Genomic DNA, 144,179 nt, shown 5'->3' with positions numbered 1-144,179 from the left:
GCAAGACTCGACAACATCTGTTAGAAGTTAAAAATAGGGACGAAACTGTCTTGCCCCCCAGTATTAAGATGCAATATAGCCACCAGGCAAAAGATGTTCGGAAAATTGTTGAAAAGTACTGGGAGATTTTACAGAGAGATAAAACTTTGAATGGCATATTGCCAGAAAAACCGAAATTTATTTTCAGTAAGGCCAATAATTTGAAAAACATGATTGCACCAACTGTGAATGGACAAATAGGATCAAAAATCAAAAAGAAGAAAGGTTCCTTTAAAAGATGCGGTTTCTGTGTTCCCTGCAGGAGCACTAAATATTGTTCACCAATAACTTGTTTCAAATCTATGGTGACTAAGGAACAATTTGATATATATGGAGAGTTGAATTGTAATAGTACAGGAGTTATTTATGTAATTGAATGCGGATGCAACAAACAATATGTTGGAAGGACCAAAAGAAAACTGCTATCCCGAATAGGGGAACATATAAACAACATAAAAAATGGGAACGAAAAAATGCCATTAAGTAAACACTTTGTGGAGTATCACAACAAAAGTTTACAGACTTTTAAATTTTATGCTATCCAGAACGTAGAAAAGGATTGGAGAGGAGGTGATTTTATTGGAAAAATGTCACGCAAGGAGACGGAGTGGATCTATACACTTGACAGTTTTATCCCGCAGGGTTTAAACTCCGATGTAGAGATCTTTGCCTTTTAAAATGGGGCCGCTTTGAGTTACTATAGTAACCACAATAACAGGCTCACGGAGATTGGAGGGCGGAGTGATAGAATATAAACAAGGACTTTAGCCAATGAGGATACGCCCTGATGAAGGTAGGCGGTACCTACCGAAACGCGTAGGCGATTGGCTGATGTGTGGTGACGTCACCTCTGGACTTCCTCCCGTTTCAACTAGGAAGTGCCGGACACGCTATTAACCTACTCTGCGGAGGCAAGCGGCAACTTTCATCTAGGAGTCACCGGCCGGGACTCGAGCTGCCTGTGGACCATTGGAGTTTTGAAGGCTCCAATAGTAGGACTATTTATATCGCTCTTCAGGATATGTGAGTCTGTTAATGTTGCGATTTAAATGTGCTGCCAATCAGCGATGAACTGTATATTGCTACCCAGCCACGGAGCAATGCATTTTTAATTTGGTAATGACGGGATGCTTTGTATCCAACATCTGAACTGTTGATCAATATATGGACTTTACTGGCCAGTAAGTTTTTAAAGATTATAAGGAACGTGTTCAAGTGACATTTCTGACACTGGATGTCAAGGAATTTTTCTTTACTGGAAGAAATTCTCTGAGAACTGTGAGAGAGGAACAATACTGTAGCTACGAAGAGGACCTTACAAAATTACAAAATATAATTGATCTTGCACACTAGATGTTAGGCGTTTTAAGTGCGATTAGGTAGCATTTTCTTGCAGCAGTAGGTTGGATCTATTGCAGGTGGGGTTAATTAACCCTTTCTGTGATGGTGTGAAATGACGCTTCTGTGAAGGGGAATTGCCTGATTGAACGCCAATCATTGTTTGTTTTTATTTTGTGAGATATATATTTTAACAGGTATATTTTATTAAAGTATTTGCAATAATTTATTTGCATTGGCGCATGAGTTATATATTTTTAGTATTTTAGAGTGTAAGGTGGTGGTTTTCCTTGCTAACTCTGTGCTGCCAACCGATACTGCACAAATAAGCGCTACAACATAAATCTTGGTTATATCATCAAGATAAACCAGAACAAATTTCCCCAACACCTCCCGGAATACCTCGTTAATGAGTTCCTGAAAAACGGCCGGAGCATTACATAGCCCGAAGGGCATCACCAGGTACTCATAATGCCCGTCTGGTGTATTAAAGGCCGTTTTCCACTCATCGCCCCTTCTTATGCGCACCAGATTGTACGCGCCCCGCAAGTCTAGCTTAGAAAAAAATTTAGCATCCGTAATCTGAGTGAACAAATCATCTATCAGTGGCAACGGATAGCGATTTTTTACAGTAATCTTGTTGAGACCGCGATAATCGATGCAGGGTCGCAGGCCTCCATCTTTCTTTTTGACAAAAAAGAACCCTGCTCCAGCAGGGGACCGGGACGGGCGAATGAAACCCTTGGCCAAATTTTCACGGATGTACTCCTGCATGGCCAATTTTTCGGGCCCTGACAGATTGTACAAATGACCCCGGGGAGGTACACAACCGGAACGGAGATCAATGGGACAGTCGAAAGGGCGATGTGGGGGTAACTTATCCGCTGCCTTGGGACAAAATACGTCAGCATATTCTATGTACTGTTCAGGAACCCCCTCCACCTGAACCCTGGTTTGGCCCAAAGTCACCCTCCCTAAACAGTGCTGGTGACAATGATCGGACCATCTGGTTATCTGACCCGTAGCCCAGTCTATTTGTGGAGAATGGACTTGTAACCACGGCATGCCTAGGATGATAGTGGAGGTTGACATATGCAATACAAAAAACTGTAGATGTTCCCCATGCAGTACCCCTAAGGTGACCTTCACCTGCGGTGTCTGTGACAGGGAACGATTCCGTTGCAGAGGGGAATCGTCTACTGCCGTGACCTGAATGGGGGGACTCACTGGAGTGAGAGGAATACCCAACTCCTGAGCAAATTCAGTGTTCATAAAATTAGCCGCTGAGCCCGAATCAATAAAAGCCTCAGTGGCTACCGACTTATTATCCCATGTAATCGTACAGGGGAGAAGCAATCTTTTCTCTTTTTGGGGTGAGAATGGCGTGCCTAGGGTGTCACCCCCCACTACTCCTAGGCAGACTCGTTTCCCGGCTTGTTCGGGCAGTTTCGCTCGACCAATCTGCATTGGTTCGGGCGGAGGCAAGGCCGGAGAGGTTGAGACAGGCGGATAAGGTGTTACTAGGGGAGTAGCGGATGGTGCCGCGTACGAAGTCACCCTGACACGGTGACTGCCCCTAGCCTGCCTCTGATGACGTAGCCTGCGATCAACTCGAATGGCCGATGATATGGCCTGATCAACTGTCTTGGGCTCAGGTACAGTTAACATTAGGTCGGAGACCTCCTCCGATAACCCAGACAGGAAGTAATCTATCAGGGCAAAGTTGTCAAATCTAGCGGTGACGGACCACCTACGGAATTCTGCCGCGTAATCCTCGACCGACCCTCTGCCTTGGCGCAAAAGTTTGAGCTTCCGCTCAGAGGTTGCCGCAAGGTCAGGGTCGTCGTATATCACGGCCATAGCCTTAAAAAATTCCTCAACTGAGGTCAGAGCTGTATCTGTGGGAGGCAGATTGTATGCCCAGGTCTGGGAGTCACCGGTTAACAATGTTTTAATAAAAATGACCCGTTGGGTCTCAGTCCCCGATGATCGGGGTCTCAATTCGAAATATGACAACACTCTACTCCTAAAATTCCGGAAGTCAGACTTGTGGCCGGAAAACTTATCAGGTACGGGCATACGTATGTCATCACTAGGAGGGGATCGCACCGAATCAACTGACGTCTGAAGGGTTTGCACAGAGCCTTTAAGAGCATCAATGAAGGCTTTGTGCTGGCCCAGTGCTTGATGGATGTTATCCACCGAAGTGGCAAGCTCAGACAGAGGGTCAGCTCGTGCGTCCATCAGTATTTTTGGTCTGGCGTTCTGTAACGATCGGTGAAGCACAGAGAGGACCTGATTACCAGTGATCTGCAGAATCACTGGGAATACAGATGTATACCAGATTATACGTGATCTGCAGTATCACTGATAATCCGATATACTAGCTAACTCTGTTCACCTGAGTAGAGTGTAGTGTTTGGTGTAACAGTAACACTTTGAGGACTAGGCCTCAGTGCAGCAAGGAGTACTGCACAGATTCCTTCCGCAGACCTGAGCTCTCCAAGACGGGAGGAGTCAGACTGACAGTAGGAAGGACAGACTGAAAGTAACCTTCAGGAGGAAGGATCACTAACAGAGCGAGGAACCGCCTCTAACAGTAAGGTCGGTTCTCGAGGTCAGACAAGCCAGGTCGTACACACACGGACAGATAAAGTACAAGATCAGAAGGCAAAGGCGGAGTCAAAGTACAGGCAGGGTTCAGCAACGGGGTATCAGAAATATCGGGGTACAAAATAAGCAGAGTCAAGGAATGAGTCGGGGTTCGGCAACAGAGTATCAGAAATATCGAGGCGCAAGATCAGAGTTCAGGAGGATAGTCAGGCAGGCAAAAGTCATAACAAATAATCACAATCAAACTAGTACTTTAGCTATCAACAGAATCTAGCTAAGTGTAGGATTACAGCTCCAGCTGGTCCCGGCACACTTGCGGATCTGACTACGGATCTGGGTGCTCCCACATATGTGATCGCACGCCAGACAAAGAGCAAGTGAACAACCAGCAGTATATATACTCTAGGACCTTTCCAGGACCTCCCTAATTGCCGGTCCAATGGGAGCAGTGGAATTTGTCAGCTGACCCAGCTGGTCAGCCGACACCCTTCTAACTGCTATTTAAACTCTGCCTCTGTGCTCGCGCGCGTGTAAGTCTGAATCTTGGTGGACTATCAGTCCCAGCCACACCAGTACTGTTTTGCAATGTATCCAGTGAACTGAGTGCGGGAGCCGCCTCCAATGCGGATTCCGCCGTTCCCAATGCGGACTCCGCCGCTCTGCCTAAGAGGCATGCGGCGTTTTTTCCGCGTTGTGACGCCATGCTGGACGCGGAAACAGCCGCCTCGCCTTGAGAGACAGCGGCTTTTCCGCGTTTCATCACAATAATCTAGTGTGTTTTTCAAGGCACAGCCTGGAAAGTGGTCAGGTGGTGCAGGCAGGCGTGGCTCTAGTCAGTGTAGCTGGATTTCCATATCAGGGAGTGACAAAGCTTCATGCAGTCTCACTGCAGACAAGGTGGCAATGCTGCATTATTATGCAGTCCTTAGTTGCCTTTTGAAAATATATGACATAAGGGCCCTTTTTCAATTCACTTTTTGTCATAGGTTCTCCTATGAAATCATTTTTCATCCTCTGTTTAAAATAACTTTTCAACACATTTAGCATTTGAAAATGTATTAAAAACCAGGTGAAAAAGAATTTTTCAGCACTTATTAACCGACAAAGTACTAAAATAAAAGTAAACAAAAACAATACAAATCTTATTTTGAATATTTTCTTGCATACTGGGAGCTTTATATGTATTTTATTAGTAAGGTTTGAAAACATCTCAGAGAAAACTCAGAAGATAAGTTAATAGGATGTGGGCCAAGGGCTACTATGCAATCAACTTTTCTCCTGCCCCTCAAAATGAATTTTCTCCTGCTCCTTAATTTGCCCATTAGCCCCTATTCTAGGCAGATCATTTTTCATCTTACCTACAAAATAACTTTTCAGCACCTAGCAGTTGAAAAAGTACTAAAAACTAGGTAGAAAAGTCATACCAAACTTATTTTGAGTATTTCCTTGCTTGTTGGAGACATAAGGTATGAAAACATCTTCTGTGAGAGAAGTTAAAGCAAACGTGAGATCCTATGCTCAAAAATGTAGATACTCACCTTGGTAGAGGGTCCTCCAGAGACTTCCCACATCTTCCTCCCGACCATTGATCCAGTGCTGGGACCCTCAGAAGTTTACAGCTGAACTCCCATACGGGTGTGGTCGCACTGTGCAGGAAATCTCTTGCCCCTACACAGTAGCACAAAGCCGCCAGGCTTGACTTTTTCAGCAGTAAATTCTGAGCCAGTTTGGCTCCATTCTACTGCAGTGCGGCTGATTTCCCTTGACAAGACTTTGTCGACGGGCCTTGGGTGGTTCTAGCCTGGAATAGCGAGGAGGAGGAGGACAAGGCAAGCCTCTAGATCAGGGCTGCCCAATAGGTCGATCGCGATCTACCGGTAGATCGCGACCGCCTGCTGAGTAGATCGCGGCCGCTCGGCCGCGTCCTGTCATAATCTGCAGCCGCGGCTGTCAGATTTTGCTGCCTTAGCTGATTCACGGAGAAGAGGGGAGAGGCGCAGCTAAAGGGGGGGCGTGACTGAAGGGGAGAGGAGCGAATAAGGAGACAGGTCTCCTCCCCTCCATGCTGTGTGACTCACACAGCGTCTCTTCCACTTCAGGCTGCAAATACTGAGGAGGTATGCAAAGATACGGACATGGACATTATAAGATAATTTATATGACACAGTTCAGCCACGTGCACCGAGCTGTCGCTGCTTCATCTCCCCTGCTACCTATAATGTGAAACAAAGACGTAGTAGGCAGTTCTCTGGGCACACAGCACTATCCAGATCTGTGTATTCTGTGCACAGTATGTTCTTTTTCCCAGCCGAATCTGATCCGTACAGATGTCAGTGACACATTGCTTGAAAAGTGTTTTGTTGACATTTTATCTTCTTGAGTGGAGACAGCAGAAGCTTTTGGCATACAGGAGAGCAGCTGATGGCACTGCTGAGAGGAGAAAATGAAGAGATAGGTCTCCTCCCCTCCAGACTGCCAAGCAAGTGAGAACACTGGACAAATAGCTTCAGGAGGATTCAGAAGCTATTTGCTACATTTGAAGGGGGAGGATTGAACTGCTGGGATAAGCAGGGGAGTTCAGGACATGTATTGGAGAAGGCTCCTGCTGCTACTATTCGCTAGGCTTTGGGAGTGACAAGAATCCTTATGAATGCTGGGGAGGGGGGGGGGGAGGGCGCGGGGGGCAGGTACATCTCGTGGACTCTGCAGGTTAAAAAGTAGCTCGCGAGCCGAAAAAGTGTGGGCACCCCTGCTCTAGATTATTCAGAAGCTTCCCTCAACTTAGGTCAATAACCACATGGGGCATTTTTTTTCTCTACAGGTACACTTTATAAACATAGGGGTAGATTTATAAAAGCAAGGATAATGGAAGCAAATAAGTTCCAAAACAGGAACTTGCATAGCTCCAGGGGGAGAGAGCCAACTGTAATTTTAATGAAAAAAAGAATATCCAAGCTTTCATTCTAAATTCCTTGTTAAAGTTGACAGGAAAGAGGCTCCCAATAGAGTATTAAAAAAATCTTAAAATCCAGTAAAAAAGGGCAAGTGTAGGTAGTATCTTAACCACTTAAGCCAATCTGGACGGATATATTTGTCCAAAAATCGCCACTCAAATGCAATCTGGACGAATATATCCATCCAGCAAAGTTGCTGCCTTTGTGCACGCATATCTGGGTGCAGGCGGCTCATACCCCACTGCTATTACAGGGGATTAATTGCTGAAGAGGAACCAGTGATCACCCGAGGCAAACTATTCCCTGCAAATGAATCAAATGCCTCCAATGAGGAGGTATTTGTTTCATGAACAGAAATGTGTAAAAAAAAAAGAGCTCGCACTCCCTGGTATCTTCCAGGAGAGTGCTTAGAGCCACCTAGTGGCCATAAAGTAATATTAAAGTAGAAATGGAAAACAAAAACAAAAAACAATACACACTAAATAAAGACTGATTGACTCCCCATCCTGCCCATTAACTTAAAAAAATAAAAACACGTTTAAAAAAAAAAATACAGTTTAAGAAAAAAACATAAATTGTTACCTTAGGGACTAAACTTTTTAATATGCACCGTATTTTTCGGACTATAAGATGCTCGGACTATAAGACGCACCTAGGTTTAGAGGGCAAAAATCTGGGAAAAAAACTAAAAACTAAACCTGGTGCATCTATAGTGCAGGAGCATCTTATGGACCTTTTCTGCCAGACTATCTAATCTACACTGCCCAGCTACACTAACCCCTGCTGCCCTACCAATCACATCACAGCTACACTACACTGGATAGACTGGATCCCCTCTCACCAATCCAGTTGCATGCTCTATCCATCCAGCGCTTCAATGCAGAGAGGGATAAGGCGGCTATCATGGCTCCAGCGCTGGTCACGTTACCTGCTTACCGGTACTTGAAGAGCTGGGGAGTCGGACATCGCTGGCAGCGTCACGTGAACCCCGAACACTCGGCACAGCATCTAAGCAAGCCCTCGGATCTTCTACCTGCAGGATGGAGGAAGAGCTGTGGCAGCTGAATGACAGCCGGTCATTCAAAATCTGCGGATCCCGCACATGCAACCAGTGGAAAGTCTTCAGATAGCGGCGGAGAGCTACACATGTAGCCAGAGGGAACCCGCGCTTGCCGCCGGAGGGGACCCACACTTGCCACTGGAGGGGACCCACGCTTGCCGCCAGAGGGGACCTGCACATGTCCAGAGGGGACCCAAACATGCCACCAGTGAGGAAAGCTGCAGGGGAGCTGCACATGCAGCCGAAGGGGAGAGTTGGATATGTAAGCTATGTGTGTTGGGGGGGGGGGGGATACCATATATTCGGACTATAAGACACAGTCACTTTTTCCCCCCATTTTGAAGGGAGAAAAAGTGTGTCTTATAGTCCGAAAAATACAGTATTTTGTGAAGGTATATTACTATATACCGTATTACCTTTAGCCTATATGGGCTTGTAATTAGTGATAGACGCAAAACTGAAAAAATGCACCTTTATTTATAAATAAAATATTTGCACCATACATTGTACTAGGGAAATATTTTGAACGTTGCAATAACCAGGACAAATAGGCAAATAAAATGTGTGGATTTTATCCACAGCAGAATGTTTTATTTTAAAACTATAATGGCTGAAAACTGAGAAATAATGTTTTTCTTCCTTTTTTTTGTATTATTCCTGTTAAAATGCATTTGGAATAAAATAATTCTTAGCAAAATGTACCACCCAAAGAAAGCCTAATTGGTGGCAAAAAAAACAAGATATAGATCATATAGGTGTGATAAGTAGTGATAAAATTATTGGCGAATGAATGGAAGGAGCACTGACAGGGAAAAATTGCCTTCGTCCTGAAGGTGAAAACACCTACGGGCTGAAGTGGTTAAAAATAACACTCATGCGGTAGTTCAAATTTTTATTCATATATAGTACAAACTGGACTTCTCATTATGCATTTCCCAGATCTTCATTCCCATTAGGACAGTCTGACTTTTGATCAATGGCAAATGCACTGCATACTGCAATTAGCACTTCTGTCCCAATTCAGTACGATTGTACAGGAATTTGCAAGCACACCAAAATCTGGACAACAAAAGCAAACCAGTACTTATGTAAGAGTGGAAGCATAACACTGAAATAAATAAGATAATATCTACTAACTATTTTGTGTTTTGTTGTGTCTCACAAGAAATATAAAGTGACCTCAGGTTCATCAGGTTGAGAAGGTAATGCGTTTATGGGTAATGAAAGTGTAATATTGCCTCATATATAAAGATCTTGGTTCATCATTTAACAATTGTAAATTACTAAATTTTATTTTATGACTGATCTGTTCCCTGTGCATTTTAATGCAGTGATATAATGAAAAGTCGTATATTGGAGATGATAAAAATGGTTATGTTAGTTACATTGCTTATAAAAAGACATATGCCCATCAAGTTTAACCTTTCTTAAAGGAAAAAAAGATAACCTTACATCTTTAAAACTGCAGATAATCCAGAGGTAAATAAAAAATGAACTTATAAAATATGACCCAGTCTACTTTAAAGACTACGTTAACATTTTATACATGACATATTTATTGTACACATGTTATTTCTCAGCTATAATTGATTATATATTTATAATATATTTATCTTCCTTTTGTCATGATTCTGCCATTTACTGTTATATAAGGGTCCACCCACTTTTTCAGGCTTCTGGACACATCCGTGATCCAAACACAAAGGATCTTTTCATACATGGCTAATGAAGTTTTAAAATGGAGTTGCAGAGGTTGCAACCACACTAGGGCCCCTGGACCTAAGAGGCCTACCTCCAGTCACTAAAGTAGGCCTTTATTGGTTTAGTGGTAATGATCACCTCTATATGCATTTATTTATATTTGCTTTACTCGAGTATAAGCTGACCTGAGTAAAAGCGCCCCCCCTCCAACTTTTACCTCTCGTGTATAAGCCAAGGGTAGGAAATGAAACATCGCTAGACCTTTATGCTACCATTGGGAACACCTGATTAAATTAGATTCTTAGCTGGCACACTAGATTCCCGTTGGCATATGGAGAGAGGTGCCTGCTTCTGCTCTCCAATCCATGCCTCCAGGAATCCTTGTGAGTCGGAGTCTCTTCTCTATAACTTCTGCAGTGATGCCACTAAAGGGCATCATAGCAAATAAGACTCCGACTGACAAGGATTCCTGGTGGTGTGGATTGTAGAGCAGAAGCAGGCACCACTCTCCATATGCCAGCGGAGACACTCGCGGGTGGCATGTGGCGGAAAAATTCATCAGGTAAATATGCCATGACATGCCGTTCTGGTGGTGGTGGGGAGGGGACAGCCATCAGTTTGTTTTTTGTGCAAAACCACGGCTGTGGATTGCTAAAGATTCCGCAATGCTCTTGTAAGGCTTGGTGGTGTATTCTCCACAGTCAGCATGCAACGCATGAGCTGGCGTGGAGGAGGTACACACACCAGCACAAGGAAACAGGCTATCCCTAGTATAGTGGAGGGGAGGACTGACTCCAATAGGAGATTGTGGCGCACAGAGCCGGTGCAGATCTGACAGCCACAAACAATGCTTTCGTTATAACGTCTCAGCACAAAGTAGCGCTGAGCGCATAAACCAGAACTGAGGAGATCAGGACAGGTAGACAGAATGAACGCTTGCTAGCTAGCGGCTACTTAGCGACAGCAAGCGTCCAAAACAAGACAGACTGGAATGAGGCAGCCAATGCGATTGCAGCGATGGCGTGCCTCACAAAGACAGGTCAGGATAGTCAGGAAATAGCAGGATCAAGATAGATGAACGTAACACAGACAAATATACAATAAGTATGTATTCCTAGCGTATTACAATTACAGCTATCAATGAAACTATTTGTAACGTCTGACTAACATATGTATATATCGGCAATGAACCGATATATGACATAAGCAGGAACGCTGACTAGGACTGGAGTAATACAGGGAACAGGACTCAGAAGGATTCGCTATCTCTTCGCAGAGATGAACGCAATCCACAAACGGTAACAGAACAGGATTCAGAAGGATTCGTTATCTCTTCGCAGAGATGAACGCAATCCACAAACAGTAACAGAACAGGATTCAGAAGGATTCGTTATCTCTTCGCAGAGATGAACGCAATCCACAAACGGTAACAGGACAGGATTCAGAAGGATTCGTTATCTCCTCGCAGAGATGAATGCAATCCACGAACAGGACCAGGAGCAGGATACTGGCTCAGCACGGGTGCTCACGATACGCGCAAATTACCAAAACGTGCTGGAAAGCTGACTAACTGCACACAGGATATAAACAGTTCGTGTACGTATACATCAGCGACACTGATGTATCAACGTAACACGAATACAAGGAAAATAATAAACGTGCTGGTATGCATATATATGGGCAATGAACCAATATATGATGCAAAACCAGCAAAGTATCTTTTAGAACAAGAAACACGATCGGGGCCTGAAGCGACAGCAAGACAGGCTTAAACTGAAGCTATGAAAACCCGAGGAGTCCTGCAGGAAGCAGATCTTTATACTGAGGTCATCCAATGGGAGCAGACATGCAGATTCCCACACAGGTGAATGATAATCAGTCACAAGCTGACAGCAGGGGAAGGCAGACAAAGCTATGCAGCTTGCATGGAAAGAGATCAGAACTGCCTGAGCTGCAGCACTACTACTTCCAGCAACACCTGCTGCAGCAGCGATCATTACAGCTCTGGTGGGAGTGGGAACACAGCACACATACAGCCATCACTTGCTGTCAAACTGAATGCATGGTTGATGCATGACAAAGGAAAAAAAAATGCATTAAAAAATACACATAAGCGCCACTGTGGTGGACACGGGGGACACAGTAGTGACTCGGGTATAAGCCTAGACCCGCACTTTTGGCACACTTTTTTGGTTTTGTAGCTGTGTTTCACACTGCAACGATCTAGTTGAAGCTTTGCTAAAGATCTTAATCAGTTTTTGTTCTTGTTAATAGGTATGTGCTACAAAGACTATAATTCCACATCAAAATCTTGAATGACTTCTAAAAATGTTAGTAACCAGTAACATGACGAAAGTAGACATTCTGGTAAAACATACTTCAAATAACATAAAGGCTAAGTTCACAGTGGTCACTTATATAATGCATGCTTGATAATGTACTATTGTCACGGACGTTTGCGGGGCCGCAGGCGCGTCCTGTAACCGCCCGTGAAGAAAAAGCGATCGCACTCGATTCTCTGCATCGATTGCGCTACAAATCGATAGAATCTGGATTTATTGTGTAGGAGGTCTGCAGTCCTTTCTCAGCAGAGAAATAGCATCACCTTAACTGCAGGATGGCTCTTTTGATATGCTAACGAGCAGGGGCAAACCCTTGAGTTCAGAAAGCTTGTCCCAGCTGATTTCACATCCAGATGCTAATTAAGGTTCCTTTCATAGAGGGAGATCCCAAGAAGCAGACACAGCTGGACTCCAGTCAGGCTGACTCCAGCCTTAGCAGGAAGAAATGAATGTACTATATAATCTTTTGCCCATGTACAGAATACAATAAATAGGGTGGTTATGAGAGCGGTATTATTGGATCCGTAGGGTCATGCTGGATCTCTTGATACCAGTCGAGAGGGGCCCGGGGCCCCTACAACCCAGGTATGAATCTACCCAGGACCCTGATCTGCTGCACTAGCCATGTCGGATATCATATTAATCTGTATTTTCCTCCAAGTATGAAGCTGTTACCCCCCTAAATGTAACGTGTATGGTTCAGGAGTTACAGCAATTCATAAGTTTAGCTCTAAAATCTCTCAGAGGGAATGAACTGTCATTTGCTAACGTGTATGGTTCAGGAGTTACAGCAATTCATAAGTTTAGCTCTAAAATCTCTCAGAGGGAATGAACTGTCATTTGCTGGTAGCTCAGAGGGGGCCGGCATTGCCACACCCCCAAACCAGCTTCATCAAAAGCACAGAGCCAGCAGGCGGGCTTTAGTCCTCCACCCTGAAAACATCTTGAACTCATCGGTGCCAGCTTGAGGATATGCTGGCATCCACCTGGTCTGAACTCTGAACTTTGATTGAAACCCAGAACTCTAATTTTTCCCACAAAAAGGACATCTTTCCAGGAACTAAGTATTTTTCTCCCTTTTATTTTTTATACTGGCTATTACTGTTTTAATAATTGTTGATTTTAATAATTGTCTGTATATATTAATTATTTATATTGCTGTGAATAAAAGACTTCCTCCAAGTCATTCACTGTTCCGCTACCCTGCTTATCAGCACACACAGAACTGATCCCGGGTCTCTGAAGATACGCTACTGTTTGTTTGTTGTTGGCTAGACAGAATACCGTGTGTTAACCGTTTTATTCGCAGGACTAGTCAGTCAGTAAATCGGGTCCACTGGCCCATACCAGTGGTGGTGGCAGATACCGTGGAATCGTGTGTACGTTGTAATTACCCGTGTCTCACAGGCTCCCTTCTGAGTTGTCTGCGGCTAATTCTTAACGGTTCCTGCGCATTGACTGCGACCAGAGTTCGCACGATCCGTGCGCTGGCACCGTTTAGAAGGCTAAGTGCGGTCAGCCACTAGGGCTCCTGTGACAGTGTTAGGCAGCGGTTGGGACCTGTGTTGTGCTGAAAGTATCTAAGATAGCGCTAGCGCTATCAAGAAACGAACTAATTCATTGGTGTAGCTGGAAGGCAATATATTTTTTATATATACAGAGAGACTGTGTAGCCAGTACCCCTCCCCAAAAGTTTTATTTTATTTGGCGTGGAAATGTCCGGGAACTACAAGAAAATGTGCCTGGCGGACCTGCAAAATCTTTGCCAAGAGAGAGGCATTGATGTCGGCCGCAAGAAACAAGGGGACCTGGTAACGGAATTGTTTCAATGGGATACCCAGCAACTGCGGGAGCCGGGAGTGTCTGCTGAAGTGGATACCAGCCCATCTGACAATCAAGGGGAACCAGAGACTGAGACTCCTGACCGTACAGAGGTTGTGCATCCTGAGGGCCCTGCATCAACAGTTATGCAGGAGAATGTCAGTATGGACCCCAATCCCAGAGTTTCTGACAGTACTCGCCCGGAACTGGCCAGTACTGGACTGTCCATGGGTGCTGACCCGGTAATGCAGCAGGCATTACAAAAGCTGATGGAGACTGACCTGGAAAAGTACATGCAGTACATGGAAGCACGAGAGGAACGGGAGCGCCAAGCTGCTGAACGCCATGCGGAGAGGGATGCCGCAGAGGCGCGGGAGAGACGACAGCATGAGCTCAACATGGCAAAGGTTCAACAGGCCAGCCGGAGTTCACCGCCCAGCCTCCCTGCTGAAGGAGCTGCACCACCCGTAAGTGCAAAATTTAAATTTGCTAATATTGAGAAAGACACAGACATTGACTTGTTTTTGCGGTCTTTTGAAAAAGCGTGCCGTCAGTATCGTCTGTCCCAAGACCAGTGGGCCAGACATCTGACACCTTTGCTGCGCTACAAAGCGCTTGATGCCTTCGCAGAATTGCCTGCGGAGAAGGATAATGATTATGCTGCTATAAAAGACGCTATCATTACTAAGTACCAGCTGACGCCAGAAGCCTATCGGAAAAAGTTCAGGGCCTGGCAGAAAAAGTCTTCTGATTCGTACCGAGATGTGGTCAGCAGCTTGCTCACCACACTCCGCCAGTGGACTCTAGGCCTCACCAAAGGGTCTTATGGCGTCCTGGAGGACTTGATAGTCCTCGAACAATTTCTGAACATTTGCCCTGCTGATGTACGACAGTTTGTGTTAGAACGCAGGCCGGCTTCAGCCACTGTCGCTGCAGACCTTGCTGAGACTTTTGCAACTACCCGGGTGGCTGATACCCGCAGAACTGTCCCATCCAGCTGGAGAGGAGGTCAGCCCAATACCTCGGCAGACTCTCCTGCCCCTGTGAGCCGTCAGCCACAGAGGCCACCCAGCACAGCTTCTGCACCCAGGGCTGCAGCGCCTGGAGAGGTCACCTGTCACTACTGCCGCCAGCCCGGACACATGAAATTCGACTGTCCGGAGCGGAGACAGACACCACCAGCACCTGGATCATCTGCATCACCTGTACCTCACCCACAGCAGAGGCAACCCGCCAGCGAACCACAGCCTGGATCATCAGATTTTGTCCTGTTTGCCCGCGGAAAGGAAATCCGCGACCGAACCGACCAGCAGCAACTTGTTAGAGTGAACGGCAAAGTTGTCACCGGATTTCGAGACACCGGAGCTGACATCACGTTAGTTCACTCACACCTTGTGCCAAAGGAGAGCATCAGCTCCAGCCGATCCCTTGCCCTTACTGGAGTAGAGGGCACCCTTTTTCACATAGCCCACGCGAGAGTGAAGCTGGATTGGGGAGGAGGGGTCCACGAAAGGGTTGTTGGGGTTATGAAGGATCTCCCAGTCCCTGTGTTGCTGGGGACTGATTTGGGCAAGCTTGTGTCCTATTATGAACCTGCCCCGACCGCCTTGTCGCTCACGGAAGGAGACGGACTCTCCACCCACCACCAGGTACTTTATACACTTGGGGGAGCACCAGGGGGAGGTGGGTTGAATGTGCCCAGTTCAAGGGTACCAGGTTCAATAGTGCCTGCTTCAAAGGCACCTGAGTTTGATGTACAGACTGTCTGTTGTGATGATGCTGTAACTGTACCTGAGTTTACTGTACAACCTGTCTGTAATGAAAAAATGTCTATACCTGTCAATGTCATTACTGCATGCAATGATGATTTGAGTAATGTCCGTCTGTGCCATTCTGACAGTGTACCTGTGCTAGCAGTACCGCGCAGCTGCACTGCTCAGAACCCGAGCTCAGAACAGGTGGAGGGGGTTCCGGCCTCCTCCCCCTCCTCTGACCGCAGGGATGAGACCTTTCAGCCGCTGGCCTCGTGTGACATGAGCCAGTTGGCTGAAACTGACAGCGCCGTATTCTCAGCCGCACTACAAAGTGACCCAAGCCTGGAGGTGCTCAGGCAGCAAGCCGCTGAGCCCCTCGCAGACGGGGCCGCTTTCAAGGTGTACTGGGAAGGTGGGAGACTGTACAGTGAGTCTGTACAGCCCCCTACAGGTAGATCCCACGCAAATACCAAATGGCTTGTGGTCCCGAGTGCGTTCAGGGGACGTGCTGAAATCCGCACATGGTAATCCTCTGACAGGGCACTTAGGGGTCCGCAAGACACTTGCCGGTATTCGGAAACAGTTTTATTGGCCCCGGATGAACAGGGATGTAGCAAACTACTGTGAAGCATGTGCCGTCTGTCAGGAGCTGGGAAGGTCCAGGGATTCCCGCGGGGTTCCCTTAGGTCCACAGCCACTTAGCAGGGGAACCCTGCGTGGGCTGGCTGTTGACCTAACCAACCCACTGCCCGTTGTCAGCAGTCCCAGCAGACACCACGTCCGACTGCAGTGGCGCAAACGCCCTGTCCAGAACGGTCCATGTCGGGTCAACCCTGAGGGTAGCAGACCGCGACCGGTCCAGGGGAACCGAGCCACAGGCTCCAATAGGTTTTCCCGCCGCACCGGCAACCCGAGACCCGTCAGCCAGGTTGGCCGACACGCAGCGGACAGCCGACCCCAGAACGCCAACGGGGAACTAGATCAGATCTCGCAGGTTAGCGGCAACGACACACATCTTGCTGATGAATGTCTATCCGCCTTCTCCCCAGGGGGTGCTGTCACGGACGGTTGCGGGGCCGCAGGCGCGTCCTGTAACCGCCCGTGAAGAAAAAGCGATCGCACTCGATTCTCTGCATCGATTGCGCTACAAATCGATAGAATCTGGATTTATTGTGTAGGAGGTCTGCAGTCCTTTCTCAGCAGAGAAATAGCATCACCTTAACTGCAGGATGGCTCTTTTGATATGCTAACGAGCAGGGGCAAACCCTTGAGTTCAGAAAGCTTGTCCCAGCTGATTTCACATCCAGATGCTAATTAAGGTTCCTTTCATAGAGGGAGATCCCAAGAAGCAGACACAGCTGGACTCCAGTCAGGCTGACTCCAGCCTTAGCAGGAAGAAATGAATGTACTATATAATCTTTTGCCCATTTACAGAATACAATAAATAGGGTGGTTATGAGAGCGGTATCATTGGATCCGTAGGGTCATGCTGGATCTCTTGATACCAGTCGAGAGGGGCCCGGGGCCCCTACAACCCAGGTATGAATCTACCCAGGACCCTGATCTGCAGCACTAGCCATGTCGGATATCATATTAATCTGTATTTTCCTCCAAGTATGAAGCTGTTACCCCCCTAAATGTAACGTGTATGGTTCAGGAGTTACAGCAATTCATAAGTTTAGCTCTAAAATCTCTCTAAGGGAATGAACTGTCATTTGCTGGTAGCTCAGAGGGGGCCGGCATTGCCACACCCCCAAACCAGCTTCATCAAAAGCACAGAGCCAGCAGGCGGGCTTTAGTCCTCCACCCTGAAAACATCTTGAACTCATCGGTGCCAGCTTGAGGATATGCTGGCATCCACCTGGTCTGAACTCTGAACTTTGATTGAAACCCAGAACTCTAATTTTTCCCACAAAAAGGACATCTTTCCAGGAACTAAGTATTTTTCTCCCTTCTTTTATTTTTTATACTGGCTATTACTGTTTTAATAATTGTTGATTTTAATAATTGTCTGTATATATTAATTATTTATATTGCTGTGAATAAAAGACTTCCTCCAAGTCATTCACTGTTCCGCTACCCTGCTTATCAGCACACACAGAACTGATCCCGGGTCTCTGAAGATACGCTACTGTTTGTTTGTTGTTGGCTAGAGAGAATACCGTGTGTTTAACCGTTTTATTCGCAGGACTAGTCAGTCAGTAAATCGGGTCCACTGGCCCATACCAGTGGTGGTGGCAGATACTGTGGAATCGTGTGTACGTTGTAATTACCCGTGTCTCACAGGCTCCCTTCTGAGTTGTCTGCGGCTAATTCTTAACGGTTCCTGCGCATTGACTGCGACCAGAGTTCGCACGATCCGTGCGCTGGCACCATTTAGAAGGCTAAGTGCGGTCAGCCACTAGGGCTCCTGTGACAACTATAATAAGTGTGAACTGCAATGGAGACTGGACATAGACTTTAACCTCCTGAGCGGTATGCCCGACACTGTGTCGGGCATACCGCTCGCTAGCCTCAGGCGTCCCCATGATTAATTTATTAGATTAAATGGCTGCAAAAGATTTAGCTAGCACTAGGCTAGCTAATATAGGTGGTCAGCAACCCCCGATCGCCTGCGATCCCCCCATCCAGCCGCTTATACATTACCCAGCCTGGTTCCAGCGATTGTCGCAGCCTCCCCACACAGCTCCGGTCTTCTCTATGGGGAGGATCGTGACTGCACATGACGTCATGACGCCGGAGACGTCATTATGTCATGTACGATCCTCCCCATAGAGAAGACCGGAGCTGTGCGGGTAGGCTGCGGCGATCGCTTGAACCAGGCTGGGTAATGTATAAGCGGCTGGATCGGGGGCGATCGAGGGTGCTGGCCACCTATACTAGCTAGCCTAGTGCTAGCTAAAGCTTTTGCAGCCATTGGATCTAATAAATTAACCATGGGGACTCAGGCTAGCAAAACCTCCTGAGCGGCGTAATGCTCAGGAGGTTAATACAAAACCTGCATTCAGTGTTAGAATAACGTGATCAGTAACAACTCAGTACTGTGAACAGGCCCATAGAGTTGTATGGGCAGTGAGTTGACATGCAGACTTATTCTGCAATGCAACTAAGCACTGTGATCAGGGCCAAATGTTATTTTATTTTATTTTTTTTAACACATTTTTATTGAATTTAAAGCAATAACAGTAACAAACTGTAATGATCGGTGTAACACAGACAGGATCTGATTACCGGTGATCTGCAGTATCACCAAGAATACAGATATATACCCGATTATTGATGATCTGCAGTATCACCGATAATCAGATATATCTCCAACCTCTGGACATCTAAGTAGTATGAGTGTTTGGTGCAACAGTAATACTTTGAGGAGAGCACCCGTATAGAAGGTGCTAGGCAGTACAAGATACTGCTTAGAGATCTGGTTCCTTCCACAGGTCTGATGCTCCCCAAGGGGCGGAGCCAGGCTGAGAGTGGGAAGGACCAGAGAGTGAGTGACACCAAAGGTGAAGTGTCACTGACAGGTCTGTGAACTATCTTCCAACAGGGAAGATAGTTCTCGAGGTCGGGCAAGCCAGGTCGACAACACACAGACAGATAAGGTACATAGACAGGAGACTGATTCGGTAGTCCTAAAATGAGCAGGGTTTGGCAACAGAGTATCAGATATAGCGAAGTACCGCATCAGTGAACAGAATAGTGGTCAGGAAAGCAGAAGGTCATAACAAATAATCGACAATGCCTAGACTTGGGTGTGAGCTCCTAGATCATCAACACCCCGGAACTGGTCTAGAATATAACACAGATGTTGACAAAAGATCTGAGTGCTACCACGTAGTGATCGCAACGGCAGACAAACAGCAAATGCCCAGCCACCAGTATATATAGTTCAGCGCTCTCCAGCGCCTCCCCCAAGTGCTGGACCAATGGCAACCGTTTCTGGCGTCAGCTGACCAGCCTGGTCAGCTGATCCCCCACTGACTGACATAAAGCTCTTCCTCCCAGCGCGCGCGCGTCCACCTAAACCTATGTGGACTACAGCTTCCAGCCATACCAGAACTTTGTTGTGAAATGCCCGCTGCGCTGCACGCGGAATCCGCCGCGGTTCCTCCGCGTTCAGGCAGACACAAAGACGAGTGAGCAGCTGCATCAGCTGCCGCGCTGGACGCGGAACCCGCCGCCCTGCTAGAGGTGCATGCGGCGGTGCTTCCGCGTTTTCTCACATTACAGTGAGGGCATAAGTAACGTTGTTGATCTTCCTGGTGACCGGAAAAGGACCCACATATCTCGGTCCCAACTTGGGCGTGAGTTGCTTCAGGGCCAAGTGACGTGTGGACACCCATACCAAGTCCCCTGGCTGGAATCTCCACTCAATGGAGCGTCTCTTATCAGCTTGCCCCTTCTTGTTATGAAAAGCCTTCTCTAAATTCCTTTTCACCATTCCCCATATGTCCCTAAAGGACTCCTGCCAGGCCTCCAGGGCCGGAAACGGAGTTGAAGCCACTGGCAAAGGAGAGAACTTGGGCAATTTCCCTGTTACCACCTGGAATGGCGAAAACCCAGAGGAAGAGCTTTTCAGGTTATTGTGCGCAAATTCCGCAAAGGGCAAGAACTTGACCCAGTCAGTCTGAGCATCTGCCACATAGCACCTGAGAAACTGCTCCAGGCACTGATTGACTCTCTCAGTTTGCCCATTGGTTTGTGGGTGGTAGCCTGAGGAAAATGACAGCTTCATGCCCAAATGTTGACAAAATGCCCTCCAAAACTTAGAAACGAACTGAACTCCCCGATCAGACACTATATCTTCCGGAATGCCATGCAGCCGAAAGATGTGCCTGATAAAAAGATCGGCCAACTCCTGAGCCGAGGGGAGTCCTTTCAGGGGCACGAAATGGGCCATCTTGCTAAATCTATCGACTACCACCCAAATGACCGACATGCCCTCAGATCTCGGGAGTTCCCCCACAAAATCCATGGACAAATGGGTCCATGGCTCACTCGGGGTGGGCAAAGGCTGCAATGTTCCCACAGGTGCCAGACGGGAGGGCTTACTCCTAGCACACACTGCACACTCTCTCACATACTCCTTACAGTCGGATGCCAAGGAAGGCCACCATGCACATCTAGCGACAAGATCCTGTGTTCTGGTGGCGCCGGGATGACCAGAATTCTTGTGAGAGGGGAACATCTGCAAAATCTGCAGACGATATGGCAGTGGCACAAACATGACCCCCTCAGGCTTTCCCTCAGGAACGTCCTGCTGAAAGGGGCTCAAGGTCTCTGTCCAGTCCCCCCAAGTCTCTGTGGCTGCCAAAACCACTCTTTGTGGGAGGATAGTTTCTGGGTCTGAGGGCTGTGCTGTCTCTGGCTCAAAACATCGTGACAAGGCATCCGCCTTGATCTTTTTACTACCCGGGGTATACGTAATTACAAATCTAAATCTTGAAAAAAAAGTGACCACCGAGCCTGTTGGGGGCTCAATCTCTTAGCTCCCTCGATATACTCCAGGTTTTTGTGATCAGTGTAGACTGTAATAGTATGTTCTGCTCCTTCCAACCAATGACGCCACTCCTCAAAGGCTAACTTGATGGCAAGGATTTCTCTATTGCCTATATAGTAGTTTTTCTCAGCGGGTGAAAACCTACCTGAAAAATAGGCACACGGGTGTAATCTGCCCTGTAACCCCGAGCGTTGAGACAGCACAGCCCCTACCCCAACCTCTGAGACATCTACCTCCACCACAAAGGGTTAGGTGATGTCCACGTGTCTCAAAATGGGTGCGGTACAAAACAACTTTTTCAGAGTGGAGAATGCAGTCTGTGCTTCCAGGGACCAGTGGTTAGTATCTGCCTCCTTCTTAGTGAGAGAGGTGAGGGGCGAGATGACCGTGGAGTACCCCTTTATGAACCTTCTATAGTAGTTCGCAAACCCTAAAAACCTCTGGAGAGCCTTCACCCCCACTGGCTGGGGCCACTCCAGAACAGCCGAGACCTTGGTAGGGTCCATAGAAAGTCCCGATGTAGAAATTATGTACCCCAGAAAAGCGACTGAAGTCACCTCGAAAATGCACTTCTCCAGTTTGGCATATAACATGTTTGTGTCTCAGTTTCTGCAAAACCAGCCGGACGTGAACTCTATGTTCCGAGAGATTGGTCGAGAAAATTAGTATATCGTCAAGATATACTAAGACAAACTTCCCCAAGATTTCTCTAAACACCTCGTTAATAAGCTCCTGAATGACAGCCGGGGCGTTACACAACCCGAAGGGCATCACCAGGTACTCGTAATGCCAGTCAGGTGTGTTGAAGGCCGTCTTCCATTCATCGCCCTCTCTGATCCGTACCAGGTTGTATGCCCCTCGCAAATCCAATTTAGAAAAAATCTTAGCATTAGTGACCTGCGCAAATAAATTGTCAATCAGAGGCAACGGATAACGATTTTTTACCGTAATTTTATTCAGGCCTCTATAATCAAGGCACGGCCTAAGACCTCCATCTTTTTTCTTAACAAAAAAGAACCCTGCTTCAGCAGGTGACCGAGAGGGCCGAATTAACCCCTTGGCTAGGTTCTCACTAATGTACTCCTGCATGGCCAATTTTTCTGGCCCAGACAAGTTATAAAGGTGGCCTCTAGGGGGCATACAACCTGAATGGAGATCAATAGGACAATCAAAAGGGCGATGTGGGGGAAGTTTGTCAGCTGACTTGGCACAAAATACATCTGCAAAATCCACATACTGATCTGGCACACCCTCCACGTGAACTTTAGTCTCTCCCAAAGTTACTTTCACTAGACAGTTTTGAAAACAGTGGGGAGACCAGCTGGTTAGCTGACCGGTGGCCCAATTGATCTGAGGTGAGTGCACCTGTAACCAAGGCATACCGAGAATAATCGTGAAGGTGGCCATACATAACACAAAAAAATGTAATCTTTCAAAATGTAACATCCCAATAGTAATTCCTACTTCTGGTGTCTGAGACAGCGGATTATTTCCCTGCAGAGGGGAGTCATCCACTGCTGTAACCTGAATGCGTGGGTTTATCGGCGTGACCGGAATACCCAATTTTTTTAGCAAACTCAAAATCCATAAAATTAGCTGCTGAGCCTGAGTCAATGAAGGCCTCAGTAGCTTCAAACTTATCTTCCCAAGAAATAGTGCAAGGGAGGAGAAGTCGCTCGTCATTGGGGGGTACAAATTGCGCGCCTAGGGTATGACCCCTGAGTACACCTAGGCAGTAGCGTTTCCCGACCTCTTGGGACAATTTTGCACCCTGTGACCCCCCTCTGCACAGTAAAGACACAGCTGTTCAGTCAACCTGCGCCTCCGCTCCACCTGAGACAAACAAGACCGACCAATCTGCATTGGCTCAGGTGGAGGCGAAGCGGGTGGAGGTGGAATTACTGGAGGTGGAGTTACTGGAGGTGCAGCATGAGACACAATTCTTACACTTCTTCTAGCACGGGTCTGCCTATGATAGCGCAGACGGCGATCTATTCGGATGGCAGATGCCATGGCTTCGTCAATGGACTTAGGTTCAGGTTGTCCCAACATGAGCTCTGAGACCTCATCCGAAAGCCCTGACAGAAAACAATCGAGTAATGCAAATGTATCCCACCTGGCAGAAACTGACCACCTCCTAAATTCGGCTGCATAATCCTCCACCGGACCCTTGCCTTGATGCAATAATTTGAGCTTCCGCTCAGAAGTCGAGGCAATGTCTGGATCGTCGTAAACTATAGCCATAGCCTTAAAAACTCTTCCACAGAGGTCATGGCCTTATGATCATCGGGGAGAGTATATGCCCAGGTCTGGGAATCGCCTGATAACAAGGTTTTAATAAACGTGATTCTTTGAGTAATGGTTCCTGAAGTATTAGGTCTTAACTCAAAGTATGACAACACTCTACTCCTAAAATTTCGGAAATCAGATCTGTGACCCGAAAATCTTTCAGGTACGGGCATGCGTATGTCCGTGCTAAGAGGAGATCGCACATCATTCACAGCCGCCTGTACGGCCTGAACAGACCCAGACAATGCATTAAGTTGCGTCTGGTGACTGCCCAGCACTCGGTTGATATCTTCCACCGCAGTGGTGAGGGTGCCCAGACGGGCCGTGAGTGCGTCCATTTGAGTTTGGTCTGCCGTTCTGTAACGATTGGTGTAACACAGAGAGGATCTGATTACCGGTGATCTGCAGTATCACCGAGAATACAGATATATACCTGATTATTGATAATCTGCAGTATCACCGATAATCAGATATATCTCTAACCTCTGGACATCTAAGTAGTATGAGTGTTTGGTGCAACAGTAATACTTTGAGGAGAGCACCCGTATAGAAGGTGCTAGGCAGTACAAGATACTGCTTAGAGATCTGGTTCCTTCCAAAGGTCTGATGCTCCCCAAGGGGCGGAGCCAGGCTGAGAGTGAGTGACACCAAAGGTGAAGTGTCACTGACAGGTCTGTGAACTATCCTCCAACAGGGAAGATAGTTCTCGAGGTCGGGCAAGCCAGGTCGACAACACACAGACAGATAAGGTACATAGACAGGAGACTGATTCGGTAGTCCTAAAACGAGCAGGGTTTGGCAACAGAGTATCAGATATAGCGAAGTACCGAATCAGTGAACACAAGAGTGGTCAGGAAAGCAGAAGGTCATAACAAATAATCGACAATGCCTAGACTTGGGTGTGAGCTCCTAGATCAGGGGTCGGCAACCTGCGGCTCCAGAGCCGCATGCGGCTCTTTTTCATCTTCGCCGCGGCTCCGGTGTCAGTGGCTGCGGCACGCGTGTCAGCCGGCTCAGCCACGGCTCCGGTGTCAGTGGCTGCGGCGCGCGTGTGCTGTCGCTGGCCGGCAGCCTATCAGAGAGGCTGCCGGACCAGTGCAGTTCAGGGCTTTGGGCGGCCATTTTCCCGTAGCCCTGCAGTGTAATGCAGGCAGGACGTGACGTCGGGAAGGAAGAGGATCGTGGGAGTTGCGCGCCACAAGGAGGTCGGGACAGGAGGAGATCGTGACAGGAGGTCTTCTGACTAGGTGAGTAAATGGGTTTTTCTTTTCAGATCTTGCTGAAGGATTGTGCATATTGGGGTCAGATCTGCTGAAGGATTGTGCATATGGGGGTCAGATCTGCTAACGATTTGTGCATATGGGGGTCATATCTGCTAACGATTTGTGCATATCGGGGTCATATCTGCTAACGATTTGTGCATATGGGGGTCATATCTGCTAACGATTTGTGCATATGGGGGTCATATCTGCTAACGATTTGTGCATATGGGGGTCATATTTCTTCAGATTGACAGCTAACTGCATGATCCTGTATATAGCATTAAGGTAAGAAACAATATATGCAGTGTTAGATTTGTTTTATAATGGTTTTGCGGCTCCCAGTTTTTTTCTCTTTTCGGAAACGGGTCTAAGTGGCTCTTTATGTCTTAAAGGTTGCAGACCCCTGTCCTAGATCATCAACACCCCGGAACTGGTCTAGAATATAACACAGATGTTGACAAAAGGTCTGAGTGCTACCACGTAGTGATCGCAACGGCAGACAACCAGCAAATGCCCAGCCACCAGTATATATAGTTCAGCGCTCTCCAGCGCCTCCCCCAAGTGCTGGACCAATGGCAACCGTTTCTGGCGTCAGCTGACCAGCCTGGTCAGCTGATCCCCCACTGACTGATATAAAGCTCTTCCTTCCAGCGCGCGCGCGTCCACCTAAACCTATGTGGACTACAGCTCCCAGCCATACCAGAACTTTGTTGTGAAATGCCCGCTGCGCTGCACGTGGAATCCGCCGCCATGCCACCAGCGCATGCGGCGGTTCCTCCGCGTTCAGGCAGACACAACGACGAGTGAGCAGCTGCATCAGCTGCCGCGCTGGACGCGGAACCCGCCGCCCTGCTAGAGGTGCATGCGGCGGTGCTTCCGCGTTTTCTCACACAAACATTCAGGTATAAATTGCATCATGGTTCAATGTACATGACATGTATAAACAGAATGTAAAGGTATTTGAGAACACATAAATCAAAGATATAGGTCACGAGATCATAATCTACTCTTTTCTACTTCTATGGACCTATACCATACTATATCTTCGTGGGTATAAATATAACAAAGATTCTGATATAGTAGTAGCAGTAGGGTATTGTACCATGTTAGCTATCAGTAAAAGCAAGAAGTTTTAAATCAGGATGATACCATTTATTGGCTAACTAAAAATGAATAAAAATAAGCAAGCTTTCGGCCTTGCAGCCTTCGTCGGGCTTATATCCTGTTAGTTTGCAAGCTGGTGGTACAGACAGCTTTATACATGCAACATCAAAAGAGAAAACAGATAATTTTTTTCAAGCATAAATACATGTCATTAAGATGCCTTAATTCAAACAGACCATCTGAATGGGGTTAGAGGTTATTAGCTAAGATAAGGATCCTTGTTTACTCCATGCTCACAGACCTGGGATTAGGATTGACCCAGAGGTATCGTAAATTCTTAGTTCACAAGTTCAACTAGAATGGCTAAGAAAGTTTAAATATCATCAGTCTCATACCAATATAAAAAAAATGTTGTCCTTATTCAAACCGTTCTGCACAGCTTTGAACCAGTTTATACATTTTGTTTCTGCTATTAATCGATCATTTGACGTTTTGAAGCCACCCTTCAGGGCAGTGACACAAAGATCATCCATGCTGTGTCCATTGGACCTAAAGTGTGTAGCAACTGGGAGTCCAGATTTGGTATCATTAATAGTGTGCCTGTGTCCATTCATACGTTTGCGCAGAGTTTGTCCAGTTTCTCCCACGTACAGAACATTGGGGCATTTAGCACAAATGATCAGTTATGGCATGCATTAGCACATCAAAGGGACCACCATCCAGAATACTATGGAGGGACCACAAGACAAGAGAGGGGAGGGGGGGACCATGAGACTATAGACCACCACTAGAGAATACTATGCTGTGACCACTAGACCATTGCCAAGGAATACTGTTGGCAATGGGAGATCACTAGACTACTAGGAAAATTTGATGGAAATGGGGAGGGGAGGGATACTTGACCACCAGTAAATATTGTGGAGGGTGGGGGACCACTAAACCACCAGGGAATAAATAAAAAAAAACATCAAATGACACTGAAGCAAAACAACAAAAGGAAAACCTGCCGACAAAAAATATGTGGGACCTGCAGACACATTTACTCCACTGACAGGGTAACGATACCAGGTTCACAACAGGAGTACAGAGTACAAGGTACATTTTCCTGTGGTTCCACCAATCTGGTATATGTGATCATGTGTGCTAAATGCCCCAATGTTCTGTAGGTGGGAGAAACTGGACAAACTCTGCGCAAACGTATGAATGGACAAAGGCACACTATTAATGATACCAAATCTGGACTCCCAGTTGCTACACACTTTCGGTCCAACGGACACAGCATGGATGATCTTCGTGTCACTGCCCTGAAGGGTGGCTTCAAAACGTCAAATGATCGATTAATAGCAGAAACAAAATGTATAAATTGGTTCAAAGCTGTGCAGAACGGTTTGAATAAGGACAACAATTTTTTATATTGGTATGAGACTGATGATATTTAAACTTTCTCAGCCATTCTAGCTGAACTTGTGAACTAAGAATTTACGATACCTCTGGGTCAATCCTAATCCCAGGTCTGTGAGCATGGCGTAAACAAGGATCCTTATCTTAGCTAATAACCTCTAACCCCATTCAGATGGTCTGATTGAATTAAGGCATCTTAATGACATGTATTTATGCTTGAAAAAAATATCTGTTTTCTCTTTTGATGTTGCATGTATAAAGCTGTCTGTACCACCAGCTTGCAAACTAACAGGATATAAGCCCGACGAAGGCTGCAAGGCCGAAAGCTTGCTTATTTTTATTCATTTTTAGTTAGCCAATAAATGGTATCATCCTGATTTAAAACTTCTTGATCAATATAGATGTGAGACATCAATCTATCATTTAGAAAAGTGTCATCATCTTGTTACCACCACACGGTATATAATGTATAAGGTAACATATTTAAGAACCCAATAAACCAAAAACCAATATAGGGTCTAACAATGCAGAGGTGTGAAAATAACAGCAGCTCTTTACCTTACCTGCTATTTTCTTGTGGTAAGGGGAGCTGTTGTGGACAGTTTGTCTCATCAGAGGGATAGGAGAAGGGAAGGAGAGTGTGGGGGAGAGCACCAGTGGGGAGATATTATATCCATTATGTAGAATAGGGAGGTACCACTAACAATCTGTGTTGGTAGGGTATGCTTCATATCTCATTGTACTAAGGGAGAACTAGTATTAGACTAGTGAGATCACTCGACTCTCCACACCGCAAACAGGATATAGACTTTCTGTGACTTGAATAAATAACGTAAACATTGAAGAAGCCTGAGAAAGTCTATATCCTGTTTGCGGTGTGGAGAGTCGAGTGATCTCACAGTCTGTGAGACGATGGTGTCGGAGCAAGGTGATAAGAACAGTTTATAACAATGGTGCCGATTTAAACCCTGATTGAACACTGTCTAGCAGTATAAGCAGACAGGGGCCGGGGGCCGAAGAAGGTGTTTTCAAGAAATTCCACAGCAAAACAAGCGGAATAGATGGACGCGGACTGTAAAGCTTATCAAGCTTATACTGATAAGCTGATGTGAGTGTGTGGGAGCCGAGCACACGGGCTGCAATTCGAGGAAACCAGCGGCGACACTCGTGGATGTTAAACTTTGACTGTAAGTGCACATCAGTCATAGCCTAAACCGGATCGCAGGTGACTGGAACGCTCCGAGGTCGGCTGGCAGCTGCCGCTGGATATCGATCCGCTGAGCCAGTGTGGGTACACAGAGATGACGCTCAGGAGTTCCAGGGATCCACTCAGTGTCGTGGAAAAGTTGTCAAAAGCTGGTCGAATTCGCAGGCTTACAAAGTCCTCTGCTCAGGTGTTTGGCAATATGGAATTGAGACAGCTGCAGTGCTGGCAGCAAAGATGGAGATGTCAGTCGGATAAGCGAAAGGTTCCAGGTGCCAATCTAAGTTTGGAGAAACACGAGATTCCTGAAATCGGAAAGAGACTAAAACACGAGATTCCTGACATTGGAAAGAGACTAAAACACGAGATTTCGGAGATCGGAAAGAGACTAACAAAACTGTCTGAGCAAAGCATAATGCAAAGTGCTAATGTTTTTCTTTCCCAAGGTGGTGCTTTTATAATGAAGAGTACCGTGCTGATGGTGATCCTAGGTTGCCATTTCGTCCTAGGAGAACGAAGAGAGGACATTCTCATGTATAATAAGGGGTTAATGAGAATGCAAGGCCCAAACATGTTGATGTTGGGTGACAAAGGTACTGATCCTTTCACACCTCCCTCTGATTGGCACAGATGGACCAAGCAGGGATGGAGGGAAAGAGCACTTGTGCCAGGAGAAAACAAATTTCATGGCACAATGTGGGTAAAAGGTCTGAAGGGTCAGGTGTGCGGGCAGTGGGAATTGAATGGCAGTATAAATCTGCTATTGAGTACCACACTCCCAGAATCGACGCACCGATCCAAAGGTTTGTTAAAAGGTACATTGCAATACAATGGGTACGTGCAAAAGGTGGAGTGTGTGATTCAGGGGTACCTTGTCTTGGTTATGCAGAGTGAGATGGTTCCAGATTGGAGAGGAACGAGCAGGAGGCGTCAATTCTCTTACCAGAGAGACGCAGGGGACAACATCACACTCTGGAGCTACCAACAGAGAGTGCCTCTGAAACAACTATACACACGTAAAGGCTGGAAAGCCGAGATCAAGCCACATTTCCAGGTGACAAAGAGGGTGGGGAGAGCGGTCCCGGGGGAGGGAAAGCCCACACAGGGAACCCCATTCACACCACACGGGTCACAACAGGGGACGATATTACACAGTCCATATGCAACAGCTTATCCTCATGATAGTTGGGTAAGTGAAGAGGTACTCTTAATCGAACGATTGCAGAGAGTACAGTCTTCCCGACCTCAGGTACATAGTGTGCCTCAGGACATAAGGGGGGAAGAGGTCCAATCAGGACAGCTGGGGACATATTTTGTCAGCGAGAGATTGGACAAGGGGAGGTATATTAATTTTTCTGGAGAAGGATCTTTTGCATGGCAGCTTCGAGATGTTTGGGTGAACAAAGGGAAACGGTGCAAGATTCCTTTAGGCACCGCCACTTCCTTAGTTCCCACCTCAACCCGGGTCTTACACCGGGACCTGAGAGGTCAACCTTTTTTGGTGCTAGACGGGGAGGTGAAGCAAGTAGAGTTGTCCTCATGCGGGCAATTCTTGCAGAAGTACCTGCGTTGGCCGGGGCAAGTCAAATTTAGTAAAGAAGCCTGCAGGCTCAATAACGCAGAATGCGAGACTACCATTCAAAAGATCCACCCGGAAGCCCAACCGATAGTTCTGGTGGCTGAAGGAAAGGTTTGGTTTTTTAACATAAGTTCTAATGATACATTCAAGGTATATTCTCATAATTGTTCCGATAAGGGGGAGTTTCCAAGGGGAACATATTGGGTGAGTGGAGATCCCATATGGATCCTGTCATCCAGGTTGGATGACGTTGTTTTTCAAATTGGTAAGAAAAATCTAAAATTCAAAGTTTCACGGGTAGTTCCCGTCCTGAAAGAGAACACGACATGGGACAAAGGGGAACAGGTTTTGATCCAAGACGACCACATTTTGTTACAAAGGTTAAACAAACAGTACACTAAGTTAGAGGTAAGATTTCACCATGATACAGGTGATCTTCACGAGGTAGAACACAAAAATGAGCAGGTGAGTGCCAGTCTGACCTGGTGGACAAGGGTTCCGGTGATGTTCCAGGGACACTCGGACTGGGCCTCTGCAGTTCCAAAGTTCTTTCTACACCCACTGGTCGTCTGGATGGGGATGACAACTTTAGGCATCATTATCCAGGTGAGGTTGCGTGTTAAAATTACGTAAAACAAATTAACCTGGTCCAGAGATTGGTGCCTCATAAACAATCTCCTGAACCAATAGTTTAAATTAAGGGATATACAGGGTTACGGGTATAGGTTTAGTAGTACCTGTGATGGAGCTGATTGTATAAAGGCGCTCTTTTAGAAGGCACCTGGCACTGCTCCGTTTTGTAACAACCAAACGAGTTTCACTTTTCTGTGGTCATGCAAGTTTGTGAGTGATACGTAAGTGACGCAAATGCTGAGCATGTGGTATAGAGGGACTTAGAAGTAGGGCCTCCCCAGAGAGCCTGGTTACAGGAAGACCAAGAGGTCTTGCTCTCTCTCTTCCAGGGGTAATCGCCTAGAGCAGAGAAGTTGTGTGAGCACGAACATCGAAAAGTGAAACATAAAAGAAAAGAAACCAGGTACTGGGAGGTTCAGACGCTGGGATCTGCGGGTCAAGCCGTTTTAGGGGGGATTGTTATAATTTAAGTAGGCCTCAGTTACTTGGCCTGAGTTTTATGTAAAAGGCTTGTCCGCAGTGTATGCCTTTAAAATAAATAGAGGTTTTGTGATGCAGGCAGAGGCATCTCAGGGTCTGCGTGTAGCAGAGGATACACGCAGATACTGAGAACATGTTCCTAAAAGAAGGCCATCGGACTACTCTGACCTTAACACTACACCACAGGAACAGAAAACATTGGCCATATTTACTAAACATCCACGTTCCTGCATATGGGTCAAATGCCTCATTGATTATTAATCAAGTAGGTGTGTATGATGACACCACGAGTGGGTCCACCAATAATCTGGTTTAGGGGGTGGCGAAGATGATGTCATATTTAACTCTTTCCTAGTCAGTATTAAAGGCTGAGGGAGCTACGAGAGCTCACTTCTGCTTCTTCCTTCCGCACTAGCTAGCAAGGCTGACTGGGACGACTTCTAAGCATGTTCTTCCTTTCTGTAATCTGATATAATGTATGCTGTACATAGGTAGTTTAGTGTAACGTAGTTAGGAAGAAGGTACCTGATAGACTTCAGCAGGGAGTCTCATCACGAGCTTGTAACGCAACATGAAGATTGGCATAGCTAGGATATGTTGACTGTATCTATCTGTCTTTCTGTGACTTGAATAAATAACGTAAACATTGAAGAAGCCTGAGAAAGTCTATATCCTGTTTGCGGTGTGGAGAGTCGAGTGATCTCACAGTCTGTGAGACGATGGTGTCGAAGCAAGGTGATAAGAACAGTTTATAACAAGGTGGAGACTTCAACAAGAGAATGTACTATTTCTTTCTAATTAATAGATTGGACAGGAGGATTTAGTAGGGGGTAGGGATTTAATCGGAGACTGTGTTCCATAATTAGATTACATTGTGTGGTCTGAATTATGGAAGGCAGGGAAGGGATATAGTCAGATGCCGAGTCTCCTGAAATAGCTTGTCTTGTGGAGCATAACAAGTTCGCCACTGGCATTTGGAAATTAATAGGAAATGTTTTAAGGCCTATAAGAAACAGGGCTTTTGGACTTCCTGTTATCGGTGAGCCTTTAATTGTCATAATTATTTGGAAAATAGATTGCCATAAGAATTTGATCTTGGGGCAGTCCCATAATAGGTGAAAAGCTGTACCTATCATATCACACCCTTTCCAGCAATAGGGGGAATGATCAGTATAAAAGCTGGCTAACAAGCGTGGAGATGTATAGAATTTATAGAAGTTCTCTTTGAGGTCTCAGGGTGAGTGGCACATTTAGATACCTTTTTAAGGTTGTTATGGGCCCTGATAAAGATATTATTTGTTATTGGGGTCTGCATTTCCGAGGACCAGTAAATAGCATATTTATCTAATAAACTGACTCGTTTATGCATAATAGTTTGGTACCAGGCAGAGCTGCCTCCTCTAAGCTGGATTTGGCTGTCTAACATTGCAAGTAGTTGTCGAAGTAGAAGGATTTCTGTTAGAGGGTACGATTTAAACCAGTGTGCTACTTGTTGGTATTAGAGAAAGGTGGATTCAAAACCTGGAAATCTCTGGGATAGAGTCAAAAAAGGAAGAAGTTTATTATGGGAAGTAATTTGCGATAGTGTCCCTATACCCAGAGAGTTCCATCCCTGAAATCTAAAGTCTCGAATAACTGCTGAGAGTGCTAAAATCTTGATGGGAACTGACTTATACTTAGTTGGGTAATAAGGTAGTGAGCATGTCAGCCCAGGATTGTATAGTGACTTGCATAATTGGGGAGGTTGAGAAGTGCAGATCTCGTTTGCAGCTACTTAATAGAAGCAGATCTCGGAGAGGGATGTTGTGGTTTAGTTTCTTTTCCCATAAGGCCCATTTTTTGGGGAATATTAGGGTTCCACCAAAGTTTAGTCATGTCGAGGACACATGCTTGATGGTATATTTGGAGGTCTGGGAGACCAAATCCTCCTAGATTTGATGGGACAGTAAGAGTACTATAAGCAATGCGGTGTCTTTTCCTACCCCATAAGAAGGAGATCAGGATTTTTTTAAGCTTTCTTAAAAAACCCTACAGGAAGTGGGATGGGGATTGTGCGAAAAAGGTACAATACTTTAGGTAAAGTTTGCATTTTGCAGGCCGCAATTTTCCCTGAGGGAGAAAGTTCTAGTTTGGAGATTCTATCCAGCTCTATGCGCAACATGTTCAGTAAAGGTGAAAAATTATATGAATACAGATCTTTAAATCTTCTGGGGATCTTTATGCCTAAGTAATCTAAGGAGTGCTTGGCCCAAGGGAAAGGAGAGGACCTTGATATCTTCACTCTCGTTTCAGAAGTTAAATTAAAGTCTAGTAGTAGGGATTTGGTTTCATTAATTTTGTAAAAAGAGATTTCTGAGAACTTTTTAAGTGTTTTCCAAACCTGATCTAATGATGTATAAGGTTCAGAGAGGGTGAGTAAGACATCATCTGCAAACAGATTTATCAGGCTTGTTTGGTCTTGGAACTCTATACCTTTAATTTTTGGATTGTTATGCACAGAGGTGGCTAATGTCTCCATGATCATGACAAAGATCAGGGGCGATAGAGGGCATCCCTGCCTGGTACCATTTGTTATCTTAAAGCTGTGCAAGAGAAACCCTGATACATTAACTTTTGCCATCGGTATTGGAATCCCCTTTTTTAACACGCAGCTGAGGAGTTTTGAGGTAACTTCAAACTCACTGTCTCTGCGCCTGGTATCTATACACTTAGGGTTTTGATATAAAGCCATAATGGCTCTGTGGAAGTCACTCTGTATCCCAAATTTCTTGAGTACTTCATCCAAAAATCCCCAATGAACCCTGTCGAAGGCCTTCTCTGCATCCAAAGCAAGGAACAGAGAAGGCCTTCGACAGATACCAAGATGGTGTGAAATGCTATTTTAGAAGTGAAAATATATTTTTTTAATTGACGTGAACTGGACATGGATTGTTTACAAATTATGGGCAATTCCAGAAATTGGCAAGGATGTTTTTTAAAAAATGCATACTTTCCATCATAAAGGTTTTCATCGGGGTTCCAGTGTTCTCAGCCCACCCTCTCCTCCACACATGACCATGACCCCATCAGCTATATTGCTGCAGAAGGCAGCAGTGCAGAGGGTGTGGGCAGGGCTGGGCTCAAAAGACACCAGCCTTTGAGCGTCTATGCGGACTGCGCAGTCGTGGCCAGCTCTGGTGACCATTTTAGTGGAGGCAGGAGTGCCCGACCCGGGCTGTGGGGTCGGGAGCCAACCCGGGGGGACATTGAGCAGCGGGGACCCGTCAGAATGCCACGCAGGGCGCGGATGGCGTCCTCCGTGCATTCAAATTTCATGCAGGTATTTCACTTTTTTTTGCCTATTTCGCCCCATGAGTACTTTAATCTTAGCTGTTTGTTGTAGCCACAATATTTGAAGGCTATAACCGGTTTGGCGTGATGTGGCGTGGTATGTGGCCGATATGTGTGTGGGAAAATATAGCCCCATAATTGTTTTTGAGAACATATAGACGTAATATTAATAGAAAATACAGACAAGTTGATGGAAAAATATAGCCGAAAATTTTGACTCAAACAATCTCAGTGAGATTACCAGTACGGTGGCGTAGTGGTTAGCGCTTTCGTCTTGCAGTGCTGGGTCCCCGGTTCAAATCCCAGCCAGGTCAACATCTGCAAGGAGTTTGTATGTTCTCCTCGTGCCTGAATGGGTTTTCTCCGGGCACTCTGGTTTCCTCCCATATCCAAAAAAATATGGATAAGTTAATTGGCTTCCCCCTAAAATTGCCCCTAGACTACAATACATACACTACACAATACATACATAGACATAAGACTATGGTCGGGATTAGATTGTGAGCTCCTCCGAGGGACAGTTAGTGACAAGACTATATATACTCTGTACAGCGCTGCGGAAGATGTTGGTGCTATATAAATACTAAATAATAATAATAATATAGCTGAATGAGTATATAACTGAAAAAAATAGCGGGCGCCCAAATATAGTTGATATAAAATAAAGGGTGCAAGTATAAGCAAAGTTTTTGGACCCCAAAAATTGGCCCAAAAGTGGGTGTCTCAGCTTACACTCGAGTTATTACACTCCCCAAAGTGCCCCCACCATATGCCCAGTGCGGCACTAACCCCCAACTTTCCCCTCCGCCATATGCCGGAAAAAGACAAAATTGTGCCTGCAGAATCTCAGTTAGGTGATATGTATGAATTGTCCCTACAGCACCGCCCCGGCAGAGGGGAGTCGTAATGTAATTATCAGCAGCGTCCCCCCCGTGCCCCCCCCCCCCCTCCACAGCACACCTAGGCTACATAAGCAGAGTGTACGGCAGGAGCTTTTACTCAGCGCTTCTCACCCTCAGGATTCCCCTGCTTGCCTGTCGCTGTATTACATCTATGATGCCCTCTGGCAGGCCGCCACCGCATAGCGTCATAGACGTGAGACGGCGACAGCCAAGCAGAGGAATCCTGAGGGCAAGGAGCGCTGAGTAAAAGCTCCCGCTGTACACCCTGCTTATGTAGCCTGTGTGTGCTGGAGGAGGGGGGGAGCATGGGGGAATGCTGCCGATAATTACATTACTGCCTCGCTCTGCCAAGAGGGGGGAGGGGGTTTGGAGACTCGGAGGGGACATCTCACCTCACTGCTCACTGAGGTTCTGCCAGCATGTCTCACAATTCTGCTGCAGCATGTCAGTCACAAAAGTGTTGTCTGAATGGGGTTGCTGACCTCAGGTTCATAAGATGCCATCCACCCCTCTCATCATATCTTGAAATATACAACCGTAATATCAAAGAGATCTAGAATAATATGTCTTCTTTAAAGTTATTACCTTTGCCAGCTAAAACAAAAATTGGACACAGTTCCTATTTAGCATAATTGTTTTATTTATTTATAGTTTTAATTAACAAAACAAAGAAAATATTTTAGGGCTGGTGCACATGGGCTTCTTCCAAGATTTCCCTCGCCAGCATTTAGACACTAGCTTTTGAAGGCTTTTGGGAAGCCTTCAAGGCTAGCATTTCAAGTCTCTGCACTTGTTTCCCGCCGTTTACCACCACTGAAAGCAAGATGTTGCTTTCAAGACGAGACGCAACACCGGGATCTACCACCAGACTTTCATGAAAGCCTGCAAAAGCCAGCTCTAAACACTCCCATTCGCTTGAATGGGACAGCAGTTAAACGGTGCCTCCTGGCTTCACTGGTAAAATATTGGTAGAAGCAGGTGTCTCTTCTACTGTTACTGTCTAACAGTTAAAAAACAAAGTCTCCAGACTTGGTAACTATCACCTGGGCCCTATTGTTTCCTATGGAGCTATATTATCTTTATTTTATGTGACAGGACATGTGCACACACTGTTAGTACCATATCTTGGCTTGACCCACAGATAAATTCTGTAAATATACACCACTGTAAGTCATTAGTGCTCTCCCTTAAAGAGACTCTGTAACAAAATTTTGAGCCTTATTTCTTCTGTCCTAAAAGTTCCTATTACTGTTCTAATGTGGTCTGTCTTACTGCAGCCTTTCCTACATGCACTGTCTCTGTAATAAATCGTATCTCCTTTCCTCTGTCGTGTCTGTCGGGCTGAGGCTGGAATGTGTGGAATGTGCAGCACTGCTTGTCATTGGCAGAAGCTTTACACACCCCCTCCAAGCTCTGCATGAGTCACACAGTAAGCTAGTTCTCAGCCTATGATACTCTGGTTAGAAGCCAGTCTTTTGTTTGTAAACACTGCCTAAAACTGTTAATTACAAACCAGGATTGCAGCAGGGAGTGGCAGAACGGCACAGAGGGGCCCAAGAGAACATAAGGAATAGAATGGTATGCTTTTTATTGTAAGAATTTTAGAGTACAGATTCTCTTTAAGCCTCATACACATCTACCTGGACTGTCACCTGGCAGAGATTGAGACTGGATTAGGGCCGTGACAATTTAGGAACCAGGCTGTACAGATGCATTGCTAGCTAGCCTCCTGTTACTGTAGCAGGAGGAAGAGGGATGATGGGTGCATTACTGGGAGGTAGGGTATGTGTAGTATGGAAAATTAATAGAACATTAGTAGAAAACAAAGAGTCTCCTATTTTTATTTTCAGTTATATTTATTTATTTGCATCATTCTGTCATATTTGCAGTTTGCAACCACACTCTGTATTTTAAGCTGTAAAACACAGCAGAGCTAATGATCATTTGAACTTCCTTGCAGCTACATTATATTGTGCATGTATGTTGACTGTATAATCATGAAATCTATTAGGTCTCAGGCATTAAAGATAATTTATCTCCCGTATGCATAACCTTCAGGGATAACTCATTTCCCAGTATGCAAAATGATTCAAACAAAACCAACAGGTTAGCATAGTGTTGCTGTTTGCAAATCTCCACCTGCTGTTACCTGTGAACAGGATGCGACTGGCATTAATGCACTGGAACTTAGACAGGTCCGTGTTGTCAGCAGGTCTGTGCAGCCTCCACTGGTAGGATAAGAATAAGGAAGTGAGCACTAAGAGCAGAAACAGCTCTACGTTCTCGTAGACTTTCCTCTCTTTTTTCAAGAGGGAAATGTTTCCTAACAAGAATAACCGGATTCCTACAAAGATCTACCAAACAAACCATCAAAACATCAATGCAGAGGGGTTAACAACAAAGCAAAAAAGGTACTTTGCACCATTTTTTATTGTGAAAACTAGTTACCACAGAAAAGCTGCTTTCTTCAGTACACGGCTGACATCTGTACTTCTAGACACGGTTACATTTGAAATACATATTTGAATGATTGCACAGTGAAACTGACATTTATGAGTTATAATATTCTAGTTTTATTGTGTTATAAAGTGTTTTTTATTATTCCCAGGACTTAAGTGAGCTTAGAAATAAGTATAAACAAGATAGGCTATTTAGATTTGTTTTACCGTTGTAATATCAAGAAATAATATTTTTAAATTTTTTCTTATTTTTGGGCATGATGCCCTTTAGACCACTCACCAGTAACATAGGGCCTGCTGCACTAAAAGGCGGTAAAGTTTACTGGTACTAATGCCAGGAGCACACCGTCCATTAGCCCAAAAGCTTCCCACACCTTACCAAGTTAACGTGCGCATTGCTATGGCACCATAACAACACCATAACACATTACAACAACAAAGAGCACGTTGCCCTGGTAACGCATGAGGCATTAATGGGTTAACCAGAGATGCTCCCGTGACTTTAGTACTAGTAAAATTGCCATGTGCTGCCATTAAGTGCATCAGGGGCATAAAGAGGCTTTTAAAAATGTCACAGCTAGCTAGACACAGTGACAGACTATGATATTTTACATGCCAACCACTGGACAATTCAGGTCACATTGCATTTGTTTACATCCCCCAATTTCCAATGACCAATGTTAAGTCTGACAAACAAATACAAATGACCAATTAATATTGTCCTTTACTGTACACTGAAGAATGGATGACAGGTGGAACACAAGCCAGCAGCATCATGTGGTGCAAAAACAAAAGAAAACCACGTGCACGTTGATTATTTGTGGAGCCAGCCGCAATAGCCTTGGATAGCTGTTCATGTTAGATTCTCAGATGGGATCTCACAGGACAATCCTCTCTGCCAAGTTTTCTCTATTGTGTGTACGAGAATTCAGGATGGGAAAATAAGGTTGCATCATTATGAAGAAATCTAGGGTGAAACGTCTCCTTTAAAGTTATTACCTTTACCAGATAAAACAAAAATTGGACACAGTTCCTATTTAGCATATTTGTTTTATTTATTTATATTTTTAAGTACCAAAACTAAGAACATTTTTAATGTTTCAGTTTCACTAAAAATCAAACTATTTTTTAAGCAGTGCCTCCTGGCTTCACTGGTAAAATATTGATAGAGGAGGGTGTCTCTTCGAATGTTATCATCTAACAGTACAAAAACAAAGTCTCCAGACTTGGTAACTATCACCTGGGCCCTATTGTTTCCTATGGAGCTATATTATCTTTATTTTATGTGACAGGGCATGTGCACACACTGTTAGGACCATATCTTGGCTTGACCCACAGATACGTACTGTAAATATACACCGCTGTAAGTCATTAGTGCTCTCCCTTAATACACATGTACAAGGACTGTCGCTTGGCAGGGATTGGGACTAGATTAGGGCTGTGACAATTTAGGATCCAGGCTGTACAGAAGCGTTGCTAGCCTCCTGTTACTGTAGCAGGAGGAAGATGGATGATGGGTGCATTGCCGGGAGGCAGGGTGAGCGGGGAACAAGTTACTTCAAGGTCACTTAGGTGTCGGACATTCCCAAAGATCCCGCATGCAGGATCCTAAGGTCGTTGGACCCCCTGTAAACACGCTACATGAGAAATGAATAAAATATTTGCCCAACAGGGACACAGACCATATTCAGACCCAACACAGTTTCTACATTAATATATTTTCATTTTAATTAAGTAAGAAAAAAACAAAAGTGCAAAACTTTAACAGGTATGTAAAAGCAGCAGGCCAATAGAATTTATTGGCTTTTTTAACTTTTAGTGACTCACATTTAAAAAAAGCATAGGAATAGCAATAAAACACATCTGCTTCAACGGGTGCAAAATAATGCTGCAACTGTAAAGGTGCCCATACATTTATCCATTTCGGCGGACAACTGACCAAGAGACACACACAAGCATGTATTGCACGTGCCAACTTTATGCCGGCAACCATGTGAGGCACGTGTTTGTGTGTGTGAGAGGATGGAGACAGTGGCAGGTAAAGAATTCATGCATGTGCACGAGGGGGGGGGGGGGGGGATTTTACTCTGGGGGGTGGTAACGCCACGCACTACTTCGAACTTGTCAGCCTAACATTTTGCAGCATGTCCGATCGATACATGTAACCAATTTCGGCCCAAAATTGGGCATGCTCTTGGTGGCACTGATTTTCATCCAATTCTAATCATTGAATCGGATGGTCGATCGCCGCCAAGTCACCTGATGCATGCCCACTTTAACAATGCCAACAGATGAAATCTCTGGGTCAGAGAAATACTATCTGAGGAGATAAGAAACATATACAGTATAGGGGATGACTCAGAAAAAAACAGTAGGGAAAGAAAGCCTTGTAAGCACGTATGAGGAATCCCTCAAGCGACACTGCAGGCCCAAGACAATACAGATGCTGTTGGTATGTGGGTGGGGGAAGAGGGCTGACAGAGCAGTGTGGGAATGATGTCACGCAGCGGATAGGGTAAGTTGGGAAAACAAAACTCTTGACCATCGCGCGACTGAATTTATATGCCAGGCTGGGGGCATGCTGGATTCTCATCAGCCAAGTTACATCTAGTGTGTGGCTTAAAGGGGCAGTATGGCGAAAAATTGTAAAATGTAAAGTATGTGCAAACATAAACAAATAAGAAGTATATTTTTCCAGAGTAAAATGAGCCATAAATTACTTTTCTCCTATGTTGCTGTAACTTACAGTAGGTAGTAGAAATCTGATAGAAGCGACAGGTTTTGGACTAGTGCATCTCTTCTTGGGGTGATTCTTAGGGATATATTTATTTTCAAAAGCACTTAGTGAATGGCAGTTGCTCTGTCCAACTGCAAAAAAAACTGTGTAGCGAGCAGGGAAGCTGGCCAACATCATTGTTTAAATCCTTTTTTAGGGAATATCTTTAAAAAGAATAAAAGCCTTGCCGAGAATCCCCTATGAAGAGTCATCTCTTGCCCTGTCCAAAACTTGTCGCTTCTGTCAGGTCTCTACTACCTACTGTAAGTGACAGCAACATAGGAGAAAAGTAATTGATGGCTCATTTTACTATGGAAAAAACGTACTTCTTATTTGTCTATGTTTGCACATATTTTAAATTTTAAAGTTTTTCGCCATAGTGCCCCTTTAAACAGTGAAATCAAAGGTAGAGTGGGATAAAAAGGACCTTCCTGATAACAAAAGTCCTTTTTAGGACTGACAGTGTTATTGACCCTGCTGCACTTATAATTTGTTTTTGCTTTTGTATGGTGTGTTGTAGCAACACAACCCCCCATATACAGTATAATAAAGGACTGACGTCCGAAACATGTCAGCCTTGATGTCTGCTGTGGGTGTTTGTGGATACGTCCATTAAATAAAAAAAAATTTCTGCTGACAAGTGCGGACCATCTTCCTTCCCCCCATATACAGTGTAGTGTGTGGCTGTATTACCTTTATAGCCCCCCATCACTGCGTAAAAGTAATTTAGTGTCTGAAATTTGTGAAGTGCCGTGTGCTTTGTTCCCACACAGTGTCAAAGCTACACCCATGTGACTGATCGTACTGCGTTATCAGTGAAATCAGTGTGTCAAAAGCAAAAAAACAAAAGACAGTGTCACATACATTTTTTGACAATATCCCTTTGCTGGTCATGGCCTGCTGAGTGATCAATGTGAACTGGTACCATTGTCACTTTAACAAAAAAAAAAAGTAAAGAAAAATAAAAATAAAAAAATAAAAAATTATATATATATATATATATATATATATATTAGAGATGGGACGACGAATCCGGCGAATCCACGAATCCCTCGAATATTGGGAAATATTCGAGATTCGTGGATTCGAATCCCGACGCCATTTCCCCCTTAACGAATCCGCCGAATCCCCGCGCGCAACCGCCGATCCCCCGCTCGTCCTCTTCCGACCCCTCCGCGCCTCCTCCGCTTGCCCCTTGCATAGATGTGAGCATTGGCTCACCTAACACCTGGCCGGGATTCCCTACCTGCCGCCAGCGCAGAGCCGCAGACCCGCAGACCTCTTGCTTCCTCCTCTGTTCCCTCTAGTAACCGCCCGGCGCTTCAGTGATGACGCGTATGCAAATGCCGATCACTAGAGGGAACAGAGGAGGAAGCAAGAGGTCTGCGGGTCTGCGGCTCTGCGCTGGCGGCAGGTAGGGAATCCCGGCCAGGTGTTAGGTGAGCCAATGCTCACTTCTATGCAAGGGGGAGGCACGGGGGACGGAGGAGGCCGTGGGGGTGAGCGGAGGAGGCACGGGGGGGAGCGACACCTACCTACCTACCACTATACCTACCTACTTACAGGCCCCTATACCTACCTAAAGGCCCCCTATACGTACCTACCTACCGGCCACTATACCTACCTACCTACAGGCCCCTATACCTACCTAAAGGCCCCCTATACGTACCTACCTACCGGCCACTATACCTACCTACCTACAGGCCCCTATACCTACCTAAAGGCCCCCTATACCTACCTACCGGCCACTATACCTACCTACCTACAGGCCCCTATACCTACCTAAAGGCCCCCTATATGTACCTACCTACCTACCGGCCACTATACCTACCTACCTACAGGCCCCTATACCTACTTAAAGGCCCCCTATACGTACCTACCGGCCACTATACCTACCTACCTACAGGCTCCTATACCTACCTAAAGGCCCCCTATACGTACCTACCTACCGGCCACTATACCTACCTACCTACAGGCCCCTATACCTACCTAAAGGCCCCCTATATGTACCTACCTACCTACCTAAAGGCCCCTATACCTACCTACAGGCATCTATACCTACCTACCTACCTAAAGGCCCCCTATACATGCCTACCTACCTAAAGGCCCCTATACCTACCTACCTACATACCTACCTATACTTAAGGCCCTATACCCTGCTACCTATACTGAAGGTCCCTTTAACTACCTACCTACCTACAGGACACTATACCTACCTACCTACCGGCCACTATACCTACCTACCTACCTTCAGGCCACTATACCTACCTAAAGGCCCCCTATACGTACCTACCTACCTAAAGGCCCCTATACCTACCTACCTAAAGGCCCCTATACCTACCTACCTACATACCTACCTATACTTAAGGCCCTATACCCTGCTACCTATACTGAAGGTCCCTTTACCTACCTACCTAAAGGCCCCTATACCTACCTACATACCTACCTATAATTAAGTCCCTATACCCTGCTACCTATACTGAAGGTCCCTTTACCTACCTACCTACCTAAAGGCCCCTATACCTACCACCTACCTATACTTAAGGCCCTATACTCTGCTACCTATACTGAAGGTCCCTTTACCTACCTACCTATACTGAAGGCACATGTACCTTACTACCTATACTGAAGGCCCCTATACCTAGCTACCTACCTATACTAAAGGCACATATACCCTGCTACCTATACTGAAGGCACATATACCCTACTACCTATACTGAAGGCCCCTATACCTAGTTACCTACCAATACTGAAAGCACATGTACTGTGCTACCTATACTGAAGGCCACTATACCTTGCTACTGATACTGAAGGCACATGTACCTTGCTACCGATACTGAAGGCCTCTATACCTTGCTACCTACCTATACTGAAGGCCCATATACCCTGCTACCTACCTATACTGAAGGCCCATATACCCTGCTACCTATACTGAAGGCCCATATACCCTGCTACCTATACTGAAGGCCCATATACCCTGCTACCTATACTGAAGGCCCATATACCCTGCTACCTATACTGAAGGCCCATATACCCTGCTACCTATACTGAAGGCCCATATACCCTGCTACCTATACTGAAGGCCCATATACCCTGCTACCTATACTGAAGGCCCATATACCCTGCTACCTATACTGAAGGCCCATATACCCTGCTACCTATACTGCAGGCCCCTATACCTTGCCACCTATACTGAAAGCTACCAATATTGAAGGCACCCATACCTAGCTAGCTATACTGAAGGCACCTTTACCTCGCTACCTATGCCTGGGTACCTATACTGCGGGCAACTATACCACGGATCGCACAATTCTTATGTGCAGGATTCGTTAGATTCGGGATTCGAAAGGTTCGAGATATTCGAGAACCTTTTCAGATTCGGATTCGGATTCGGATTCGAAAAAATTGTGGATTCGTCCTATCCCTAATATATATATATATATATATATATATATATATATATATATATATATATATATATATATTATTACTACCTGGCCTGAATGTGTACTGACTGTTACCATGTTACTTTAACACTTGTGTGACCGTACTGTGCGTTCTAGGTGATTTGTGAGACAGGGGCGTTATTAGGTTCCTGGGAGATCAGGGGCACCCGTCCGTGGGCACCAAGAGGCATGCTGTGCCGGCCTGGCTTTGTTGGGTGCTGGGCCTGGGGCTTTGCTGGGTGATTTGCTGGGTAATTTGCTGCGGGCTTCACTGGGGTAAGGGCATTTTTGGGCGTTTTGCTGAGCTGCGGGCTTTACTAGGCTTTGGTGAGCTGGGAGCTTTGCTTGGCTGTACGCTTTGCTAGGCTGGGGCCCAGACGCTTTGCTGGGGGCTTTACTTTGCTGAGCTGGGGCCCGGAGGCTTTGCTGGGGGCTTTACTTTGCTGGGCTGGGGCCCCGGGGCTTTGCTGGTCTGAGGGCTTTACTTTGCTGGGTCCCCGGGGCTTTGCTGGTCTGGGGGCTTTACTTTGCTGGGGCCCAGGGGCTTTGCTGATCTGGGGGCTTTGCTTTTCTGGGCTGGGGGCTTTGCTTTGCTAGACTGAGGTGTTTGCTTTGCTGGGGGCTGTGATTTGCTGCGCTGGGGCCCCGGGGCTTTAATTTGCTGGGCTAGGGCCCTGGGGCATTGCTGGGCTAGGGGCCTTGGGCTTTGCTTTGCTGGGACCGGGGGCTTTGCGTTGCTGGGGCTTTGCTAGGCTGGACTTTGCTTTGCTTGTCTGAGGCCCAGGGGCTTTACCTTTACTGGGAACTTTGCTTTGCTGGGCTCGGGGGCTTTGCTTCAGCATAGGTAGCTAGGTATAGATGCCTTCAGGATAGATAGCTAGGTATAGGGGTCCTCATTATAGGTAGGTAGGTATGGGGCTTTCAGTATAGGTAGGTAGGCAGGGGCGTATCTAGAAATCCCGGGCCCCCCTGCAAAAAAAAAAACCCGGGCCCGCTCAGGGACTTTTGGGGAGCAGGAGGAGTCGCAGCATAAGAGAAGAGTGTGGCAGATCGGTGGGGAGGGGGGACATTCCTCCCTGTCCCTCACCTCAGGCTCTCCTCTCAGCGCTCCCCTCCTACAATCAATCATTGGAGGCAGTCGGCAGCAGCAGCGGCAGGACAACACATTACCTCCTTCTCGCCGGAGGTCTTCCATTCTCTAAGAGCAACTTCCTGTTTACACAGGGAGTTGCATGAAGCTCTTAGAGAACAGAAGACCTCCGGTGAGAAGGCGGTAATGTGCTCAGCCTGCCACCGCTGCTGCTGCCACCAATGATTGCAGGGGGGGGAGCGCTGAGAGGAGAGCCCGAGGTGAGGGGGAATGTCCCCCCTCCCCACCGATCTGCCACACTCTCCTCTTATGCTGCAACCCCTCCTGCCCCCCAAAAGTCCCTGAGCGGGCCCTAGGGGGGCCCCCAGGGCCCCCCGCGACGGCAGGGGTTGCATCTCCTATTGTTACGCCAGTGTAGGTAGGTAAGGGGCTTTCAATATAGGTAGGTAGGTATGGGGTCCTCAGTATAGGTAGGTAGGTAGGTAGGTATGGGGCTTTCAGTATAGGTAGGTAGGTATGGGGCTTTCAGTATAGGTAGGTAGGTATGGGGTCCTCAGTATAGGTAGGTAGGTATGGGGTCCTCAGTATAGGTAGGTAGGTATGGGGTCCTCAGTATAGGTAGGTAGTTAGGTATGGGGCTTTCAGTATAGGTAGGTAGGTATGGGATCCTTAGTATAGGTAGGTATGGGGCTTTCAGTATAGGTAGGTAGGTATGGGGCTTTCAGTATAGGTAGGTAGGTATGGGGCTTTCATTATAGGTGGCTGGACTGGGCTGCGCACCCTCCCCCCTCCTGGTCCCCCCAGCTCATCTACAAACAGTGGCAGCTTACCTCTGCCTAGAATCCAGCATGGAGTGGAGACCACAGTCGCAGACCTCTCTCTTCCTCCAGCTGTTTCCCCTAAAGCTCGGTGATCAGCGTCATAAGCAGAAGCCGGTCACTAGGGGAACACAGGAGGAAGAGAGGTTTGCGGCTTTGGTCTCCACTCCACGCTGGATTCCAGGCAGAGGTAAGCTGCCGCTGTTTGTAGATGAGCGGGCGGGGGGACCAGCGGGGGACGGGGAGCGAGAGGGAGTGAAAGGCGGGCGGAGTCGCCGCAATCTGAGGTCTGTGGAGGAGAGAGTGGCTCGCGGGGCACGGGGGCCATACAAGATCCGGGGCACCATGGCAACAGGTTCCCAGTCGGTGCCCAGGATCAAGGGCCCTAGCGACGCCGCTGCTGTGAGATCCCCCCCAAAAAAATTACATTTGTGACAATACCCCTTGGCTGGTCACTGCCTGACCTGCTGTGTTGAACGTGTACTGACTTTAAAAAACACCTGTGTGACCGAATTTTGCGTTCTAGGTGATCTCTGTGTGTCTAAAAAAAAAATTAGATTGTGCCAATACCCCTTGGCTGGTCATTAACTCTAACAAGCATAACAGGCAGTGGCAGGCCAAAGTGTAGAGGTACTAGAGGTTGTGTTGGTGCGTGGTCGTGGCATATGTGATCTTATGCATAAGAAGAAAACAATTCCCAAATGCAGAAGAGATGGTTGACTGACTCACTCAGCATACTGCCTCTTCTGCTGCCAGTGTTCCAGCACTCTCCTCCTCATCCTCCTCTGTTGTGGTCAACTTGCAACACCACCTCCACCACCACAGCAACCCCTCCAAATAAAATCGAATTGCTCAGAAGAGCCATTTCCTCAGGCATTGATGGACAAAAGTGACGTGTAAGCCTTTGCATCGGATGAAGGAAAGGAGGTAGACAAACACTCACAGGACAGTCCCCAGGTGACCACAAGGTGTGATGTCCCCACTGCTGAAGGCTACTGTGAGACACATGATACAATAAAATGATGGCAATGAGATAAAAACAATCATTTGTACAGAAAAATCAAAAGCTTTCTTTTGGTTTTCAATCAGATTTCCCATTCATTTCAATTGGGAGTAGTGGATTTTTCTAATCAATTTTTTACGAACATTGAATTTTTTCTGAGTTTTCAATCATTTTTTTCATAATTTAGAAAAATTTGATACATTAGTCAGATTTTTCAAATGTTCTAATCAATCAGAAAAATAGATTTTAATTCAAGAATTATGCTGGGCATACACGGCTTGATGCCCCCTTATCAATCGAGCCACTGATGGCTTAAATGATAATATCCGACGTGTCGGATCGCTGCGGGGATCGATTCCGCACTCGAGCGGGAATCGATCCGTGCGCACGCGCGGGGATCGATCAGGCGGCTAATCGGCCACCGGATCGACCCGTGTATGCCCAGCATAACAATCTAAAAAAATTGTATGGTGTATGGCCACCTTAACACCCTGCAAATTTTTCATTTGATCATGCAGTCTATTAGACTTTTATCGAATGAAGTGCAAATAAATTCTTTCAATGTTCTCCCCAGATTTTTTCCAGTCTGGAATAAAAAAGTAGCCGGTGGGGCGCAAGCGGAGCAATGCAGGGCTGGCGCAACTCTGCTTACAGCGTTGGGGGGAGAATGAGAAGAAAGGCCGATAACGGATGCGTGCTCCCCAAATTTAGTAGAGTGGAGCCTAGGGAGAACACCGTCTATTTTTAGATTGAATTGACTAAAAGTGATCTATATTCACTGTACAGCTGAAAGAACCTTGATCTGTCAAATCAGACCATTTCCAAGGATTGTAGACCTATCCGATGGATTTTTGAGACTTTTAAATCAATTGCTGTACAATTCGGTTTAGAAGCATCCTTCAATGTGCTTTTCTTCTGGTGGAACTACCTTCAATACATCATCGACCTTACACTGATAGCCATGTGTGCTACTGTAAATCAATTCACTTTCAACTGGCGACATTTTTATCAAACAAACTGAAAGTCAATTGAACTAACACTGTTTGATTGATGTATGGCTAGCTTTTTTTGTTACCATTAAAAAACCTTGAAAAAAACTGATATGCTGTACATGTACATGCACAGTCTGACAGCACAACACGTATGTTAAAGTGATTAAAAAGACTGCAGATTTAGCAAGGCCTGGTTATATACAAAATCCATCCTACAATAACATGAAAAGAACATAGCATCACTACTCTAAAAAAGCCATGCCTTGTGTTATTCTTATGTTGTGAGAACCTTGATGTGCCTCATTATAACTGCATTAAATTCTAATTTTCAATCAGAAGCAATTTACTTCCATTGGATATAAAATGAGCAAAGCTGATTGTGTGGCTGTATACAGCAGGGTTGCACAGTATATCTTCTTAATAGTACCTTATAACACAGCTAACAAAAAAACAGTATGTTCATGAAAAGGAAATTATACTTAAAGAGACTCTGTAACAAATTGTTTATCTTTATTTCTTCTATGCTATAAGTTCCTATGCCTTTTCTAATGTGGTCTGGCTTACTGCAGCTTTTCCTAATTGCACAGTAGCTGTGTTATCTCTGTTATATGATCTAATCTTCTCTCTATAGTCGGCACAGTCAGGCTGAGGCAGTCAGACTGGAATGTGCAGGGCTGCTTGTGATTAGCTAGAAGCTGTACACACCCCCTGCAGGCTCTGTGTGACTAACACACTCTGCTTAGCTGAGCCTATTAGAAGCTGGTTAGTTTGTTTGTAAACACTGCCTAAAACTGGCAATTACAAGCCAGGTTTGCAGCAGAGAATGGCAGAAACAGCACAGAGGGGACCAGGAGCACATAATGAATAGAATGGTATGCTTTTTATTGTAAGAATTTCAGAGTACAGATTCTCTTTAAAGCAGAACTATAGTCAATTAAGAAAGCAGCCTAACATACAGCAAAGTCAAAGCAATAATAGTGTTTAACCACTTCGGTACCAGCCCTGACATTCATAATGAAAGGTTTTAAACATGTTGGGGGCCTATTTATGAATGGGCTATACAGGTAGTCCCCGACTTCCAAACACCAAACATTGGGAGGTCTGGAGGTCCTGCAGGGAAGGTAAACTGCAGCCAAGGCAATATAATCACCGCAGGCTCTCAATGGAGCTCAAACCCTTTACAGGAGAGCTGTTGCCAGTGCACTCCTCCAGGCAGTTACACCACCTCTGCCCCACACTGTGTATAGACTGTATAACAGAAGGAGGCACACCAATGGCTCAAACTTGCATTCAGTTTAATGCAAATCAGCACACTACAGATCCCTCCACTGCCGCTCTCCATCCTGGGGATCCCTTCGCTGCCCAAACATCATGGGGAGGTACCGCAGGTCATGGTGATCGGCGTTCGCCATGCGCCGGCCAGAAGTGAAGAGAGGAAGATTATATCGAGGTCAAGGGTCAAGCAAGTCGCCGGGACACCGGCATAAATAATGCACGAACGGCGGCAGAAGGAGGGGGCAGGAGGAGGTCATAGTATGTACTTTTAACCCCCCACACACTGGAGCTTTTTGTTTTTTCAGCTGTGGTATCCTTTAAAGCGGACCTAAACCCATGATTTCCTCTCTGCTCTAAAAGATAAGCAACAGCATAATAACCCTTACAGAAAAATATGTCTTTGTTATAGCCCACAGAACTGCTCAGAGATGCTGCAGTGTAGTTACTTCCTGGTTACATGAAAGCACATACAGTTTTAATCTTCTGTGTTTACTTATAGCCTTGGCACAGATCAGACAGAGCTGACAGCTCAAATTACAGTGGCTCATTACTAGGAGATAAGAGAGAACTAGACAGGCTGTTATCTCTACATACAAACAGGGTGGGTTTCTCTGTGTTTTTCCTTCTCTCTTGTGGAAGAGTTTAGGTCCTCTTTAACCTATTTTGGTTCCTGGACGTAGTTTCTACGTCCAGGAACCATGCGCGCTACCGCGTGCGCCCCCGCGGCCGATCGTGCCCGTGCACGCGCACTCCTGGCCGCGGATTCGGTAGCCAAGGAATCAATGTATCGGGCTATGGAGCCCGATCACTGTTTCCTCTCCCCCGCTGAAAAAGCGACAGCTTCTCTTGGAAGCTGAGCTTTTTCTGGCCGTCTCCTTCCCGATGCGTCACTCTAAGCGCGTGCTACGCTTAGAGTGACGGCATGTAAACAAACTCATGGCCGCCATCTTGTGGCCAAAAAGTAATACTACACCTGAAAAAAAAAAAACAAGAATTAACACACATTTACATTATAAATCTATTGTTTACCTCCCACCCTCCCAAAAGTACCCAAATAAAATGTTTAGTATAAAAAAAAAAAACATTACAATAAAAAAAAAACAAACATGTAAATATTTACCTAAGGGTCTAAACTTTTTAAATATCAATGTAAAGATGAAATATTTCTATATTTTTTTTATTTTAAACTTGTAAATAGTGATAGAAGCAAAATGGAAAAAATGCACCTTTATTTCCAAATAAAATATTGTCGCCATACATTGTGATAGGGACATAATTTTAACGGTGTAATAACCGGGACATATGGACAAATACAATACGCGAGTTTTAATTATGGAGGCATGTATTATTTTAAAACTATAATGGCTGAAAACTGAGAAATAATGAATTTTTCCATTTTTTTCTTATTCTTCCTGTTAAAATGCATTTACAGTAAAGTGGCTCTTAGCAAAATGTACCCCCCAAAGAAAGCCTAATTGGTGGCGGAAAAAACAAGATATAGATCAGTGCATTGTGATAAGTAGTGATAAAGTTATAGGCTAATGAATGGGAGGTGAACATTTCTCACGTGAAAACGACGGAACCTGAATGGGTTAAGGTTGATTTTACATTTATTTCCTTATATATAGTATTCATTTGCTGACTGGGTGTTTTGTATGTGGAGAAAAGTTAGAAAATCTGACGAAATGCTTAATGTATCAATTTCATTATATCAATCATTTCTGACTTTCTCCCATTAGACAAAAACAAGTTAGTAGCTATTCTGATTTAAATGGATCCTGCCACAATTCAACATATTAGCACACTTGATTCAAGAACATTGGAAATAGTAGGCACAAACAGCATTTGGCCCACAAAGTGGCCCAACAGGCTGCCTGTCACTTAGGCCTGAACGATTTTAGGAAAAAATTTTATTGATCGATTTCTGTCCGAAATCACAATTTCGATTCACGATTTCCTTCAAATCAAGCTTTGTTCCCCCTCTATGCTTGTTTGTTCCCCTGCCTCTCTTTGTGCACCTTCTGTGTCTCCTTTGTGTCTCTATATTTGCCCCCTTTGTTTGTGTATAATCTGTGTCTCTCTCTGTACCCACTCTGGGTCTCTCTCTGTGCCTCCCCTGTCCCCCAAGCTGTGGCAGCACTGGATATACGATGCCCGTCTATCCACTTCTCCTGCAGGATCTAATGCATGGCACACTTCCTGTATGTCTTGTGACATACAGGAACCAGGAAGTATTCCGTGCACAAGAGCCGGCACATGGCGATAGAGACCGGACAGTGTTGGGTTCGAGCAGAAGGTATGTCCAACACTGCCGATGCTGCAGGCCGCACTCGCCCGGACTTGGGGGAAGTATGAAGCTGCTTCTTCAAACTTCCCCTATGAGGAAATTACGTCATCGCGATACTCATCGCTTTGATGATTCCGAAATCGTGATCTTGGTGATCGCGATTTTGGTTTAAATTCGATTTATCTTTCAGCCCTACTGTCACTTAACAGGAAACTTGACAGGCAGCCTATTGGGCCAATCAAAGTGCGGGGATAATGTCTTTTAAAGTGATTGAACCCACAGGGGCTCAGGGCAGGACGAGTGGAGCTCTCATCATTGCCAATTAGTAGGCATACGTTTGTAGTGCTCACTATGCTACTTTGATACGGCACGCTAACTCTGATAAGGCATGTTAACGCTGATAACTTTAAGGCATGTTGACTCTGATAAGGCACGCTATGTGTTATAATGAAGCAACCCCTATGACTGTATTTTTATGTATACCCATGTCTGTACATTTTTGTCCCTTTTTGTTTTTTACTCTGTTCTGTGCCATGGAGGATGATACAAATCAATTAAAGTAATAAACAACATACTTAGGCCTCCTTTCCACAGACTGTTGATAGGCAGTGAAATGCCTTTCAAACTCTCACAACGGCTCACTGCTGCCTGGTAACTGCTCAATTCAGCCTGACAACTGCTTGCTCAGCACACAGCACAACAGTCCGTGGAAACGAGGCCTTATGGTGAGCTGGTATGTGTCATATACAACCAAGTGCCGATCAAGAGTGAGACACTGTGTGCAGGAAGTAACCTTATGATCCACGTTTTGATTGATTTTATTGTGATAGTTTGTATGATATATGGGATGCATTGTAATATCTCATACGGTAAATAAAGAATTGTTCACTTTTTTTGTACCAATTGTGGCTTGTGCCTACTTAACCTAGTATCGCAGTGTGATTGAAGAACTATCGCATTACAACATCATGTCTAAAGTGTGAAAGGGGCTAAAGAGTTCTTTTACAACGTTGTGTTGCACAAAATCGTTGCATTGCAGCGTAAAAGTAATGATAATCCTATGGGGCTATCATACTGATCGTGGTGTGGAGCGGTGGGCTATGTCGGGATACCCTTGAATAGGCATGAGCTCCGAATGGATTCCGAATTGATTTTGACTTGAAATAATTTGGAATCCAAATGCTAATTACTGCACTTGAGCGGGCGGGTAAGGGAGGGTTAACTTAGCCAAGCTTTCGTCTTCTTTAATCCGCATCTAATTGCGTCCCACGTCTCGTTCCAAGTTGCATCACGTGACTACTATGCTTCCTCCTTCCAGGTTGAATGAGGAAGCGTGGAGGTCACATGACACGACTTGAAACGCAACGTGGGACGCAATTAGACGCGGATTAAAGAAGACGGAAGCCTGGCTAAGTTAACCCTCCCTCACCCGCCTGCTCAGGTGCAGTAATTAGCATTTGGATTCCAAATGATTTTGAGTTGAAATCAATTCGGAATCCATTCGGAGCTCATCACTGCCCTTGAATTATACGCAGTTACACTGCAAAGTGAGACGCAATTTCATTGTACCGTATGTCTCACTGTATGGTCGCACCGCACCATTACGTATGAACTTTTGGGAACAATCGTGCCACAATGTCATGTTTAAAGTGTAAAAGGGGCCTAAAAATTCCTTTCCTCCCTAATAAAGATTCCCATTGGTCAGAAGGACCCCGGTGACAGATTCAAATGCGATTTACGCCAGGGCTCCAATCTCTGTTATAGCAGCTTAGCAAAAGCCCCAGCAAAAACATTTTTTTTCCCCAATTTACTGATTTGTATTCCTATTGGTCTATGCAATGACCAATGGTATGTCTTAGCTAGAAATAATCTCTTCAATCTATAGAGCTGCAATTTTGCTCTTTTAAGCAAATACAACAGTATTTAATTCATAAACTTTGGTAGAGAGAAAGCTCAGCAGGTCAACCAGGCGATCCACATTGCATATTGTGCTTCCACATCCCTCTCACTACTGTGCCACATTAAATGGCATTCGATCTGCAAAACAGCCAGAAAAGGAACATCTAGAAACAAAATCAGAATACTTTCCACATTTCTGTTGGACTTCAGATTAAAATTTCCTTTACAAAAATAAAATCAGCGTCACATGTGTTTGCAAGTCACCCAACTTCCTCCCTCTCTCAACCCCATATCTCTCATTAGTGTTCTCATCACAGAGGTCAGAAACCCTCCCAGTGATGTGTATGTGGAAAGTCAGGTCTCATCTCAATCTCATTTCAGACGCAGCACTTCCACACGACGCTCTCCGTCATACACTCTCCCATCCACTCCACTCCTAGCTGAGGTAACACGTCTCCACGACGTGACGTCACAACCCGGAAGCAGCCGCTGTCACCAACACAAGCAGCTGACGATCGGTTCCCCTGAAGCCTATATGCCTGGCAGCCCTGCGGTGCTGGAGTCCAGCTATGTGCTCTCCGGGCGGCTGCAGCTGAGGCCAGCGGGGATACGTGGCTGCGGGCGGGTGGGGAGAAGGAGGGATGTACCTGAGGAGGATTCAGCCAGCTCATCGCCTCCCCTGATCTGTGTATGTCTCACCTTGCCTGTGTGCTTCTATTGCTTGTTCAGGCAGGGCCTTACAGTATCTGCTAACTGCTTATGTCAATGCGCTGTCACCCTCTGCCTCTGTCATACTAGGCTATTAAAGTCATTTGCAATCCTTTAAACTCAAAAAGTCAGAGTCTAAGCACAGATATTTCTTAGCCCTGTGTAGACAATACCAGTTCAGGGCCCCCTTTGCCAACTACTTCCTGCCTCACTCTCAGGCTCAATTTGCAGTGGGAGCTGCGTTGTGTTCCTTGTTAAAACAGAAGTGCAACAGAGGGGAAAAGTCGCATGAATCGTTTTGTGTCTGTTGAGTCGCATAGTCAATGAAAAGTATACTTGACTATCACTGTTAATGCCTGCGATATGCTGTAACTTTCTGCATGCTCCGTGCTGGAATACTAGAGTCCAACACGCATGTCATTTCGGGGAACGATCATTTCAAACGACTATAGTCGCATGTGTGTACGCACCTTTAGTTGGAGTCATCTAAGGCTGGATTCACAGTGGTGCGTTAAAATGTGTGTGAACTGCAATGGAGACTTGACTTAGATATTAATTCAGTGCTTGCAGGCAGTGAGTTAGAATAGTGCAATCTGTTACATTGCTGTACTGTGAGCAGCCCCATAGAACTTTATTGGCAGTTAGTTGACATGCAGAATTATTCTGCAACGCAGCGGATGCTTTGTGAACTAGCCGTAACTGTTTTGCTGCCAAGGTTTGTACTATATCTTATGCCTGGTAACCAGCTGATCCTTTGCAGTGCATGCCTGTGACTGACTGCTATTTTCTGTGTATGGATGCTGACAGTTGAATTTCTGTGTCTGAGTGGAGGAGGCCATTTTCTGACTGAAACATGGAGTACAAGTTTCATGCTAAGTGTGCTTTGAAGGAGGTGAAGGTGTACTTGCTACACAACCCTCCTATTCAAGTAAAATATAGAATACTGGTAAGGTGCCTGTCAGACTTTATCTCCAGGTTGTAATGGAAATCTCCAGCCACTCCCGTTAAGCAGTGTGGGTGGAAGTGAATGTACTTGAGTATAATGCTGGGAATACATGTTTCGTTTCTGCCGTGCGTTTCTCCTCTCAATCGTTTTTGCCGCTCGATTCTGCAGTCAATTCTCTTATCTTCCGCTCGTTTTTCTTATCTTTTTCCATTCACTTTTATCAGAAATCGAGAGGCGAGAGGATTGAAAGGGAGATTAAACATGTTGGAAATTCATCTATCGAACCATCTAATCACCTCAAAAATGAACCGTGTATTTCCAGCATTACATGCATGCCCGTCAGATGCGAGGCAGCTAATTTCAGCACCAACACTGCGCCCATCATCTCGCTGCGTGACTACTTTTTTTTTCGGCAAGGCGCCACACAAATTAGTCAATCCGCCACCAGCAATAGCCGGTGGCCGATTTCCGTGCCCCCCCCCCCCCAACTTGCTGCAACTCGGAGGGGGAATAGTATTTGACATGGGCCGAGAGTTTCAGCAGGAGCAGGGTGAGCCATCGGTCGGCTTTACTATGCCTTGAAATTACCTCAGGGCACTTCAAATGAACTCCCGTCAGACAGCTGTCACTGAATTCACATGCTTGAAGACAGGATCTCCCAGTGGTTGCATATTACACATCCTTTTTGCATCAACCTTTTGAATCCATTGTGTTCATGATCTACAGATTCCAATAGGAGTCTATTTAGTCTAGTCTATTATTATAGTCTCGAGGCCATTCGGAGGCGGCCTGGTGATGCGCTGATCCACCTTTTGCGCAATTTTAATTTTCGAATTTATTTGATTAGCCGCACCCAGGCTATGTATATACATAGGTTAGGATTTAGTTAGTGTTAGGTCCCCTCCCATGGAGGATTGACTTCTTCGCAGTGGGAGGGACGAGTACTTAATAGGTTGCATGCAAGCTGTTACAGGAAACCAACATCCTCCTCCAGTGGTAGACAGATCATGTGTATGCAAACCAAGAAGAAAAGTAGTTCCCTAAAAACCGCACCACTCAAAAAAATAATGGATAATCAACAACCTTTATTCAGTATACAAAATTAAAAACACACTAAAAACAGTAGATCATGAGGCACATAATGAAAATAATAATAAGCTATATAAGTTATGTAGCCACAATGCCTGCAAAGAAACCCCTAAATGAATACAGGAAAATGAACTAATTCAATGCATATGTCTATATATAACAAGATTACAGGGACCCCCTGACAAGCTGTCAGCAAATAATGTGCAAAATCGTGCAAAGAGTGAATGAATAGATAAAGTGCATAGTGCAAAATGAGGATGAGAACGTTTCACCCATTAACATAAAGTTGAGTAAGACAGTAGTACACGTGAAACATAGTAAATGAAACTAGTAAAGTGCTAGGTAGTGTAAAGGCAAGATAGGGCTAATGGCTTACCAGGAAGGAGGAATGGCAGGCAGGGGAATGAGGTGCCTCACGGACGCCGTCGCGATTCGCTGCCTGAATGCGCAGCTTCGAATAAAGGTTGTTGATTATCCATTATTTATTTGAGTGGTGCGGTTTTTAGGGAACTACTTTTCTTCTTGGTTTGCATAGCTATTTTTGGTTCCTTTCTGCACGCTCTGGCATTTACCCATATTTATGGTGGAGTGGATGGTGCTTGCCCGACTTGTGTGTTTACGTAAGATCATGTGTATGCTCGGTGTGTATTCGACCCCACAAGTGGGGCTTGCACTCTTTTGCAGGTAGGCACTAGTCTGTTTTTAAGTAGCGCTGTTCATTTCCTTGCCATATATTATTATAGTCTATTGTACAAAAGGTCCACCCAGAATCAACAAAGTGCAGTAGGTATATCATTAACATCCAGTGACAGCCGTTTAAGGCATGTACGTTACATATCCTCTGTATAGATGCTACCTAATGCAAGTGGATAGGTTTTTAATTAACCAGTTAAGGACCCTCCATAGTTAAAACTATGCCGCACTTGTGGCTGCCTAAGCCTGATGCTACATTGTTTTAACACTGCCCGATCCTGTGCACCGGTCACAATAGTGCATCCCCGCTGGCACAGATCTCTGCCATCTAAAGACGACTGAGTTCAGTACCTCGGTTAGGAGCCAATCACAGTGATCAGGAAGTGAAAAAAGAAAGAAAAAAAAAAAAGGCTTTGGTCCTTAACCATTTGAGTACCAGCAGTCTCTGACCCCTTAAGGACCAGAGACCACTGTGACGTCGGGGCTAACCGACGTCACGCCGCACACACCCATCACTCTGCTGTTCACACCACTCACCCATTGCTGCAGGCCACTTGCTCTGCCGTGGCTATGACAGCAGAGCTCCATGAGCTGGTCAGAAGCCGATTTCGTTGGCTTCTAACCCTGTGATCACTGTGGGCCAATGTGATTGGCTCGCGCATAGTCCGCAGCAACAGAAGAGCAAGAACTTGACAAATTACAGCGGAATTCAATACTGGTGCATCACCAAGCATATCCCAACGTACAACAAAACTGACCTTGCAAAGGATGGGCTCTAGAAGCAGGAGACCATCAAGAGTGCTTTTGGTATCATAGGAAAACACGCCTGTTGATCGGCCTTTGCCACCATGTTCGATCGTTCTCAAATTGTTTTGAGGATCATCGATCAGAGTTTAGCCTTCTTCCATGGCCAGCTCAGTCCCCTGACCTTAATCTTATTGAGCATTTGTGGTACAAAGTTGAAAGATCACTTCAAAGCTTTGAAACGCCACCATCCAATCTGACCCAACTTAGAGCTGCCATTCTATCAACATGGGCCAACATTTTTCAGCAGGGGATCGGCATCTTGTTGAGTCCATGCCAAGAAGAATATCGTCTGTGATTAGAGCTAAAGGGTAGACAAACTTGTTATTAGATGGTCTATTATTTTTTAGTCACTCAGTGTATTGTTTAAGTCTAATTTCCCTTTCAGCTATCATCACATCATAGTAAGTTCAAACAATTCTTATGATGGCTGTCAAGTTTAGATTAAAATCTGTTTATTAAAGCCCAGTACCAGGATGGAAACTGGTTTTAATTTTAGAGCAGTGTATAAAGGGATGGCAAAGTTTTTTTGGGGGTCATGCCTTATTGTCCCCCATTGGAGGAATGTTGTTGTCATTATGCCCAGTCTCTGGGATCTCCATGGAACTTTATGGCTTTGATATGAAAACTGTTAGTCCTATGGACAGGAAATCTGAGACATCAGTAAGAATTAGAAATCACTTATAACTCTTCCCCTCTGCAAAATAAAAGATGATGATACGAGAGGTTTCCTTATCATGTTAAACCTGGAAAAGGTCTTGAAGTCAAATGGATAGAATTATATTATAATACATATTATTATTATTATTATTATTATTATACTTGTTCCTGTTCAGTGATGCAGAATATGTTAGCAGATGAGGATTAGCACTTCAGCCAGGCAAGAAGCATTTTCAAAAGGAAATGAGCCAGTTGAACTGCAGTTTGATCAGTTGTGTATAGGTTGCGTACAGGATAAAGGTAAATTCCACTTTCAGTCTAAAATTTGCATAAATATAGAATCAGAACTGCACAAGTCTTTGCATTTTATTGAAAATTATTTTTTTATTTTGATCTGCAGTCAGCCAAGAACTTTTAGAAGGATAATATAAAATCCACCAGTCATCTATTGCTTTAGCATATCTGATCAGAATCCTTTTGATTCTAAGTAGTTTATAGATTTAAAGTCTCATGGGGAACGTTGCAAAATCTGTGTGAGTGATGGAAGATCGATGGACCGTGGTGTTGTTCTACATCGAGCAGTAAGGCGCTAACAGTCCAATTCAAGCGTGGAAGATTTCTGCTGTCATCTATTGAGACTAAGCATGCCGTTTAGGGAAGGAATTGATCAATCTACAATTGAATTCCTATTTACTAGGGTAAAGCCTGGTACAACCATCCAATTCTACTTGGCCAGTTGTACCACTTCCATGTAGTATGAGGATTTACCTACACAATCTGTTCATAGTATTCAGTTTGTTGGCCCTCATATTACATGAAGTTGGTAAAATTGGTCAGTGATTGGCCAATCAAACTGGATGGGTGTATGCACCTTTAAATGTGGACCTGAACTCAGAACTTTCTCTCTGCTCTAAAAGATCCGCAGCAGCATAAGAACCCTTTAAAGAAAAACTTTTCTTTGTTACAACTGATACAAATACTGCAATAAATCCGCAGTGTTTCTACTTCCTGCTTTCATGGAAGCAGACATATTGTTAACATCCTGTGCTTTCAAATTACCTTATCTGCCGTGGCAGTCAGCTGACACGGGAGAAATCAGATTAGAACTTGTGATTAGACATAGATGAGGGGGGGATTATACAGGCTAAATTCTCTAAATACGTACAGAGTGCATGTTTCTGTTTTCCTTCTGTCTTAATACAATACAATACAATAATACAATACAATAACATTTGTAAAGCGCTTTTCTCCCATAGGACTCAAAGCGCATAGTTGTGTCTCAGATTAATACAGGGTTGCAGGCTGGGTTGTGTTACAGAGGAGATAGTCAGATGTTCATGAATGCCAGACTAAAGAGGTAGGTTTTCAGTTTAGACTTAAATGCTTCCAGGGATGGAGCTGTCCTGATTGGGTGTGGCAGGGAGTTCCAAAGTGTTGGGGCAGCATGACAAAAGGCTCTGTCTCCAAAGGTTTTGAGGTGGACTCTGGGGGCGACCATGGTGTTGCGTCCTTTTGATCTAAGATTGTGGGGGGTGTGATGCAGTTGCAACAAGTCCTTTAGGTATCCAGGGCCCAGATTGTGCAAGGATTTGAATGTCAGTAAGCCAATCTTAAACAGAATTCTCCATTTTATCGGTAGCCAGTGGAGTGAGCTCAGGGTTGGTGTTCTGTGGCAATGGCGGGGTTGGCTCGTTAACAGCCTTGCGGCGGCATTCTGTAATAATTGCAGGCGGCGTAAGTCTTTCTTATGCAGGCCTGTGTAGAGGGCGTTGCAGTAGTCTAGCCTTGATGTGACGAAGGCATGGACTAGGGTTGGAAGATCCTCTGAAGGAATTAGGTGTTTAATCTTTGCAATATTCCTTAGATGAAAGAAGGAATGTTTCACAACAGCTGAGATTTGATTCCTGAAGCTTAATTTCCTATCAATCAGTACTCCCAGGCTGCGCACACAGTTTTTCAGGTCTGAGCTCCCTATCCTTAGCGGTGTTGGTTGAGACTGGGGCTGCTTTGCTGTTGAGCCCTGGCCCTCGATAACAAGTACCTCAGTTTTGTCAGCATTAAGTTTTAGCCAATTCATATTCATCCACTCCTGAAACTCAGCTAAGCATGAGTTTATTTGTGGAGTAGGGTCTGTGATGCCAGGTTTGAATGACAAATATAGCTGGGTGTCATCAGCATAGCAATGATATGTCAGGCCATGTTTTTGTATGATTTCTCCAAGTGGCAGCATGTATATGGTGAAAAGTAAAGGGGATAATATTGCGCCCTGAGGTACACCGTATTTTAGTGGTACAGGGTTGGAGAGGAAGGGCCCTAAGGCTACCCTTTGTGTTCTGCCAGCCAGGAAGGAGTTGAACCACTGGAGAACAATGCCATCTATGCCACAGTACTCTTGTAGCCTGTTGAGCAAGATTCCATGATCGACTGTGTCAAAAGCCGCTGAGAGGTCGAGCAAAATCGGGATGGAACATTGACCCTTGTCTCTTGCAATGTGCAGATCATTGCAAATCTGGGTGAGGGCTGTTTCACAGCTGTGATATTTCCTGAAGCCAGATTGAAGAGGGTCAAGGATGTTGTTTCTGGAGAGTCTTGTGCAAGAGTTCAGGTTCACTTTAAGATGGAGTATGCTAGACCTTGGTGATCGGTCACTGAGGTTCCTGACTCCTGAAACAGATAAAACAGGAGCGACTATGCCTATATAATGACAAAACCTGTTGATTTGTTTGTGAAAGCCATGCATTCCAAGCATAGCGCATAGGTTTTTGACCATTACCCCAAGTCTGTTGTAATGCATACTTTGTCTGGAGAATCCCTTTAAATCTATGTACAACTGGTCTTTGTGCATATGTGTATCCATTGATTTGCAGATCACAGTGCATATAATGTACTTTAACCTCTGCAGAAACTTTCTTTTTTTTTTTTTTTTTTTCTTGTGTATTTTCATATTCATTTTTTTTTAATCTTTTTATTTCAGTTATGAAGAAGCAGACAAACTGCCGGAAGACCTTGAAGACTTCCAACCGAAGATCATGGATCTGAAATTTAATAATTCAAGGAAATACATCTCCATCAGTGTCCCATCAAAAACAGATACAATGTCACCTCACATCAAGTCTGTTGATGACATCCGGGTGCTTGGCATTAATCTCAGCCAGTACCAGAAACCTGTGCAATTTTTCATTTGCATTACTGGAGTTTTTATTTTTTATTTAATATATGGGTATTTACAGGTAATCTTCATACAACACGCATTTTGTTCCTGTACTGACTTGTCTTTATGCTGTCTCTGAAAACAATCCTATCACTAGAATGAGAATATGCAGATATGGCGTTTTCCTTTCTAACTTTCCTGAGTTTTCTTAATTTCAATATTTTCCAGCTCCTGAAAAAAATTGTCTAGAATGCAGTTATGTACTTATAGTCAGACGTTATAGGAAGACCTCAAGGTACTTTGCGGCTTTGATTTTGAAATATGTGTGTTAAACTGCAGTTTTGGGAGGCATTCAAGCAAAAAGTTGTTGGTAGATTAGGCACCGGACACTGAAGCCAAAATGGATAATGAAAAATAAATATTCGGGATACTCACTGAGATGCAAATAATTCCAAGTTGATGCACAATTATGCTAAGTTTTAAGTAGATTTATGTAGCTTGAAAATGGACCATTTGAAGCCAAGGTGGGATTTGATTGGTCTATTTTCAAACTGCATATATTTGCATAATTCTGCATTACCTTTGAATTCTCTGCATCTAATTGATTATCCCTTGTGAATATCAGGCATAGATATGTAAGGGAGAGAATGGTTTTCTGAGAGGTTACGTTTAGTGGTCAGGAGAACTGTAGGTGACAGGAAAGGTATTGCCAATAAAGTAATCCTGAAGCAACTAAAAATACTAGGGTTAGATACTCGCCTATGTAGAAGGAAGGCTCTGGATTCCATAGAACCTACCAGGTCCTCTCTCCATGTCCTTGGTCTACCGTTGTCCCTAGTTGAAATGACACGCCATCAGGGCTCCCCAGAAGGCTTTGGAAGCACTTGCGTCCCTAAGGGCTTCCTGATGGCTGGCACATCCATACTGCGCATGTGCGAGCACGGACTCTTGCATGTGTACTATACAGATCCTCTCATCTTCAGAAGTACTTGGGGATGTGAGTACTTCCGAGCTTGCACCAGGACTCCTGAAGCTGTATTCTACTTACAGGTGAAATAACTTCAATGGGGAGACAGCTGTGGAACAAGAGCAAGGAGAGTGGACTGGGAAGGCTCTATGGGATCTAGGTGAGTATCTAACTTTTTGTTTGTTTGTTTTTTTGTTTTTTTTAATTCACTTCAGGGTTTGCTTTTAGGCATGAGGTTGAAGTTTGGTGTTAAGAAAGGAATTTACATTAGTATAGTAATTTAGGCATGAGGAGAGGTTAAGATTATTCATTAGGTGGTGGGATCAGCTACTTTTAGCTAAAGTACAAGGGATATATGCCACTCTGAACTTAAACAGCATCATGTAACAGAGATGGGAAACTATCATCATTTGTGTAGCCAAAACCCAGTCCTGTGCTGCATAATTTTGGCCCTAATATCTTGTACTTACAGTGGAGGAAATAATTATTTGACCCCTCACTGATTTTGTAAGTTTGTCCAATGACAAAGAAATGAAGTCTCAGAACAGTATCATTTCAATGGTAGGTTTATTTTAACAGTGGCAGATAGCACATCAAAAGGAAAATCGAAAAAATAACCTTAAATAAAAGATAGCAACTGATTTGCATTTCATTGAGTGAAATAAGTTTTTGAACCCTCTAACAATAAAAGACTTAATACTTAGTGGAAAAACCCTTGTTTGCAAGCACAGAGGTCAAACGTTTCTTGTAATTGATGACCAAGTTTGCACACATTTTAGGAGGAATGTTGGTCCACTCCTCTTTGCAGATCATCTCTAAATCCCTAAGGTTTCGAGGCTGTCTCTGTGCAACTCTGAGCTTGAGCTCCCTCCATAGGTTTTCTATTGGATTAAGGTCCGGAGACTGACTAGGCCACTCCATGACCTTAATGTGCTTCTTCTTGAGCCACTCCTTTGTTGCCTTTGCTTTATGTTTTGGGTCATTGTCGTGCTGGAACACCCATCCACGACCCATTTTCAGTTTCCTGGCAGAGGGAAGGAGGTTGTCGTTCAGGATTTCACGATACATGGCTCCGTCCATTTTCCCGTTAATGCGATTAAGTTGTCCTGTGCCCTTAGCAGGAAAACACCCCCAAAGCAAAATTTTTCCACCCCCATGCTTGACGGTGGGGACGGTGTTTTGGGGGTCATAGGCAGCATTTTTCTTCCTTCAAACACAGCGAGTTGAGTTAATGCCAAAGAGCTCTATTTTGGTCTCATCAGACCACATCACCTTCTCCCAGTCACTCACAGAATCATTCAGGTGTTCATTGGCAAACTTCAGACGGGCCTGCACATGTGCCTTCTTGAGCAGGGGGACCTTGCGAGCCCTGCAGGATTTTAATCCATTGCGGTGTAATGTGTTTCTAATGGTTTTCTTGGTGACTGTGGTCCCTGCTAATTTGAGGTCATTCACTAACTCCTCCCGTGTAGTTCTAGGATGCTTTTTCACCTTTCTCAGAACCATTGACACCCCACGAGGTGAGATCTTGCGTGGAGCCCCAGAGCGAGGTCGATTGATGGTCATTTTGTGCTCCTTCCATTTTCGAACAATCGCACCAACAGTTGTCACCTTCTCTCCCAGCTTCTTGCTAATGGTTTTGTAGCCCATTCCAGCCTTGTGCAGGTCTACAATTTTGTCTCTGACATCCTTGGACAGCTCTTTGGTATTTCCCATGTTGGAGAGTTTGGAGTCTGCTTGATTGATTGATTCTGTGGACAGGTGTCTTTTATACAGGTGACTAGTTAAGACAGGTGTCCTTAATGAGGGTGACTAATTGAGTAGAAATGTCTAACCACTCTGTGGGAGCCAGAACTCTTAATGGTTGGTAGGGGTTCAAAAACTTATTTCACTCAATGAAATGCAAATCAGTTGCTATCTTTTATTTAAAGGGAACCTAAACTGAGAAGGATATGGATTTTTCCTTTTAAAATAATACCAGTTGCCTGAATCGCCTGTTGATCCGGTGTCTCTAATACTTTTAGCCACAGCCCCTGAACAAGCATGCAGATCAGGTGCTCTGACTGAAGTCAGACTTGATTAGCTGCATGCTTGTTTCAGGGTGTGATTCAGCCACTATTGCAGCCACAGAGATCAGCTGGACTGCCAGGCAACTGGTATTGTTTAACAGGAAACATCCATATCACTCTGTTAAGGTTCCCTTTAAGGTTATTTTTTCGATTTTCCTTTTGATGTGCTATCTGCCACTGTTAAAATAAACCTACCATTGAAATAATACTGTTCTGAGACTTTTCATTTCTTTGTCATTGGACAAACTTACAAAATCAGTGAGGGGTCAAATAATTATTTCCTCCACTGTAATTGACCTGTTTACATGATTTAGCTGTGTCTTTTTTCATATGTTTAACTGTAGGTCAGATCATTTTGAAAAGCCCTGTTGTGTGTTGAGTACAGGTCAGATTCTTGTGAGTAGGAAATCCCAGTGAGTCTTTGTATGGCAAATCTAAATGTCAGTGAATGTTCCTGAATAAGGCACTGTCGGTATAAGGAGAAATCGCCTTCATGCATCTCCCACAATTCTCTATTGCATATGGGGTGCTATATCAAACAGCTTGTGTAGTTCATACAAAATGATTGATCTGGTATAGTGTTAGTTGAGATTTGTGTAATTTCAGTATTTTATTTAAAGAGAATCTGTATTGTTAAAATCGCACAAAGGTAAACATACCAGTGCGTTAGGGGACATCTCCTATTACCCTCTGACACAATTTCGCAGCTTCTCGCCGCATTAAAAGTGGTTAAAAACAGTTTTAAAAAGTTTGTTTATAAACAAACAAAATGGCCACCAAAACAGGAAGTAGGTTGATGTACAGTATGTCCACACATAGAAAATACATTCATACACAAGCAGGCTGTATACACCCTTCCTTTTGAATCTCAAGAGATCATTTGTGTGTTTCTTTCCCCCTGCAGCTATCTTCCACTGAAGTGTCAGGCTGTTTCTTCCTGCAGAGTGCAGACAGCTCTGCCTGTATGTAATTCCTCAGTATGTGAAAGCCCAGCCAGCTCAGAGGAGGATTTATCCAGCTTGTAAAAGATAAGAGAGAAGATGCTCTAATCTAAATAACCCACAGGCAGTGTGCAGAGAGGGGCCAGGAGGGGGGAGATGCATCACAGAACCACAACACTGAAGAACTTGGCAGCCTTCCAGACACAGGCTGACAAGTCTGACAAGAGAGAGATAAGTTGATTTATTACAGAGATGGTGATAGTAGAACGTGCTGCAGTAAGCCAGAACACATTAGAATAGCTTTTGGAAGTTGTAGGATGATAAAAAACAGGATGCAATTTTTGTTACGGAGTCTCTTTAATAACATTCTGGATAAACTGGTGAGTTATATTTTGCTGCTTAGTCTGACATATCCAGATTTCTAAGATAAAACCTGGTACTGATATTACATGGTTTAACCCACAATCCAAATACCATCTATTTGATCAGACATGGCTTGTACATCATGTGCTTTCTAATGCAAAGGGGAGGGAGAGGAGCAGGAAACCTGCTGCAGGCAAATACAGTACATTCTCCGGTGGCTGAAAAAGTTCAGTACTGTCAATCATCATTTTTCTTACAAAAGTATAAACAGGTTACCTAATCATGTCCCTAAGTTCCTCCAGCTGAGCACGTTTTGTGGATATTCACATTGCTAAGGCTTTAGTGAAACAACGTGTGAATGTTGAAGGTTGACTGCAAAATAGGCACTGTTGGTAGAATGTGAGGACAGGTTTGGGAAACGGATAACACGTCTGCAGACATAGGACTGGTGTCTGATCAGGCCATAAAATGACTTAATCCTAAAGCAAGTCTGTATTGCTATTTTGACACAGCCATTCTGCCCTGAGCCATATACTGTATATCATAGGTCTACTTTAAAAGAGAGCTTTGCCTAATCAGTCTGAATGAGATTGCATGTGTTAAGAGCCTAGAAATCAAAAGGTAGAAGTAAAACCTTCCCTGTAATTTTTGACATTCCTGCCTCTTAATATTTAGTTGGAGGCTCCAGGAGAGTCATTTGTGGTTTTTTGATTTCTGTTTTTTTATTATTGTTTAGCATTATTTTTTTTTAAATATCCACAGGATACAGGTAAGGCCACTACAGAATATATTGCACTTCAGAGGCTAAGCAGTAAAGAGCAGTGTTTGATGCCAGAATTATGTGACATGCCCACCTAAGGTGGCAGCTACTTTCAATAGGAGCACTGTGAGCAATAATAAGATGGATTTTTAGATGTAACCGTTATTGTCTTGTCTCGCTCAAACTAAAGGATCAAACCCATTGTTTCTTGGGGGAGTGCATCAGCTGGAAAAAGAGGGAGGACGCCCCCCGGTACAATGTTCAATCAAAAAGAGCTGGCATATCAAATGAATCTTTATTGGTTCCATATAAAACATATAGCCAACGTTTCAGAGCCACGTAGGGGCCCTTTGTCAAGGTACAATTTGCTCGAGGGCAAGAATCTGTCTGCCGCTGTAATCAAGCTCCTGTAGGGTTAATGGGAGAAGACGCCTCTAGACACTCGCGCACAGCATTGTGTATTCAGCGGGGGGCAACAGCACTGCCCACTAACCCTACAGGAGCTTGATTACAGCTGCAGGCAGATTTTTGCCCTCGCGCAAATTGTGCCTTGATAAAGGGGCCATATGTGGCTCTGAAACGTTGGCTATATGTTTTATATGAAACTAATAAAGATTCACCTTGGATGTGCCAGCTCTTTGATTGAATGGATCTTTAGATATGTGAATAACGTCATACAAGCCAAAAGCAAAGATGGGCATGCATGGAAAAGAAAGTGGTGTGGGTATGCTGTCCAAACAAGTGGCTGCTCTTGTTGGGAAAATGCTTACAGACTAGGAGATTCTCAGATCTTTTGGAGGGGATGATAATTAATGTATTACGATGATGATAATTGTGGAGCAGTTTGGGGGGGTTGTAGTGCGCATTGTCTAAAATGAACTTCATTGAGTATAAAATATATATTTTTTTTAAAGGACAAATGAAGTGAGAAGAGTATGGAGGCTCCCATAATTATTTCCTTTTAAACAATACCAGTTGCCTGGCAGCTTTGCTGATCTATTTGGCTGTAGTAGTGTCTGAATAATACCCAAAAAACAAGCATGCAGCTAATGTTGTCAGATCTGACAATAATGTCAAACACCTGATCTGATACATGCTTGTTCATGGGCTATGGCTAAAAGTATTAGAGGCAAAGGATCAGCAGGATAGCCAGGCAACTGGTATTGCTTAACCACTTCGCTTCCAGACCTTTTTTCCCACTTATGGACCAGAGCAGTTTTGACAGTTTAGCTATGTCCTTATTTAATCAGAAATAACTTTATCCCTACTTATGATACAGAAATGAAATATGTATTGTTTTTTTCAAGACAAACTAGGCTTTCATTGTATGCCATTTTTTTCCCTCAAACAATTTTGTTTTCTATGAATTTTAATTTGAAAACGAGGAAAAAAATAGAAAAAACACATTTCTCAGTTTTACCAATTCCAGTTTAAAAATAAAAAGTGCTACTGTAGGTAAAAAACTCACATTTTGTTTGGCTATTCTTACTGCTTATCACAAAACTTACCGTATTTTTCAGAATATAAGACGCTCTAGACTATAAGAAACACCTAGATTTAGAGGGCAAAAACCAGGAAAAAAAACGAAACCTGGGTGCGCTCATAGTCCAGGAGCATCTTGTGGAGATTCTTCTCCCACCCAAAGCTGTCTATCTATGCTACATAGCCCAGCTACACAAACGCCTGCTGTCCCAACAGCTAAAATGCACTATACTACCCACCACCAGCTATACTAACCCATTATGCCTCCACTAGCCACACTTAACAACCAGCTACAACACTTTCATGTGCACTTTTCTATGACAAGATCTTGTATGGTATAGCTTGGTTTTTGTTCTTAAATCCACTATATTTATTCTTGGGGTATTCAGTTTGTTGTGGCAGCATTACTCTTATCAAGCTTTCTCACACATTAGTCATCAACTTTCACTCCTCTTATGTGTCCTTTTCCCACACATGTCCTTTCAAACTTCACTACAGAGCAACTGTCATATGGTCATGTGACACAGGGAAACTTTATTATGGTGCTCAAATGTCAGCCCTAACTGCATGTGTAAAGCTGCTGACCGTGACTGAATGCAATTACAATTACAGAGGAAATTACCAATATAAACAAAAACAGTAGATCCCCATAGAAGGATAATTCTCTACCATACAGGGGAGAATGCACTGCTCAGCGTCTCAGCCAGACTGTCACCTCCTCTCCACCTTATTCAGCAGCCGCTGAACCAAGAACACAGCCCGAGTGATTCTTGTCCTGTTGCCGCTGCCTCCTCCTCCTCCTGAAATGCAGCCGGGAGGGGTGTACCAGAAAGTAAAGCTAAAATGTCAGACACAGGGGAGCAGCCTATGGCTTACAGAGGGAGGAGGGGCCTGAAAGCTGTGATCGGGTGAGCCCGTTTCAGGCTTCCAATCGCAGCGGAGGTGCGCTTGCAACTTTGGCTCTGCCGGGATGAAGGAACGAAGAGAGGAGAGGATCTAGCCATGCATTAATGGACCAGCTCTATTTCACCCACCACTGGTCCAAATGCAACTAAGGAACGGCAGGGAAGGCACCTGCCCACATGGAAGGCATCCTCCCTCCCGCCCGATCGTTCATCCATCCATGGGCAAAGTCCAGGGGCAAAGGAGATCCCACCAAACTGATGGCCGGAGCAGGCTGCAGGTATGCGGGGAGAGCCTACCTTCTTCCAGGTGGGTCGGATCGGCAGCAAGTCTTTCTGCCCAAAGTCTTCTCAGATGAATGATCAGGTAGAGCGGGTGGTGTTCGGGACTCCATGTAGCTAAACATAGCCGCAAGAGCTTTTTTTCTGTAACGGCCAAGCTATGCCCCCCGGAGCAGCATAACTTAACTACAGAGAAACCGCACGGCTCTGCAGTTGCTTGTCATGGGAACACCTTGCCTTTCATTCGGACTATAAGACGCACTGACTTCCCCCCCATTTGGGGGAGAAAAAGTGCGTCTTATAGTCCGAAAAATACGGTAGCTTATGTTCCAGTCACAATTTATGGTGAAGATATTTGATTCTGAAATAATGCTACAGAGTGTATTTTTCACTATAATCTGAGAAAATAAAAGTATTTTTAATGGTAAAAATCAATCTCGTTAGCGCAGGAAAAATATATTCCCATTCACCAATTAGTGCTGCATCAGATAGTGCCAGAAAAATGCACAGGAGCAAGCCCAATCCTGCACAGCACTGTTTCTGCTGCAAGACATATATTTACTGACTTGTGGCTTAGATGAAGTCACAGAGGACGTAGATATACTGCAGTGGTGGATAAAGTGGTTAAAAGAAAATAAATATGGCAGCCTCCATATGCCTCTCATTTCAGTTGTCCTTTAAGCTAAAAAAACATGCATTCACTTCCAGGGTTGGGGGTCACATGATTATGCCTGCAGGAAGCTGCTGGTTTACTTGCATGCTGGGAGAGAAATCTAGTAGTAACTGCAGGTCAGGTTCTCTCCCACCATGCATCTGAGTCAGTCACTTCTTGTAGGCATACTCTTATGGTCACAGCTCAAAGAAAATGAAAGGAGGGCTTTTTAATTTAAAAACAAATACTTTTGCAATGCTGCATAATTTCTGTAGCAAGAAGTGCAGGGCGTTCATTTTGGACACTGTATATGTGGAGACTAAGCTTTGCTTAAATTAATATGAAAACATTCAGAGTAGGAGGGAGAATCCGTCTGCTTCAAACGAATCTGTTCATAATAATCTCCTGAATCTTGGTTGCATAGGTGATTTTAATTGCATGCTTTTCTTTTACAGGAACTGATATTTTCAGTTGAAGGTTTTAAGCCATTTGGTTGGTATTTGACATTAGTGCAATTTGGATTTTACTCAATGTTTGGATTAATAGAATTGCAGCTGACTCAAGATAAACGCAGAAGGTATGTGAAACACAAACATTTTATGTATGTACAATTTTCTTCATTGCATCTAAGGAGTGTATATGAATGCTTGAACAGAGTCCATGCACTTTCTTGCTGTTGCTGCCAGGACTGCTGCCAGTGCCAGAAGCAGGTTCCTTGGAGGACTACATTCAGTGCTGCTAGCAGGTGTCCTTGAAAGACTGCCGTCAGTGCTGCAAGCAGGTGTTCTCGGAGGACTGCTGCCAGTGCTGCAAGCAGGTGTCCTCGGAGGACTACAGTCAGTGCTGCAAGCAGGTGTCCTCGGAGGACTGCAGTCAGTGCCGCAAGCAGGTGTCCTCGGAGGAGTGCTGTCAGTGCCGCAAGCAGGTGCCCTCGGAGGACTGCTGTCAGTGCCGCAAGCAGGTGCCCTCGGAGGACTGCTGTCAGTGCCGCAAGCAGGTGCCCTCGGAGGACTGCTGTCAGTGCCGCAAGCAGGTGCCCTCGGAGGACTGCTGTCAGTGCCGCAAGCAGGTGCCCTCGGAGGACTGCTGTCAGTGCCGCAAGCAGGTGCCCTCGGAGGACTGCTGCCAGTGCCGCAAGCAGGTGCCCTCGGAGGACTGCTGCCAGTGCCGCAAGCAGGTGTCCTCGGAGGACTGCTGCCAGTGCCGCAAGCAGGTGTCCTCGGAGGACTGCTGCCAGTGCCGCAAGCAGGTGTCCTCGGAGGACTGCTGCCAGTGCCGCAAGCAGGTGTCCTCGGAGGACTGCTGCCAGTGCCGCAAGCAGGTGTCCTCGGAGGACTGCTGCCAGTGCCGCAAGCAGGTGTCCTCGGAGGACTGCTGCCAGTGCCGCAAGCAGGTGTCCTCGGAGGACTGCTGCCAGTGCCGCAAGCAGGTGTCCTCGGAGGACTGCTGCCAGTGCCGCAAGCAGGTGTCCTCGGAGGACTGCTGCCAGTGCCGCAAGCAGGTGTCCTCGGAGGACTGCTGCCAGTGCCGCAAGCAGGTGTCCTCGAGGACTGCTGCCAGTGCCGCAAGCAGGTGTCCTCGGAGGACTGCTGCCAGTGCCGCAAGCAGGTGTCCTCGGAGGACTGCTGCCAGTGCCGCAAGCAGGTGTCCTCGGAGGACTGCTGCCAGTGCCGCAAGCAGGTGTCCTCGGAGGACTGCTGCCAGTGCCGCAAGCAGGTGTCCTCGGAGGACTGCTGCCAGTGCCGCAAGCAGGTGTCCTCGGAGGACTGCTGCCAGTGCCGCAAGCAGGTGTCCTCGGAGGACTTCTGCCAGTGCCGCAAGCAGGTGTCCTCGGAGGACTGCTGCCAGTGTCGGAAGCAGGTTCCTTGGAGGACTACATTCAGTGCTGCTAGCAGGTGTCCTTGAAAGACTGCCGTCAGTGCTGCAAGCAGGTGTTCTCGGAGGACTGCTGCCAGTTCCGCAAGCAGGTGTCCTCGGAGGACTACAGTCAGTGCCGCAAGCAGGTGTCCTCGGAGGACTGCAGTCAGTGCCGCAAGCAGGTGTCCTTGGAGGAGTGCTGTCAGTGCCGCAAGCAGGTGCCCTCGGAGGACTGCTGTCAGTGCCGCAAGCAGGTGCCCTCGGAGGACTGCTGTCAGTGCCGCAAGCAGGTGCCCTCGGAGGACTGCTGTCAGTGCCGCAAGCAGGTGCCCTCGGAGGACTGCTGTCAGTGCCGCAAGCAGGTGCCCTCGGAGGACTGCTGTCAGTGCCGCAAGCAGGTGCCCTCGGAGGACTGCTGTCAGTGCCGCAAGCAGGTGCCCTCGGAGGACTGCTGTCAGTGCCGCAAGCAGGTGCCCTCGGAGGACTGCTGCCAGTGCCGCAAGCAGGTGTCCTCGGAGGACTGCTGCCAGTGCCGCAAGCAGGTGTCCTCGGAGGACTGCTGCCAGTGCCGCAAGCAGGTGTCCTCGGAGGACTGCTGCCAGTGCCGCAAGCAGGTGTCCTCGGAGGACTGCTGCCAGTGCCGCAAGCAGGTGTCCTCGGAGGACTGCTGCCAGTGCCGCAAGCAGGTGTCCTCGAGGACTGCTGCCAGTGCCGCAAGCAGGTGTCCTCGGAGGACTGCTGCCAGTGCCGCAAGCAGGTGTCCTCGGAGGACTGCTGCCAGTGCCGCAAGCAGGTGTCCTCGGAGGACTGCTGCCAGTGCCGCAAGCAGGTGTCCTCGGAGGACTGCTGCCAGTGCCGCAAGCAGGTGTCCTCGGAGGACTGCTGCCAGTGCCGCAAGCAGGTGTCCTCGGAGGACTGCTGCCAGTGCCGCAAGCAGGTGTCCTCGGAGGACTGCTGCCAGTGCCGCAAGCAGGTGTCCTCGGAGGACTTCTGCCAGTGCCGCAAGCAGGTGTCCTCGGAGGACTGCTGCCAGTGTCGCAAGCAGGTGTCCTCGGAGGACTGCTGTCATTGCAAACCTGTGGAAACTGAAAACCAAAATACTCCTGCTGGAACTCTGAAAACAACACTGCATAGATGTTACCTTTGAAAACAACAATAAAGCACTTCTATGCAGGTTTAAGGCTATAACAGAAGAGCAGTGTGACTGCTGCCAAGGCCTAAACTAGTCCTTAGAAGTAAGAAATGCATACTGTAATATAACAATGATGCAATAAAAACTGCATTAAAATTTGTTTTATTTTTCAGAATACCTGCAAAAACCTATATGATGATAGCATTCCTTACTGTGGCTACAATGGGCCTTTCAAACACTTCTCTGGGGTATCTGAATTATCCTACTCAGGTGATTTTCAAATGCTGCAAACTAATCCCTGTAATGATTGGAGGAATATTTATCCAAGGTATGCTTGTCTTTTAAACCGAACCTGTGTCCAAATCCTGTGCTTTCTTACTTCTTCATGTCTTCAACTTTTTTTTTTTTCTTCTCTGAAATTGTAAAGTTGCTTTTTTATATGTGTATGGAGTGATACTACTTAGAGAATAGTGATAAAATGTAAGCAACACATTCTGTTCTGTGGAGTAGAGAAGAAAGAGAATGAGCAGCTCACAGTTGGAACTATAATAATGGTTGGCCAAGTTAAATCTAAGTTGGCAGATCACTTAAGAGGAGGCCATCTAGGTCAGGAGACACCTGTGCTCAAATCAGATCTGTATGCTACACAAATCACAAGCAATCGTTTTAGTATACAAATACTAGGGATGTAGAAGTACCATAAAACTCTTGTGTGAAGGCCAGTCCAGCCGTTCTATTCCTAGCTTCATTTGCAAAACTAAAATGTAAAAATGGCAGTTGTAAACGACAAATATTTCTGAGGAAGCAACAGCTATTTTCTAACACACCAAGGATTGCAACTACAGTGGATGGATCTCCTACGCCCGCGACAGATTTAAAGGGCAACTGTAACGAAAGGGCTAAGAAGGCTGCTATATTTATTTCTTTTTAAACAATACCAGTTGGCTTTATAGTGATACAGAATGCGCCCACCAGACCAACAATATAACCTCTAAATTGTTATATGCATCAAACCAAAGTCCAGAGTATTCGCTATCATTAGTCCACAGCAATGTCTTAATATCTATATGATGACAGCGCTCCTCTTATAGTACAACCTGCAGGGTTAAAGAGACCTCAACATAGTGCATTATTGCTAAAATTACAAGAATGACTAACACCCCAGTGCAAAATGGTGCTTCACTCGAACTCCACTCTCGGTGCAACTATTCGCACGACCCCTTTAAAATTACAGGCTCACACAGATGTAATCCACCTCAGTTTTCAGGTGGGTGTCTCGCATAAATCAGCCACCGATTTAGCAGCATTGAATTTCCAACGGGTTTAATCCAATTTCCACTCATAGACGACAAATCACTTTAGAAAAAGAATTTTAATAGTAATTAAGCACTGGCAACGCGTTTTGTGGGACCCAGCCCACTTCCTCAGGCCAAGTAAAAAGCCAGTCTGTCTATCAAGCCACGTTTGGGGCGCCTCTGATGGTGTTAGTCATTCTTGTAATTTTAGCAGTAATGCACTATGTTGAGGTCTCTTTAACCCTGCAGGTTGTACTATAAGAAGAGGAGCGCTGTCATCATACAGATATTAATACCAGTTGACTGGCAGTCCTGCTTGTCCTTTGTGCTCTGCCTCTAATACTTTTAGCCCTAGACCCTGAACAAGCATATGCAGATCAGGTGTTTTTGACGTTCTTTTCAGATCTGACAGGATTACCCACATGCTTATTTCTAGTGTTTATTCAAGGACTACTGCAGCCAAATAGATCAGCAGGGCTGCCAGGCAACTGGTATTGTTTAAAAGGAAATAAATATGGCAGCCTCCATATTCTTCTTACTTCAGTTGTCCTTTAAAACATGCACATACAGGCAACGATAAATAAACAGCACTAATGTATCATTTTATTGATATGGACATGTATTAAGGCCATTAGACCGTCTTCAAGCATCATGATGATCTTGTGTCAACAATTGCAAGTATTAAGATGTGTAAGGTTCATGGAACTGAAGCCAACCTCTCAGTGATAGTGAGAATGGTAAACAAAAAGTCAAGTATGACTTTAAAAGATACTACCTTAACATCAAGGCCTGATCACACCATCTGTTGCTTTTTGAGTGACAGCGGGCTCGGTAGAATAATACCCTGGAGGACTTTTAATGCCAGGTTCACACTAGACCCAAAAACTGATTTTTTTTTTTTTCTTTCTCTGGAGCAGAGACTTTATGCTTTCTATAAATTGTTCAGACACGTCCATTTTCCCAGCATATTCACTGTCCATTGTAGTACCGGAATGCAAAGTACCACCTTGCACGACTTTTGCAGACACCACACACTGTATTTATGGCAATGGATTCATTGATGCACTATAGAAACGTATTGGACCCATTCTCACTTCAGCTTTCAACAAAATTGGACATGAAGAATTTCCTGTCTGCTCTCTGCCGCCTGGTATAATAGCAGAGACCTCAACACTAATCAGTAATTATATAGGATTGATGTTGATGGTAAAATATTACAAATATAAATACACCCCAGACGTCTCCCAAAATCAGGTCTCCCTTGCTGTCTGTTGTCAAAAACACACTGTGGGACATCTCTACTCACTGTGGAAATGAAATGATTATTACGGACCCGGATAGCTGCAGATGTGTACTAGCACCTTCGACTGTAGAAGAAGGTATCATTATGGTATATGCTTAGTTATTACCCTGGAATCCAGCATGATTCATAGTGGAGTTGAGAAAGCTGAGTTAGGGCCCAGGCACATTCTCGGGTTGCTGTGCAATGAATGTGGCTGTGTGATTTACAGGTACACATTGCTCAGCGTTGCAATGCTGACATCATTCAAGCATTGCAATTTTCACACAAATGCATGCAGCAGTGCAATGTTGGAACTAGTGTGCCCATCAGACAGTACAGTTTATACATTTTCTGATGTCCCTGCATATCATACATTGACATGAATTGCTGAAATTAGCTCAGCAACCCGTAAGTGTGCTCAGGCCCTTAGGCTTATTCTAAAATGAAAATGCACTTGAGAAAACCAAAAAAAATGTAAAATATGAAAGCTGAGCACAAAGTAACAACTATTTCATAGATTTGAAAGTGTGTATAAAAGTACTGTATTTGGAGCTTTTGTGTATGTGTTGCTTCCTGGTTCTCAGTCATTTCATTATTTCCTCTACACAATTTTATTATGTGAAAAAAAAGCTCTCCTTGTTTTTATATACAGGGAAAAGACACAATGCTGCAGATGTGGCAGCAGCGGTCTGCATGAGTTTTGGTCTCATATGGTTCACATTGGCAGATAGCACAGTTGCACCAAACTTCAATATAACAGGTAAATTATTCTTATTACTAGACTGTCAATTGCAGTTCTTTTAAGTGTATTTTGCTGTAGTTGTGAAGGTGATCCCCTTGCATACATGGGAAAAGAGCGCCAGGAAATTTAGGCACCTGGTGAAGCAAGTAGTAGAATATCCATCTAACTGCCGATATACTACTAACTAACCTACCACTCACACTAACCCTCCCTTTAACTACTCCTAAAGAGGAACTCCAGTGAAAATAATGTAATAAAAATTGCTTAATTTTTACAACAATTATGTATAAATGATTTAGTCAATGTTTGCTCATTGTAAAATCTTTCCTATCCCTGATTTACATTCAGACATTTATCACATGGTGACATTTTTGCTGCTGGCAGGTGATGTAACTGGAAGGAGATGCTGCTTGCTTTTTTGGCAGTTGGAAACAGCTGTTATTTCCCACAATGCAACAAGGCTCCCACAGTGTGATGTCAAGACCTCAGAACTGTGAGGCACTGACATCACACTGTGGGAGGGGTTTCACCACAATATCAGCCATACAGAGCCCCTGATGATCCATTTGAGAAAAGGAATAGATTTCTTGTGGGAAAGGGGGTATCCGCTACCGATTGGGATGAAGTTACATTTTTGGTTACGGTTTCTCTTAAAGAGAACCTAAAGTCACCCAAAAAAAATGAGGTGAACTCACCTGGGGCTTCCCTCAGCCCCCTGCAGATGATCGGTGCCCTCGCAGCCCCGCTCCGATGGCCCAGGACCCGCCGGCGAACACTTCCGGTTTGGCCGTCACCGGCCGACAGGCATGGGAACGCGAGTGATTGTTCGCGTTCCCAGCCTGTATATCACCCCCTATGCTAGGGGGCCGCAATAGCAGCATAGGGGGCGATATACAGGCTGGCAACGCGAACAATCACTCGCGTTCCCATGCCTGTCGGCCGGTGACGGCCAAACCGGAAGTGTTCGCCGGCGGGTCCTGGGCCATCAAAGCGGGGCTGCGAGGGCACCGATCGTCTGCAGGGGGCTGAGGGAAGCCCCAGGTGAGTTCATCTCATTTTTTTTGGGGTGACTTTAGGTTCACTTTAACATTAACTGCTCTTAGCTACTCCTAGAACCAATCCTATTGCTACGCCTAATACTTCCCATCTCATCTTGCACATTATCTGCTACCAACTCTGTCTTGTGCCCAAATTACACACAGCGTGCAGCTATGGTGGCACTCAAATTACTTGCTTCGGAACACGCCCCTAATCGTGTCTTATTCTCTCTCTTCACGTGTGTGTGTGTGTGTGTGTGTGTGTGTGTGTGTGTGTGTGTGTGTGTGTGTGTGTGTGTGTGTGTGTGTGTGTGTGTGTGTGTGTGTGTGTGTGTGTGTGTGTGTGTGTGTGTGTGTGGTGTGCTGTCCTGTGTGGCTGCATTACACCTGTGAGGAATCTAAATCTCAGCAAGCAAGAGAACCATACCCACAACCTGTTATGTGTGAGGCATAAAGACTATACCATTGAGATATGTGTCACTCAAGGTGAGTACCCATGCATTTCTCAATCTGCCACCAGATCGACTACCAGATAGATCCCTCTCTGATCAAATCTCATCAGACAGGGATCTATTGCCTGCCCTCACTGCAGAGAGTCTTCCAATAGATTCCAGCATGAAATCTATTTTAAATCATCCTAACGCCTCCACCTGCCAGGCTGCCATTCCCCCTCCCCCAGACTAGTGATGAGTGTTGCATACTCACCTGTCACATGGCATCTTTTTTTAATTGGCACCGTGAGCGCCTGCACCACTTGACACCACTACACATAGTAACATCGGTACATGCTGCAGTGTCATGTGGTACTGGCGTTCACGGTACCAATTCAAAAGGAACACGAATGCTGGTGGAGGCCCAGGGTTACATTGGTCATGGCAGATGACGCATACACTTGGGGGGAGACCAGCCAGTAGTCCGGCAATCACTGGAAAATCAAATGTCGTCGCCGCCCCGCACCCATTGGAGCCCTTCCAACCGAGATTTTCCAGCATGCCAATCGATCAATTCAGATGAAAATCGATTGAAACGATCAATCAGGTGCCCATGGTGGGGACATCAATTTCTGCCAGATTTGATGATGATGATCAAATTGGCTGAATATCCATGCCTAAAATCAAGTTATGTATAAGCTTCCTCAAAGACAGAATTCACCTTTAGTTTACTACTTGAATTCGTTGCAATTGAAATGCTGGTTCTGACTCTGCCCTCAAGAGATTACCACAGCAGTATTGCCTCTGTCTCATAATCATCAAGTTGTAATTTTGAAAATTGTGCTTGCTGAGTCATTTTAGCTTCTTTATATAGATAGCGCTCCACAGTGATGATTGGTTAGAAGATAGAGAAGTCCCCTTTAGGACCACACTCACCCGCTCAGGTGGACCACTGTCAGACTGGTCATAAACGTTTTGGGCGGTCATCCGAGTTGGAATCGTTGAAGCCCTCTGTCCGTTATCCAGATGATAGCGTCCACAGTGTGATTAGATGACTCCACTGGTAGTTAGACTTCCTCAGCGTTCCTCATAGAGGATATGTGGCTTCAAGGTACCTCACAGAGGAAATAAGTAGACCATTGCGTAATTCCATAAAAAATCTGACAAGTTTATTCCTTAAAACATACTCACAAACATAGGTTTGGTACAGGCGTTTAGAGTGAATAAAGGGCTCTCCCCCGTGCCTCCCGGGTAAGGCCTATAGAGGTTGTCCGTGTTGCTCAGTTTCCGCTGTCCGTTCCCACTCCAAGGTGTTGTTCCTGGTGTTTGAGGTACCTTGAAGCCACATATCCTCTATGAGGAACGCTGAGGAAGTCTAACTACCAGTGGAGTCATCTAATCACACTGTGGACGCTATCATCTGGATAACGGACAGAGGGCTTCAACGATTCCAACTCGGATGACCGCCCAAAACGTTTATGACCAGTCTGACAGTGGTCCACCTGAGCGGGTGAGTGTGGTCCTAAAGGGGACTTCTCTATCTTCTAACCAATCATCACTGTGGAGCGCTATCTATATAAAGAGACTTTACAGAAGGGATTTGCTACACCCCACAGAAAAGCGCATACATAGAGACTATTAAGTTTGAACTTTCCAGCCTATGGCCTAATATTGGTGTAATTTGAATTGCTATAATTTGAATATTGCAGCGCTATTTGATAATTTGAGTCATTTTAGCTGCCTGATTATTTAGATTAGGTTTCTCCCAATAAAATGCAGCTACACAAGATGGTGCAGTCACACAGGACTTTTAAGAAGTGTTTGTGCAGAAATTCAGTCACAAAATGGCTTGTGTGGAGAGAGATGATATCTTGATGAGTCCAAAGTGAAGAGGAGATAATCCATTGGGAAGGGCAGCTGTTATTGACAGAACAGCTCCTAGATACTGTAAAGTGGAATTTTTGAAATACAAACCCTCATGTTCCTATTACATATTTGATACCAGGAATGTTAGGACACCATAGTTCTCCATTAGAAGGGCATAAAACATCACACTTCTTATTTTGTTGGTGTGATATCCAAACGCTGAGCTGACCATAGATATTTTTAATAAGGAAAACTGATAAGGTGCTCCAAAATTGCTGGTCAGGTTTTCTTTACTTTAGCACAATAGAAGCCTGCACTTATGTTTATCGGACCCTGGCATGGCTTTCCTTCTGTGGTTAACTACCTGTGTGCATGTTCACAGGAGGCATTTGCTTGATGAGTTTCACTCTGTAAATTAGATATTGCTCAGCTGCTTCACTGTGAGTGGAAGCAGGAATGGGGCAAAACTGGCACTCACCCCCCTCCAAATCATAACACAGCCACAAAATTTAAAATTTAAAATATGTGCAAACATATAAATACGAAGTACGTTTCTTGCAGAGTAAAATGAGCCATAAATTACTTTTCTCCTATGTTGCTGTCACTTACAGTAGGTAGTAGAAATCTGACAGAAGCGACAGGTTTTGGACTAGTCCATCTCTTCAGGGGGGGATTCTCAGGGATTTATTTATTTTCAAAAGCACTTAAGGAATGGCAGTTGCTCTGTCCAACAGCCAAAAAACTGTGTAGCGAGCAAGGAGGCTGGCCAGCATCATTTGTTTAAATCCTTTTTAGGGAATATCTTTATAAAGAATAAAAGCCTTGCTGAGAATCCCTTATGAAGAGATGGACTAATCCAAAACCTGTCACTTCTGTCAGATTTCTACTATTTACTGCTAGTGACCGCAACATAGGAGAGCGTACATATGAACTGGCCACCGTGAGACTTGGGCGCAGGATACAGATGGTATATGGCTGATCCTGCTGCTGCACAAGTCCTGGCGACATTAATTACTATTCCCCCACTAGGTCCACGTGGATAGTGGGGAATTATATAATTCAGCTTCCAGCTATTGCTGGAGGCCAAATTATAGTGTTTTAAAATGTAACTTCTGCTCCATCTTCTGATGGTGCCAAAGTTACTCAGTGTGCATCCAAATCTCTTGCGCTGTGATTACAGCACTCGATAGGAGTAAAGTAATTTATGGCTCATTTTCCTCTGGAAAAAACATTATTCTTATGTGTCTGTTTGCACATATTTTAACCAGTTCGGCCTATCTGGACGAGCTTTCTTGTCCAGATAGGCACTGCATCTTCCCCTGCGTGGTGCGCGCGATCGGGCGCGCGCCCGCGCGCGTACCCGCCGCCCCCCGCTAGCCCTCCGATCAGTGAATGGGAATATAATTCCCATTCACCGATCTAACCTCCCCGCAGAAATACCGACGCTTTCTCTCCAGAGAGCGCGGTATTTCTGCCCCCAGGAAACAACTCCTCTGATCTTTAGTTCCTGGATGCGAAATCGTTCGCATCTAGGAATTTTTTCACTGTGGCCATCTTGTGGCCAAATAGTAAACTGCACCCACATACATTTTTAATTAAAGAAAACTATTATTTTACATGTAAAACAAACAGTTTCCCTCCCACACCAAAAATTACCCACATTCATTTTTTTATTAAAAAAAAAATAAAAAAAAATACAATTAAAAAATAACAAAAACAACATAAATAGTTACCCAAGGGTCTGAACTTTTTAAATATGCACGTCAAGAGAGTATGTTATTATATTATTTAAAATTATAAGCTTATAAATAGTGATGGACGCAAATTGAAAAAATGCACCTTTATTTCTAAATTAAATATCGGCACCATAAATTGTGATAGGGACATCGTTTAAACGGTGTAATAACCAGGACAGATGGGCATATAAAATACATGAATTTTAATTACGGTAGCGTATATTAATTTCAAACTATAATGGCCTAAAACTGAGAAATAATGAATTTTTTTCATTTCTTTCTTAATCTTCCTGTTAAAATGGATTTAGAAAAAAATAATTCTTAGCAAAATGTAGCACCCAAAGAAAGCCTAATTAGTGGCGGAAAAAACAAGATCTAGATCAATTCATTGTGATAAGTAGCAATAAAGTTATAGGCGAATGAATGGGAGGTGAACGTTGCTCGGATGCATGAAATTTTCGGACTGCGGCGCTGAACCGGTTGAATGAATTTTATGTGTGGTATGGCTGGTAAGTGTAGCATCTGTAGTATAGAAAGAGTCTCTCATTTTTATTTCCAGTTTTAGAACTTTATTTTTAAGATTGCATCAGACTGTTACTGCTGCTGTTCAGAATCCACACTCTAAGGGCCGGTTCACACGGACGGCAGGCGGCGTTGGGGTGGCCAGGAAGTCGCGTCGTCCTGCGGCGTCCCGTTCGGTGGCGGCGGTACAGAGATCGTCGCGATCAGCGTTTCTCGTCCCCGCAGGGGGACATATAGCCGCGCCGGCTAGCCGTCCCTGGACGTTGCATGCGGCTTCTAGGGACGGCCGAAACGATGCGTTAAATCGGGATCAGAACGCCGCGTTTATGCAATCGACGGTAATCGACGGTAACCGCGCAATGGTAAACGCTCCTATTCACTTGAATGGGAGAGTTTAGCCGATGGGTCCCGAACGCTTGACGGTAGACGCCGCCAAGCGTCCGTGTGAACCGGCCCTTACTTGTAAGTTGAAAATTTATAGAACTAATGACCCTTTGAACCGTACTGCAGTAAAACCTAATTAGAACCCTTATCTCACGGTTTCTCAGCTGTTTTGGCTTATATTCACTGTTCAAGAACAAGCGACACCCATGCTAACCTAGAAATAAAAAACACATATATAAGTAGATAAATACTACATCTACTTACATAACAAATGTATTGTGCTATCCACTTAATGATTTCTGTGAATTTTACAAAGGAAAAGCAGAAAATTATATTCTAGGCAGTGGCTATCTTGCCAAGCTAATGCTGACATCATATCCTCCCTGACTCTTGTTTTCCCCCCTCCCTTCTCTTACTCATTGTGTATTCATTAGCTGCCCTCCTCCCAGAGTCTTTTTTTATTTTTTTTATTTACACATCCAATCACTGAGTCACCTCAGCCTTGCTTGTAAACACAAGTGATCACCTAGGCTGGGAAATAAATGGAAGAGGAGGAATATATTATAGATAAAAAAACTCCCAGCATTCAAAAGAACTCCCAGCATTCAACTTTTTGGCACTGTTTGGCATTAGGGCCAGTGCTCCTATTGTGTATATATATAACTCCAAACCATAACAGCAGAAAAAGTTTTGAATATACAGGATTAGCATCTTTATCACTTAATACACTCAGACCAGTTGCTGTTGAAATTTGATTTTTATGGTGACAATATCACTTTCAGGGAACTGGATTGAATTCATCCAGCTTTTTTCATGGATAACAACTCAAGTTTTTTTTTTTTTTTTAACTCTTACTGCACTAGAAAATAGAGACTTCTGATCATTTCTAAAGGTGGCCATACACTTATAGATTTGCAGCAGATTCGACCATCAGATAGATTCCTGTCAGACGTCTGTCAGGTTGAATCTGACAGGAATCTGTCTGTGTGTCACACACAAAGAACAGATTTCCAATAGATGTCAGAATGAAATCTGTTGAAAATCGATCAAAATGAGTTATTGCACCGATCCAATTCAATTCTATGGGTCATCGATCTGCTGCCAGCAGCCGTTGACCTAGAATTTCCATCTGGACTGATCAAGAAAATCGAAATTGTTCGATTATGCTTCCTGCTCCATCGATTTCTAGCTGATTCGATATGGCTGAAATCGACCAGTGTATGGGCCCCTTTAGACTCAGTCCACACTAGGTGCAGTTGCAGAACGCAATCCGCGGTCCGGGCTCCAGTTTTCTAAACCGGAACCTAAACGGATCAAAAACTGATCCGTACTGCCCTTTTTTAGCACGTTTCCAGTCTGTTTACGTTTTAAAAAACATGTCTGTGTCCGCCATGCCGGAGGGGTAGCAACCAGGAAGGGCTGCAGTGGGTGGGTGGGGGGGTCGGCCCCTCCACTCACTCACCTGGGTCCCCCTGTCCCCGCTCTCCCTCCAGCTATGTCCACTATAGCAAAAGTAATGATTGCAAAAGTAATAATGAGTGAGCAGGGAAGCATTACCTTCCCTCTAGTGGGTGGCATTGCAGGAAGTCGCGCGGCAAGCAGAGAAAGAAAGGTAATTGCTTCCCTGCTCGCTCACTCGCTCATGACTTTTGCCATCATTATTTTTGCTATAGCGGACATAGGGGGAGGGTGGCCCTTCCCTACTGCTGTGTTCACTGCTACCCCCTCAGGCATACCTGGGGACACCTATGGGGGTGACATTGAGGGGAGCAGCAGGCAGTAGGCAATCCAGATCTCCCTCCGTGCAAAGTTCGCTGTGTAGAGGGAGATCCGTTTTTGCATCGCCTTTCACTACTCCTCCGTGTAACCGGGGTCTGTGGGGGTCCGTGAAGTCCCAACAAATGAAGACTCTCTGTTCAGTTTTTCAAAACTGATCACCCGCGGATCCGTTTTTGAAGTGTGTGAAGACTGACGCTATTTTTAACAATGGTATCCGTGGCTCCGGTTTTGGCGTGGCTCTGAATTTGGTCTAGGGAAAAGGATACGTTTTTAAAACAAATGTGAACCGACTCTTAGGCCTAGTGCACACCAGAGCGTTTCGGCTGCGGTTTGCGATCCGCTTGCGGGTGCGGATCCGCTTGGGTAATGTATTTCAATGGGCTGGTGCACACCAGAGCGGGAGGTGTTTTGCAGAAACGCATACTCCCGGGCTGCTGCAGATTTTGGATTGCCGAGGCATTTCTGCCTCAATGTTAAGTATAGGAAAACCGCAAACCGCTCTAAAAAACGGCACTTCAGAGCGGTTTGCCAGGCGTTTTTTGTTACAGTAGCTGTTCAGTAACAGGTTTACTGTAACAATACATGAAATCTACTACACCAAAACCGCTACACAAAACCTCAAAACGCTAGCTGAAACGCTGCAGAAAAAGAAAAAGCGTTTCAAAATCTGCTAGCATTTTGCGGATCTGCTAGCGGTTTTTGGTGTGCACCAGGCCTCTGTGTGGATAGTACTATATGTGTATATGTTTAACTCAACATGTCACTTCAGGTACGTTTTTAAGGCAGTTCTATATATATACACACAGGAACAATGGTCCTGTGCTTAAAGTGAACCTTAAGTGTCCCAAAAAAAATGAGTTTTACTCACCTGGGGCTTACCTCAGCCCCCTGCAGCTGATCGGTGCCCACGACGAGTCGCTCTGATGCTCCGGGTCCCGCTGGCGGCCACTTCCGGTTTCGCCGTCAGGACCCGTCAGGCTGGGGAACGCGGCTGATACTACGCGTTCCCAGCCAAAATAGCACCCCTATGCGGCCATATGTCCGCATACGGGTGCCTATGCGGACATATGGCCGCATAGGGGTGCTATTTTGGCTGGGAACGCGTAGTATCAGCCGCGTTCCCCAGCCTGACGGGTCCTGACGGCGAAACCGGAAGTGGCCGCCAGCGGGACCCGGAGCATCAGAGCGACTCGTCGTGGGCACCGATCAGCTGCAGGGGGCTGAGGTAAGCCCCAGGTGAGTAAAACTCATTTTTTTTGGGACACTTAAGGTTCACTTTAAAGGTGGGTCAGAAAAGATGGACTCTACTTTCAAATTACTGTTAAGCTGGCCACTAACTGTCCAATTTCTAGTAAAAAATCGTTCGAGCGACCAGAAATTCTGATCGGATTGGTTGAAAATAATCTGTTGATGGACACAATCCATTATGAACAATTATAAAAATAGTCGTCCCATTGGATTTTTGTCAAACCAAAATTTGGATTTTCTTGATTGGTTGTGATAGATAGCAAGCAAAGATTGGTTCGTTGATGGTGTAGTGAACAATTTTTCTTCCGATCAGAATTTCTGATACGAATTTTTTGCTAGAAATTGGATCATTAGTGGCCACCTTTAGTTTTGAGTCCCTCTGGTTGCAGATATTTATAATAGTGGAACTCTCTAACTAAAAGATTTTAAAGTGGACCTGAACTCTTGCACAGGACAGAAGGAAAACAGAGAGAGATGCACCCTGTATGTATTTAGAGAGTTTAGCCTGTCTAATTCCACCTCATCTGTGTCTAATCAAAAGTTGTAATTTGATCTCTCCCTGTGTCACCTGACTGTAAAGAAAGTAAAAACACAGCAGATTTATTGTAGGATTTGTATCAGTTGTAACAAAGAAATGTTTCTCTTTAAAGGTCATTATGCTGTTGTTTATATTTTAGAGCAGAGAGGAAGTTCTGAGTTTAGGTACACTTTAACGTAGTAAAAACTGGAGTCAAAATACTGCCTTTTCTTTGTGTATAAAATATAGTCATGACATGGGGAAATAAAAGATCTACGGAGCGGCACAGTGCAGTTTATTATCACATAATATTCTTTGCAAAGGCGGTGCATTAGAAAACATATGTTAAATGTGTATTGACACTAGCATATGCATGGATAAATGCATAAACCAGCAAAAGTCTTGGAGGCATTGAGGCTTTCAGAAAACATGCTACTTTCTCTATTTTATATTAACTTTCAAATGAAAAATTCTTAAGGATTGGGTTGCCTAAGGGGAGCAGTTGGGATGCTAGTTACTAAATGCCAGATTGACTTCACTTGACTTTTTACTCATAAATTTCTCAAACATTGATACATAAACTAGTCTGATTTCAGCTGAAGCCCTACTTACAGGATTTAATCAGATTCCTTTGAACATTGTGAGGGACAAATCTATTCAGATGACATTTTTGCCTAAAGGAAGCAAAACTATTCAGCTAGTATAAACAAAGCAGACTCTTCTGCTGTCTCATACAAATATTGTTATCATAAAGCCTCAGTTGGCTCAGAGCTTCCATCTCTTCCCTGCGCTCTGCAGATTGTGCTTTCTACGGTAAATACACTATTCCGCCTTGCATTACTCTCATTTAGGGGTTAGAGCTAAAGTTTAAATTGTCCAATTAAAGCATGTGTGACAAAACCTTGGGCAATTCAAACTAGGCATATATTTAAAAAAAAGTATATTGCTTTAAGAAAAGGACTCGTATCGAGATGCAATCTCAAAATTACAAAAAATTCTTCATAAAAAAGATTTTATGGACACATATACAAAAGGATGTATCCAAAAGTATAAAAGAAGCACAGTTCTTGAGTAAATAGTGAGTCCTCATAGAGCCAAAGACAAAAAAGTGATATCTAATTTAGCTTGGTAAACAATTGCAGTTACAACAGGTATTGATTTTCAAGGCAACGACACATGTTCGTTTCGGGCTGTGTAAATATATGTGCCCTTCATCAGGCCAAGATACCCAGTTCTATAAAGAAAACAACAACGTCACATTAGATATCACAAAATACATTTCCACATAAAATATGACCTAAAGAAGGTCACAAGAAAAGAGGGCCCACCACCATAGGAAATTATGGCGTCAAAACATGGGCCCTCTTTTCTTGTGACCTCCTTTTCTTAAAGCAATATACTAGTCACGGTGGGCAAGGTGGATTGCCCTAAAACAGGACTGTGTTTTTGATCCTTCACATTATAAAGGCCCTTACCCAATAATATTTTTTCATATATTTAAAAAAAGGCAGACTCATTCTTTACTTTCATTAAAAAGTGCATTTTAAAATGATCAGTAGTTATAAACAAACACAGAACATTTATATTGCGCTTCTCTCCTGGTGGGCTCAAAGCGCCAGAGCTGCAGCCACTAGGACACGCTCAGTAGGCAGTAGCAGTGTTAGGGAGACTTGCCCATGGTCTACTGAATAGGTGCTGGCTTACTGAACAGGCAGAGCCGAGATTCGAACCCTGGTCTTCTGCGTCAGAGGCCTTAACCATTACACTATCCAGCCACTACTAAAGATATAGGCTGTAAGGGCTGAGCCACACTGCTGAGCGATTTGCCATCCGCTTGCGCTACATTTGCATTTTGAAAAAAAATCCCATTGACCTGCATTAGGGCCCGTTTCCACTATCGCGAATCCGCATGCGTTGCCCGCATGCAGATTCGCACAGCCAATACAAGTGGATGGGCCTGTTTCCACTTGTCAGTTTACCTGTGCGTTTTTCTGTGCAGGATTTTTCTGCATGGCACAGCCCTCAGAATTCGCCTGCGTGTGGAATGCAGGCGAATCGCACGCAATGTATTTAATAGGGAAATCGCATGTGTTTTCCCCATGCGGTTTTTTTGCCGCGATTTCGCATAGGTACCCATGTTAATTTACACAGGCAGTGACATGGTTAAAATCGCATCACCCTAACCTATGCGAAATCGAATGCGAAATCGCGGCAAAAAACGCATGCGGAATCGCATGCGATTTGCCTGCGGTGATTCGCCGGCGATTCCGCAATGCTGCGTGTGGAATTCGCCTGCGTGTGGAATGCAGGCGAATCGCCTGCGTGTGGAATGCAGGCGAATCGCACGCAATGTATTGAATAGGGAAATCGCATGCGTTTTCCCCATGCGCTTTTTGCCGCGAATTCGCATGCGATTTCGCATAGGTACCCATGTTAATTTACACAGGCAGTGACATGGATAAAATCGCATCACCCTAACCTATGCGAAATCGCATGCGAAATCGCTGCAAAAAACGCATGCGGAATCGCATGCGATTTGCCTGCGGTGATTCACCGGCGATTCCCCAACGCTATAGTGGAAACGGGCCCTTAGAGTTTAGAAAAATCATGGCAAAATTTTAATAATTTTAACACCTTCCCAGCCGCCTAACGCCAATAGGTGTGGGGAAGGTGGCAGCTCCAGGACCGACTAACGCTGATCGGCGTCAAAAGCGGTGGGTGGAGATTAGAGGGGATTGCGTGCATCCCCGCTTTAGTTACAGAGCTCCGCTCCGTAAACAGCCTGCTATCCCTGCTAACAGCCTGCTGATCGCGGACTAGCAGTAAAAAAAATATGGAAATTTAATACAAAATAAATACAGGTAGTCCCCAGTTAACAAACGAGATAGGGGACTGTAGGTTCGTTCTTAACCTGAATCTGTTCTTAAGTCGGAACACTGTGCGATCTCTGTCCCCTGTACCTCCTCTGTGCCCCCCTGTGCCTTCAGTGTCCCCCTCTGTGTCACCTCTGCCCTCTGTACCTGCTTATATAAGTTTAAAGTCCAATTTGAAAATGTTTTTGGGGGGCTTGTTCCCATGGAAACACAGAACACATGCCGTTCGTATCGGCAGGTCATTCGTAAGTTGGGCGTTCGGAAGTTGGGGACTACCTGTACTCTATAAATTATTATTAAAAAAATAAATAAAAAAATACACATCCCAGCAGCAATCAGATGCTCCCAACAGAAAGCTCTGTGTTGGTGGCAAAAGGAGGGCAAGTTCATTTTTGTATCAAGTTGTATGGCTCTGCAGTGAGCTGTTAACGTTGCAGAGCACTGAATTGTAAAAAATCGTCTGGTCACTAGGGGGTGTAAAGTTTTTTTTTTTGTTAGTTTTTGTTTTTGTTTTTTTGTTTGTTTTTTTTTTTGTTTTGTTTTTTCCAGAGAATATGAATCCCAAAGTGCTTAGTAATGTGGCTCAGATCTTAAAAGAGAATTCGAGGGATAATAGTAGTCAAAGTAAATACTTAAAGCAAACCTGAACTGTAAATGAAGAAGTCAAAATAAATATACACAGGTCATACTTACCTCCGGTGTAGTCTACTCATTAACCCTCCTGGCGGTATGAAAAAATCCGCCAGGAGGCAGCGCAGCAGTTTTTTTTTTTTTTTTTTCTTATATCATGTAGCGAGCCCAGGGCTCGCTACATGATAGCCGCTGCTCAGCGGCATCCCCCCGCCCGCTTCGATCGCCTCCGGCGATAGATCAGGAAATCCCGTTCAAAGAACGGGATTTCCTGGAGGGCTTCCGTCGTCATGGCGACGGGGCGGGATGACGTCAGCGACGTCATTGGGAGTCCCGATCCACCCCTCGGCGCTACCTGGCACTGATTGGCTAGGCAGCGCACGGGGTCTGGGGGGGGCGCGCGCCGCGCCGTATAGCGGCGATCAGGCGCGGGGCGGCGGCGATCGGTGTGCTGGCGCAGCTAGCAAAGTGCTAGCTGCGTCCAGCAAAAACAAAATTTTGAAAATTCGCCGAGCAGGGCCTGAGAAAACCTCCTGCGCGGCTTACCCCGAACTACGGGGTTACCGCCAGGAAGGTTAATCTTTTTCCTCTACTCCTTAGCTTTTCTCCTCTCCTGCGTCCTGTTTGTCCACTGAGATCAATGGAATTCTCCTTCCTCCATTTTGAAAATACCCATTGCCCCATAATAGCTTCCACTTGAGCCATAGGGAAACGTGGACATTACTTTGCTCATCAGTTGTCCTTTCAGCTGTAACTGACAACAACTGATATATAACTGACAGCAACTGATAAATTTCAGTTCTGATAACTGAACTGGAAGGAATCGTTGTAAGAAAAAAATAGTGAGCTTCTGAAAGGAATTGATGGCGAGGTAAGTATGTAATATTCATTTGTAGGTCATGTTTTTATTTTAAATAATTTTACTCAGTTCAGGTTCCCTGAGGAAAGCTTCTGGTCCTCCGCCGCTTGCAAGGAGCAACCTTAAAATTGCGTCTTATTTAATTGGTAGTAGCACGGAACACGTGCATGAGCGGGTCCAGCTTACTGTGCGGCTGCGCTTGTGCCTGAAGAGTAGTGTGGCCCCATTGTGTTTACCGACCTTATGGGTAATCTTCTGGGGAGGTCAGCGCTCTGCAATGGGGGACTGGAGAACACCATAGGAAGCCTCATTAGGATCTAGAGGTTTCCCTCTTCTTAGGTAAGTATGTTATTTTGTACCCAAGGTTTGCCTCAGTTACACATTAAATACTTTGCATTGCCTAGCCTCCTTCATTTCCCACACTACTGTCGTCCTTAAAGGGAACCAGAGATGAACATTTCACACAAAATAAACATATCAGTCGATAGCTTGTAAAGAATAAATGCTCTATCTGATAATTTTTTAGTGTTTTTTATCCATTATTGCGCCAGGAAAAATCAAATATGGCCGCCGGCTCATATCCCTTCTCCTTCTGGGTTATATGAGTTGTTCTGGATGTGCTGTCTAGGCTATATGAGACTATGCTGCTATCTAGGCTAAATGCAGCCTTTCATCTATGTGCTTTCATTTTGGTATGATCTGCCTGTAGGAAGTGTCACTGATAATAACTGCAGTTTCATTCCTATGAGAATCTAGTGCACACAGAGCACACAGGGATCATATTACAGCCACAGAGCTTCTCTCTCAGGAGCAGCAGCCCCTCCCAGTCATCACAGCTCTCAGTATGCAAAGCAGAAGATCTAAGCCAGGAGGGGGAAGGCTTGGGCTTGAAAGGACTCCACAGAAGAGTGACTCAGCTATAATGATTCCAGATCAAACCTCGAGTGGGTGGATTCTTATCACAGTTGCTAATAGACTAATTAAGCAGATAACAATGAAACTAAAAGCAGGGTAGGTGTTTACTGTCATGTTCCCACTGATAAATGTAATAAAATACATGAGGGTGCTTCATCTCTGGTTCTCTTTAAAGTGAAATTCCACCTTTGTTAAAAAAAATAAACAACCCCCGCAATATGGCACTGTATAAAGATGGGAGCATCAGTGTATGCTGCCAGTTGTTCAGCTAGTGCGGGTGTGGAACAAGGGCTTCTGCGCTGTGCAGCTAATTACTTGTGCAGGAAGAGTAAAATACCAGGGCAGTCAGTATTTTGATGCGGGTACAGAAGTGCAATTTGAGCTTAAAGTATTCTCTGGAATTTTATAGCTGGCTGCAATTTGAAAGAAATATAACTATTAACAACCTTAGATTGCAATAAATATCATACTTGTGCATCACTGACATGTTATGGCAGTTATTAACAAATTATGATTTCAGTTACTTACAATACAGGGTTGGCTTTTGTGGCTGAGAAGGTGGAGAACTTGAAAGGCTTGTTTTTTACATTCAGCCTTCAATTATGTATTTTTTTATCCTATGTTCAGCTTTTACTGCCCTGCATTTTTGCTGTGAGGAGAGCGTCATGCAACGCATAACTCATTCTGTAAATAAAAACAAATAGTTCCACACCAAAAACAAATAGTTCCACACCTCTCCACCACTTGAAGAATGAGATATCAGAGACCAGTGATCACACAGTGAAGGTAAAGGGGCAGCTAGGTCAGTAATGCTTTCACACACCATCTTGAGCAGAAGTCCGACATTTGTAGGGAAAGACCCACAGCATTGCTGTTGTGTATGGTACAACCTGTTGATTCAGGGGTGGTGTTTATGAGCTGTAGACAGCCTAAAAGGTTCTCACATTTCTTCAGAGGGCAGAAGTAATGGATTATAATTGCATGTCCTCAATAAGAGGATAATCTGGGGTTGATCCACCAATCTTTATAAGTACATTAATCATTCAACTTCATCCTGATCAGTAGCTGATACCTCTTTTCCCAAAAGAAATCTTTAACTTTTCTCGAATAGATCATCAGGGCTATCTGCATGGCTGGTGAAACCCCTCCCACATTGTGATATCAGGGCCATGGCCCCGAAAGTTTGCTATCTGTGAATCCCATTCCATTGTGGGAAATAACAGCTTTCTCTAAATGTCAAGGAAGGCGTATTTCCGTTTATGCATAGAACTCTCAGTAAACAAACATTCCGCAGAGATCACCTGGCAGCACTAAAGATGTTGCTACTCATGATACATTTCAGATTGTAAATTGGGGTGTGGAAAGATTTTACAATGAGTAAACAGTTTATAAATGAATATTGTAAAAAATAAGCAATTTTATTCATAACATTATTTTTACAGATCCTTTTGAATGTCTTCTCTGTCCCCGATCCAAACTCATTTAAAACCCTCAACTGGATCCATCTCTGCCTGCCCAGTGAGAACCTGTTCCCACTATAAAACAGTTTTTTTTTTTTAATGCTTTTCTTTTTTACGTGTTTGGTGCTGTCAGACCTCATCCAGTTGCACTGACTGGGAAAGTGTTAAGGAAGCAGATGGAAATGCAGCATGCAGTGTGTTAAAAAATAAAAATGCGGTGCTGACTCTATTGGGAACACTGCAATGGTCTTTTTATGACAAATTATAGGAATATGTGATCTCCCAAGTGCATTTCAGACAACCTTTTACTGTGTGTCAAGCCATCTCTGCCTGCCCAGTGCTTACCCCCCTTTGTGCCTACACAGACACTTGGCACATCATCCTTCTTCTGCCTGAACAGTCACCCAGCATAAAACCCAGCAATTAACCCCAGATTGGTACGTTATTAATTACCATTTCTGCTGAATGTGTGATGCCTCTGTGAGCGCTTTTCAGTTTGAACATATAGAAATCATTTTAATTGTGTTTTCTTCTTTTAAGGCGTGGTGCTTATTTCCCTCGCCCTTTGCGCAGATGCCGTTATTGGAAATGTGCAAGAAAAAGCCATGAAACTGCACAATGGATCTAATTCAGAAATGGTAAACACCCCATAATCTGCATAAAGTAAATAATACATGTTTACATTTTAATGAATTTGGTGTGCTTGGATCATGTAACAGTTGTGCATTCCATAACCTGAAATGGTTTAAGGGAAAGAGCTAGTGATGGGAATTCCGGCTCTTCTTGGAGATTCGGCTCTTCTGAATCGGCTCCCATTAAAGAGCCGGCTCTTACGGCTCTCAATCGTCTCTTCATTAAATATCACTAGAGACCACTCAGAATCGGAGTAAAAGCCCCGCCCCATCTCCATGACAACTCCAGACTGCTTCTTTTGCTCGGGCAATCCCTCCTGCTACTGCTCTGTTCCGCCCCTACAAGCTGCACGAGGAGGACTACATCTCCCAGCATGCCTCAGCACCCTTAATTACACAGCAAACCAGAGCTGTGTGGGGCGGCTGAGGCATCGGCTCTTTCAAAACTGAGAGCCGGCTCTTGTCGTTCACAGCAAAGAGCCGGCTCTTAGAGCCGGCTCGTTCGCGAACGACCCATCACTAGAAAGAGCAGTTTTCTATCCTACTAAAGGATAAAAACCAGGGCTGTGGAGTCGGTACAAAAATCTTCCGACTCCTCAGTTTCTGAAACCACGACTCCGGGTACGCAAAATTGCTCAGACTCCTCTACTCCGACTCCTTAGTCTAATACTTAACACGGCTGTGGATTTTGTACAAAAATCATACGACTTCCGACTCCTCAGTTTCTGAAACCACAACTCAGACTCCGGGTGCCCAAAATTGCCTCGACTCCGACTCCACAGCCCTGATAAAAACAAAACTAAAGTAGAGCTACTGCTGGCTAGTTCAGTACTACCCTGCATGTCTTTCCAGTCCACTCTGCTATTTTTTGTTTTTATAGGTTATCTGCAGCCTCCTTCCCTCCTAGGTGCCTGTCTTTTATGTCATAGCTTGGATTGCAGCTCCTAATTCAAGCTGGTCCTAGCTCATTTACAGTGACTGGGAGCAATGACCAATGGGAGCTCATAAAAGGCAGATGCCTCAGAATGGCAGAGACTGCAGGTAACTTTACATTGCAGAAAGAGCTGTACCCAGTAAGATATGCAGGGCCGTCGGCACTAGGCCCTTTTTTACTATTACTTTTAGCTTTTAAGTCGGTGGACCTGAACTCTTGCACAGGACTCAAGGAACACGGAGAAACATGCACCCTGTATGTATTTAGAGAATTTAGCCTGTCTAATTCCCCCTCCTCTTCAAGCAATCACAATTGTAATTTGAGCTTTTAGCTGTGTCAGTTCGGCAAGCGCAACTAATACAGTATGCACAGGAATATCACAGGAATATTAACCCTTTGTCTGCTGTCATGAAAGCAGGAAGTAGACACACTGCAAATTTATTTCTGTAAGCTCTAACAAAGAAATGTTTTTCTTTGAAGGTTATTATGCCATTGCTTGTCTTTTAGAGCAGAGATGAAGTTTTGAGTTCAGGTCCACTTTAAAGGACCAAGGCCTTGTTGCACAAAGTTTTTCTTGAGCCACCACGCCTTATATTTTTTCCGCCTTATCTATAAAATTGTTTTTTTCACGTTGATGGAAAAAAAAAACCCTGAAATAACTTGATGCCGAGGAGTATTTAGTGCTGTTTTTACAACCCCTTTGTACGTTTTAATCATTCTTTTTCTGCTTCTTAAAGCGCAGTTCCAGTTCCCATAAAGAAAAGAAAATCATCAAACCATATGTGTACATTTAATGTATTTGAACATATCTGTATTTGCCTAGTTGTCTGCCTGGTGACTGCTCTAGGGCCCAGTATGTGTTCACTGCAAGGGCTTGTTCACACTACAGGAGCTTTTCTAAGCGCTTTGTGATTTTAAAAGCTCCTGCTAATGTTATCCTATGTGAGTGTTCTCACTGGAGCGATGTGATTTTGTAAAAATCCCCCGAAGCATTGCATTAGCTAGAGCTTTTCCAATCACTAGCGTTTAAACAACTCTTGTAGTGTGAATGGGCCCCAATAGCTGCCATAATCCCTGAGATTGGTATGCTTGCATCTTGAAATTCAGCTTCAGCTCCTGCATGTGTTTGGCTGAATTTTAATCTGCATTCGATTTTCACGCAAATCCAGAATAATCCAGAATATCTGTATCTCATCACCTATCTCTGATTACCGCAGTTGAAATATACACATCCCTGGCCTACCCACATATGTACAAGAAAACTCCTTCCTGTTTGATGAATGTGTCATTACAGTAAAAATAGAGAATGGAGTGTGCAGACCTTTCAATAAATGACAGCTACACATTTTGGGAAGTTTCTTCCACCAAGCTCTGTACTGTAGTCATTATTTGCATGTTTACTGACTATTATACAGATGCAGTTGTAGTCAGAACTTTAAAGACAATATTTAAAGGTACAGTAGAGTATTGGTTTTTTCACACTAATGGGGATTGGCTGATGCTTTCTGGTTCCATGAGACTCTATGTTAAAAATAGGCTCAGCTAATACAGTACTATTCTCCACTCTATATACATACCATGAACTCTGTATTAAATGTTAAAATACAGTCATGTGTAGGTATATTAACCTTGGGGGAGCCATGGAACCCAGCCTTTAAGCACATCAGAGCCCACAAACAGCCCAAAAATGTGGCCTTCACCAGTTTGAGTACTGCCGGCGATTTGGATTTGTGCTGGTTAGTTGAGTTTTGGATAACCCGGGGCTGTACTGTATTTGGCTAAAATCTGAGTTGTGTAATGATGACAAATGACACATTTTTGCACTAAAGCAGAATTCTGACTGAAACGTGTGTGTGTGTGTACACACATACATACGCACATACATATATATATGTGCACACACACAAATCCAAGTCCAAGGGACGAGGAAAAGTAGTTTATTATATCAGAAGTTTACTATATCATAATTGGTCATACATCGTATATTTATACACACTCATTTCCCGGTACCTGAGGACTGAGTTTACTATATCTAGAGGTATACTATATCAGTTTACTATAACGAGAGTCTACTGTATAGTGTGTGTGTGTGTGTGTGTGTGTGTGTGTGTGTGTGTGTGTGTGTGTGTGTGTGTGTGATTTATATAATTGCTTGTGGTTTATATAACTGCTTTTGACGCTTGTGTGAACGATATTTGAGGTTTCCATTACAATTTTCAAGTGAGTATTTAATTTTTCAGGTTCTGTATTCATATTCCATAGGATTTGTTTACATTTTACTGGGTTTGGCCATTACCAGCGGATTGACTCCCGCCATAGCCTTCTGTTCCAAGGTGAGTGCTGAAACAAAGCAGCCTGATTAAAAATAGGAAACGTCTGGTGCACAGCTGAGAAGTGTATTAATGCAAGGCAATAGTGCATGACAGCATAAAATATACATGTTGTGTTCTGGAGAGGCTGCACTACCTTCCAGCAAAAGTCATGTACGCGCTTCAGAAAACCATTTCCCCTTTGCTGTGAATAACACTATAATGGCATGTTTTATTTACTCAGAATTAATCCATCACATAGCTGATATATGTGCCGGATAGTCTTGCTTTTTTTATGTAGATCCACGTGTGTAGCTTCATTAGTTCCATCTGGAACACAAACATTTAATAGAGTCTTTTATGATCTGTACGGAGGTAGATTATGCAGCATTGTAAAATTAAAAAACAAAACACAAAATCCAAGCTCCTCACCTCCAGCTAGGACATGCAAACACTTGCAGATGTAATAGGGAGGTGCTGGAAGGGGTGTGGCAAGCAAAACGGCAAAGTCAAAATGAACTTCCACACACTCATGCAAATCCTCATGCGAATCCATTCACAAAAATCATGCAGCAATCAATGCTGGCCCTACAGCTAAGTTAAAAGCTGGGATCTTTATTACAAGAATAAAGTCTCTTGCGTAGTCGCATACACTGCCTTGAGGTAGCCCAGTGTCGTATGTGAAATTCATTGATACTGTGAAAAAATTGGAAATAGCACTTTGTAATTCAGTTGAGATGTCTATCGATGATACAATATTGATTGTACAATTTTACCAAATCTATGTTTTGGAAGGACAAACTGAGTGAAATAACTGTACTATTTTCCACTTCAAGTACACTTTATTCTTCGGTGGGAAGAGTTACTCTCTCCAGTCTATATAGTTGTCTCTACTCACTCACCAGGAGGCCGCAATAGCAGCATAGGGGGCGATATACAGGCTGGGAACGCGAACAATCACTCGCGTTCCCATGCCTGTCGGCCGGTGACGGCCAAACCGGAAGTGCTCGCCGGCGGGTCCTGGGACATCGGAGCGGAGCTGCGAGGGCACCGATCGGCTGCTGGGGGCTGAGGGAAGCCCCAGGTGAGTAAATCTCATTTTTTTCCGTTGGCTTAAGGATCACTTTAAGTTTGTATGTTTGGCAAGTACGGGGGAGGTTTTAATAATAATTACATTTATTCTTTTTACATTATACTTTTTAGCCACTAGATGGTGCTCTCCTGGAAGTAACCAGGAAGTGTTAAAAAAAAATTAAATGCAAATTTTAACTACTTTTTACTTTGATGAATGAACATGCCTTGTGATTCAAAGCATATTCATTCATTATCTGCACTTCAATTGGCTCTGGGAAACTCTTGTTCCCCTTCACTTATTCCCCCTCCCTCTTCTTCCAGCCCCTAAAAGTCTGTTAGGTAGTTCCGCTCTGAGTCAGGCCTCCGTTCTCTCCGTGGCTTGATTGAGATCTTCTGCATGGGCATTCCGCGCTCCTCTTTGGATTGCGCTCCCGGTGCTGGGAGCTCTCTGCGCTTGCGCAGTTCACAGCGAATTGAACTGTGCAAGCACAGAGTGCTCCAGCGATGAGAGCGTGATTACGAGAGGCGCGCAAGTGCAGAAGATCCCGGCCGTGGGTAGCGATTTTTTTTTTTTTCTTTTTTCTTTTTTTTTTTTTTTTTTTAATAAGTGCCAGCATTTTTTAAAAGCACTATAAAAGCGCTTGTGTAATGAATTTTAATGTGAGTGTTCTCACATAAGCATTGAACTTTTTTTTTCAATCGCAAATGCGGTTCCTGCACCATTTTCTGAGCATTTGCGCTTAAATGTAATGTATAGGAAAAGTGCAAAGCGTTTGGAAAAGCAATTTTGAGAGCGCTTTTTATGATAAATTGCATTAAAGACATTGAGTTCCAGGTCAAAGAGTTCACTTCCTGATTCTGCAAACAGAAAAGCTCAAATCGCAAAAACAAGTGTTTACAAAAAACGCAAATGGCTAAAAAAAAAAAGCTTCAAAAGCACTCTGCGCTTGCGATTTATAACGTGAACTAAGCCTTAAACTTTTTTTTAAATTATTTCCCAGATGGATCCTGGATTTAAGCCAACACTTAGCGTTGTGTCAATGTATAGCATTTTAACACCCTCTGTGATAATAAGCACTCATCAGAAGGTAGTGGTGTGACAAGTGCTACAGTTATGTATTCATATACTGTATATGAAACAAAAACAGGACCTTGTATTAGTACATTGTATCCAGTGCCCTGATATATATATATATTCCATCATTATTATTCTTACTAGGATGTATGTGATATTCTCTTAACAGTAACATTGAATATGTGTATACTTAAAGCAGAACAATTTCTCCTAACGTGAACCTGTTGTATTTTAGCATCCATTTCAGACTTATGGATATGCATTCCTTTTCTCAGTGACTGGATATTTTGGAATATCTTTTGTACTTGCATTGATTAAACTTTTTGGAGCTCTGATTGCTGTCACAGGTAACTACCTAAGATAAGCTAAAAAGTAAGGTTAGAGTAACAGAAACATTTCCTTAGATGAACTGAGGTATTGACCAATGCTTCACAGCACATGTCACTCTTTGTTACACCTGATTTATTTACCCTGGAATATATGGGACTTTCTAAGATAATTGCCTTGTATTAACCGCTGTGTTCTGTGTAACTGGTTTGCACAGTACTAAGCAAGCCTGTGCTGTGTGCACTCTTGGTATGCTGGTATTGTGTACTCTACTGATTAGTTTCTGAAAAGTGTCTGCAACATCTCAACCAAATAACCGTGTGTGTTAGGGCTCAAAACAAGAGCAATTATATGGTAGAAAAAGAATAGCACCTCCCGCAGCAAATTTTGGAAAAATATAACAAGAATCTTTATTCAACATTAGGTATAATAATAATCACAATACTGATGATTCAATAAAGAATAACATCATTTAAAAAACAAACAAATATTCCAACATGATCCCTGCTGCATATGAAACAATCACTCTAAATGCAATATATTGTATAATGACACAATGCTGTCTGCATGACTCTCACTGCAACCTGTAAGCCTGCTTTACTAATAACTATATTTATCAGTTATTAGAGGGCTTGTGTTGTCTTTATTTTCCCACCTTTATGCTGGGTACACACCATACAATTTGCTGTTCGATTTTCTGTTCCGATCGTTTTTTGGATCCATTTCTGATCATTTTCTGATCGATTTCCATTCACTTCTATGAAAATTTACCCGAAAAACGATCAAAAATGAGATTGAACATGACTGAAATTATCTATCGAACCATCTATCTAACAGAAAATTGTATGGTGTGTACCTAGCATTACTAAGGGTATGGTCTGAGGTGCACAACTTGTACAGAAAAAATGAAGCAGTTGACTAAGCTCTGTATCTGCTACTGAATATAGAGATTTTAATAACAGGAGCTCTCAGGCAGCAGTGAAGTCACTTAATATAGGTAAGGGTATAAAGGCAAATACAGTGGAGATAACAGTATCTTTTGTTTACATTCCTCAGTTGTTACATTGTGTGTAACAACTGAAAACGAGCTCTCATTGTTTCAAATATGCACACAGTTCAGAACAGCTCGATAGAAGATTTTAATATATAATAAAAAGTAACTTGAATAAAATGCATTGGCAGCTTTTAGAGCAGATATAATATACTTTGGGAACTTGGAATTTGTAAATGAGCAATATTACTTGTGCACAAAAGCAAATATGGTAACTGTATGCGTGATAAAATAAAAGTAGGAAAACACATTTCTATTGAATATTATGTCAGCGTTTCAGACCACTTTAACCCTCTTCTTATCGTCAGCTCACAACTCAGCAGGGAGGAGAGAGGGAGAATTAAAAAAGGAATGTGGTTCGTAGCTGGCACCCCAGGCTGCTTAAAGAGACTCCGTAACAAAAATTGCATCCTGTTTTTTATCATCCTACAAGTTCCAAAAGCTATTCTAATGTGTTCTGGCTTACTGCAGCACTTTGTACTATCACAGTCTCTGTAATAAATCAACTTATCTCTCTTTTGTCAGACTTGTCAGCCTGTGTCTGGAAGGCTGCCAAGTTCTTCAGTGTTGTGGTTCTGCTATGAACTCCCCCTTCCAGGCCCCTCTATGCACACTGCCTGTGTGTTATTTAGGATTAGAGCAGCTTCTCTCTTCCCTCTTATCTTTTACAAGCTGGATAAATCGTCCTCTGAGCTGGCTGGGCTTTCACATAGTGAGGAATAACAGACAAGGGCAAAGCTGTTTGCAGGAAGAAAAGAGCAGCCTGAAACTTCAGTGCATGAGAGATGCAGGGGGAAAGAAACACGCAATGATCTCTTGAGATTCAAAAGGAAGGCTGTATACAGCCTGCTTGTGTATGGATGTATTTTCTATGTGTGGACATACTGTACATCAACCTACTTCCTGTTTTGGTGGCCATTTTGTTTGTTTATAAACAAACTTTTTAAAACTGTTTTTAACCACTTTTAATGCGGCGGGGAGCGGCGAAATTGTGACAGAGGGTAATAGGAGATGTCCCCTAACGCACTGGTATGTTTACTTTTGTGTGATTTTAACAATACAGATTCTCTTTAAGCTTTGCCCCAGGCCTGGTATAGGCATTTTCAATAATGTGCCATTATTTTCAAATTATGCTAAAATAAGTAATGCAGATATTATTGATCAAAGTGTAATTTTGAGCACTTTTAAATATAAGTAAACTAACGCTTTAATTTTGTAGTCCATTAACCTTGACTCCTACCAAATCAAGAAATAAGATGATTTCCTACTGAGAGTCGGGATGGCTCATGAACAGTGCCAGATTTTGGTGTAACTGCGGTAAAGACATGTAAGTTAGTCCATGGCTGTGAAAGATGAGGGGTAAACAGTCATGCGATTGCTGCCTTTAGGCCGTTTTTTTTTAGATGATAATAATAGATGGGAGAGAGGTTTACCTGTTGCTTGGAAATTTATTTTTACAGCTGTTAAATTAACCACCCTGGCGTTCTATCAACATCGCCAGGGTGGATACGCAGCAGTATTTTTTGTTTTTTTTTAAATCCCCCATCATGTAGCTAGCCTAGCGCTAGCTACATGATGCCCCCCTCCCTGCGCTATCCCTCCCACCCCTCCGATCGCCGCCGGCGCTCTCGCCCGTAAGGAAATTCCATTCTGAACGATCGCGATGACGTCATCTGGAATTCCGATCCACCCTGCAGCGCTGCCTGGCACTGATTGGCCAGGCTGCGCACGGGGTCTGGCAGACGGGGACCTCTATAGCGGCGCATCGGCGGCGGCGATCAGAGTAGACACGCAGCAAGCAAAGTGCTTGTTGCGTGTTTGAAAAATAAATGAAGCAAATCGGCCCAGTGGGGCCTGAGCGGCGCCCTCCGGCGGTAATGGAGGAGCTGAGCTCGTCCATACCGCTAAGGAGGTTAAAAGTGATGGTAGGGTTGTATTGTAATAATTCCTCTTTGGCTGTGGTGCCAATGTGCTCGGCATGCGTCTTGCGAGATGCGATGCTGGCACAGCTGTTATGTGTCTTGCTGCTGAATCCCTCTAGCCGTGCTATGCATGGCTATGGGATTCGGACGAGTGACGCAAGATTGTGCTGCCTACCTCAGATGTTTCACCCAAACATGTTCCCTGTTGACTTCAGTAGTTGCCAAATCGCATCTGCATTTGTGTGCAGGGAATCGGTTGGTCATCACAGCAGTGGAAACCTAGCCTTACAGTTCATGTCAAAACACCATCATTTATAGGTCCCAGAGAGTCTTATGAATGGCAAACACGTTTAAAGGTACACTAGCAGCGGCTTTGTTTAACCTATACAATATACTGTAAAATCCTAATGGGTAGGTGGTAAGGTGGGTTTAGGCCACATGTTTGCATTAAGTCCACCGTGGGTAAGCTCATGTTTGGAAGATGACCTACTACAGAAGATTTGTTGTGAGTCAACCCTCCAAAATGCAAAAATGAATAAGGGCTCAAACCCACTAGCAGCCTTTTCTAAGTGCTAGTGATTTGAAAAAGCTCTTGCTAATGCAATGCTATGGGGGAGTTTTATAAAATCACATCTCTCAAGTGGGATCACACCCATTGCATTACATTAGCAAGAGCTTTTCAAATCACAATTGCTTAGTAATGTACTGCTAGTGGGTTCCAGGCCTAAGCGTTTTCACTGATTTATATTGCACTTCTAAGGTAGCCATACATCTAGCGATGATGGGCAGATTTGACCAGGAGACAAATCCCTCTCTAATGGAATCTGATAAGAGAGAGATCTGTCAGCTGCCCATACACCGCAGGCCGATTCCCGGTCTTCAATTAGCTGCATACACCCTGCCAGCCTGGCGCCATGACGCATGTGTGATGTCACACGGGGGCGGCATGTATGCGGCTAATAGAAGACGGAGGGGCACCACGACACAGGATAAGTAATGTATAAGCACACACTTACTGCACATTTATACATGGCAGGAACAGCGCTGGGGGTTTTGTCCCTCGTCCCGATATTGCTGGCTGTTAGTGCCGCACACCCGATCGAGCATGTCCAGCCAATTAATGCAGCCAATTTTGGCCTGAAATTGGGCGTCTCTTTGATCTGGTATGCACTTGGCAGCACTGATTTTTATCCAATTCGATTATAATATTTGAATTGGATGGTCAATCGGCCACCAAGTCGCCTGATGTATGGCCACCTTTACTTTTATTAACCACCCTGGCGTTCTGATTAAATCGCCAGGGTGGCTGCGGGAGGGTTTTTTTTAAATAAAAAAACTATTTCATGCAGCCAACTGAAAGTTGGCTGCATGAAAGCCCACTAGAGGGCGCTCCGGAGGCGTTCTTCCGATCGCCTCCGGCGGCCAGAAGTAACACGGAAGGCCGCAATAAGCGGCCTTCCGTGTTTCGCTTACCTCGTCGCCATGGCGACGAGCGGAGTGACGTCATGGACGTCAGCCGACGTCCTGACGTCAGCCGCCTCCGATCCAGCCCTTAGCGCTGGCCGGAACTGTTTGTTCCGGCTACGCTGGGCTCGGGCGGCTGGGGGGACCAGCGGCGATCAGGCAGCACACGCGGCTGGCAAAGTGCCGGCTGCGTGTGCTGCTTTTTATTTCATTAAAATCGGCCCAGCAGGGCCTGAGCGGCAGCCTCTGGCGGTGTTGGACGAGCTGAGCTCGTCCAGACCGCTCAGCAGGTTAAACCATCCACTGAGTGTGCAGTTAGATGTCAGCAGCATCCTTTCTGAGCAGGACCTAACTCAAGGCAGTAAAGTCCACAGAGAAGACAGGTAAATGTTTTCAGCTTCCTTAGATGCACATTATTAAATTATAACTTATTAGGATTGCACACCTATTTATGGCCCCCTGGATGAATCAGCTGGGCAGCTTGTAAAAAACAAAAAAAACACAGCTGTTTTGTAGAAGTTTTTCATCTTATTTTATACAGTAAATCTTTCAGTGGTAGAAAGCAATTGCATGGAACAACCCCCTGAAATTGAATTCCCTGTGATGCATTGAAGAAAGTGTAAATTGGGACATTTAACAGCAAGAATAAGATAGTATCTTACTTGACAGTCAATGAGCTCAGAGCTTTGAGAAATCTATAATTAGTCCTAGGGATAATAAGCCTGTTGAACTGTATACGTGTGCATTACCATCATAGAATGTTTGCTCTGAGCGTACTAGTTAGAAGTTCTACACTAATCACAATGTTTCTGCTTTAATAATTTGTTATCTCTTCTTCATTCCTACAGTGACAACTGGGAGAAAGGCTATGACCATTGTACTGTCTTTTTTATTCTTCGCAAAACCATTTACTTTCCAGTAAGTCATGCTTTCTGTTTTTCTGACACGTAGAATTCTTATTTTCTGATGGTCAAATTCTCTGTTAAGTTCTCACTATATGAAAATATTTTATTGGGTGCGGCCTGCACTGCACTGCATTTTTAAATGCAAGTAACAGTTCATTTTTGTTTTAAATAGTAGTGGACAAAGTTTTTGTTCCACATTACATATATGTTCTTTTGTAATGGATGCTTTGAAAGTTCCTGGCTGGCTGTATCCGGTATTTTCTTTTTTACTGTTGAGGTGTCGGTGTAAATTAAATTTAATTCCTCCCCATCCCATCATCACCCACATAAGTGAGTCAGAAAGGAGTTACTATCCATTCTCTTTCTTTGAGTACAGAGCTTTTGTCTGATCCCTCCCTATGCTTGTAATAGATGCATTTTTGTGGCTAGCACTACAGCTCAGCAAGTCACATGTCCTTGTTCCATGTGTAAATCCTACCATACACTAGCAGATACCCACCCGACACACGAAGTGGCAAAATATACATATCTGTATCTATTACTAGCACACACTGCACATCAACTTTGAATAGATGTCAACATGATGTCTAGCAAGAATTAATAGTACTGTCAACCCCCCCCCCCCCCCCACAGTTGGTGATGTCCCGCCAGGTGTTCCCCCATTCTAATACTACTCACATGGGCCCCAGCAGAGTTTTAGCACCACATAATGCACTCTCGCTTATCTGGCTGGCGTGGTCCTTTCTTTATTCTTCCATAATCTCCTGGTGCCCTTACTCAGTGCACCAGTTTCAGTTGTTATGTGGCTGAACCTCGCATCAGCTATATTTTGTTGATCCAACTTATTCTGCTACCAGTAGTAGGCAGTATGAGAGCACTGATTAAAGCTCACTACATGGTCTAAGTGCTCTATGCCCTGTGCTGTGTTGCAGCTGCTTGTTTCCTGCTGTCATTGCTTTGAATCCTATGACACACTACACCAGCTGCTTCACAGGCTGGCTGCACTGTATATTGGCGGCAGGGTTGCGTTGTGGCCCGGGGGCTGCACCACACCACCAAAAGCAGGCCTTTGGGATTACCACGTTATTATGCAGTAATCCCCTTTTGGCCAGGATCCAAACAGGAAGTGACGCACGTTTGTGGTCACTTCCTGTTTTAGAGATGCGGAAGTGCGTGGAAGCGCATTGTAAAAATACACTCCAACGCATGCGTGTCGTAAGACCAACATTGTGGCAAACCCTGCTTCCCCATAGACTTACATGACTTCTGGTCCGCAGCAAGTCGTCGCAGAGGTCGCACGGTAGATCGACGACTTCTGGCGCACCGCACTGCATGCTGTATGAAAGCACGCATGGGCTTTCATTAGCATATCGGTGAGGTGCAGAAACATGACCCACCGCACCAGTGTAAAAGGGCCCTCAAACTGCTTTAGCTTGTCTGCCATGCTGACACTATCCAAGCCTGCTTTTTTGTGCTGATCCAACCAGCTGCCTTCATTAATCTCGTTTTCCCTTTTGTGTATGGACGTTTTCACTACAGGCCAATTGCTTGTCTTCATGTGCTTTGTTGCAAGATCGAGCCTGTGCTTGGATTATCAATACAGTAGTAATAATAATTCCTTTTTTTGTATAGCGCTTTTCTCCTGTCAGACTCAAAGCGCTTGCGAGGCAGCCACTAGAGCGCACTCAGTAGGTAGTAGCAGTGTTAAGGAGTCTCGCCCAAATAACTCCTTACTGAATAGGTGCTGGCTTACTGAACAGGCAGAGCTGAGATTTGAACCCAGGTCTCCTGTGTCAGAGGCAGAGCCCTTAACCATTACACTATCCAGCCACCGGTGCTATTTGCCATCCTCAATTTGGTTCATTATAGCATTTGGAGTATATGACCTCTGATCCTGTGGGGCATGGTTGTGAGCTAGTGTGTATGGGTTGGAGTGATGAGGGAGGGGGGTGGTTTCCATATCCTTTTTAATACACAAATGTTTTTAGCTATTTGTTAAAACATCCATAACATTAGCATTTTTTGTTTACAGATTTTGTGGGGGGGTTTTGCAATCGATTAAGACCTACCTCTCCTCTTCATTTCATTATCTCACAGTTTTGTGTATTGCATTACCTTTACAGTTGATTAACCCTTAACAATTCTCCTTTACAGGTATATATGGGCCGGACTGTTAGTTCTACTTGGAATTTTCCTTAATGTCTATAGTAAGAACATGGACAAAATCAAGCTGCCTCACCTTTCTAGTTTACTAAGGAGAAGAAACCCAGAAGGGAAATCACGGACTTTCTCTCAGACTGTATGATTTTTTATTTTTTTTTAGTATTTGTTTTTTTTTTTTACTTGAACAATCATTAAATGATTATATTTTTCCAAAGGGAATTGGATACACTAAATGGAAGGTGTAGGCATATTGCCTGGGTTGTTACTGCTGAGGTGAAAGCCAAGGGCAAGCTTTTGTTTTTTTCCACTCCACTTGTAAAATGACAATTTTCAGAGGGCCTCAGGACATGAGGTCTTCAGAGGAAGTATGGTACTGTGTCACTGATGTGACCTCTCTGTTAGAGGCGGGACTATATACACTAATGGACCAAGGCATTTTTTTGTATTACCTCTCTTTTTGCCACTATCACAAGACAGGTTTCAGTGTTTGGACTCAAAACTATCAGTATCGTACAAATTCAAAAAAGCACATATCAGATCATTTAGGTAGATCTAATATTATAAAGGACTATTGCTGCTTTACATGGGAGAGCCCCTTTTACCAATAAAGCATATAACTGGTTTTCGACATAAGGAGTTATTTGCAGTTTGGGTTGATTTGGTCTCACGCCTATGATTCCAGATTACAGTACTGAAAGAGAACATAAGCCTTACTTAAGCAGCATTTTATTCATGTACAAAATCTATGACGAATGTATTTTTTTCTCCAGTTTACTCTACTGCTATAACTTGTCTCCCTTCCCAATGTGTATAATAGTCTCGTCTCTGTGTGTTTCTCTAACTGTGCAATTCCGTTGCAAAATCATTTGTAATGTGACATGAAATGTGAACATAAATCCTGTTCCTTTTATTGCTAAACATGAATTGAAAACACCGATTTTAACAGTTCTGTCCTGAATAATTTTGGAAAACTCTTAAGTACCTGAATTGTACTCTGGATGGGGAATATGGCCGCTTCAACACCGGGTGTTCCTATGGCAGGTAGAGGGGTAAATTCTTAAAGTGTAAACACATACTTGCCCAAGAAGAAGAAAGCCTCTAGATCCTAGAGGCTTCCCATGCAGTCCTCCAGACCATCCTTGACCCCCAAAAAAGATCTGGGCCGCACTCCTTTTCATGCATGAGCACGGCTGTACTGATTCTATGCGAGTACGGATGCACCTGCACAGTAACCCTGATGCACAGGTGCACCATGGCCGCACTCATGCTGAAGAGGAGCATGGCTCAGCTCTTCTGGAGGGTCCTAGCAAGTGGTGGTAGGTGTGAGGAGGACACGGGAACGAGGTTTGCCTATGGTTCTTTTTAAAGTGTATCTCTACTCACAGAAATACCGCAATTCAGTATTAGAGATGGTGAATGAGATGAAAATATGTTTGGTTTGTATGCATTGGGCCAACCGTATTCAACAGAAAGCGCATTCAGGTACCTTTTAAGGACCCTTCTCCACTGTGAATTGTGACTGCATCAGCCATCGCTACTCCACTAATTTCCACAATATGGATATTAGGTGTACAGTGATTGTGATTTGCGATGGGAGAAAAAATGAGGCAAAATTTTTAAGCTATCAGAATGCAAAAAAAATTGCACAGCACTGTGGTTATGTAATGCTACTGCACCCCTGTTCAAAGTATGCATGAAAAATGCAGCAGGACCAACAGTTTGCTATTGTGCAAACTAGAGATGCTACAAATTCCAAATTTCCTCGAATCGGAATCCAAAGATTCTCGATTTTCTCAAATCTAACCAATCCTGTAAATAAAGGCTTCAAGAAAATCAAGAATATTTGGATTCAGGTTTGAGGAAATTTGGGATTAGTCCCATCTCTAGTGCAAATGCATCGCACTAATGGAAGCCCATGGTTTTCATTCATTTTGAAGAACATAGCATTTTGCGATATGCAAGCTATTGGAATCTGATTGCAAACCGCTGCTAGCGGAAAAGGGCTCCAAGTCTTGACATTTCGATCCTCCGATTACTGTATGAGTGTTCCTTCTGCTGACACCAACTGGTGCCTATTCATTTTCCAGTAATGATCCATGTAAGGGGAATGTGCCCCAGAGTTATCTCTTCTTTAAACAGCTTTCTCTTCTGATATGTTGCTCCCGAAACCAGAAAAAAGCAGCAGTTAGTTGGGGACAAGGAAAGTAGAGATATTGGACTCCCATGTTGACATTCTCTTTATTGAGATCATGCAATCCATAACTAATAATAAAAACGTTTTGGTTCAATTTTCATTTTAAAGCAATCCTTTCACATACCTGGGCACGAGAACACGAAATATACAGCCAGAGGTAAACTTGTTTGAAAACTGTATGTTGAAATGCTCAGTAGCTGAATTCTGGTGAAATAAAAGTGACGGTAAGGTGTGTTTACCTCTTGTGTTAGTCGCTGAAGTCAGCCATCACACTAAGGACCACTAAACTGTTTTAGTTTGCCAGGGTTAGTAAAAGGTTTACCATCGTTCTTGGGTGATTGAGAGCTAGTTCACAGTGCTCAGTTGCGTTGCAGAATATTTTGCATGTCAACTCATTGCCCATACAATTCTATGGGCCTGTTCACAGTACTGTTGTAACTGATCGTAATACTCTTTAACTCTGCAACTCGCTGCATGCAGGCTTTGTATTAAAGTCTGTCCAGTCTCCATTACAGTTCACACTCATAATGCATTATAAAGTGTGTGTTATGCAACTGACCACTGTGAACCTCAAGGAAAATCCTAATGATTCTGACTAATGGAACTTCCCCATCTATGGGTAAGTGCTGCAAACTGCATGATCACATTAACCAGTCATCAAGTGTCACATGCTACTGGAACCTTTAACTGCTATTGGCGAGGTGAAACTTTACAAAGTTACACCATTCATTGACAGACATTGCTGAGATCCATCTTGTCAAGGCTGTCAGAGGGTTCAAATGTATCTGAAGTGACATAAGGCATGATTTAAATAAAAAAATAAAAAAAAGTGTGTATATAAGGGTCCAATCCTATTTAAAACTTGCATTTGTTTACTTTTTCTTTTTTTCACTGTATGGGTTAATAAACCAGTGCTATGATTTTATCTCTTTGCAGTAGGAAGAAGCAGAAAAAGGCTGGTTGCACACTTTAATGTGCAAATCACGGGCATTTGCGGCGCCCTCCATTCTCAATCACATTTTCCGTACATGATTTTCCATGAATGTTTGAGTTTTTTATGTTTGTGCTGCGGCGCAATGTTTTTAACCACTTGAGGACCACAGTGGTAAACCCCCCTAAAGACCAGGCACATTTTTACTAAAATGGCCACTGCAGCTTTAAGGCCGAGCTGCCACAGCACACCAGTGATTTCCCCCCACCAACAAAGCTCTCTGTTGGTGGGGTCTGATCGCCCCCAAGTTGTGTATTTTTTTATAAATATTTATTTGTGTGTTTTTGGGTTATTTTTTACGATTTGCCTTTGCCTTTTATGGAGATGGAGATTTCATTTTTCAGCACGACCTGGCACCTGCTCACAGTGCCAAAACCACTGGTAAATGGTTTACTGACCATGGTATTACTGTGCTCAATTGGCCTGCCAACTCTCCTGACCTGAACCCCATAGAGAATCTGTGGGATATTGTGAAGAGAAAGTTGAGAGATGCAAGACTCAACACTCTGGATGAGCTTAAAGAGGAGCTGTTAGGTATAGGGTCTCAGAGAAAATAAACACATATATCAGTAGCTAAAGATTGGCTGTACTTACATTACATATGCATTTCACTGTCCACGTTTGTACTTCACAGAATTTTTATATAGTATATGCAGAGATTGATGCTCCTGACAACTCATGGCAGGTTCCATGTTTTTCTGTCTTCTATGAAGCCAAATGTGTCGTCATGTCCTGCCTGCTTCCTGATCACAGAAAAGCTGGTACTGAATAACACAGTGTGCAGTTAATATTAATTAGCCATGTGGCTAGGAACAATAGCGGACTCCTGCAGTGTACTCTGCCTGGAGATTTATCAGTGCTACGCGCTGGACTGATTACAAGCTGCTGTAACGTCTCATTAGCAGCCGAGGGGAGGGCCCCAGAATGCTTTGCAGTATAGTATGCGGCTTGTGTCCTGCTTGGGTCTAACAGCTTTGCTGATAAGCACACATCAAAGGTAAGAGAGATTTTTATCTTCACTAATGCCTTTTTGGCTTCCTTCTAAACTGTTTAACACAGGAGAATAGAGGTTTAAATTAGCTTCTGCAGCCTGACAGTTACTCTTTAAGGCGGCTATCGAAGCATCCTGGGCCTCTATAACACCCGAGCAGTGCCACAGGCTGATTGCCTCCATGCCACGCCGCATTGAAGCAATAATTTCTGCAAAAGGATTCCCGACCAAGTATTGAGTGCAGAACTGAACATAATTATTTGAAGGTTGACTTTTTTTTTTTTTTTTTGGTTTTAAAAACACTTTTCTTTTATTGGTCGGATGAAATATGCTAATTTTTTGAGATGGGAAATTTGGGTTTTCATGAGCTGTATGCCAAAATCATCAATAAGAAAAATAAGCAGCCTTGAACTACTTCAGTTGTGTGTAATGTATCTAAAATGTATGAAAGTCTAATGTTTATTAGTACATTATAGAAAATAATTAACTTTATCACAATATGCTAATTTTTTTTTAGAAGATCCTGTATATTTCTATCATGTGCGCTATGCTATATACAGTGGGTTGCAAAAGTATTCGGCCCCCTTGAAGTTTTCCACATTTTGTCATATTACTGCCACAAACATGAATCAATTTTATTGGAATTCCACATGAAAGACCAACACAAAGTGGTGTACACATGAGAAGTGGAGAGAAAATCATACATGATTCCAAACATTTTTTTACAAATAAAAAATAACTGCAGAGTGGTGTGTGCAAAATTATTTGGCCCCCTTTGATCTGAGTGCAGTCAGTTGCCTATAGACATTGCCTGATGAGTGCTAATGACTAAATAGAGTGCACCTGTGTGTAATCTAATGTCAGTACAAATACAGCTGCTCTGTGAGGGCCTCAGAGGTTGTCTAATAGAATATTGGGAGCAACAACACCGCGAAGTCCAAAGAACACACAAGACAGGTCCAAGACAGGTCAGGGATCAAGTTATTGAGAAATTTAAAGCAGGCTTAGGCTACAAAAAGATTTCCAAAGCCTTGAACATCCCACGGAGCACTGTTCAAGCGATCATTCAAAAATGGAAGGAGTATGGCACAACTGTAAACCTACCAAGACAAGGCCGTCCACCTAAACACATGCCGAACAAGGAGAGCGCTGATCAGAAATGCAGTCAAGAGGCCCATGGTGACTCTGGATGAGCTGCAGAGATCTACAGCTCAGGTGGGAGACTCTGTCCATAGGACAACTATTAGTCATGCACTGTACAAAGTTGGCCTTTATGGAAGAGTGGCAAGAAGAAAGGCATTGCTAACAGAAAGCATAAGAAGTCCCATTTGCAGTTTGCCACAAGCCATGTGGGGGACACAGCAACCATGTGGAAGAAGGTGCTCTGGTCAGATGAGACCAAAATGGAACTTTTTGGCCAAAATGCAAAACGCTATGTGGCAGAAAACTAACACTGCACTTCACTCTGAACACACCATCCCCACTGTCAAATATGGTGGTGGCAGCATCAAGCTCGGGGGGTGCATCTCTTCAGCAGGGACAGGGAAGCTGGTCAGAGTTGATGGGAAGATGGATGGAGCCAAATACAGGGCAAACTTGGAAGAAAACCTCTTAGAGACTGCAAAAGACTTGAGACTGGGGCGGAGGTTCACCTTCCAGCAGGACAATGACCCTAAACATAAAGCCAGGGCAACAATGGAATGGTTTAAAACAAAACATATCTATGTGTTAGAATGGCCCAGTCAAAGTCCAGCTCTAAATCCAATCGAGAATCTGTGGCAAGATCTGAAAACTGCTGTTCACAAACGCTGTCCATTTAATCTGCCTGAGCTGGAGCTGTTTTACAACAAAGAATGGGCAAGGATTTCAGTCTATAAATGTGCAAAGCTGGCAGAGACCTACCCTAAAAGACTGGCAGCTGTAATTGCAGCAAAAGGTGGTTCTACAAAGTATTGACTCAGGGGGCCGAATAATTACGCACACCCCATTTTGCAGTTATTGATTTGTAAAAAATGTTTGGAATGATGTATGATTTTCGATCCACTTCTCACATGTACACCACTTTGTATTGGTATTTCATGTGGAATTCCAATAAAATTGATGCATGTTTGTGGCAGTAATGTGACAAAATGTGGAAAACTTCAAGGGGGCCGAATACTTTTGCAACCCACTGTATATAACTTTAAAGAGGAACTTCAGCCTAAACAAACATACTGTCATTAAGTTACATTAGTTATGTTAATTAAAATTAATAGGTAATCTCTTACCCACCCTGTTTTAAAATAACAGGCAAATGTTTGATTTCATGAGGTTTCTTTTTGGTTGAAAGGAGGGGACAGGGAGCATGAGACACAGTTCCAACTGTCCTGTGTGCTGATCACCCCTCCTAGTTGCTAGCCAATGTGAATAACATAGGAAATCTCATCATGCTTTGCACAGCATCAGGGAAAAAAGCCTGGGCAGTTTTCTTTGATGGGTGGAGCTTAGCTAAAAATACTGCTAAAAATGATGCTTTGGTAAGAAAAACCAAGTTCGGATGCTGTGAAACTGTTAAAGCGGAATATAACCCTGCATTTCAACTTTGCTCTAAAACATTATTTACAGTATATTATATGCAACCAGCATTTTTTTTTTACTGGACCAGCATTGGAAGGGTTACACAGAGCTTTAAAGTTCCTGGAGAGAACTGCAGACGCATCCGAAGCTTACATAGATACATTTTGTTTACATAAATGTATCTAAGTGTGGAATGTGACTCACTCTCTCTGACTGAGAAGGAGCTGAAGGACAGCCAAAGAGTGTGTAACATTTATCACTTGTTACATTCTATTTAGTTAAATGTATCTATCTGAACTTCTGCGTATCTCTCCACTGAACTTTAAACCTGTGTTTAACCCTTCCAATGCTGGTCTAGTAAAAAAAATATGCTGGTTTCATATAATATGCTGTAAATACTGTTTTAGAGCAAAGTTGAAATGCAGGGTTACATTCCGCTTTAAAGAAACACCCAAGCCTTTTCAGTTCTGCTGAGTAGATTTTTAGTTCAGAGGTTCACTTTAAGTACACTTAAGGCCCATACACACGCCGTACTAAAGGCATTGACTGGTCCGTCGTCACCTCCCGCTGGGCGGGTTTTCAGCAGACAGTCCGGCGTGTGTACAGTCTGTCGGCGGACTGATAAGGCTGTTTCTGAAACAGCCTTATCAGTCTGCCGACAGACTGTACACACGCCAGACTGTCGCTGGAACGCCCGCCCAGCGGGAGGTGACGACGGACCCGTTGTTGCCTTTAGTACGGCGTGTGTACGGGCCTTTAGCTCTTGTCAGATTAGATCAGTCTCCACTGTCCATTGTCTTAATTAATCAGCATTGCTTTGTCAAGCAAATGAAACTCCAACAGCAGTCCATTGTCTCCTGTGTTTAGCTTTGTTTGGTTGAACAATGGCTTCCCAGATCACAAGCCTTCCTTCTGATGCTCATTCCATGGCATCCAACAGTCAGTGAGAGAAAACAATGCTTCAGTACCTTTTATACCTCCTAACGCCCCACCCCTTCCCTGCTTTGTGATTGGCTAGAGAGAGGTTATCTGTACTTCCTGTAGCCACAGGAAACTCCACAATGCTGAGCTGTACGAGAGCTGCCATGTGGCTATCAAAAAATGACTCGTATGTTGTTCATGTTTGATTGCACAATGTTTCAGATTTAAATGGTAGAAATTCAGTAAAACAATCTTCGCATCACAGGCTCATATGCAGAATCAAACCACTTGTGACAGCCCATGTTAGCTTCCACATGCAGGGACAAAAACTTGCTACCTGCAGCATAAAATCGTACACCAAGTGCGATTCCTGTTGCCTGCAGTCAGCTGTCTGTGGGTGATGAGCATGTTTAAACATGCATTTCAAACCCAAAATCCTTTGTGGGAATTCTGTGGTCATTTTCCCCAGATTGAAATGTGAACCCTCCCTAAGAACATTTACATCTCCAAAACCTAGATATAAAATGCTTGAAAACAAAATAGGAATTCTGGGCTTCAGCAAAGCCCTGTTTGGGATTCGTTCTGTGGATACAATTGTTTTTCTTTAGATTTTCACTTCATGATAACTTTAACCCCTTCCGGAACGGCATAGTTGGAATCTATGTCCTGATGGTGGCTGTGCGGCTCTGACAGAAAGTAGATTCCAGCTATTCGCTGCCACACACTCATGCCGTCTTCACAGTTTGCACCACTGTCCAGTCGCTGTACCAGCTTGCTCTGTCTCAGTGACAGCAGAGAGTCCTCAGCCAATTTCATTGGCTTTGGCTTCTGACCCCATGATTACAGTGAGCCAATCGCAGGGAACACAGGATACGATGAAGGGAAATAGTGTTCCTGAAAGCCAATACATGAAGAAACTGTAGCTGTATGAAGTGTTCATGTAAAGCTGCAAGTCTCTATATGGATTGAAACTTCCAAGTGTTTGTATAAAACACCACTGGTCTTGTGAAGAATTATTAGTACATAGAAAAGTCAGGCATGCAGAAAAAAATGGCAGTGTACTTCAGGGGCAGTTGGAATAGAAAGCACAGATGATTCATGTAGATGGAGCTTTGCTAAGGTTATAGAAATACATACATTAATAATATAGCAGGAGGGAATATAGTGAAATGTTTATTACCTTATTTAGTTTCCCTGTTGCATCAGAATAATGGAAGTCACTGCAGCTGGTGGTGACCTCTTTGTTACATCGGCTGCATAGTGCAGTAAATAACCAGGAGAGTGTCTACAGCTCATCTCCACAGCATAAAACACTGCTTTGAGAAAGTATCTAGCCTTAAAAAATACTACACCCATCTGTTAGCTCTGTCCTCCTATCTCTAGCAACCTCTGTGTGTTCACCATGAATGGAAGTTATGCAGAGGAACAGGTGAGTGACCATATTTCTGCCATGCTGTCTCTCTCTGATTGCCTTAAGGTGGCCACACACCATACATTTTTTTTAAATATCTGTTCAATTCAAGAATAGCAATCAGTTTTTCTGACTGATTGTAACATTTTAAAAACCTGACCAATGTATTACACACAATTTTTCCTCAGTTATGAAAAAAATGATTTGAAACTCTGACAAAATTGCTTGGGTGTATATACTAAAGAATTGACAATCTACCACACACCATTCAATGTTCATGAAAATTTAACAGGAAAATCCGCCATTCCTGATCAACCTAAATGGTAAATCCGATCGGATTTCTTGCTCGAATAAAAAAATTAAAGCTTTAGATTTTTAGGGAAATCTTTTATTGAATTGCTGTAAAATCGGATCATTTTATTGTATTGTGTGTGGCCACCTTTATACAGATCACTCAGGCCATGGCTGTGAAAGGTTATATTTAATCCATATTATGAGAACTGTGAGCTAAACAGGTACAGGAGAATAGACTAGGGGTGCAAACACACAATTTTGATTGGCCAATTTCACGACTTCAATTTAGTATGAGGTCCAACAGATTTTGAATACCACAAACAGATTGTGTAGCTAAGCTCTCACACTACATGGAAGTGGTAACCAAATTTGGATGTGTGTACCTCTAACAATGACAAAATTCTTAATACTAACTTCAACCTTTCACCTAATGAGGGTTTTGTTTTTTTGAAAAAAAATTTAACCACTTCGGTACCAGCAGCCTCTGCCCCTTTAAGGACCAGAGACTGCTGGTACAGTAAAACGCTGCTTCCCGATGAATCACCGCAAAAATCCACCGATCATGCCGTTCAGTCCCCGCCACAGGCTACTTTCTGACGTCTCTATGACGGCAGAGGGATATGCGCCGGTCAGGAGCCGCTTTCATTGGCTCCTGACCCTGTCAATCAATGTAAGCCAATGGGATTGGCTTATAGTGATGACAGGGCCAGGAGCTAATGAAAACGGCTCCTGACCTGCTCACAGAGCTCTGCCATCATAGAGACACCAGGGCGAGTGAATTGCGGCGGGGACAGAGCGGCAAGATCGGCGGGGACGCCTGGTCAATGCGACATAGAGTCTACGTCTATTCAGGGCTGCAGCACCGCCTGCTGGAAGTAAATTCGTACTGCGCCGAGTACGGAGTGTAAGGAGTAGTGTAACAGTTAAGGATAAGTTGGTTTGCCTAAGGATTTTAATTTTCATAAATCTAACCCATCAACAAAACTATTGTCATCCCTAACCCAATGCTATTAATTCGCCCTAAGGAATAACTCTACTGTACACTTATGTCAATGTGACCAAACTATTAACTGAAACCCTCACAACGCGTCTATTGCAATTTTCTAAAGTATCATGCTATCTTTATTCTGAAATTATAAACTATGCTTTCTACAGAATAGGTCAACTGTTTACATCTTTCACATCGTTTATTTCTTTTTACTGATGATATCAACACCATGCACAGTAGTTGGCAAAATTCTGTTTGTATTTGTGCCCTGGGTTCCATCTTCTTGCACTTGGTGTGTTAAGCCTAATACACACGGTACAATTTTCCATCAGATTGAAGGGGTGATCTGATAAGAAGTTGCATTGTGTATAGACATCCTAATTGTTCCTGATCGATTTTGCATTCTCTACCCAAAATTAATTACGTTAGTGATCAGAATCTGATCGGACTGGTTGGAAATTATCTGATCTCCGTTAAACTGATGGAAAATTGTACCGTGTGTACCCAGCTTTAAGCTGGCCATACACTAGGCGGATTCCCCGCCGATCGACAGCAGATTCGATCACTGGGATCGAATCTGCTGTCACATTGTTCACGCTAAATTTCGATCTATTTCGTCGATTGCTCCGTGCGGGAAATTACCGTCAATCGCCCGCGGGTAGGGAGCGCATCGCTAGCGGCGTTCGAGTGCCCGACGACCGACACAATACAGCTGCAATACATTACCTGCTCCGCCGGTGCGACTCCCTAGGTCTCCGCTGTCTTCTCCGCTCTGGTCTGGTCTCTGGGTCCGGCATGCTTCACTTTGTCCTGTCCCGGCAGAAAGTTTAAACAGTAGAGGGCGCTCTACTGTTTAAGCTTCCCCCAGACAGGAAGAAGTGAAGCATGCCGGACCCAGAGACCAGACCAGAGCGGAGAAGACAGCGGACCTGGGGAGTCGCGCCGGCGGAGCAGGTAATGCATGTGGAGGGGGGGGAGCGGCGGCAGCACCACCACCATCACCACCACAGATTGTGAACGGTTTCATGCTGAAATCGATTCACAATCTGTTTGCAGTAAAGGAAGCCATACGATCCCTCTCTGATCAGATTCGATCAGAGAGGGATCTATCTGTTGGTCGAATCTGATGGCAAATCGACCAGTGTATGGCTACCTTTAGTCTTAACCTTCTTGGCGGTAACCTCGGTGACGTCATCCCGCCCGTCGCCATGGCGACGGGGGAAGCCCTCCAGGAAATCCCGTTCTTTGAACGGGATTTCCTGATCGGAGATCGCCGAAGGCGATCGAAGAGGGCGGGGGGATGCCGCTGAGCAGCGGCTATCATGTAGCGAGCCCTGGGCTCGCTACATGATATAGAAAAAAAAAATAAAAAAAAAACTGCCGCGCTGCCTCCTGGCGTATTTTTTTATACCGCCAGGAGGGTTAAGGTGCACATACATGGAGCAATAAAAACATTTGATTTTCCCATTTATTCGACCAAAGTGATCGAATTGAAAAGAATAATTTTTTTTATCAAGAAAAACAAACAATTACCCAATTTTTTTTCAATAAAAATCTGATCGGACATGTTAGAAAAATCTGTATATTTGATGTAACGGAATAATCGAACTAAATTATCTAATTGAAAAAATTGTACCATGTATGAGCACCATTAGGCTGACTGCTTGGAATGCTTTGCTTTTAGTGATAGCACAGCCATTACAAACGTGCATAAACTGTAGGAGAGGAACTTATTTTCATTATATTCACGTTTACCTGCAGTCCAGCAATCAGGACTGTTTAAACCATTTCAGCCCGTGGGGATTTTTCACCTTATACATCTGAGTAATTTTCACCTCTCATTCATTTGCCAATAACTTTATCACTAACTATCACAATGACTTGATCTATATCTTGTTTTTTCTGCCACAAATTAGGCTTTTTTTTTTTGGGTGGTATGTTTTGCTAAGAATATTTTTTTTTCTAAATGCATTTTCAGAGGAATATTAAGAAAAAAATGGAAAAAAAATCATTATTTCTCAGTTTTCGGCATTATAGCTTTAAAATAATACATGCTACCATAATTAAAACCTATGTATTTTATTTGCCCATTTGACCTGGTTAAATTATGCCCCTATCACAATGTATGGCGCCAATATTTTATTTGGAAATAAAGGTGCATTTTTTCATCTTTGCGTCCATCACTATTTACAAGCTTATAATTTAAAAAATGTTTGTAATATACCCACTTCACATGCATATTAAAAAAAAGTTCAGCCCCTTAGGTAACTATTTGTTTGGGATTTTTTTTTTTAAATGTAAATTTTTTTTCATTAATTTTATTTAACATTTAATTTTAAATGTAACAATGTCTGTTTATTTCATTGAAAAAAGTATGTAGATGTGGTTTTACTATTTGGCCACAAGATGGCCACAGTCAAAAAAAAATATGTAATCCTGGAAGCGAACGCTCTCGCTTCCATAGTTACATAGTTATTTGGGTTGAAAAAAGACATACGTCCATCAAGTTCAACCAGAGAAAGTACAACACCAGCCTGCTCCCTCACATATCCCTGTTGATCCAGAGGAAGGCAAAAAACCCTTACAAGGCATGGTCCAATTAGCCCTAAAAGGGAAAAAATTCCTTCCCGACTCCAGATGGCAATCAGATAAAATCCCTGGATCAACATCATTGGGTATTACCTAGTAATTGTAGCCATGGATGTCTTTCAACGCAAGGAAAGCATCTAAGCCCCCTTTAAATGCAGGTATAGAATTTGCCATAACTACTTCCTTTGGCAATGCATTCCACATCTTAATCACTCTTACTGTAAAGAACCCTTTCCTAAATAAATGGCTAAAAACGTTTTTCCTCCATGCGCAGACCATGTCCTCTTGTCCTTTGAGAAGGCCTAGGGACAAACAGCTCATCCGCCAAGCTTCTATATTGCCCTCTGATGTATTTGTACATGTTAATTAGATCCCCTGCTGTAAGGTGTCTTTTCTCTAGACTAAATAAACCCAGTTTATCTAACCTTACTTGGTAAGTGAGACCTTCCATCCCACGTATCAATTTTGTTGCTCGTCTCTGCACCTGCTCTAAAACTGGAATAGCTTTCGTGTAATGTGGTGCCCAGAACTGAATTCCATATTCCAGATGTGGCCTTACTAGAGAGTTAAACAGGGGCAATATTATGCTAGCATCTCAAGCTTTTATTTCCCTTTCAATGCATCCCAAAATTTTGTTAGCATTAGCTGCAGCGGCTTGGCATTGAGTACGATTATTTAACTTGTTGTCGATGAGTACTCCTAAGTCCTTCTCCAAGTTTGATGTCCCCAACTGTATCCCATTTATTTTGTATGGTGCTAGACCATTAGTACGTCCAAAATGCATGACTTTACATTTTTCAACATTGAATTTCATCTGCCATTTATGTGCCCATATAGCCATCCTATCCAGATCCTGTTCCAATATGTCCCTATCTTCCTGAGAGTTGATGATTCTGCATAATTTTGCATCATCTGCAAAAATAGCAACATTGCTTACTACTGCATCTACTAGGTCATTAATAAATAATTTTTTCAATGAAATAAACAGACATTGTTACATTTAAAATGAATCCTTCTGGGAAGGGTATAGAGGGGAAACTTTTTTTCATTAGAAAGGCGGCGGTTTCTGAAAAGAAGCCATCTGTCTTTCTAGCGGGGACTTAGATTGAAACCATGTTCCCATTCATTAATCTTTGGGCTAACGGGGGGCAACATGTGCACGCGCACGATCTCACATGGGAGCGCGCAGCAGCGCTATAGCAGCCGCCTGGATGTGACAATCACGTCCACGTGGCATGAATGGTTAAAATGTGTTTGGTATTATTTTAAGCCATTTTCCGCCTTTTCCCTTTCTCTTGAGGTGCTCACTAACGGTACAATTTTCAGTGAACAATCACCCGAGCAATCAGACAAATGCTATCAAATTTACAGAAAATTGTTCTGTTTGTGGGCAACTTAAGGGTGCATACACATAACCAGTTTTAATTAGCCAATATTACCGCTTCCATGTAGTAAGAGGTCCAACAGATTTTGAATACTATGAACAGATTGTGTATGTAAGCCCTTATACTATATGGAAGTGGTAAAATTGGCAAATTAAAATTGGTTGTATGTACACAACCTAAAGTCTGGTACACATTATGATTGGCCAATCACTGACCAATTTTACCACCTCCTTGTAGTATGAGGGTCAAGAGCTATTGAATACTATGAGCAGATTGCGTAGGTAAAACCTCATACTACAAGACTGATCAGTGATTGGCCAATCATAATTGAAAGTGTGTACTAGGCTTTAGGCCTCTTTTTTCCGCTGCTTGTGAAAAAAGAGGCATTTCTTCCTAAGTTTGTCTCCCCTATGCTGCGGCAGCTCACAGTAGGTAGTAAAAAACTGACAAGTTTTGGACATCTCTTAACCCTCCTGGCGGTTTGTCAAAATCCGCCAGGGGGCAGCAAAGCCCTTTTTTTTTTTTTTTTTTTTTTTTTTTGCATGTAGCGAGACAAGGTCTCGCTACATGATAGCCACTGCTCAGCGGCATCCCCCCAGCCCCTCCGATCGCCTCCGGCGATCAGAGATCAGGAGATCCCGTTCAAAGAACGGGATCTCCTGGAGGGCTTCCACCGTCGCCATGGCGACGGGCGGGATGACGTCACCGACGTCGTGACGTCAAAGGGGACTCCGATCCACCCCACCGCGCTGCATGGCGTGGATTGGCCAGGCAGCGCATGTGGTCTGGGGGGGGGGCGGCTGCGGCGCGACGGATAGCGGCGGATCGGCCGGTAGCGGCTGCGATCGGATTGCACACGCAGCTAGCAAAGTGCAAGCTGCGTGTAGCAAAAAAAAAATTATGCAAATCGGCCCAGCGGACCTGAGCAGTGCCTTTTGGCGGCATAGCCCGAGCTCAGCTCGGGCTTACCTCCAGGAAGGTTAATGTGGGTTTTTTCAGTATTTCATTTATTCTTTAACCACTTAAGGACCGCAGTCTTTTCACCCTTAAGGACCAGAGCCTTTTTTCCATTCAGACCACTGCAGCTTAAATGGTTTATTGCTCAGTCATACAAGCTACCATCTAAATGAATTTTACCTCCTTTTCTTGTCACTAATACAGCTTTCTTTTGGTGCTATTTGATTGGTGCTGCGATTTTTACTTTTTATTCTATTCATCAAAAAAGACATGAATTTTGGCAAAAAAATTATTTTTTTAACTTTCTGTGCTGACATTTTTCAAATAAAGTAAAATTTCTGTATACATGCAGCGCGAAAAATGTGGACAAACATGTTTTTGATTAAAAAAAACCCATTCAGTGTATATTTATTGGTTTGGGTAAAAGTTATAGCGTTTACAAACTATGGTGCAAAAATTGAATTTTCCCATTTTGAAGCATCTCTCTCATTTCTGAGCACCTGTCAGGTTTCATGAGGTGCTAGAATTCCAGGATAGTATAAATACCCCCCAAATGACCCCATTTTGGAAAGAAGACACCCCAAAGTATTCACTAAGAGGCATGGTGAGTTCATAGAAGATTTTATCTTTTGTCACAAGTTAGCGGAAAATGACACTTTGTGACAAAAAAAATAAATAAAAAAAAGTTTCCATTTCTGCTATCTGGTGACAAAAAAAAATGAAATCTGCCACGGACTCACCATGCCCCTCTCTGAATACCTTGAAGTGTCTAGTTTCCAAAATGGGGTCATTTGTGGGGTGTGTTTATTGTCCTGGCATTTTGGGGGGTGCTAAATTGTAAGCACCCCTGTAAAGCCTAAAGGTGCTCATAGGACTTTGGGCCCCTTAGCGCACCTAGGCTGCAAAAGAAATGTCACACATGTGGTATCGCCTTACTCAGGAGAAATAGTATAATGTGTTTTGGGGTGTATTTTTACACATACCCATGATTGGTGGGAGAAATATCTCTGTAAATGAGATTTCTTTTGATTTTTTTACACACAATTGTCCATTTACAGAGATATTTCTCCCACCCAGCATGGGTATGTGTAAAAATACACCCCAAAACACATTATACTACTTCTCCTGAGTACGGCGATACCACATGTGTGACACTTTTTTGCACCCTAACTGCGCTAAGGGGCCCAAAGTCCTATGAGTACCTTTAGGATTTCACAGGTCATTTTGAGGCATTTATTTTCTAGACTACTCCTCACGGTTTAGGGCCCCTAAAATGCCAGGACAGTATAGGAACCCTACAAGTGACCCCATTTTAGAAAGAAGACACCCCAAGGTATTCCGTTAGTAGTATGGGGAGTTCATAGAAGATTTCATTTTTTTTTCACAAGTTAGCAGAAATTGATTTTTATTGTTTTTTTCACAAAGTGTCATTTTCCACTAACTTGTGACAAAAAATAAAATCTTCTATGAATTCCCCATACACCTAATTGAATACCTTGGGGTGTCTTTTTTCTAAAATGGGGTCACTTGTGGGGTTCCTATAATGCCCTGGCATTTTAAGGGCCCTAAACCGTGAGGAGTAGTCTAGAAACCAAATGCCTCAAAATGACCTGTGAAATTCTAAAGGTACTCATAGGACGTTGGGCCTCTTAGCGCACCTAGGTTGCAAAAAAGTGTCACACATGTGGTATCACCGTACTCAGGAGAAATATCTCTGTAAATTAAAATGTTTTGATTTTTTTTACACACAATTGTCCCTTTACAGAGAGATTTCTCCCACCCAGCATGGGTATGTGTAAAAATACACCCCAAAACACATTATACTACTTCTCCTGAGTACGGCGATATCACATGTGTGACACTTTTTTGCAGCCTAGGTGCGCTATGGGGCCCAACGTCCTATTCACAGGTAATTTTGAGGCATTTGGTTTCTAGACTACTCCTCACGGTTTAGGGCCCCTAAAATGCCAGGGCAGTATAGATACCCCAAGGTATTCCGTTAGGTGTATGGTGAGTTCATAGAAGATTTTATTTTTTGTCACAAGTTAGTGGAAAATGACACTTTGTGAAAAAAAACAATACAAATCAATTTCCGCTAACTTTTGACAAAAAATAAAATCTTCTATGAACTCGTCATACACCTAACGGAATACCTTGGGGTGTCTTCTTTCTAAAATGGGGTCACTTGTGGGGTTCCTATACTGCCCTGGCATTTTAGGGGCCCAAAACCACGAGGAGTAGTCTGGAAACCAAATGCCTCAAAATGACTGTTCAGGGGTATAAGCATCTGCAAATTTTGATGACAGGTGGTCTATGAGGGGCCGAATTTTGTGGAACCGGTCATAAGCAGGGTGGCTTCTTAGATGACAGGTTGTATTGGCACTGAAGTGCAGGAATGTTCTCAAATCATGACCTGGACATGGCAATTAAGTCGTACCAGCAGTGATCAGAAAAAAAATTTCTGTCACTGCGGTGGGGCGGGTGAGGGTTTGGCCGGGTGATCAGAAGCCCGCAGGGGGCATATTAGGGCCTGATCTGATGGGTAGCAGTGACAGGTGGTGACAGGGGGTGACGGGGTGGTTGATAGGTGATCAGTAGGTGATTACGGAGGAGAATATATGCAAGCAATGCACTGGCGAGTTGATCAGAGGGGGTCTGGGGGGCTAATTTAGGGTGTGGGCAGGTGATTGGGTGCCCGCAAGGGGCAGATTAGTGTCTGATCTGATGGGTAGCAGTGACAGGTGGTGACGGGGTGATTGATGGGTGATCAGTGGATGATTAGAGGGGAGAACAGATGTAAACAATGCACTTTCAGAGGTGATCTGAGGGTGGGTCTGCACGCAATCTGAGGGTGTGGGTGGGTGATCAGGTGCCCACAAAAGGCAGGTTAGGGTCTGATCTGATGGGTGGCAGTGACAGGTGGTGACAGGGGGTGATTGATGGGTGATTGACAGGTGATCAGTGGGTGATTAAAGGGAAGAATAGATGTATACAGTACACAGGGGGGAGGGTCTAGGGAGGATCTAAGGGTGTGGGGGGGTGTGTTCAGGAGCCCCCAGGGGGCAGTTTAGGACCTAATCTAAAAAATAGCGTTGAGATAGTGACAGGGAGTGATTAATGGGTGATTAGGGGGGTGATTGGGTGCAAACAGGTGTCCCAGGGGTGGGCAGGGGGGGTCTGATGGGTGCAGTGGGCGATCAGGGGGCAGGATCAGTGTGCTTGGGTACTTACTAGGAGGGCTGCAACCTGCCCTGGTGGTCCCTCAATCACTGGGACCACCAGGGCAGGAGGCAGCCTGTATAATACGCTTTGTATACATTACAAAGCGTATTATCCGCTTTACATGCGGAAGATCGGGGGTTAACAACCCGCCGCCGCTGCTAATTGGCTGGCGGGTTGACGTCGCGGGTGGGCACATCCAGCGTGCGATCCCCGGCAGCTAGTCCGCAACGAGCCGCCGCCGATCGGCGTATTGCGCGGTCGTTGCGGGCTCCACTTTGCCGCCGCCCCTAGGTAGGGGCGGCCGGCAAGTGGTTAAAATCACAATCCAGTTATATATATATATATATATATAGATATAGATATAGATATATAGATATATAGATATATAGATATAGATCTATATATAGATCTATATATAGATCTATATATATATATATATAGATATATAGATCTATATATATATATATATATATATATATATATATATATAGATCTATATATATATATATATATAGATCTATATATATATATATATATAGATCTATATATATATATATATATAGATCTATATATATATATATATATATATAGATCTATATATATATATATATATAGATCTATATATATATATAGATCTATATATATATATAGATCTATATATATATATAGATCTATATATATATATAGATCTATATATATATATAGATCTATATATATATATAGATCTATATATATATAGATCTATATATATATATAGATCTATATATAGGTGGTTGGGAGGGGATCAAGGGATACATGGGGGGGGGAGAGCTGGAAAAAAGTTTATTTTTACACTAAAATCGCACAGCCTGTCACGGCTGCAGGCTGTGCGTCTCTCCCTGTCACACAAGATCCACAGTGACAGGGAGAGGGAGGCGGAGAGGGAGGCGGAACGGCAACTATGTTGCCTTTCGGAGGGTGATTGCTGTGATTGGCTCACAGCGATCACACGGCAGGGAGCCAATCAGTGACGGCTCCTGCCGATACCCGGAAGCCTTAGCTGTCATAAGACAGCTAAGTGCAGCCGGTTCGGTGCGCGCGATCGCGGCGGGGAGCGGCGGCGCCGGTGATAGAGATCTACGCCTTGCCAGCCAGGAGCCCATCAAAACAGGGCGTAGATCTCTATCACTGCGGTCAGGAAATGGTTAAGGTAAGCACTTACTGGAGAGGATCTGTAAAAAGATGCAGGATCACTCCTCTCGGCTCCAAAAGATAAGCAACAGCATAATAACCTTTAAATAAAAACATTTCTTTGTTACAGCTGATGCAAATCCTACAATAAATCTGCACTGTTTCTACTTCCTGATTTCATGGAAGCAGACACATTGTTAACATCCTGTGCTTTCAAATTAGCTTATCTGCTGTGGCAGTCATGTGACACAGGGGAGAGATCAAATTACAACTTGTGATTAGACAAAAATGCGGGGAAATTAGACAGGCTAAACTCTATAAATACATACAGGGTGCATTTCTATATATTTTCCTTCTGTCTTATGCAAGAGTTCTGGTCCACTTTAGAGGCCCATACACTGGTCGATTTCAGTGATCAATTCTATGGAATTCTATCAAATTGATCAATTTGCGGCCGATTTCAATCCATTTGGTCTATCTGACAGGATGGAAAATCTAGGTCGATCTGCTGCTGGCAGCAGATCGATGGGCTATAGCGTTACATTGGATCTCATGGTCCAATAATGCAATTAGATTGATTTCCAATAGATTTCACTCTGAAATGTATTGGAAATCTGTTCCTAATGTGTGGCACATATCAGATAGATTTCTGTCAGATTCAACTTGACAGGCATCTGACAGAAATCTATCTGATGGTCAAATCTGCTGCAAATCTATAAGTGTATGGCCACCTTAATGCTGGGGATACACGGTACGTTTCTGTACCGTGTATCGAGCAGCTGATCCAGCCAGCTGATAATATTCAGCTGGTCCGATCACGCTGCTCGACCCCCGCCCGCTCGATCCCTGCCGGCGGACAATGGCAGGGCTGATAAGGAGTGCCGGCGGGGACGAGCGGTAATCGATCCGTGCGTACGAGCGGGGACGCGGCTGGGGTCGATCCGGCGGCTAATAGGATGCCGGATCGACCCGTGTATTCACAGCATTAGGTGCCCACAAATGATACAATCTTACCACTTCAAGGAATAGAGAGACTATTTAAAGTACCCTAAAGTATATTCAATGATCTCCCCCCCCCCCTTCTTCACAGACTTGATAAGATTGTATAATTGAGTTTCTATCATTAATTGGCACCGATCATTTCAAACATCGATTAAGGTGCATAGAAATGTAAACACAGCTGGTCTTGGTTTGGATATTTGATGTGAACCGAAAGAAATGTCACTGCTTTTCAGATATTTGTCCTTCAGTATATCCCCTCCTGTATGTTAGAATGAACAATTACGAGAAGCTCGGATAACCCTCAACAGGCTTCCACGATGTAGGCATGGTTCAGTGCTGATACTTACATGGCCCTACAGCAACAAAGGATCTCCCGATTTTAATACTCCATTCGCTTGTTGAGAATTTGCTAATGTTTGCAGACGTAGTATAAATAGGAGCAAACCTGACAATCTAGCAACAGGTAGATATATAAAACCGCTTCATAGAACTCATTGATGTTGGAACTCCACAGCTTGAACAGCATGAATGTTCTGCACTCACTCATGAAAAGAATTTTTAATAATAAATATCTAATAATTAATGGGCTGGTAGCTGCAGCTTTCCTCAGGGCATAATATCTAATTTCCCAGCAATGTTTCCTATCCTTACTTTTCACGCTGCAACAGTCTATCATTAAAACCAAATGCAGGTTTCTATCACTTTTATTTATTTTTCAAATCAACTTATAAATCAGTGCCAGTGCTTGTTACAGATGAGTTCCAATAAATTATTGTCTGTGGACAAATTCTGAATGTTAAACATGTTTATGTACAGCCCCCGTTCACCAAGGAGACACTGAGTACACGGATGTGTGAAATGTTGTTGGTGCAGCTTGTTAATTTAGCAACACACAGCATCATACAAGGAGAAACCTCTTTGTCAAAAATGCCACATCTTTTTGTAGTCTTCATTAGAATGTTTGTTGAATTTGTCATTTAATGAAAAGTTATTTTGCAGACCTATCCCCATCACATAAAATCCCAAAGTAAATAATATTGTAGTAGAGACATCTGCAGTTCCCTACTTAAAGTGTACCTGTGATGAACAACACCTCAGGTTTTATGCTGACCTCGGTCTTCCTCCAGCCCCCTGTAGTTTGTCTGGTCGCTCGGATTCTGTCTGGTCCTCTCCATTCTCCTGCAGGCAGGTCCGATAAATTCTATGACATTATTGCAGCTCATAAGGCTGGCTCAATACGTAGGTGGGCATGGTCATGCCCCGTAATTGCCTGTGAGGGTTCCCAGTGAACTTTAGAGTCGGAACATCATTCTAGGATCTGCGTGCATGATGTGTTCCCAGAAGCCCTCACTCAGCTATACTGAGTGTCGGCACCATTCTGACCACATTCCCAAGCAGGAAAGAGAACATCCTTGACAAGACTGACAACTTTGAGTCACCTGACATTAAGGACTTCTTGCGATTGGAAGTGTGTGAGGCTGAACGGCCCACTGTCAATGTGTGGTGAGACACGACATCCTTATTTGAACTCTGGCAGCATATTTTACCTGCTGTCTGAAGATCCCGAGAGGATTTTACGGAAATGAATAAATTCAAGAAATGTGAGATTGAGACAACCCAGAGATCAGATTAGTTAAACATGAAAAGCTTATTAAAGATGAGGAGGAGGGCTGGTATGATGGAGAGTTTCTGGAATACAAACCAGGTACTGCTAAGTCCAGACAGCGGATAGTTTGTGCTAGGTCTAGAGACCATAGTGGTGATGAGACACAATTGTCTGATGCTTCATCCAGGGAGTGACTTTTTTAGGGAACGAGGGGGGTGATTTAGATCGCACAAAGAAATTGAGGAAAGTAGCCAAAAAGATTGTAACCCAAACCAATTCTGAAGTAGATACCACTACCATCAAGGGCCAGCAAAGGCAAGAAATAGTTGGAGTGGAGGATAATTCAGACAGTAATAACGTAATCAATTTGACAAGTTTTGAGTTAGAGAACCTTAAAAAAAAAAAAGGTTTACTTACCTGGGGCATGTACCAGCCCCCTGCAGCCATCCTGTGCCCTTGCAGTCACTCATGGCTCCTCTGGTCCCCCTGACTGCCAGCTAGTTTCGTTTTTGCGGACTGGGAGTCGGCCAGCCGCCATGCGTACCTTTTTAGGCATTCCCGCTGGTGCAGGAAGGTATTGCGGCCATCAACAAGTACATTTTTACGCATTATGGTTGTAATACGTACAATTTTACGCATTACAGCCGTAATGCATAAAATGGTACTTGTTGATGTCCGCAATAGCTTCCTGCACCAGCAGGAATGCGTAAAAAGGTACGCATGGCTGCCGGCCGACTCCCAGTCAGCAAAAATGAAACTAGCTGGCAGTGGGGGACCAGAGGAGCCATGAGTGGAAAGTGCAAGGGCACAGGATGGCTGCAGGAGGCTGGTACATGCCCCAGGTAAGTAAAACTCATGTTTTTTTTGTTTTTGTTTTTTTAGAGTTAAGGTTCCCTTTAAATGAACATCATATCTCACTATTAAAGTGGACTCAAATTAAAAATACAAGATTTCAGAAATAAAATCTATTTTCTAAATTATAGTAATAAATAGCAGCCTTTTTTCAGCTGCTTGATAACAAATATAAAATATTTTACATTTATTGGAGAAACCCCTCCCTTCCTTTCAAATTGCCAGGACAAAATCCGGCAAACTGATGGAGTAGATGGTATCCAGCAAAGGAGGAATTGCTAATCGCTGCCACCTGTATAACCCTAGTTATAAAAAGTGAAGGGTGAAAAGCATGCACTGAAATGCTCATAGGCTTGAAGGAGTGTTTATTTATCGTTGTATGTGTCAGAGTGGTGCAACTAAATATTTTGAACTAAAAAAAAGTTTGGTTTGGGTCCGCTTTAAATTGAAGTCTAACTTTTTCCCCTACCTGTAAGAGGGATTCCTTTGAAGTTTTTAATGCCTTCACCCACTTTTTGAGAAAAGATTTGTTACAAAAAACTGCATGGGTAAAAAGGAGACCAATAGTGGGGAGACAGACCAACAGGTTGATTTTGATTGTCAGGATAGGGAAGTATTACATATTTTGAACTCCCTGAAAGACTTTACATCTGTGGAGCTTAAATGTAACATATTGGGTGATGATGGGGTACTGGGTGGCTGTCTGGGGGCCTCAGGACGGGTGACATTTGTGAGTGAGGTCTAATCAAAACAATGATTTATGCATATATAGGGATGGTTTACATGTCCAACCATACTCCCCACACTCTGAAAATTCCAGAGAGCATTTATTAAGCATGTTTTTACGTGTTTTAATTGGTTGTTGGTTTTTATACCTTATAATAAATTGAATAAAGTTATATTCCTACTCAATAGGCATTCCTTGAGTTATGTCACAGTACATATTTGATTGCTATATTAAGAATTTGTGATGTCATTCTCGCAGATAGTGGTATTGGTACCTTATAACTAAGTGGTTGAGTCAGGCATTTATATTGAATTGATCTGATAAATTCCCAGACTGGCCCAGTTGCAGGCCGCTGCACATACATGGTCCTGGTCAAGTGCACCCCCTGATTGTGCTCCCGTTGCCGAGAGTGTTCTGTGCATGTGTAGTTCATAAGGACTGTAACTGCGCTTGTGCAGAACTCTCCAGGCCTGAGGATCGGAGCAGTGCTTTTTGGCAATGCTAAATTTGGGAGCAGCCGGCGCCGCCATAGACTATAATGGGAATCAGTCTATAGCGGCGCTCAGTGAGTAACGTCAGTGCCGTCAGAAGACAGAGCCGAAGTTGCTTAAAAAACACAATAATTCGGCCTCCAGCAATCGCTGGAAGACCAATTATATCATTCCCCTCACTATCCATGGCGGCCTGGAGGGGCCCGGACTTGTGCAGAAGCAGGATCAGCCATATATAGGCTGTATCCTACGCCCAAGTCTACCGGCTCCCATTTCAAATGTACTCCTGAGGATTGTGTAGCGGCGCAACAGAGAGGACTGGATTGAATCCAAGGGACCAGACAGATTACAGGGGGCTGGCGGAAATGCCAAGTATAAAACCTGAGGGGTTCTTCATCTCAGGTTTCCTTTAAAGCTATAGTTTGCAGAACCGTCTCCTCCTCACCCCACCGCCATACTATGCATAGGGTAGTAAATTTGCATTTATTAGCTGTGCACAAAGTTTTGAGCATTGCACATATGTATTTGTGAGACAGGTGATCTCGGCTCCTGCTTTGGGCACTGTCATAGACTAATGTTATTATGGCTATAGCAGCGCAGTGGGGAATCGCTGTAATTTGAGTGCCAATATTCTAGGCTTAGTTGCTGAACATCAGACATTGCTGAACATTAGACAACGTTTCAGCTCTTGGGTGTAATTAAACGTGTGGGTAGGAAGGAGGTTAGTGGTAGGCATTTGTAAGAGGGTTCGTGTAAAGTATAGTACACACTTTCAGTTATGGTTGACAAATCACTGCTCAGTTTTACCACCTCCCTGCAGTATGATGGTCAACTGATATTGATTAATATGAGCAGATTGTACAGGTAAACCCTTAAACTACATGGAGTTGGTAAAATTGCTCAATGATTGGCCAGTCGAAATTGAAAGTGTGTACCAGGCTTTGGAATATGGAGTAGTAGAGGAGCTTAGCATTACAGAGTGATGGAAACAGCAACAATCAAATTGCCAAAGCCAAGCCAACGGCAATACCCAGCATCCAAATTACCATGCACCTGTTTTAAATAGATGCTCTGCCATACCCCAGATATTCCCTTGACTGCTAACTAATGCAAATTTTCTATTATATACGTTAAAAAAGGCTGATCTTGGGTTTTAATGATAACGCACAGTAAGGTAAAAGTGTTTGCAAACATGAAGAGAAGTGTGAAGCGTTCACTTTCTGTCTCTTCCTAACACAGCTTATCATATTGCAACAATAACACACTGCTTTGCAATGAAGACTGCAACCGCCAAATTAAGCTAAATCTCTGTTCAATAAATGGTGACAGGGTTGCTCTAAAGCAATTTTGAGATGTTATGGAAAATCTGTTGCCATTTCAAAGTAATTTACATTCCATTTGCAACTAAGCACCATATTCCCAAATGCTTCCCAGCAACCTAACAAATGGCTGTGTGTGTGTGCTGGGGGGGGGGCAGAGTATAAAATAAAAAGTATTTGTGAGGTCAGTGTTAAGAAGTTATCATAGTTTCATAGTTAAGAAGTTGTCATAGTTTCAAATTCAAAAGTAAATGATCTTTAATATCTCATTATTTATTTGTGATATGACCCAGTGTAAAATAAAGCCCCAATTAATCACATACACACTTGCAGCACTTGAGCGATCAAGCATGATTAATAGTGAATACATTAGACTGTGTTGTTTTATACTGTAAGGAATCCATTGTTCCATCATCAGTAACCACTTTCCCATGATTAATCACAATCTTAGGAGAATGAGTATGCTTAAATTGGAAACCTCTACAGCTTGCATGGTTAGGTCTTCAATGAAACACTATTTACTGAATTTGTACTAAACAGCAATGCAATGGGTAGGAGAAAAGGTGCACAGGACTACCAGCCAGGGTCACTCCGGAGTGCTCAAAGCCCAAAAAAGATTCCAGCAGGTGAAATATTTGTACAGATAGAAGCGGCTGGGCACATCCAGTAAAAACACACCTTTAATATGATTCCATTAAAATGCAGTACATACCATCAAAGCAGCAGTCAGCCAAGGAGAGAGAGGGGACAAGCATGAACAAGAAACGTCTACAGCAGTTTCGCACTCTCCACAGGAGTGCTTCCTCAGGTCCTGTACAAATATTTCACGTACTAAACAGCAATGTCTAATGCTCAGTCAGCAACTAATACTTTGGTTAATGTACTAAGTACAGAAAGGACAATTGCCAATGTACAACAATTTTCAATCAACAGAAATTATTTTTAAAAAATGTTAACTGTTATACTTATGACCCAGGAACAGAGGATGTTGCATGACCTTACAGAGTACGCTACGTGTTTGATAACTAGCCTTTCCGGGCATCTTATAAAAAAAAAAAAAAAAAAATTGAGTTTGTGATCTTTGTAGAAAATCTTTAACAAAAATAACCCCCCTCCCAGGGGATACTTATCTCAGGAGGGGGAAACCTCTGGATCCTAATGAAGCTTCACCCTTCCTCCTAAGTTTCAGAGACCAAGCACTGGCTCCCCTTTACCTTCTGCAATCCTGCACAGTAGCAGTATCTGCTTTCTGATCGGTCTCAGGTGTAACTAGCTGAGCCCGATCGGGTCCGCTCTACTGCACTGACCGAGTCGCCTGCACAGTTGCACAGACCAGATTGAGCTTGGCTATTTCTTCCTAGGCCCAATTGGAAAGCTGTCTTACGCCTGGTCAGGATTGCAGTAGGTAAATATTTACCTCACCGGTGTTCGGGGGGCTGCCAGCACTGGATCCCGGAGGGTGAAGAGGACGGGAGGCCCCATTAGGATCCATAGGCTTCCCCATCCTGAGGTAAGTATCTCCGGGAGGTGGGGTTCACATTCTCTTTAAGTAGATACCATAGCGAGATAAAACTGTTCAAATGATTTGAGGTAGTGGACATGGATCATTTTAATCAGGCATCCCAAGTTGATCGATATTTGACTAAGTCTGTCAAAGTGTTGTGCATAAAATCCAGTAACCCGACCTTCTCTACTATTTTTTAATATGTGAGTAAGGGAGAGGAGGTGCCTTCCCATTTCCAGTCAGGCTGTAGTAAAGTCTGGCATTCTGGAAAAAGAAAAAAAAATCTCAGTTGTTGAACTGTCATTTTCTGCAGCGCTGTATTGCTTTGCAGAGTATATATAGTTTTGTTTCTGAATAAGTTAATTAGTTACAGGTAGCCCATATGTTTAACAGATATGACACAACATAGTTTGAAAGAATAATTCCAAGGGAGAATCCATTTGAGAAAAAGATGTAGGGAAATGTGGCCATAATCTATATTTAGATGATAAACGGCTCATCCATTTATAGTAAGAATATTGATTTACAGAAGATAATTTTCTTGCCAGAGATGCAAAAAAAGTTCCAAGGAAACTAATTCAAAAGAATTTGAAATATGAAGGTCCCAGATGTCAGGCCTAGATGGCAAGATAGATCAGACTCCCTAGGATGAAAGGGGGAAGACCCGTTCGATACTGATTTTACATTTGCTCATTAACCACCCTGGCGTTCTATTTCCCCAGGATTTCCGTGCCCAAATTGGTACAATTAATTTTCATAACCTTTTTCCTGTAACTTACCAACATGAGTCAAGCAAGAGTTTAGTATACAATAGGAGTATAATAAAAGCGTCAAACACAAATTCTTGTCAAAAATAAAATGAAATTTATTAATGACAAACAGAAATAACTTTAAATCAATGCAGTAATAAATAATAAGTAATACAAATAAATAAATGCAGTAATATGCTGAAAATAAAGGCAGAAATAAATGGAGGCAGAAAAACAAATGCATGGTATATCTCAAAATACCTCCTTCGTATGATAGATTTTGAAACAAGGTATAGCATAAAGTGCAACGTCACAGTCCGGACAATAAGTGCGTGTCTCTTTGCACACTTTTTTTTACCTTCGGGGCCTTTTTTGGCGCAGCACACCGCACACCTTTTTGTAGGGTGAAGCTTTTGTGCGGTCGGGGGCGAATATTCAGGAAAGTGGCATCCAGTCAGTCTCTCCGGATTTACAACATATGAGGCTCTGCGCCCCACTCTACTGGACTCCGGTGGGGGGTGCTTCAGGTAAATGTTTTTGCACAACTGCCAAATGAAGTCATGGTGTGCAACAGGCCTTTCACTGTTTTACTTGAACAGGACATAGGCATTCCATATGCACTGTTCCAGGAGGTGCCTAAAAAATTTTTTATAGTATTTTTTTTGCTGCTTCCGGACAGCCGGATAAAAAGTCATGGCAGCATCAGCCCTGTCCACACTTCCCATGGTGTGGTTGTAGTCCACTATAGCTTGTGGCTTGTCCACCTCCCTGCTACCTCTGGTGGTGGTGTGCACGGTAGCAGCGTTGTGCACGGAACTAAGAACACAAACATCCCGCTTGTCCTTCCACCGCAGGGCCATCATTTCCCCCTTCTGCCAGGCAACAATTTCTCCCTTTTTCAAACGCCTGGCAGAAAAGGCCGGTGGAAGTTGGCGCCGGTTGAGTCTTATTGCGCCATATGAATCCGTCTTGTGCTGGATCAGGTAGTCACAAAGTTCAGGGGAAGTATAAAAGTTGTCCGTCGTAAGACAGTACCCCTGATCCAGCAACGGCTCGATGAGAGTGAGCACGGATGAGGTAGCCAACCCATACTCACTGAACTGGGGACCAAACTTCGTGCCTTTGCCCGTGTACACGATAGAGTTCCAGATGTACCCGGACTTGGCCTCACAAAGCATGAAGGACTTGATCCCAAAGCGGGCCCTTTTTGATGCGATAAACTGCACCCAGCTGAGTCTCCCCTTGAAGGCCATGAGACTTTCGTCGATGGTGACATCTCGATCTGGTGTGTAGGCATCCCGGAAATTGCCTACCATCATCTGGTAGATGTCCCAGATCTTCTTCAGCTTGGGTGCAGGATGGGTGGCCTCATCGAAGTCCTCGTTGTTCGCGAAGTGTAAGAACTTCATGATGAGGCTGAAGCGGTACTCCGGCATCACACAACCAAAGAACGGAGTGGCAATCATCCGGTTGGTGGACCAGTACCACTTCTGCAGCGGCTTACCGACCAGTCCCTGGAGGAAGATGAGGCCCAGGAACAACCAGATGTCATCCCTGGTGACCGGTTCCCACCTCCTGCTCCTGGAAAACCTGCTGAGAGGAGCACCCTGCTGCTGCACTGCGTAGCGGTTGGTCTCCTCTACAATCCGCTGGATGACATCCTCGGTCAGGAAGAGCTCCAGGTACGCCAGCGGGTTGTGGTCGCAGTTGCGCTTCTGCCCAGGTACCCCAGTGAAAGGGAACCTGGGTGGCGGAACTTGGTCCAGGCTCTCCAGCTCACACCATGTGCGCACAACGACTGGCTCCTCGATGTCGCTGTCACTTGTGGCGTCGGTCTCTGATGACAGATCCCCTGGAACGTCACTGTCGGTAGGTTCCTCCGCCACAGACTCGACATCACTGCCGCTATCCTCAAAGACGTCCATCAGCTCCTGGTCACATAGACGCCTCCGGGAGGACGAAGCCATGACTCCAAACAAGATACGGGGTCAGCGGCAAAAAAAAAAAAAAATCACACAGAAATCACAGCGTCTTTAGAAAGACTAGCAAAACTGCAAAACTGTATGAAGCAAACGCAGGAAAATCACTCAAAGCACAGCAATCACCAAAAGTAGCTGACAAGCAGACTAGCAATGGGACACCAGTGACTCTGAAAGAGGAAGAATCAGTAACAGCCCACCCTTTTTATTCTGTGATCAGGTGTATTTACTAAACAACTTTGAATGAATGTATCATGATTGGTGTTACTTTGTAATTGTGTAATGAGTCACTTTATGATGTAATTCATGCACCGGCCAGCAGAGGGCGCATGATACACATCACAGAAGGAAGCTGGGCATCGCCATCTTGGGAATCCGGAAATCCTCCGCACAGAGAGATACAGGGAGCCCGAGAGGGGAGACCACACAGCCCGCAGAGCCAGCACAGACAGCGGGATGCAGCGGACGCGCCGCCGATCGCAGTGGTAAGCCCCTGATCCTGCATGACGAGCTCAGCTCGTCATTACCACTATTTGTATCGGCGGTATGGACGAGCTCAGCTCGTCCATACCGCCAAGCTGGTTAACATGGAAAGTCCTACTACAATAGATTGTACATATGTTGAATAATGTTATGCATCATAATCTTCAATATAGATTGTACTGTGCTCCTAGTAATTGATAAAGCATTTTATTTGGTTTATATGCAACTGCTGACTGGTGCCTCTCTACAACGTTATTCTTGAAATGTTTTGACAATGCCTTGCAACCCATAGTTTATTGTTTTCTCTCAGTTGTACTAACAAGTACTGGAGAGGTCCAGGAATAGCTATTTTTATGCTGAATTAGTTAAAATAATTACAGTTTATCACAGGTGGAAGTCAATTGCCTTAATGGTGAAGGTGATGAATTACAACTGATTCAGTGTTCTCGTTTTTTTTGTCCATGAAACAGGCATGCAGCTAATCGGGTCAGACTTGGGTCCCAGCATCTTATCTGCATGCTTGTCCAGGGTCTGTGGTTTTAAGTATTCCGATATGTCCGATTCTCCGCTCGATTCTTTTCCACTTGATTTCTCATAGAAGTGAATGGAAAAAAAGATAAGAAAATCAAGCGGAAGATAAGAGAATTCAAGCAGAGAATCGAATGGTTAATAGATCACTTGGAGAATCGACCGCAAAAAAAAAGTATCGTGTATTCCCAGCATTAGGGGCAGAGAATCTACAGGACAACCAGGCAAGGTGCATTGTTTAAAAGGAAATACATACCGTATGTCAACCCCCATATTCCTCTCATTTCAGGTGTGCTTTAACTGTTGCCATTATATTTTTTCACTTTGCTCTTATAAGTTGCATTGAGTTAATGCAGCTGTAAAAAAAATAATGCGTCTTCATTCTATACTGCAATGCTGACGATCATCCTTTGTTCAAAGTCACTTAAATATTTTGTCTTACCCATTTTGACATTAACTTCCATAACAACTACATTGTCCAAAGATGAACTTTCCTTATATAATCAACTCTGCGTTGTAATGTCATCCTATGTCACTATTGGACTAGTTTACTTTCAAATAAGGGGTCATTTTTGGGGGCCACTCACTGTATATTCCCCTGTGTATGGGTCTGTGTGGGTGTTTACCTTTCCTGGGACACCGATTACTTCAAAACAACCCTGAGTCCACTGTTCCATTAGTTAGTGATTGTTATACAGTATGTGTACAGTATGTGCACCTTAGTTGTAATTTCCAAAGCATTTGCCTTGAAATTTAAACTATTTAATAGTTTGTGAAGTTTTCAACCTGACTCTGGGGTCTGAAAAGTTCGGGACTAGCTCATTTCTTGACTGACAACAATATAGGCCAACATCTGTGTACAAACCTGGCAGTCCTAGAATTCCTAATGCCACCTGTTTTGCTCCACACCGCTGTCTTTCTAGTAGTATTCCAGTTAGCTGAATTCAGATGTGGTGTCTATTCTCCTTCAGCTGTCCTTTCATATGGCAGCATAATAAGCTGGGCTTTCATAAATACAGCTAGGGACCACTATTCATCTGCAGTAACAATTATTCAATGGCCAAATCTTCAACCATATATTTAAATAGTTCTTGTGCTTAAATACACAAGTGGAATTTTGTTTGCTTGTTCCTATGATTCCATTAGTGCGACACATGACTGAATGGTAATAAAGAAACAGATATATTCTTATCAGATTTGCACTGTTTCCATCTGCACTGCCTCTCCCTATGCTTGCAAGAAAAATAAGCATCATTTCTTTACAGCTCGTCAAACATGATTCTTAAAGTACCAGTTATCATATACTGGCATCAAAATATAAAGCAGAAAGTAATTTAACGCACCAGTAGCGGTTGCCTATTAATCGGGCTCAGAATAAGGTAGCCTGGGAGATTGTGTGCAAAGGAGGGGAAAGCAGTGCAGTAATGTATGACTAGCAAAGAAAACACAACATCAGTGTAGTCATTTTCTAATTACAAGGCTGTTTCATAAACTGTAAATGCTAACATGGGAGAATTAAATCACTGCAATTTAATTAATAAAACGCTTTAGACACTTAAACCCAAATGTTCATGTCCTGAGGGTTCCATATCAATAACAGCAGCTCTTGGGCACATTTTAGGATTTCCTAGCAATCATTTGCAGATCGTGTAGTAATGAAATTGGTATTGCATACTGTATTAGCCTCTATTTGTTTTCTTTAGGAAATAAAAGCTGCAACGCTGCAATAAAACAAATATTTATTTTTGCTCATATAATAACGGCGATACCATTCGGTGAAAAGGGTTGTGCTGATCTGCTTTCAAAGTGTTATGTGGCTTATGCAAAGGAAAAACCTTTCCTCAACAAAAGATAGTGTGGACTGTGTTTGAATCAGAAAGAACAACACTCACTATGGAAGCCTGTTCCAATAATGCTCGTAGACAAATACGTACATTTTGAATAAATGGAATAGATTAGGGTGGGGTTCCGACTTGTAGGTGGGGAAAACCTGCACATGTATTATCGCACGCGTTTTTACATACACCATGTCTTCTCAGATGCAGAAAAAAACATTTAATCTGATGTAAAAAATAGAATAACTGCATGGTATGCTAAAAATGTTACAGGTTGTCAGGTTCTTTTTTTAATTGCATGCAAAAGTTTGCATTACACCTGAACAAGCCGATTCATTTACGTGGGCTTTCCGTTCTAATGCAAATTCACATTGCGGGAACAACTGCAAAACAGCAGCAGCATCATGGAGGCTGGGAGCACACTTGACTGTGTGGAAAATCATGTGTTTTCTGCCCTGTGCATTTCTGCAGTTCGCTATTTTGGTTCTGCATTTTTAATGCGTTTGCAATTGTGTTTTTCAAGTGTTTGCATTCTGAAACTGAGAAAAATACAGTATCATATTGTTTGAGAAAATGCATGTCAAACGCATGCATTTTTCACCACATACTAGAGCATCATATGCGGGTTGTATACGATTCACATACTGTGTGCGGAAAGATCCAACAAGCTGTTCAGTGTTGAAAAGTTACATTGTAACACAGATAGCTGTGTTTTGCAGTGCGGCCCATAGACTTTCATTATGTGTGATTTTTCCATGTGTTTCCTGTGGGTGCATCTGGCTTTCATACTGGAGGGGTGTAAGCCCATTCTGTGCTGAAGGGGTGTGAACCCATGCTATGCTGGAGAGGTGTGAGCCAATTCTGTGCTGGAGGGGGGTGAGGCCATCCTATGCTGGAGGGGTGTGAGCCCATGATATGGTGGAGGGATATAAGCCCATGATATACTTAAGGGTTGTGAGCCAATGCTATTGTTATAATTTGCATGGAGTTTGTGCGCTGCACCTGGAGCAAACAGAAAACAACGCACAAACCTGCAACCAGGCAGAGATGTCACTGTTTAGGAAAAGACTGACAAAACCAGGAATAAATGAATAATAAGAATTTATTATTAAATAAAAATAGAGTAATGCTGTGCATTAACCTCATGCAAGGAAACAATCAGCATAGACTTGCAGGCAATGTATTCAACACACATACATGCACTGCAACCAATAATACAGGTAGATACAAACAATAAGCATACAGGAAGGTATGAAAATCAGGGTTTATACAAGGACCTCTCTGCATAAGCGAGTTATGCAGAGTAGGTCCAGTGTATAGAACTGTGTGCACACGGACCCTGGATCCAGAATAGTAAGCACAATAGATGTATATATATGCAGGATAAACAATCAAGGAGGAGACACACGGATAGTCAGCAAGCATAGGTCATACACAGGAGATCAAACAGTACAGTAATCGCTAGGCAAAGAGTAGTTGGTATACAAAGGCACAAGGTCAAAACACGGGAGATCAATACAGCAGGGACTCAAGGAACTAACACCAGGAACAGGGAACACAGGGCAGGATGGCTAGGATCAGGAACAAAGAGCTAGCAAGTTCTGAGTGTTCAGGTGTGGCTTAAATACCATGCTGAAAGACCATGTGATAGTCCAGGCCTCCTCCCTGTCTGTGGAGAGATATCCAGAAAGTCCACCCTCTGCTGGTGGGCAGAGGAAAGTTCAGGCTGTAAATTCATAGAGGCTGGCGACATCTGCTGGTGAAGCAGAGGTAGTACATGCAGGAATCTACCAGCAGATGCAGATTGTAACAGCTTTGCTGGAGCGGTGTGAGCCGTTGCTATGTCAGAGATGTGTGAGCCCATGCTATGCTGGAGACATGTGGAGGTGGTGCTTTGAAACCTTGAATGAAAACACAGAGACAAGAGGAGCCTAATAGCGTAATATGTAAATCAATGTGACAAACAAAAATGTTATGAACATTTGATGAATTGACTACCATGTTACATGTTAATATAGGGTTCCTTTACCAGAGGAATAAATCTCCATTCCAGTAACCTATGTAACTTTAGATAGTTACCATATTTTTCAAAGTATTACACACACTTTTTTTCCACCTAAAACTGAGGGAAAAAGTGGGTGCATCATATATTCCAAAGATACGGTAACTAGTGGTGCAGAGTGTGCAGAGAAGCACCTACAGCATCCTGGCACCTCTTCCCCTCACTCCAGTCCTTTTGATGCAGACAAAGTTCTGTATTTCCTTATTAGTGGTTGTTACTGTAACCCCAGTTGTGCCAGGGCCATGCATGATGTGTGCCACGGAGGTTACAATAACAACCACTTATGAGGAAGTACAGAACCAGGAAGTACAGAGGACCCGGAGCTGTATAGCAGCAGGCGGCTGCAGTGTACCGCTATATCGCCAGTATCTGCAGGAGGATAAGAGAAACGTGTCTGCATCAACAGGACCAGAGTGAGAGGAGCGCGGTGGCAGGATCAGGTGAGAACTGAAGTGTTAGTGTAGTGCAGTGCTGTGTAGCTTATCTGGTGGGGGAGCAGGGGTTAGTGTAGTGTAGTGTAATGAAATTGGTGGGGCATCAGGGGTTAGTGAAGTGTAGTGAAATTGGTGGGGACAGCAGGGGTTAGTGTAGTGTGTAGTCTAGTGTAATTGGTGGGGCAGCAGGGGTTAGTGTAGTGTAATGAAATTGGTGGGGCATCAGGGGTTAGTGAAGTGTAACGTAACTGGTGGTTGCAGCTGGGGTTAGTGTAACTGGTGGGTGTGGCAGGGGTTAGTGTAGTAAAGCCGGGCAGTGTAAAATAGAGTAGTTTAGTTAGGTTAGGGGAAAAAGGTTCATAAGACGCCCGTACACCATAGATGCACCAGGTTTAGTTGTTTTCTTTTCCCCTGATTTTTGCGTTCACAATCTAGGTGCCTCTTATAGTCTAAAAATATGGTAACTTCTTGAGCACAGAAAATAATATGAATTATTTTTGTACTTTATTTAGCACAACATGGAATGTCATAACTTTATAAATGCAAATCAAAGTGAATTAGGCTACTTTCAGACTGTACATGTTTTCTTGTGATTTAGGGTCACACTGAATGTTGCATTGTGATACAACACAACAGTGCCAAAACATTGCATTGCCTGTTGCATGCAGCATCCCAATGCACTGAATACAGTGCGTTACTGGAAAACGTGCGCTAAAGCCCCCCTTACACCATTCAATTCCAGGAGCGATTTATCGATTAGATAGGTTAAATCCGACATGTCCGATCGGGATTTGATCGATCAAGTGATCGGTTTGCATTAAAAACTAGTCGAAATCGATCACACGATCGATCGAATCCCGATCGGACATGTCGGATTTAATCAATCGAATCAAATTCGATTTAATCGAATTAGATCGATCGCGCATGGAATTGAATGGTGTAGAGGGGGCTTAACAGTGACAGCGAAGTATACATTTCATTGACTATATGCTTCTCAGTATGCAATGCAACGGATAACATGTGGCTTCACTTTTCTTCCTATTGTGTTGGGTTCCTGCTTTTACAGGGAGTGCAACGCAATGCCCACTGTTAGTGTAGCCTTACTAAGACTGACATAAGGAAAGCGTTTGGCTCACAGACCCTGATCAGATGCATGTGCGTTATTTCAAGCTGATATAGTGCTATCTTCTGTATTTTCAAAGAATGTCAGAAAAAGATGAATAACAGCAAAAAAATCATATATTTAGTTTTCTCTCTACACAACTGACCATTGAACATTCATCCCAGAATCTTCTGTGAGGTTCAAATAATATATTTCTTAGTGCCTCTGCGCTGATGGGATTAAAAAAGTCATATCTGTTAATTAGCTATTAGCAAATGCTTCCTGTGAATAAATTAACATGATAAATGGAGATTGGGATAGGAATAAAATGGATGTGTTAAACATTTGCCCTCCTCACTCCTGGCTTATAACCGCTTTCTCCTGAGCACACTCCTGCAGCCCATTAACTTGCTATTTCACCAATTGTAGTTGTTTAACCAGGCAAGAATACATGTGGGGATTTGGACATTGAGATCATTAAAGTCCAATTTTGTTATTAGCATACATCCTTTCCTCAGTATGATTTTTGAGTCTCATTATTTATTTGGCTATTCCCTTGCTACAGAAGTAAGTCATTTTTTAAATTGGATAGCTCAAAGTTCATAAGAGGGAGGTGGCGACAGGAGCCGCATAGAAGATCACGTTACATTATTATAATTGTGTTCACTTTCAGTTTGCAAATTAAACTTGAATTCTTAGAAAGATACCGAAATATATGGCATTGTGTATATAATAACCCCAAATTTACAAGGTTTGTTGTTGTTTATATAGTACAAGGTCAATATGAGAAATATGTATACAAGTAGAGATGGCCCGAACGGTTCGCCCGTGAACGTCGGTGGTTCGTGTTCATGGTAAACGAACTATATGCGAGTTCGACCCGCCCCCTATACTACATCATTAGGGTCAACTTTGACCCTTTACATAACAGTCAGCAGGCACAGGGTAGCCAATCAGGCTACACTCCCTCCTGGAGCCCCCCCTTATAAAACGCAAGCAGCATTAGCCATTTCACTCACTTGTGTGGCTGCAGTAATTAGAGAAGGTAGAGAACCTGGGTGCTGCCATAGGGAAAGCTTAGCTAGGCTCTTTTGTTAGGTAGCGCTTTCTTGCTGATCTTATTGCTAAAAAGCACTCCTCATCCTCAACAGCTCTTTTGAGAGCTAATGTTGTTCTTGTGATCTATATTTTTTTGTGTGTGCGTGTGTGTGTCCCACAGACACTTGTGTTGCATATACAGCCCTGTCAGTCAGTCGCAGCTGTTGCTGGGACCTTGGCCCCTTGGTAATTCCTACTGTGCCCTTGCCAGGCCCAGCACATTCAGTGACTACCTGTGTGTGTGACAGCTGCACATTTGTAATACCAATCACTGCATACCCACCTGTTCAGTGCACCTACCTACCTACGTGAGCGCACGCAGTGTCACTGCACCTGTTGACGGTACCTGTGTGTGTGAGAGCTGCACATTTGTAAAAGCAATCACTGCATACCCACCTGTTCAGTGCACCTACCTACGTGAGCACACGCAGTGTCACTGTACCTGTTCACGGGACCTGTGTGTGTAACAGCTGCACATTTGTAATACTAGTCATTGCA

The 144,179-nt window shown here is 43.9% G+C and overlaps 2 protein-coding genes across 3 annotated transcripts; one reads left to right on the top strand and one right to left on the bottom strand.

The window, feature by feature from the left end:
• Window positions 1-37,580: 37,580 nt before the first annotated feature.
• LOC137518694 (adenosine 3'-phospho 5'-phosphosulfate transporter 2) lies at window positions 37,581-108,529 on the top strand. Of its 2 annotated transcripts, none has more exons than XM_068236866.1 (10): window positions 37,581-37,717; window positions 61,226-61,481; window positions 70,276-70,397; window positions 72,983-73,137; window positions 76,039-76,146; window positions 92,926-93,023; window positions 96,192-96,284; window positions 98,645-98,756; window positions 104,022-104,091; window positions 106,233-108,529. In XM_068236866.1, exons 1-10 carry the CDS (start codon window positions 37,623-37,625, stop codon window positions 106,381-106,383), a joined length of 1,260 nt encoding a protein of 419 aa, XP_068092967.1. In that variant the 5' UTR covers window positions 37,581-37,622; the 3' UTR covers window positions 106,384-108,529. The 2 variants fall into 2 exon arrangements, with proteins under 2 accessions (XP_068092967.1, XP_068092968.1); XM_068236867.1 differs by lacking the exon at window positions 37,581-37,717 and adding an exon at window positions 53,841-54,039.
• A 26,218-nt stretch (window positions 108,530-134,747) lies between these two features.
• LOC137519381 (piggyBac transposable element-derived protein 4-like) lies at window positions 134,748-136,127 on the bottom strand. The gene has a single exon (XM_068238335.1). It carries the CDS (start codon window positions 136,125-136,127, stop codon window positions 134,748-134,750), a length of 1,380 nt encoding a protein of 459 aa, XP_068094436.1.
• Between the last annotated feature and the right edge of the window lie 8,052 nt (window positions 136,128-144,179).

Source organism: Hyperolius riggenbachi, chromosome 5, assembly GCF_040937935.1.
Source record: "Hyperolius riggenbachi isolate aHypRig1 chromosome 5, aHypRig1.pri, whole genome shotgun sequence".
Taxonomy (NCBI): domain Eukaryota; kingdom Metazoa; phylum Chordata; class Amphibia; order Anura; family Hyperoliidae; genus Hyperolius; species Hyperolius riggenbachi.
Note: the sequence above shows the minus strand (reverse complement) of the source record. Positions and strands in the feature narration are given on the sequence as shown.

What these genes read in the sequence shown, in the direction of transcription:
- LOC137518694 (XM_068236866.1), top strand. Translation starts at nt 37,623, where the DNA reads ATGTTTCCTAACAAGAATAACCGGATTCCTACAAAGATCTACCAAACA. An exon ending in TAATATATGGGTATTTACAG is followed by an intron (nt 61,482 to 70,275) that starts GTAATCTTCATA and finishes TTTCTTTTACAG; the next exon opens with GAACTGATATTTTCAGTTGA. An exon ending in TGGAGGAATATTTATCCAAG is followed by an intron (nt 73,138 to 76,038) that starts GTATGCTTGTCT and finishes TTTTATATACAG; the next exon opens with GGAAAAGACACAATGCTGCA.
- LOC137519381 (XM_068238335.1), bottom strand. Translation starts at nt 136,127, where the DNA reads ATGGCTTCGTCCTCCCGGAGGCGTCTATGTGACCAGGAGCTGATGGAC.